Genomic DNA, 144,179 nt, shown 5'->3' with positions numbered 1-144,179 from the left:
CAAACTTTTTTTCTCTCTTGTTCTGCCAAAGCTCCTAATAGTCAATCCTACATGCTCATGCGCTCTTCATCAAAGTATTAAAATCAGTTCGCCGTCTTCTCTAACTCATTCTTTCCCAGGAACTCCAAACGATGGAACTCTTTACTTCAATCAGTCTCTTAAACCCCTAGCTTGGTATTACTAACCATTACCTCACTTATTGTTAATTTAACACAGGCACGCTCACGCACCCACATGTACACACACACATATGCACAAGAACACATGCATGCACACACGCACGGGCACACGAACATACACATGTGCAATGTGCACACACGCACAGGCACACATGCACACACACGTGCAATGTGCACACACGCACAGGCACACATGCACACACACGTGCAATGTGCACACACGCACAGGCACACATGCACACACACGTGCAATGTGCACACACGCACAGGCACACATGTACACACACATGCACATATGCACACACTCTCTTCAGCAGTAGTCTCTGGATAGCGATCAGAAGCAGGAAGCCCTGGGTGATTGCTTTTTCCCTGTCCCTGGCACGGGGTCAGTTGTACCATCCCAACTCCTGCCCCAACTTAGATCAGCCAAGAGGTGCAATTATAAATTTCAAGAGGATGATGAGGTTTTGGCAGACAGGGATACTGAAGGTTACGAGAGATGAAGCGGGCTATGAAGTCTCAATGGATAGAAATTCTCTTTCGCAGTCCCGTGCAGTTCTATGTCCCTAAGGTCAATGGGACATATCAGTGAGTTGGGAGAGAGGTTGGGGGAGGGGGTGATGGTGGAGGAAGATTAGTTAAGTGCATCTAGTGATATATCATGAGTAACTGAGGTTGCCTGAAACTTATTTGATTCCCTTGTGTTTCCCAGGGTTTTTCCTGAATTGGCCCAGGCAGTATGTTTCACAAAGCTATTGTCAGAGCTGATTATTCAAAACAGGGGGGAAAAATTCAGTTGCTTGTGCCTCCCGTTAGCGCCTTAAGAGGGCGCTAATGGGGCGCAAAGCAACGAGCGCCCGGGCGCGGCGATGTTTGCGCCGCTCGCGAAATTAACTAGACATTTTGTGACGGCGTTAAACACTACCGCCACGATCTCCTGCGCTCGCAGATTGTGCCGTCAGTCGAGCGTGCAACGCCCCGTTAGCGCCCCGGACCGGTTATTGAGTGGCGCCCCCTGCCTTACCACCTGCCGCTAGCAATGACAGGTTGAGGGGAGCGTTTTGCTGTCAGAAAGGGACTGGGGGAGCGCTATTTAAAGGTGACCACTTCCTGCCTTTTTTTGTCGTTGACATTTTTGCACCACGCATTCTGAGAGAGAGAGAATTCTGGAGAGATTCAACGCTGTGTGAAGGAGTTTTGGGTACTGAGCAGCACTTTGCAGGTTCATTTGGATTTGCCCTTCCTTGCTTCGCCAGCGCTCTGAGGTAGCGCCTCGCTCCTCGGCCTTTGCACCTTAAGACAGGTGTGAAGCGCCTGATTTAGCGCTCCAATCACCTCCAGGGGCGATAAAAGCCAAGTTTGCTATCGGAGACGATAATTAGCGCCAGGCGCTAAACTTTGTGCCCGGCCGATAACGGCGCCCCAAACGGGGCGATACTGAATTTTTCCCGCCAGGAATTCATAAAATATATCATTTTGAAATGCTGCAGTTATTTTCATGGTGCGGTGACAGATTAGTGCTATAAACTGACCGGTGTGCCAGTTTGGCTCACTTGGTACCACTCTTGACTATGGATCAGAGTTTGTGGAGCTGAGCATCCGAATCCTATGGTTCCCAAAGCTCTCTACCACTGGGATTTTAATCGCGTCATGTCTGGGTCTGTTGTAGATTAATTGATGGAGATTGACTGCGACGATAAGTCAACAACTCCAGTAGAAACATAGAAAAATAGAAAAATAGGAGCAGGAGTCGGCCATTCGACCCTTCGAGCCTGCTCCGCCATTCAGTATGATCATGGCTGATCCTCTATCTCAATACCATATTCCCGCTCTCTTCCCATACCCCTTGATGCCTTTTGTGTCTAGAAATCTATCTATCTACTTCCTAAATATATTCAGTGACTTGGCCTCCACAGCCTTCTGTGGTAGAGAATTCCACAGGTTCACCACCCTCTGAGTGAAGAAATTTCTCCTCATCTCAGTCCTAAATGTCCTACCCCGTATCCTGAGACTGTGACCCCTCGTTCTAGACCCCCCAGCCAGGGGAAACATTCTCCCTGCATCCAGTCTGTCTAGCCCTGTTAGAATTTTACACGTTTCAATGAGATCCCCTCTCATTCTTCTAAACTCTAGTGAATACAGGCCTAGTCGACCCAATCTCTCCTCATACGACAGTCCTGCCATCCCAGGAATCAGTCTGGTGAACCTTTGCTGCACTCCCTCTATGGCAAGTATATCCTTTCTTAGGAAAGGAGACCTAAACTGCACACAGTACTCCAGGTGTGGTCTCACCAAGGCCCTGTATAACTGTAGTAAGACATCCTTACGCATTGTGGTAAACCACTTTTATCGTTCACTATCGTTACACTATGGTTATCACTGTTTATATCGTTACACTATGGTTATCACTGTTTACACTGTTGTATCACTACACAAGGTCACCTCTTGTCACGCTGTTATACCTGGGCTGACCACAGCTGACTCCGCCCATGACTCCGCCTGCTTGCCCAGGTATAAAGGTGGTCGACTGGCTGGTATTCCTCCTTGTTGGATCCGATCACCCACGAGAGTGGGCTCTGTTATTTAGCCAATAAAAACCTATAGTTACTATCTTCACTCGTCGCTTTTCATTGGATGAATTGATAGGTATATCAATTTTATTGGCTAAATTTTGAAATGAGTGGATCGGAGCAGCCAAACGGCCAGCTACAACAGCTACAGCAGCCGGCCTGGCTGCGAGCCCTCCGACCGCCGTACCTGGATCTAAACCCACAGGCAGCGAACTCAGCCCTCGACTTCAAACACTGGCTGAGCTGTTTCGAATCCTACCTGGGAGAATCCGGCGTGCCTCCAGGATCCAAACTAAGAGTTCTGACCGCCCAAGTGAGCCCTAAAGTATTTGCACTCATCCAGGACCTTACTACATACGAGGACGCCCTCAACCTGCTGAAAGAGCAGTACCGGAGCCCGGTAAACTCTATGTATGCCAGACATCTCCTAAGATCCCGCTCGCAACAGCCAGGAGAGTCTGTAGATGAATTTTTACGGGCGCTACAAACACTCGGCAGGGACTGTGACTTTAAAGCTGTAACGGCTGCAGAAAACACTGAAGGGAATATCCGCGATGCCTTCGTGAAAGGCCTTCGGTCCGACTACTCACGGCAAAGGCTGCTCGAATCAAAGGACCTCGACCTGAATACAACTGCAGCCCTCGCTCGCTCTCTGGAAGTGGCCCATCGGGACCTCGAGGCGTATTCCAGGTACTGTGCTGCGCGACCCTGGGACTCCGGCCCGACCCCGGCCGCAATACCCCTCGCACCGCCGCCTCTGGGACCTACCTCAGCGTCGGCGTCCCAGAACCGATCGGGACCGCCACCCCCGGTACCGGCTGCGACATCGGAGCCCCGTGATCGGGCCGCCGGCTGCTTCTTCTGTGGCCAGGCGAAACACCCGAGGACACGCTGCCCTGCAAGAAACGCGACTTGCTCCGATTGCCACAAGAAAGGCCACTTCGCTAAGGCCTGCAGGGGGAGAGCCACAGATGCCAGCAGTGCCTCATGCGAGTTGTGGGGGCGGCCATCTTTCATCAAGGCCACAGATGCCAGTATCCCCTCGTGTGAGTCGTGGGGGCGGCCATCTTTGATCAAGGCCACCGACGCCAGCAGTGCCTCATGTGAGTTGTGGGGGCGGCCATCTCCTCCGCCATTTTATTCAACCTCGTGGGCGCCGCCATTTTGTCCACCACACTCGACCGCCACCTTGTCTCCAGACCCGACCACCGCCTCACCCGCAGACTACAGCAGCTCGCTCAGCCATACACTAGCCTCCGTCACACTGGACCAAGCTCGCCCGCATCACCTGTCCAAGTCCATGATGGACATCAAAGTAAACGGCCACGCCACGACCTGCCTGTTCGACAGCGGAAGCACGGAGAGTTTCATCCATCCAGACACGGTGAGCCACTACTCCCTCACTGTCCGGCCAACGCGCAACCGGATCTCGATGGCATCGAGGTCCCATTCTACGGACATCAGCGGCTACTGTGTTGTGACCCTGTCGGTTAGGGGCACGGAGTATAAAAATTTTAAACTCCTCGTCCTGCCCCAGCTCTGCGCTGCCGTCCTACTAGGGCTGGACTTCCAATCCCACCTTCAAAGTGTCACTTTGGCATACGGTGGACCCCTCCCCCCACTCACAGTCGACAACCAGCAGCCTTTAAACTGCCCACCGCATACCACCTGCGGCCTATCCACCCTCAAGGTCCCGCCCCCCTCCCTGTTCGCTAACCTCACCCGCGACTGTAAACCTGTCGCCACCAAGAGCAGGCGGTACAGCGCCGGGGACAGAGCTTTTATTAGCTGTGAGGTGCAGCGTCTCCTGAAGGAGGGCATCATCGAGAGGAGCAACAGCCCCTGGCGTGCCCAGGTCGTAGTCGTTAAGACCGGCAATAAAAACCGCCTGGTCATCGACTACAGCCAAACCATAAACCGGTACACCCAGCTGGACGCATACCCCCTTCCCCGCATATCTGATATGGTCAATCAGATTGCACAGTACCGGGTATTCTCCACCATCGACCTTAAGTCGGCCTATCACCAACTCCCTATCCGCCCTGAGGACCGCCAGTATACCGCCTTCGAGGCAAATGGCCGCCTCTACCACTTCCTTAGGGTTCCCTTCGGCGTCACCAACGGGGTTTCGGTCTTCCAAAGGGAGATGGACCGGATGGTTGACCAGAACGGGCTGCAGGCCACGTTCCCTTATCTAGATAACGTCACCATCTGCGGCCGCGACCGGCAGGACCACGATGTTAATCTGGAGAAATTCCACCGTACGGCCGAACGGCTGAACCTCACTTACAATAAGGAGAAATGTGTGTTTAACACCTCGCGTCTCGCCATCCTCGGATGCGTAGTAGAGAACGGGGTCATCAGCCCCGACCCCGAAAGAATGCGCCCCCTCATGGAGCTACCCCTCCCCCACTGTCCAAAGGCGCTGAAGAGTACCCTGGGGCTCTTCGCCTACTATGCCCAATGGGTGCCGAATTATGCGGACAAAGCCAGACCCCTCATGAAGTCCACCTCCTTCCCCCTGACGGCAGAAGCGTGCGCAGCCTTCTCCCTCATAAAGGGAGACATTGCCAAGGCCACGATGCACGCGGTGGATGAGTCTATCCCTTTCCAAGCGGAGAGCGATGCATCCGACTTTGCCCTAGCAGCAACCCTTAACCAGGCGGGGAGACCTGTGGCCTTCTTCTCAAGGACCCTCCAGGGCCCTGAGATCCGACACTCTTCGGTCGAGAAGGAGGCCCAGGCGATCGTGGAGGCAGTACGACGCTGGAGGCATTACCTGGCAGGCAAACGATTTACCCTCCTCACCGACCAGCGTTCGGTCGCTTTTATGTTTAATAACAAGCTGAGGGGCAAAATCAAGAATGACAAGATCTTGAGGTGGAGAATCGAGCTCTCCACCTATGATTATGATATCTTGTACTGGCCTGGTAAACTGAGCGAACCCCCAGATGCTCTATCACGAAGTACATGCGCCAACGCGCAAATTGATAGACTGCAGACCCTCCACAACGACCTCTGCCACCCCGGGGTCACCAGACTTTACCACTTCATTAAGGCCCGCAACCTGCCCTACTCCATCGAGGAGGTCAGGACCATGACCAGGAACTGCCAAACCTGTGCCGAATGCAAACCGCATTTCTTTAGGCCAGACAGAGCAAGCCTGATCAAGGCCACCCGCCCCTTCGAGCGCTTGAGCATCAATTTTAAGGGGCCCCTCCCGTCCTCTGACCGTAATGTGTACTTCCTCAACATCATTGATGAGTACTCCCATTTCCCCTTTGCCTTCCCCTGCCCAGACATGACCAGTACCACGGTCATCAAATGCCTGAACGACCTCTTCGCCTTGTTCGGGTTCCCGAACTATATACATAGCGACCGGGGCTCATCCTTCATGAGCGAGGAACTTCGCCAGTTCCTACTAGCGAGAGGCATTGCCGCAAGCAGGACCACCAACTACAACCCCCGAGGGAACGGCCAGGTGGAAAGAGAGAACGCGACTGTCTGGAAGGCCGTTCTCTTAGCCTTAAAGTCTAAGGGCCTGCCAACCTCTCGCTGGCAGGAAGTCCTCCCGGCAGCGCTGCATTCCATCCGGTCACTGCTTTGCACGGCCATTAACGCCACCCCCCATGAACGAATGTTTGTTTTCCCCAGGAAGTCGACTACGGGAACCTCGCTACCAACATGGCTGACTTCTCCGGGGCCCGTCTTGCTGCGAAAGCACGTGAGGGCCCATAAAACGGACCCCCTGGTCGAGAGGGTGGACCTCCTGCACGCCAACCCCCAGTACGCCTATGTGGCATACCCAGACAGGCGGGTGGACACAGTCTCCTTACGAGACCTTGCACCCTCGGGCACCCCTGAGACACCACCGTTACCCCCCACCACCCCCCCAAACCCACCCCAGGTAGACGGCATGCCGGAACCCCACGAGCCTTCGCCGACCACGCAGACACCAGCATTAACATCGGATACTGCATCACCGCCGCCGCTGCTGCGCCGATCAGAGAGACTTACGAGGCCTCCGGACAGACTGACATACCCGAACTGGTAGTACACTTCACCCCGCCGGACTCAAATCTAAACAAGGGGTGAATGTGGTAAACCACTTTTATCGTTCACTATCGTTACACTATGGTTATCACTGTTTATATCGTTAGACTATGGTTATCACTGTTTACACTGTTGTATCACTACACAAGGTCACCTCTTGTCACGCTGTTATACCTGGGCTGACCACAGCTGACTCCGCCCATGACTCCGCCTGCTTGCCCAGGTATAAAGGTGGTCGACTGGCTGGTATTCCTCCTTGTTGGATCCGATCACCCACGAGGGTGGGCTCTGTTATTTAGCCAATAAAAACCTATAGTTACTATCTTAACTCATCGCTTTCCATTGGATGAATTGATAGGTATATCACACATGTACTCAAATCCTCTTGCAATGAAGGCCAACATACCATTTGCCTTCCTAACTGCTTGCTGCACCTGCATGTTTGCTTTCAGTGGCTGGTGTACAAGGACACCATTATCGTTGTATCATGCGACTATCAGGAGGCTAGAAGCCATACTAGATGGGCCTTGGTCTATTTTCCTATGTTCCTATCCATGCTGACACTCTAGTGCAGCACCGAGGGAGTGTTGCACTGTCAAGAGTCCCATTCTTTGGATGAGATCTTAAACAGTAGTCAAGTCTATCCCTTCTGTGATTTCAAGTGAATATTAAAGATCCTTTGGCACTATTCAAAGAAGAGAGAAGATGATGTCCCGGTCAACATTCCTCTCTCACTCAATGCCGCCAGAAAAGCCGACCAACTGGTCATTCATTCCTCGTGCTTATTGGATGTTGTCGGCACAGAAGGGTTTCCTACATAACAACATCACCTCGTAATTTGTAGTACCAAGCACTGAGTCATTTTAAGGTGATAAAGTGCTATTAAACTGCATGCATTTAGAAGTCCCTGGTCGTGCTTTCTGATGAGCTTACTGAATTTTGTACACCCAGTCATCTGGTTTGTGACTAGATTAAGGAGGCACAAAAAATGACTGTTAGTCTATTGGTCCTTAACGACCTTAATTAGATTCTAGTGGTTTCAGGTCACATTTCATTGTTAACTTGCTGGATGGGTTCATTTGTTGGTATATTATTCCTTAGTGTATTTAGAATTGATTGGAGTCCTGCAGACCAAACTGTGTCTTGATTTAAGTAGACAGCAGAGAATAAGTGCACTGAGGGATCTCTCCTGTTAGCAAATGGCGATGGCCTCAAAACAAGGAACAGGAAAACAGGCCCATTAAAATTTAATTGACTGTATTAGCGTAAGGCAGAACAAACTGGACACACGCTCGTGCACAAGCAGGCACTTTTACACCAGTGACAGCGCAAACCGCTGTAGCAATTCCAGCTCCCCTGATGGCTTTTAATGCACCTCATGGTGTCCTATTGAGCCATATGGCCAAAATGTCCCAGGTGAGTCAGCTAATCTCATCCTGGGTGGCTGTGCGGCTGCTGCAACTGGCTTCAGCGAGCTGTGCATAGTATGGGGAAACTGCACAGGGTGTCCACTGCTGATCATTATCCTGCTGGAAACAACTTACATCGGATACACGGCACAGAAACAGGCCATTCGGCCCAACCAGTCCATGCCGGCGTTTATGCTCCACTCGAGCCTCCTCCCATCCTTCATCATCTAAATCTATCAGCATAATCCTCTATTCCCTTCTCCCTCATATGCTTATCTAGCCTCCCCTTAAATGCATCTATACTATTCACCTCAACCACTCCCTGTGGTAGCGAGTTCCACATTCTCACCACTCTCTGGGGAAAGAAGTTTCTTCTGAATTCCTTATTGGATTTTGTGGTGACAATCTTATATTGATGGCCTCTAGTTTTGCTCTTCCCCATAAGTGGAAACACTCTCTAACTCTATCAAAACCTTTCATAATTTTAAAGACCTCTATTAGGTCACCCCTCAGCCAAGACCCAGCCTGTTCATTCTTTCCTAATTTGCATTTATATAGCGCGTTTAATATAGTAAAATATCCCAAGGCGCTTCACAGGAGCGTTATCAGACAAAAATTGACACCAAGTTGTGGTGTATGTAACCTGTTCCACCTTAAGAGAACTACCTTAAGAGATGTACTACTTTCTCTTGGCTGCTGTATACTGTAATACTGTAATACCGGTGGTGACCACACCGGTATATAAGTGTTGTGTAGGGATTTGCTGGGCAGTTCAGCCCTGACCTCCGAATAGTAAAGACCTGTTAAAAGTTATTCTTGTTGTCTGTGTCCAGTGATTGATCCTAAACATAACTGGGACACACAGACTCAACAGTGGCGACGAGTCCGATCTTACCCTGCGGCAGTTTTACATCCAAGGCAGCTTCGTCCTCAGAACGGGCGTCGAGAAGAGGCATCCGCCCTCATCATCCTGCTGAGCACCATCGCACAGGAGGCATCGAGAACCCGGGTTAAAAAGAAAAATTCTGACCACGAAGCCCTACATCAGCGACAGGCAGTGATCATCCCTTCTACCACGGTGGTGGGTAAGCCGATCAGCGACACGAGCAGAAAGTCGGCCGCGTTGGCTGTGGAGTAGGGGAGGGAAAACGGAGGAATAAGGGCGGAGAACCGGTAAAAAGGGCCGCGCTGCAATCGAGGCCGAGAGGCGCAGCGACTGGGGCAGCTTAAGGCACGAGAGCCGCGGAGAAATCAAACGCAGCCGGTGTAAAGGACCGGGCTGCAAGCGGGGCTGCGAGGCAAAGCAGCGTCAGGGAATTGAGAACCGCTGGGGAGGCGAGAACGGCAGCAGCACGGCAATCGCCATTGCAGCCAGCGGGGGAAGAAGGCAAACACGGGAATCCGCCATTGTAGTCAGCGGGGGAAGAAGACGAGCACGGGAAAGACCGCCAAGCGCGGGAAGCCACCATTTTAGTAGGCGGGGGAAGAAGGCAAGCGCGGGAAGCCGCCATTTTGAGAAAAAGAAAAATTTAAAAACTTGCAAGGATGCCTAAACATGGGAGCATTAATACCTTTGATAGTGATATCGAAGATTGGACCATGTATGTAGAACGCATGGAAGTTTATTGTAAAGCAAATAAGGTACCAGATGATGAGAAAGCACTAACCTTATTAAGCTCAATGGGTGCGAAGACATACGGGCTATTGAAGCACCTTCTATCACCAAATAAACCGGCGGATCAGACTTTCGCGAATATTGTTACTGTCCTGAAAACTCATTTAAACCCCACGCCGCTGATGATAGCGGAACGATTTAAATTTTACAGAAGAACGCAGCTGAAAGACGAAAGCAACGCTGAATTTTTAATTGAACTGCGTAAGCTATCGAAGTACTGTCAGTTTGGAACAGGACTAGCAGAGGCGCTGAGAGATAAATTTGTGTGTGGATTGTTAAAAGAAGGAACACAAAAGCGATTGCTTGAGGAGAATGATCTTACGCTTGATAAAGCTGTCACTATTGCAGCATCGCAAGAAGCCGCAGCGAGAGGCACGGCGGAAATGCAGCTACGGTCACCGGAACTCAGCACCAATCAAATGGTCTTGGGTACAGTAAAATGTTATCATTGTGGAAAGACAACGCACGATCAGAACCAGTGCTGGTTCAAAAATCAGGAATGCAGAAAATGTGGCAGGCTTGGTCACATAGCTAAAGTATGCCGGTCAGGAAAGAAGACCAGCAACAAAAAGTCACCGCAGGAAAAGTACAGCAAGGTACACAAGGTGACAGAGAACAGTTCGAACGAACAGAAGTCAGATTCAGACTCCAGCAGTAATGAACTGGGTAGTCTAAGAGTACACAATGTTGGTAAAGAAGCAGACCTCCAAACAATTTGGGTCACACTTCAGATAGCAGGAGTCCAAGTGAAGATGGAATTGGACACTGGATCGGCATTGACGGTCATGAATAAGCGAGATTACAAAAGGTTATTCCCACATATTCCCCTACGGGATATGGAGATTGTATTGAAAACATACACGGGGCAAAGAGTATACCCCATCGGGAAGATAGAGGTAAAGGTGGTCCACAAGGGCAAAGAAAGCCGAGGAATGGACTTATATGTGCTACCTGAGGGAGGTCCACCACTACTGGGACGGGAGTGGATTAGGAAAATAAATATGGACTGGCATTCCTTAAAAGCACTAACGGTAGATTCCGGTAAAAAAGATGTCAAACCTAAACGATTGTCCAGAATATTGGACGATGCTAAAGAGGTGTTCCAACAGGGACTGGGAACACTGAGAGGAATTACGGCAAACATCAAGGTTGAAGAACATGCAAACCCGAAATTTTTCAAAGCCAGACCGGTACCTTATGCGATACGACCTGCTGTGGAAGCTGAGCTGGAAGGGCTAGAACGTTCAGGAGTACTGTCTAAGGTAGACTGGAGTGAGTGGGCTACGCCCATTGTTCCCGTCATGAAGCGTTCATCGAGCAACAAGCCGGGGGAACCGGGGAAGGTTCGCATCTGTGGAGATTTCAAGATCACTGTTAATCCGGTGCTTCACACGGTGCAGTATCCGCTTCCGCGGATTGAGGATATCTTCGCTTCGTTGTCTGGCGGGAAACACTTCACCAAGATAGACCTGGCGCAGGCATACTTACAGGTGGAAGTTGAGGAAGAGTCACGCCAGTATCTCACGATCAACACGCATAGAGGCTTGTACCGGTATAATAGACTGGTTTTTGGAGTGGCATCGGCACCAGCAATTTGGCAGAGGGCCATGGAGCAGGTATTACAGGGAATTCCAGGCACACAATGTTGCCTGGACGATATTCTGATTACAGGAGATGATGACGAGGAACACCTTGCAAATTTGGAACTGGTGCTCACCAGATTGAAAGAATATGGACTTCGAGTTAATCGCCAGAAATGTGAGTTCTTTCAGAAGAGGATCTCGTACTGTGGTCATGTCATTGACCAGGAGGGGCTTCATAAGTCTCCTGACAAGATCGAAGCTGTTGTGAAGGCTCCCGCTCCGGATAATGTATCCCAGTTGAGGTCGTTCCTAGGGTTGATTAACTATTACCATAAGTTTCTGCCAAATTTATCCACGGTGCTGCACCCGCTGAATGCTCTTTTGCAGAAGGGAGTACCATGGAAGTGGAGCGAGGACTGTAAGAGGGCCTTTCGCAAAAGCAAGGCATTGATCACCTCAGAGGAAGTGTTGGCTCACTTCAACCCAACGCTGCCTATTCGTTTGGCTTGTGATGCTTCTCCATATGGTATTGGGGCAGTACTCTCACACAAGTTGCCAAATGGCCTGGAGAGGCCAGTTGCGTTCGTATCCAGATCATTGACCTCCGCTGAGCGCAACTATGCTCAGATAGATAGGGAGGCTCTCAGCCTTGTGTGGGGAGTAAAGAAGTTTAATCATTACCTGCAGGGCCAAAAGTTCACGCTTCTGACAGACCACCAGCCGTTGGTATCCATTTTTAACCCTAAGAAGGGTGTTTCGGTGATGACAGCACAGAGACTCCAGAGCTGGTCCCTTTTCCTAGGGGCACATCAATATCAGATTGAATTCAAAGGAACAAAGCAGCATGGTAATGCTGATGGGCTGTCGCGCCTGCCACTACCTACAGAGGAGGAGGCACCGACGGTTGACCCTGTTGAGTTATTTCACTCGACCATCATCGAATGTTTACCAGTCACCAATGCAAGTATTGAAAGAGAAACCAGGAACGACCCGACACTGTCCCGGGTCTACGAAGTGACAGTGAAGGGATGGCCAGCACATGGTGATCCACTGTTACCGGCATTCTCAGCAAGACGAGAACAGCTGTCCGTCTGTCAAGGAACATTGATGTATGGAACAAGGGTGATTATTCCTCCTAAGTTAAGAGAGAGAGTTCTAAAGGAACTGCATGAAGGTCATCTGGGGGGAGTCAAGATGAAAAGCCTTGCTAGGGCTTATGTGTGGTGGCCGGGTATCGACCAACAGATAGAGGATCTGACGAAAAGCTGCTCAGGGTGCCAAAAAGTGCAAAATGCACCTCCGATTGCACCGCTGCATCCATGGGAATGGCCTTCAACCCCATGGCAATGTGTACATATTGACTTTGCTGGTCCATTCATGGACTCCATGTTTTTAATTGCGGTGGACGCACATTCTAAATGGCCAGAAGTGATTAAGATGACTACCACTACCTCGGAAAAGTCGATCGCGGTGCTAAGAACGATATTTGCAAGAAATGGATTGCCAGAACAAATATGTTCAGACAACGGACCGCAGTTCGTGTCAGAAGAATTCCAGAAATTCATGAAGAAGAATGGGGTGAAACATTATACCTCTGCCCCATATCATCCGGCTACAAACGGGTTGGCCGAGAGATTTGTACAAACGTTTAAAAAAGCAATAAAGGCCATGAGCGAAGATCAGATCCCACTACAACACAAGGTGGACAAATTCCTACTGGCATATCGAAACGCCACTCATGCAGTGACAAACCAAAGTCCTGCCATGATGTTCTATAACAGGAGGTTGCGGTCCAGGTTGGACTTGTTAAAACCAAATGTGCGGAGGGAAGTTGAAAACAAACAGTTCCAGCATATAAATAACAAGACCACTCGGAGCTTCGGAATAGGACAACCAGTGTTAGCCCGGGACTATAAAAACGAGAAATGGCAATCTGGAACAATTCGGGCCAGACAAGGACCCCTGATGTACACGGTAGATATTGGTGAAAATGTAATACGGCGTCATGCTGACCAACTGGTAGAATTGAGAACAAGGGTTGAACCCATGGTTACGGCAAAGACAACCGTGGAAGAAGTTAGTGAACCTGAAGCATCTACCTCAGAAGTGAATGTACCTGATGATGATGTCCAATCCATAAGAGACCAACTAGATGAGTCACCCCAGCAACGAGAATCAGAGATCCCTGAAAGGCGTTATCCAACTCGAATCAGGAGGCCTCCTCAGAGACTGAATCTTTGAACTGTTTTGCATGAAGTTGTATATATATATATGTTATTATGTTATGTTAAATGGGGATATAACTGTTAAGCTAAAAAGGGAGGATTGTGGTGTATGTAACCTGTTCCACCTTAAGAGAACTACCTTAAGAGATGTACTACTTTCTCTTGGCTGCTGTATACTGTAATACTGTGATACCGGTGGTGACCACACCGGTATATAAGTGTTGTGCAGGGATTTGCTGGGCAGTTCAGCCCTGACCTCCGAATAGTAAAGACCTGTTAAAAGTTATTCTTGTTGTCTGTGTCCAGTGATTGATCCTAAACATAACTGGGACACACAGACTCAACACAAGTCACATAAGGAGATATTAGGGTAGGTGACCAACAGCTTGATCAAAGAGGTAGGTTTGAAGCAGCCTTAAAGGAGGAGAGAGAGGTGGAGAGGTTTAGGGAGGGAATTCCAGAGCTCGGGGCCCAGGCAGCTGAAGGCACGGCCGCCAATGGTGGAGCGATTAAAATAGGGGATGTGCAAGAGGCCAGAATTGGAGGAACGCAGAGATCTTTGAGGGTTGTGGGGCTGGAGGAGATTGCAGAGATAGGGAGGGGCGAGGCTATGGAGGGATTTGAACACAGGAATGAGAATTTTTAACTTGAGGCGTTGTTCGATCGGGAGCCAATGTAGGTCGGCGAGCACAGGGGTGATGGGTGAACGGGATTTGGTGCGAGTTAGGACACGGCAGCAGAGGTTTGGATGAGCTGAATTTTACGAAGGGTGGAAGTAGGTGGCCTTGGTGATGGAGAGGATATGGGGTCGGCAGCTCAGCTAGGGGTTGCAAACAGTCAGGTGTCAGCCTGAGACAGTGCATGTGTGTGTGGACATTGAGTAAGGACAGGCTTTGATGTGCCCTCAACCAGTTAAACACCCTGCCAGCACTCACTTTAAAAAAAACACTACTTGAGTGAGAACGAGAGGACCGCTGGTTCTATGGAACTGCACCCCAGCCAGGGTCAGATCTTCAACTTGCCACCCGGGTGAATAACTTTGGCTGTGAATCGGCCACCTGTTATAGATCATTTTTTTCCTTTTCAAGTATTTATCTAACTCCCTTTTGAAAGTTAGAAACATAGAAAAATAGGAGTAGGAGTCGGCCATTCGGCCCTTCGAGCCTGCTCCGCCATTCAATATGATCATGGCTGATCCACTATCTCAATACCATATTCCCGCTCTCTCCCCGTACCCCTTGATGCCTTTTGTGTCTAGAAATCTATCCAACTCCTTCTTAAATATATTCAGTGACTTGGCCTCCGCAGCCTTCTGTGGTATCTATTGAATCTGCTTCCATCGCCCTTTCAGGCAGCACGTTCCAGATCACAACAACTCGCCAGGAATAAAGAAGAATTCTCCTCATCTCCCCTTTTCCCAGTGGAATGAACTAAATTAGGTGGATTGGCCTCCCTCCTCTGCATTGATCTTGGCCTCACCCGACCACTACTTCCTGATTTATCTGGTCTTACCTAGTCCTCCATAGGATTTACAGCAGAGAAACAGGCCATTCGGCCCAACAGGTCCATGCCGGTGTTTATGCTCCACATGGGACACCTCCCGCATCTTCTCTCTTGTTTCCGTTAATCTTGGTGGTGCCCAACATTGTGGATCTTGACTCCTCGCCTATGATTTTCAGTTGAAGAAAAAGCCCTCCATTTTATAATCACCATCCCGTCCTCCCTGTGGTAATATGAGCAAGAAATACATTAAGAATCCTTTGGGGCGCTAACTTTGCTGGGCGCTACTTTTAGCGCCCTGAAATAATTACCGCCCCCGCAGCCGAAATTCATCGGTAGCACCCCAAGAGGGAAGCCGGGCACTACTGGAAGCGCCCCGCCTCCCTCTTGGGGCGCTGCGAGGGAATATCGCGGCGCTACGTGCCGCAGTACTGCAGGCCTTCCTCCCCTTCTTAAAGGGGAGGGGCCTTGCACAGCACGACCCGGGGCCCAGCTGGGCCACCGGGGATCGGAGTGCCGGCAAAAGAACCCGGCAAAAGAAGTGCCGGGCTCATGGAGCGCAGCCACCACTCCACGGGGAGGGGCGGGGGGTGCTCAGGAAGCCAGGGATGGCAACGGAGGCAGGTGCTAGCAGGCGGCCAGCAACAAAAATGGCCGTCCGGCACCTCGCCTTTAATTAGCGCCGCACCGGCCGCAGGTAGGCCCCCCTGACCCTGTCAAACATAGCATAAATCAGGGGGCGCTACCGAAGATCGTGGCCGGGGCGCGAGTGGGGTGCTGTGCACGGCGATGACATCATAGCCGGCGGCGCAGTGCCGTGGGGCGCTATCGGTTACCTCCGCCGCTAACCTCCCGGTGAATTTCGCAGGAGGCGTTGGCGGCGCCGCGCCCGGGCGCTAGTTGCTTTAACGGTAGGCGCAATGCAACCGAATTCTTGCCCCCTTAACTTTCTAAAACAAGACCCCGCCACTTATAGCTTTCAGAAAGTCGTCGGAGGGGACTATCAAAAAATGTTAATGGGCTGTCACTAAGCTCGTTTTTTTTAAATTAAAGTTTATCATTTTACATCTTCATCATCTTCTTGTTGCCGACCTGGATCTAATTATGATGAATTTCAACAGCGCTGTATTTGTGACACTTTGCCTGGTCCAATCAATCAATTCTGTTGTGTGAATACTGACACTAATACTCTTTATTGGCTTCTGCAACAGAGACACATCCATCCTTCACAGTTTTAGTAAATAAGATTTTGCCTGTCAATTTTCACAGCTTCATGAAAAAAATTTTGCAAAGCATTATGCAAAGCCTCTCAAACTCTGCATTCGATATACTGTAGAATGATAGAGATGCAGAAAGCCATTCATATCTCATCTTATAATTTTATAAAGAGATGCTATAGTTGTGTTGTTATTTTTCCTCTTTCTTTGCTCCACTTTCATTCTGGGATCTGGTTCCATGGGCCCCTCCTTCACATGAGTCCCGAGAACCTGCGTTAGGTTTTGAAGAAGGGTCCAACCCGAAACGTCAACTCAAATTTCTCTCCACGGATGTTGCCTGACCTGCTGAGTTTTTCCAGCATTTTCTGTTGTTATTTCGGATTTCCAACATCTGCAGTATTTTGCTATCATCCCCCTTAGGTGTGAATCACATCCGATCCCAATCCTCTTCCTACCCAACATCCGCAGGTGCCCAATTAACCAATACAGCGATCAGGACTGCGAGCTCTGGCTGTGTTTATTCCCCAGTTGAACTCTGCTGTGTCAGCTGTGGCTCAGCGGGCAGCACTCTCACCTCTGAGGTCGTGGGTTCATGTCCCACTCCAGAGACTTGAGCGCAGAAAACTTAGCTGGCGGCACTCCAGTGCAGTGTGGGAGGGAGTGCTGCACTGTCTGAGGTGCCGTCTTTTGGGTGAGGCTTTAAACCGAGGCCCCGTCTGCTCGCTCAGGTGGATGTAAAAAATCCCACGGCACTATTTCGAAGAAGAGCAGGGGAGTTCTCCCCGGTGTCCTGGACAATATTTATCCCTCAATCAACATCACTAAAACAGATGATCTGGTCATTGTCACATTGCTGTTTGTGGGAGCTTGCTGTGCGCAAATTGGCTGCCGTGTTTCCTACATTACAACAGTGACTGCACTTCAAAAAGTACTTCATTGGCTGTAAAGCGCTTTGGGACGTCCTGAGGTTGTGCATGGACTGGTTGGGCCGAATGGCCTGTTTCTGTGCCATATATCCTATGGAATCCTATGTAATGTAAAAGTGCCATCAGTGTGATCTTTGCAGTATTGTCAATACCACTGCGAAAATCGGTCACAACTGCAGAACGCAATTCCCCAAAACGCTGGGGGAAAAAATCCCGGGATCCGTCGCCATAAAAAAACAGAAAGCCGAAATAATGCGGATGCTGGAAATCTGAAATTTAAAATAAAACAGAAAATGCTGGAAATACTCAGCAGGTCAAGAAGCATCTGTGGAGAGAGAAACAAGAGTTAACGTTTCGGGTCAATGACCTTTCGTCAGAATAGAACATAAAAGGTCATCGAGCTGAAACGTTAACTCTGTTTCTCTCTCCACAGATGCTGCCGGACCTGCCAAGTGTTTCCAGCATTGTCTGTTTTATATTTAAAAAAAACAGAATTTGAATGGCGCGATTCAAGGAGGAGCAGGAGCTTTTTCCCCGCTGTCCCGATGTTTATCCCGAAATCAACATGGCTGAATGGATTGTCTGGCCGTTATCACATTGCTGTTTGTGGAAACTTACCGTGCACAAATTGGTAAGGAATTCAGGAGAAGCTTCTTTACCCAGAGGACGTGGAACTCGCTACCACAGGGAGTAGTTGATGCGAAGAGCATAGATGCATTTAAGAGGAAGCTAGATAAGCACATGAGGGAGAAAGAGAAGGATAATCTGATGAGGTTAGATGAAGAGGGGTGGGAGGAGGCTCGTGTGGAGCATAAACACCGTCATGGGCCAGTTGGTCCGAATGGCCTGTTTCTGTGCTGTGGATGTGATGTAAAACTTTTCATCGGTGATTTGTTCGGTCACGGTAAATCACCGGCCCTGATTATAGGCAATAGCAGCTGGTTAGTATATTTTTCGCCGGGAAAAACAGATAAAATCCCGAATGCGATCAAAGCACCAGAATCCCATGTAGCAAAAAACTGAATTTGATTTACGCAGTCGTTATAGACGATCGACCCGTCTCACGATGCTAACAAGCGCGATCGTGCAGCTAAAGAAAAGTAAAAGAGGAGGAAAGGAACACTCTGGCTTTCTTCACTTGCCGTGCCGTGCAAGAAACTGCAAAGGGGCTCGACTCAACCCTCACTTGAGGAAACACTGTGTGTATGTAGATAAACCTGTATAATCCCCTTTTAACTGCTGTATTCCCCTCCCCCCGCAAGACAGTTGCAAGCTGAGAGGAATAAGGCACGTTCAGACTTGCCTGCTGCTGAGAGAAGGAAAACCAATCAGGTTCCAGCAGGTGACCAATCCGTGAGTCATGACAGGTTCGCGGGCTTCACGAATTCATTACTGTATTGTGAGAGTTGGAGTAAAGACCTATTTCTTGTAGCTCGCTGTGTTGCCTATTTCTTTACGCGGGAGACCGTAGTCCCCCACATTGGTGACCCCAAATGTCGGCGGCCGAAGCCCCCGACTCACGCAGCCCTACAGAGGCCAGCAACGACCCGATGGCAACCAGCAGCAGCCTGATGTCAGCCGGCGCCGCGTCCTTGAAGCTCTCCACCTCTGGGAACACCAAGCACCAGCTTGGTTCGCGCACTCGGAGGCCCAATTCACCCTTCGCAGGGTTCAAGACGATGAAGAAAGGTACCTCCACGTAGTCTCAGCACTAGCAAGCTCTACCGCCACTGAAGTTCTCGACCTGCTGGGGAACCCACCACAGACCGGCAAGTACTTAACCATTAAGGGCCGCTTGCTGCAGGCTTACAGCCTGTCCGGGGAGGAGAGGGCCCGCAGGCTTCTCTCACTACCAGGCCTCGGCGATTCTACCCCGACCCAGTTGATGAGCTGGATGCTTGCGCTCCTGGGCTCTGAACCGCAGTGCTTCTTGTTTCGGGCCCTTTTCCTCAGCCTGCTTCCTCAGCAGGTACAGACTGCCCTCGCGGGGTCCCCGATCACGGACTGCGTACAACTGGCAGCTGCCGCGGACAAAGTCTTTGCTGTCGCCCAACTCGGCTGTGCAGCCGCGAGACTCCCCGACACCACCGAGCGCGCGCCGCCACGCCAAGCCGCAGAACTATGCTACTACCATGCGCGTTTTGGCCACAAGGCCCAACGCTGCAGAGCACCCTGCTCTTTCGATCAAACCAAGATGGCCGCCCGGACCAACGCACCAGGCCCGCGCCGCCGCCTAGGCCCGCTCAACCGCACCCCTGCCGCCACGGTGGCCATCGGCACCGCAGGTAAACTGCTGTACATAACCGACTCTCTTTCAGGGCGCAGATTCCTTTGTGACACCGGAGCCCAATGCAGCATAATTCCTGCCTCCCAGCTCGACATCCAGGCAGGCCGCAGTGACCCACCCCTCGTGGTGGCAAATGGCGCAGCCATCGCTACTTTCGGAAAGCGACGGGCCGAGGTTTGTTTCAACGGCCAGCGATTTACGTGGGATTTCGTGACGGCCTCGGTGGCACATCCCTTGCTGGGCGCCGATTTTCTTTGCGCCCACGGACTCCTGGTCGATGTCCGCGACAGGCGCCTGATCGACGCAGCAACTTTCACTTCACTGGCCTGCCAGCAGTGCAACAGCCCGGCCCTCGTCGGGTTCTGCTCCGCCCCGGCACATGACGACTACGCCCGCCTACTCGCAGATTTCCCGAGGCTCACACAACCGACTTTCTCAGCCGCGGCAGCCAAGCATGGGGTCGAGCACCACATCGCCACTATGGGACCACCAGTGTTCGCTCGACCCAGCCAAGATGGCGGTGGCCAAGGAAGAATTCGCCACGATGGAAAAACTGGGCATCATCCGCCGCTCGAACAGCCCTTGGTCGTCCCCCCTCCATATTGTGCCCAAGCCGGGCGGTGGCTGGCGCCACTGCGGCGACTACAGACGGCTCAATGATGCCACCACGCCCGATAGATACCCCATTCCGCACATCCAAGACTTCTCAGCACACCTAGCAGGAAAGTCCGTCTTTTCCAAGGTCGACCTGATTCGCGGCTACCATCAGGTCCCCATCCACCACGCAGACGTCCAGAAGACGGCGGTCATCACCCCCTTCGGACTGTTCGAGTTCCTGTGCATGCCCTTTGGGCTTAAGAACGCCGCACAGGCCTTCCAACGGCTCATGGACTCCGTCCTACGGGACCTGAGCTTCCTGTTCGTCTATCTGGATGATATCCTCGTGGCCAGCACCAGCAAGGCCGAGCACATCGCGCATTTGCGCTCCCTTTTCCAGCGCCTCAGCCAACACGGGCTAATCGTCAACCCGGCCAAATGCCAGTTCGGAGCAGCCCAAATTGACTTTCTCGGCCACAGAATCTCGCCAAGGGGAGCCATTCCCCTACCTTCCAAGGTGCAGGCGGTGGCGGACTTTCCCCAGCCCACCTCGGTCAAGGCGCTGCAGGAATTTTTGGGGATGGTCAATTTCTATCACCGGTTCATGCCCAAGGCCGCCGCACTCATGCGCCCCCTCTACGAAGCCACCAGGGGCAAAACGGGTAAAGAGCAACTCACCTGGTCCAGCGAGATGGCGACAGCCTTCCACCAGACCAAAAGCGCCTTGGCCAACGCCACACTACTGGCCCACCCCATCCCGGGCGCCAAGACCGCCCTCACCACGGACGCCTCGGATTACGCCGTCAGCGCCGTCCAGCAACAGTGGGTCGAAGGCGCGTAGCAGCCACTGGCATTTTTCAGCCGACAGCTGCGCAAGAACGAGCAGGCCTACAGCACGTTCGTCAGAGAGCTCCTGGCCCTGTTCCTGGCAATCCGGCACTTCCGTTTCCTCCTGGAAGGCCGCCGTTCACCGCATTCGTGGACCACAAGCCGCTCACTTTCGCCATGGCCAAAGTAACCGAACCCTGGTCCGCGCGCCAACAGCGCCAACTCAACTTCATCTCGGAGTTCACCACGGACATCCGCCACGTCGCCAGCAAGGACAATTTGGTGGCCACCTGCCTCTCAAGACCCTCGCTCCACGCAGTGCACCTGGGCGTCGACTACGCCAGCATGGCGAGAGACCAGGCCGCCGACGCGGAGATCCAGGCCCTCAGGACGTCAACTACCAGCCTCACCCTGGCCGACATCCACTTCCACGCAGCCGGCACAGCCCTCCTGTGTGACGTCTCAGGCCCCTCGCCTAGGCCGGTCGTTCCATCCGCCTGGCGCAAGCGAGTTTTCGACATCATCCACGGCCTCTCACATCCAGGGATGCGTGCGTCTCAGAAACTTATGTCCGCCAAGTTCGTCTGGCCTGGACTCCACAAGGATGTGAGAGACTGGACCAACACATGCGTGGAGTGTCAGCGCGCTAAGGTCCAGCAGCACACCAAGGCGCCATTGGAGTGTTTCCTGGTGCCCGAGAGGCGTTTCGACCACGTCCACGTCGATCTGGTAGGCCCCTTGCCGCCGTTGCACAGTTTTACACACCTGCTCACGATCGTCGACCGCACCACCAGATGGCCCGAGGTGGTTCCCCTCGCCTCCACCACCACGACCGACGTCGCGCGAGCATTCGTCTCGACATGGGTGGCCCGGTTCGGCGTGCCGACCGACATATCCTCGGACAGAGGCCCCCAGTTCACCTCCCACTTGTGGAATGCCATCACCGCCGGCCTCGGCACCAAGTTGCACAGGACAACAGCCTACCACCCGCAGGCCAACGGGCTCTGCGAGCGCTTTCATCGTTCTTTGAAAGCCTCCCTCCGCGCCAGCCTGGCCGACACCAGCTGGATCGACAAACTACCCTGGGTTCTCCTGGGATTGCGCACCGCGCCCAAAGAGGACCTCCGCGCCTCCGCGGCCGAGATGATCTACGGCCAACCGCTCAGAGTACCAGGCGACTTCCTCCCCCTGACAACGGAGCCGTGGTCGGCCGCCAGACAGCTTTCCCTGCACCAGGACGCGGCCCAGCAATTCCGTCCAGTGCCCACTTCGCAACACGGCCCGCAGCCGTCCTACGTGCCTCGAGGCTTACGACATGCGGAGTTCGTCTTCATGCGCCAGGACGCGCACAGAGGCCCGCTGCAGGCACCATACACCGGCCCCTTCCCAGTATTGGAGACGGGGGACAAAGCTTTTCTTATCGACGTCGGCGGGAAGCCGGACCTTATTTCAGTTGACCGCCTCAAACCGGCGCACCTGGACCTTAGCGTCCCGTTTCGGCTGGCTCTTCCCCTGCGGCGGGGCAGACCTCCCGCGTTGACGGCGGCCCCACAAGAGGACCAAGACACGTCAGAACCTTACTGCGCAAATAGATGTAAACGGATATCATATGATTGGGGTTATGGAAACATGGCTCCAGGGTGACCAAGGCTGGGAACTCAACACCCAGGGGTATTCAATATTCAGGAAGGACAGGCAAAAAGGAAAATGAGGTGGGGTAGCATTGCTGGTTAAAGAGGAAATTAACACAATAGTAAGGAAGGATATTAGCTCTGATGATGTGGAATCTGTATGGGTAGAGCTGAGAAATACCAAGGGGCAGAAAACGTTAGTGGGAGTTGTATACAGACCCCCAAACAGTAATGCTGAGGATGGCATTAAACGGGAAATTAGAGACGCGTGCAATAAGGGCACAGCAGTTATCATGGGTGACTTTAATCTACATATAGATTGGGCTAACCAAATTAGTAACAATACTGTGGAGGGGGAATTCCTAGAGTGTATACGGGATGGTTTCCTGGACCAATATGTCGAGGAACCAACTAGAGATCAGGCCATCTTAGACTGGGTATTATATAATGAGAAAGGGTTAATTAGCAATCTTGTTGTGCGAGGCCCCTGGGGCAGAGCAATCATAATATGATAGAATTCTTCATTAAAATGGAGAGTGGAGTAGTTGACTCAGAGACTAGGGTCCTGAATTTAAATAAAGGAAACTACGATGGTATGAGGCACGAGTTGGCTAGGATGGATTGGGGAACGTTACTTAAAGGGTTGACGGTGGATAGGCAATGGCAAACATTTAAAGATCGCATGGATGAACTACAGAATTTGTTCATCCCTGTTTGGCATAAAAATAAAACAAAAAAGGTGACTCAACTGTGGCTAACAAGGGAAATTAGGGATAGCATAAGATGCAAGGAGAGGAATTATAATTTGGCCAGAAAAAGCAGCAAACCTGAGGATTGGGAGCAGTTTAGGATTCAGCAAAGGAGGACAAAGGGATTAATTAAGAGGGGGAAAATAGATTGAGAGTAAACTTGCAGGGAACATAAAAACTGACTGTAAAAGCTTCTATAGATATGTGAAGAGAAAAAGATTGGTGAAGTCAAGCGTAGGCCCCTTGCAGTCAGAATCAGGGGAATTTATAATGGGGAACAAAGAAATGGCCGACCAATTAAATACATACTTTGGTTCTGTCTTCACAAAGGAGGACACAAATAACCTCCCAGAGATGTCGGGGAACATAGGGTCTAATGAGAGGGAGGAATTGAATAAAATCAGTATTTGTAGGGAAATGGTGTTAGGGAAATTGACGGGATTGAAGGCCGATAAATCCCCAGGGCCTGATCATCTACATCCTAGGGTACTTAAGGAAGTGGCCGTAGAAATAGTAGATGCAGTGCTGGTCATCTTCCAAAATTCTATAGACTCTGGAACAGTTCCCATGGATTGGAGGATAGCTAATGTAACCCCACTATTTAAAAAGGGTGGTAGAGAGAAAACGGGGAATTACAGACCGGTAAGCCTGACATCGGTAGTGGGGAAAATGCTAGAGTCCATTATAAAAGATGTAATAGCAGAGCACTTGGAAAACAGTGACAGGATCGGACAAAGTCAACATGTATTTACAAAAGGTAAATCGTGCTTGACTAATCAACTGGAATTTTTTGAGGATGTAACTGGTAGAATAGATGAGGGAGAACCATTGGATGTGGTGTATTTGGACTTTCAGAAGGCTTTTGATAAGGTCCTGCATAAGAGATTAGCATGCAAAGTTAAAGCACATGGGATTGGGGGTAAGGTACTGTCTTGGATAGAGAACTGGTTGGCAGACAGGAAGCAAAGAATTGGAATAAATGGGTCTTTTTCCGAGTGGCAGGCAGTGACTAGTGGGGTGCTGCAGGGATCGGTGCTAGGACCCCAGCTATTAACAATATATATAAATGATCTAGATGAGGGAACTAGATGTAATATCTCCAAGTTTGCAGACGACACAAAGCTGGGTGGGCGTGTGTGCTGTGAGGAGGATGCCAAAAAACTCCAGTATGATTTGGACAAGTTGGGTGATTGGGCAGATGCATGGCAAATGCAATATAATGTGGATAAATGCGAGGTTATCCACTTCGGTGGCAAAAACAGGAAGATAGATTATTATCTGAACGGCAATAGATTGGGAAAAAGGGAAGTGCAACGAGACCTGGGTGTCCTTGTGCACCAGTCGCTGAAGGTAAGCATGCAGGTGCAGCAGGCGGTTAAGAAGGCAAATGGTATGTTGGCCTTCATAGCGAGAGGATTCGAGTGCAGGAGCAAGGATGTCTTGCTGCAGTTGTACAGGGCCTTGGTGAGACCACACCTTGAGTATTGTGTGCAGTTTTGGTCGCCTTATCTGAGGAAGGATGTTCTTGCCATGGAGAGAGTGCAGCAAAGATTCACCAGACTGATACCTGGGATGGCAGGAATGATGTATGAGGAGAGATTGGGTCGATTAGGCTTATATTCGCTAGAGTTTAGAAGAATTAGAGAGGATCTCATTGAAACTTATAAAATTCTAACAGGACCAGACAGACTAGATGCAGGAAGGATGCTCCCGATGGTGGGGGAGTCCAGAGCCAGGGGTCACAGTCTAAGGATAAGGGGTAAGCCATTTAGGACTGAGATGAGGAGGAATTTCTTCACCCAGAGAGTGGTGAACCTATGGAATTCTCTACCACAGAAGGCAGTTGAGGCCAATTAATTAAATATATTCAGGAAGGAGGCTAAAGGGATCAAGGGATATGGGGAGAAGGCAGGAACAGGGTACTGAATTTGAATGATCAGCCATGATCTCATTAAATGGCGGAGCGGGCTCGAGGGGCCGAATGGCCTACTCCTGCTCCTATCTTCTATGTTTCTATGTTTCTATGTTTCTCTACTGCTACCCAACCCAAAGATTGTCAAGTAGGCGTGTTGTTAATCAGTTGACAACTGAAGTGTTTTTTGAAACAACTTTTCTTCGATTATGACATATCTACAGATCACTCCAGGACACTAGCGGGTCTCCCGTTGCATTGCTAATAGTAATTTAGAGCATGCTGGTTTATAATTACAGGGGATTAAGGAACGCTGTATTATTCTGCTGCTCAGGCAGAGCTGTGCATCATTTGAGCTGTCCCTTTACGGTCACATGTCCCTAACTGATCTAAATAGGCACATCCTGAGATCAGTTCGCGGCTGATTCCTCCCAGGCGCAGACTGAGTTCATTGAGAGATTTCCATGGGCAGTTTCTCTGTAGGTTGGCAGCAGCTTGTAAATGCCCAAGGTCAGCTGGGAACCAACAAGAAGCGACTGTCTTTCTTCCTCTTCTCTTTCTTTTAAAGTGTGATGGAAGTTTGCCTGTGCGGCAAAGTGCCAGGCCTGAAGTGTGACAGGCGCCCGCTAGAACCCGACTTACATTACGGAGCATCCCATAATATGAACAGGGTACCAGGGGCGCTCAGGGGTGTAGGTCTGTCTTGTGCGAGAGTGCAAAAAACACGGTAGTGAATAGAAAATCGGGCGAAGTATAAAACGGCCCTCTGACACGCTATTGCCCGTTTTTGCGCTAAGTTTATACCGCTAGAGAAAGAAGATAGACTTGCATTTCTACAGCGCCTTTCACAACCCCAGGATGTCCCAAAGCGCTTCACAGCCAATGAAGTACTTTGAGTGCAGCCACTGTTGTAATGTAGGAAATGCAGCAGCCACTTCACACACCAACAGCAATGTGATAATGGCCAGATAATCTGTTTTTAGTGATGTTGGTTGAGGGATAAATATTGGCCCCAGGACAAACTCTCCTGCTCTTCTTTGAAATAGTGACCACGGGATCTTTTACGTCCACCCAAGAGGGTAGACAGGGGCCTCGGTTTGACGTCTCATCCGAAAGACGGCACCTCCGACAATGCGGCACTCCCTCAGTACCACACTGGGAGTGTCAGCTTGGATTAATTGCTCAAGTGCCTGGGGTGGGACTTGAACCCACAACCTTCATTGACTCAGAGGCACACGTGCTACCCACTGAGCCACGACTAGTTCTTTGGAGGTTCTTCCCTATTGGTTTAACAGTACTGTTATCTTCGTCAGTTTTCCCTTTTTGGTTGTAGAAAGGAGCTAAAATATACACGCACTCGCCAATCAGACTCGCTGGATTGAATAGCAGCGGCCACTTTCATTGTTCAATATCAGAGAAATGGCCTTGAGTAACAGCAACAGAGAAATGCACAATATTGTAGAAGGTTGGGTCTTTCCCTCATCCAATTTCCCAATCGAAGCCACTCAAGCAGGTTACAGATAGCGACACTGTAAATCTGGGTCGTCTTTGTTGTATAAACATTCTTTTCAAACGTGTTTATAGTCTCTCTAGAAATAGCAACCGGAGGACGTTTTCAAGAGTATTTTTCAACGCGACCATGGCAACTGTTCCACCACTGGGATTATACTCTGAATAATCCTGGCAGTAAAAAATATTTCTGCTCCGTGATTTCCAACAATGCTGTAGATTTTTTTATGCGCTCACCAATGTGTCAATGTGAGGGCCAAAGGAGCTGGAGAATGCAACACTTTCCATTTCAGGCAATCAAAGCAGTCCCAGATCAGGCATAGCACAGCCAGATACAGAGTAAAGCTCCCTCTACACTGTCCCATCAAACACTCCCAGGGCAGGTACAGCACAGCCAGATACAGAGAAAAGCTCCCTCTACACTGTCCCATCAAACACTCCCAGGGCAGGTACAGCACGGGTTAGATACAGAGTAAAGCTCCCTCTACAATGTCCCATCAAACACTCCCAGGGCAGGTACAGCACGGGTTAGATACAGAGTAAAGCTCCCTCTACACTGTCCCATCAAACACTCCCAGGGCAGGTACAGCACGGGTTAGATACAGAGTAAAGCTCCCTCTACAATGTCCCATCAAACACTCCCAGGGCAGGTACAGCACGGGTTAGATACAGAGTAAAGCTCCCTCTACACTGTCCCATCAAACACTCCCAGGGCAGGTACAGCACGGGTCAGATACAGAGTAAAGCTCCCTCTACACTGTCCCATCAAACACTCCCAGGGCAGGTACAGCACAGCCAGATACAGAGAAAAGCTCCCTCTACACTGTCCCATCAAACACTCCCAGGGCAGGTACAGCACGGGTTAGATACAGAGTAAAGCTCCCTCTACACTGTCCCATCAAACACTCCCAGGGCAGGTACAGCACTGGTTAGATACAGAGTAAAGCTCCCTCTACACTGTCCCATCAAACACTCCCAGGGCAGGTACAGCACGGGTTAGATACAGAGTAAAGCTCCCTCTACACTGTCCCATCAAACACTCCCAGGGCAGGTACAGCACGGGTTAGATACAGAGTAAAGCTCCCTCTACACTGTCCAATCAAACACTCCCAGGGCAGGTACAGCATGGGTTAGATACAGAGTAAAGCTCCCTCTACGCTGTCCCATCAAACACTCCCAGGGCAGGTACAGCACGGGTTAGATACAGAGTAAAGCTCCCTCTACCCTGTCCCGTCAAACACTCCCAGGGCAGGTACAGCACGGGTTAGATACAGAGTAAAGCTCCCTCTACACTGTCCCATCAAACACTCCCAGGGCAGGTACAGCATGGGTTAGATACAGAGTAAAGCTGCCTCTACACTGTCCCATCAAACACTCCCAGGGCAGGCACAGCACAGGTTAGATACAGAGTAAAACTCCCTCTACACTGTCCCATCAAACACTCCCAGGGCAGGTACAGCACGGGTTAGATACAGAGTAAAGCTCCCTCTACACTGTCCCATCAAACACTCCCAGTGCAGGTACAGCACGGGTTAGATACAGAGTAAAGCACCCTCTACTCTGTCCCAACAATGTGCTTCAGCCCCTACCTCAACAGAGTACCCCCCCTACTGAATCATAGATCAGTACAGCACAGAAGGAGGCCATTTGGCCCATTGAGTCTGTGCCGGCTCTTTCAAAAAGCAATCCGAAAGACGTCTGTCACCTCCAAAATTGCCGCACTCCCTCAGTACTGCACTGGGAGCCTTTATTTTGTCCTCAAGTCTCTGGAGTGGGACTCAGAACCCACAACCTTCTGCCTCAGAGGCGAGAGTGCTACCCACTGAACCACGGCTGACACTATAAAGACTGCAGGACACTAGGGGGGAAAATTTGGGTCGTTAACCTTGCCGGGGTGCTACTTTTAGCGCCCCGAAAAAGTTAGCACCCCTGCGCCAGAAATTGAATGGTGGCGCCCCAAGCAGGAGGCTACTGGAAGCGCTCCCCCTCCCTCTCGGGCCGCTACCAATCAATATCGTGGCGCTACGTGCAGCAGCACCACCCGCGCTGGCAAGTAACGGCGTGGTATTGCAGGCCTCCCTCCCTGATTAAAGGGGAGGGGCCAAGCGCGGCACGCACCGGGGGCCCTGCTGGACCACCGGGGAGCGGGGTGCCAGCAAAAGAGCCGGGCACTCAAGAGGAGCGCCGGGCTGACCGATCGCGGCCGGTACCCCGCAGGCGGAGGCGGTGGGGTTGGGGGGGGGGGGGCAGGGGGGTTAGGTGCTGGCAGGCGGCGTAAAGAAAAAGGCCACCCCACACCTGCCCTTTAATTTGCGCCGCCACGCCTGCAAACACGGCACCTTGACCCTGTCGGACATAGCGTCCGGCGGTAGGTCAGAGACCCGAGCGGCATTCGTGGCCGGGGCGCTGCGCACAGTGATGACGTCATCGCCGGTGACGCAATGCCGCGGGGCGCTACCGGCTACTGCCGCCGTTAACCTCCCGCTGAATTTCACGGGAGGCGTTAGCGGCACCGCGCCCGGGCGATAGGTGCGTTGCGCCCCCTTGGGTCGCTAACGGGAGGCGCAAAGCAACCCAATTTTTCCCTCTAAGAATTGGGCTGAGACCGACCAAGATCATTTCACATACGGTAAAACTGCCAAACAGAGGAGAGTTCCATGCCATCTCTCTGGGGTAGATGTTAACCCAGATACCAGAAGTATAAAGGCCCGGTCTCAGTCTTTAGACCATCCAGTTCACCCTCTTTTAGTATTTTACTCACATCCTTCCAGCTTGTGCATTGCTTTCATTGCGTGAGGTTTTGCAATTGGAAAATAAATTTGCCGTGGTTATCATCGCCCCTGGCAGAAGTATCCTGCTTGCAATAAAACAAAGATTACATTGAAACATCTCTTCATATAACGAGGGCCAGCGAATGCTGACTCGGACTAAGATGGCCTGACTGAAAATAAGGTTTGGATAACTGGAGAGGATTTACACAAAAATGCTAAACAAAAACAACATGCTTTCTACCGGCATTTTGTTACCCAGTGAGAATAATTTCAAACAATTGACTTAATAATGAACTTAAAAAGAAAGACTTGCATTTCTATAGCGCCTTTCACAACCTCAGGACATCCCAAAGTGCTTTACAGCCAATGAAGTACTTTTTGAAGTGTAGTCACTGTTGTAATGTGGGAAACGCAGCAGCCAATTTGCGCACAGCAAGCTCCCACAAACAGCAATGTGATAATGACCAGATCATCTGTTTTTAGTGATGTTGGTTGAGGGATAAATATTGGCCCCGGGACACCGGGGAGAACTCCCCTGCTCTTCTTCGATTTAGTGCCGTGGGATCTTTTATGTCCACCTGAGAGGAGGAGAGTGGTAGAGAGGCGGAGAGGTTTAGGGAGGGAATTCCAGAGCTTAGGGCCTCGGCAGCTGAAGGCACGGCCGCCAATGGTGGAGCGATTAAAATCGGGGATGCTCAAGAGGGCAGAATGGGAGGAGCACAAAGATCTCGGAGGGTTGTAGGACTGGAGGAGATTACAAAGATAGGGAGGGGCGAGGCTATGGAGGGATTTGAAAACACTAATACACGCTATGAACGACAAACACCAGGGCTTTATAAAACACTAGTTCGGCCCCAGCTGGAGTATTGTGTCCAATTCTGGCCACCACACTTTAGGAAGGACGTGAAGGCTTTGGGGAGGGTGCAGAGAGATTTACTAGAACGGTCCCAGGGCTGAGGGATTACAGTTACGTGGAGAGACTGGAGAAGCTGGGGTTGTTCTCCTTAGAGCAGAGAAGGCTAAGAGGAGATTTGATCGAGGTGTTTAAAATCATGAAGGGTTTGGATAGAGTAAATAGAGAAAAACTGTTTCCAATGGCTGAAGGGTCGATCAGCCATGATCTTACTGAATGGCGGAGCAGGCTCGAGGGGCCGTGTGGCCTACTCCTGCTCCTATTTCTTATGAGAGCTGCGAGGGAATCTGCTTTGCTCTAACATTAAGAACAGTGCATTGAAAAAAATTCCCCTGTTTCACAGCAGACTGGAGTTATACTACAGCCAGTACACTGGTGAGAAGGATGTAATGCACTCGGCTGTCAGTCTGGAACCAGACACCCGAGTTATACTGCAACTAACTTTGAAAAGGATTTGCACTGACATGACAGTGCTTTGTAACCACCCCCTTAAAGATCACTTGAACAGAGAACTGTATATAACATAAAAGTTGCTGCGAAGGCTGTTATTGAACCACAAATCACAAGATTTAATAAAAAATTTCTGTTATTGTAAAATTGGGCTGCAGAAGTCTCACTGACTGTACAAACCATGCAGTGAACACTACAGTAAGATTTTAGTTTGGTGCACCTATGAAAAAAAGACTCTTTATATCACACCTTTCACGACCACCGGACGTCTCAAAGCGCTTTACAGCCAATGAAGTACTTTTGAAGTGTAGTCACTGCTATAATGTGGCAGCCAATTTGCACACAGCAAGCTCCCACAAACAGCAATGTGATAATGACCAGATCATCTGATTTTTTGGTTGAGGGATAAACATTGGCCAGGACTAGTAAGTATAGGAATAGGAAGATAGAACAGATGAATGCGTGGCTAAAGGGATGGTGCAAGGGGGAGGGCTTTAGTTTCCTGGATCACTGGGTCTGCTTCTGGGAAAGGTGGGACTTGTACAAGTCGGACGGTTTACACCTGAACCAGGGGGGAACCAATATCCTTGCGGGGAGGTTTGCTAGCACTGCTGGGGAGGGTTTAAACTAACTTGGCAGGGGGTTGGGGTACAGAGTGGAGCTATAGTAGGGGGTGATTTACGGCCAAATACAGAGGGAAAAACAAGTCAGCTGGGAAGGCAGAGCAAATATGTGAAGGCAAAAGAGAATATGGCAGGGCTGGAAGGCATTTATTTTAATGCAAGGAGTCTTGCAAATAAGGTGGATGAACTGAAGTTGTTGTTGAACACATGGGAGTACGATATTGTTGCTATCACGGAGACATGGTTGAGGGAGGGTCAGGACTGGCAGCTCAATATTCCGGGGTATAGAATCTTCAGGCGAGACAGAGGGGGGTGTAAAAGGGGAGGGGGTGTTGCAATATTAATTAAGGAGTCAATTACTGCTGTAAGGAGGGATGATATATTAGCGGGTTCCTCTAATGAGGCCATATGGGTAGAACTTAAAAACAAAAAGGGGGCAAGCACTTTGCTGGGAGTGTACTATAGGCCTCCAAACAGTCAGGGGGAGATAGAGGAACAGATATGTAGGCAAATCTCCGAGAAGTGCGAAAATAATAGGGTAATAATAGTGGGGGATTTCAACTTCCCCAATATAAATTGGGACAGTCAGAGTGTGAAAGGCTTAGAGGGTGCAGAATTCTTAAAGTGCATCCAGGAGAGCTTTTTGAGCCAACATGTCGAAAGTCCTACAAGAGAGGGGGCGGTACTGGACCTAATTCTGGGGAATGTAGCCGGGCAAGTGGTGGAAGTGTCAGTAGGAGAGCATTTTGGCGACAGTGACCATAATTCGGTGAGATTTAAGGTGGTCATGGAAAAAGACAAAGACGGCCCGGAAATAAGGGTTCTAAATTGGGGGAAGGCCGATTTTAATATGATAAGGCAGGATCTGGCCAATGTGGACTGGGAGCAGCTGCTTATAGGAAAATCCACATCAAAACAGTGGGAGACTTTCAGAAGGGAAATAGAGAGAGTACAACGCCAACATGTTCCTGTAAAGGTCAAGGGTGGGACCAACAAGCAAAGGGAACCTTGGATGACAAGGGATATACAGAAATGCATTAGAAATAAGAGGGGGGCTTTTGGCAGTTACAAAAGACTAAAGACAGAAGAAGCCCTAGAGGAGTATAAAAAGTGCAGGGGCATATTTAAAAAAGAAATTAGGAGGGCGAGGAGGGGCCATGAAATAACACTGGCGAGCAAAATAAAGGAAAACCCTAAGATGTTTTATAAGTATATTAAGGGCAAGAGGATAACCAGGGAAAGGGTAGGGCCCATTAGGGACCAAAGTGGCAATCTGTGTGTAGAGCCAGAGGATGTAGGCGGGGTTTTAAATGAATTTTTTGCATCTGTGTTCACTATGGAGAAAGACGATGCAGACATAGAAATCGGGCAAGGGGACTGTGACATACTTGAACATATTAGCATCGAGAGGGAGGAGGTGCTAGCGGTTTTAGCGGGCCAAAAAGTGGATAAATCCCCAGGCCCGGACGAGATGTATCCCAGGCTGCTGTGGGAGGCAAGGGAGGAGATTGCAGGGGCTCTGACACTAATTTTCAGAACCTCTCTGGCCACAGGGGATGTACCAGAGGACTGGAGAACAGCTAACGTAGTACCATTATTCAAGAAAGGTAGCAGGGATAAACCAGGGAATTACAGGCCAGTGAGTCTAACATCTGTGGTGGGGAAATTATTGGAAAAAATTCTGAGGGACAAAATTAATCTCCACTTGGAGAGGCAAGGATTAATCGGGGATAGTCAGCATGGCTTTGTCAAGGGTAAATCATGTCTAACAAATCTGATCGAATTTTTCGAGGGGGTGACTAGTGGGGTGGATGAGGGAAATGCTGTGGATGTGGTGTACATGGACTTCAGTAAAGCTTTTGACAAAGTCCCGCATAGGAGACTGGTCAAGAAGGTAAGAGCCCATGGGATCCAGGGTGCCTTGGCGCGTTGGATCCTAAACTGGCTGAGTGGCAGGAGGCAGAGGGTGATGGTCGAAGGTTGCTTTTGTGACTGGAAGCCTGTGTCCAGTGGGGTACCTCAGGGATCGGTGCTGGGTCCCTTATTGTTTGTGATCTACATAAATGATTTGGATGAAAATGTAAAAGGTATGATCAGTAAGTTCGCAGATGACACGAAAATTGGTGGGGTGGTAAATTGCGAGGAGGAAAGCCTCCGGCTACAGGACGATATAAACGGGTTGGTCAGATGGGCGGAAAAGTGGCAAATGGAATTTAACCCTGAAAAGTGCGAGGTGATGCATTTTGGACGGACAAATAAGGCAAGGGAATACACAATGAGTGGTAGGACCCTAGGAAGTACAGAGGGTCAGAGGGACCTTGGTGTACATGTACATAGATCCCTGAAGGCAGCGGAGCAGGTAGATAAGGTGGTTAAAAAGGCATATGGGATACTTGCCTTCATTAGCCGAGGCATAGAATATAAGAGCAGGGAGGTTATGATGGAGCTGTACAAAACGCTGGTGAGGCCACAGCTGGAGTACTGTGTGCAGTTCTGGTCGCCTCACTATAGGAAGGATGTGATTGCTTTGGAGAGGGTGCAGAGAAGATTCACCAGGATGTTACCTGGGATGGAGCGCCTCAGCTATGAAGAGAGGCTGGACAGGCTGGAGTTGTTTTCCTTGGAGCAGAGAAGGCTGAGGGGGGACCTGATTGAGGTGTACAAAATAATGAGGGGCATAGATAGGGTAGATAAAGAGGAACTTTTCCCCTTAGTGGGGGGGTCAATAACAAGGGGGCATAGGTTCAGGGTAAGGGGCAGGAGATTTAGAGGGGATTTGAGGAGGAACTTTTTCACCCAGAGGGTGGTTGGAATGTGGAACTCAATGCCTGAAAGGGTGGTGGAGGCAGGAACCCTCACAACATTCAAGAAGCATTTGGATGAGCACTTGAAATGCCATTGCATACAAGGCTATGGACCAAATGCTGGAAAATGGGATTAGACTGGACAGGGATGGATGGGCGGCGCAGACACGATGGGCCGAAGGGCCTCTTTCTGTGCTGTAAAACTCTATGACTCTCTCTATGACTCTAGGACATGGGAGATAACTCCCCTGCTCTTCTTCGAAATAGTGCCATGGGATCTTTCACAGCCACCTTGGTTGAACATCTCATCTAAAAGACAGCACCTCTGTACTGCGAGTGTCAACCTAGATTTTTGTACTCAAATCTCTGGAGTGGAACTATGAACCCACAATCTGCTGACTCAGAGGGGAGTCTGCTACCAACTGAGCCACAGCTGACACAGGGTGGAAATGATGCCAGCGTTCCTCACTGGTATACTGGAGAAGCCCTATTTTATAAACTTGTTTTAGCAGACTCCAGGGAAAGATGCGATGCATAGATTTTTGTTGACACCAGTTTTAATTAGCTATTTTTTCTACCTCCTTCCCTGTGTGACAAATATCCAGACAATCGTTAAGCAAAAGAAAGACTTGTGCTTTTCAAGATCGCTCCCTGTGTCTCGCTGGTTGTGTCCTGGGTGTCTCGTATCTTTGCACAGTTACCCCCTTCTTATTAAACAAAATTATTCTTTGGAGCAGTCCTGTTATTGTACTGACAAAGACGATGAAGTAACATTTGAAAAGCCAGCCCAGAAATTGTTCTGTATGGCAAAGGGTTCAAATAAAGACTTGCATTTATATAGCGCCTCAACCCATCTCCCAAACATTTAGACGCTCCTCAGACACCAGGAATTACTCTGAAATTCAACGACTGCCACACGGGCAAACGTGGCAGCCATTCTGTACACATAAGAACATAATAATAGGAGCAGGAGTCGGCCATTCGGCCCCTCGAGCCTGCTCCGCCATTCAATAAGATCATGGCTGATCTTCGACCTCAACTCCACTTTCCTGCCCAATCTCCATATCCCTTGATTCCCTTAATAGTCAAAAATCTATCGCTCTCTGTCTTGAATATACTCAACGACTGAGCCTCCACAGCCCTCTGGGGTAGAGAATTCCAAAGATTCGCCACCCTCTGAGTGAAGATATTCCTCCTCATCTCAGTACTAAATGGCCAACCCCTTCTTCTGAGACTGTGACCCCTGGTTCTAGACTCCCCAGCCAGGGGAAACATCCTCCCTGCATCTACCCTGTCGAGCCCTGTAAGAATTTTGTATGTTTCAATGAGATCACCTCTCATTCTTCTAAACTCTAGAGAATATAGGCCTAGTCTACTCAATCTGTCCTCATAGGACAATCCCCCCCATCCCAGGAACCAGTCTGGTGAACCTTCGTTGCACTCCCTCTATGGCAAGTATATCCTTCCTTAGGTAAGGAGACCAAAACTGTACACAATACTCCAGGTGTGGTCTCACCAGGGTCCTGTATAACATGGCAAGATCCCACAAAGTGCACTGAGGTAAATGGCTGCTTCATCTATTTTTTGGTGGTGTTGAGTGAGGGAGAAATGTTGGCCAGAGGACTGGGAGAACTTGCTGCTTTTCCTTAAACGATGCCCCCTGGAACATCCATTGGAACAGATCGGCAGGGTTATTTATAGGGAATCTGTAATAATGCAGCACTCGCTCAGTAATCTAGACACTTTAGGGGGTAATTTGAATCTAGCCCGCCCATCGGGAGGCTGACGGGATCGGGTGCAATGTCGGTTTTATACCCCGCCTGACTTTACTCCCCTCGACAGTGAGACTCAGCGGGCTATTCGACTATGGGGGGCATTGCAGTCCAACATGTGGGCCAGGCACACCAATTGCCATCAAGGTGGGGATCACTGGAGAGGGTACGGCATGGAAGCTCTAGCCAATTTCCTTCACTCTAGCCGAGGGGCAGTGAGACCAGGTCTCGTGACTCCTGTGCCAATTCAGCAGTAGGATTGCTACTATTGGACTCAGGGAGGGGGGAAAAGCGGCCAGAATTCTTGATCCCAATGTCTATCTGGTGAATGTATGTGTCTGCGGAGCTCAATCTTCTGATAAAGTTTATTCTAAACACAGTGGCCTAGAAATTGAGTGCCCTTAGCGCCGATTTTGCGGCGCTAGAGGGCCTAGCGCTGCATTTGGCGCCGGCGCCGAAATTGCCTGGGGCCCTTACGCCGCGGTAGACCGGTAGCGCTGCGCCGGCACCGATGACGTCATCGGTGTGCGCAGCGTCCCGGTTGCCATGCCGACGGGCCCCAGCGCCGAAATTCAGTTGCGGCCGCCTCGCCCGTGACAGCCGCAACTAAGACTCTGGCAACAGAGTCTTACGAGTCTTTGCGCCGGCGCATTAAAGGCCCCGCGGCGGCCGGCCGCTTTCCCGCCGGCCGCCTGGCCGCAGCTCCCTCCCCGGACTTCCCCCCGCCCCCCCCCAGGAACAGAAGCAAGCCCGGCACTTGTCCGAGGTGCCGGGCTCATTTTTTAAAAGATTTTCGCGGGCCGCGATCGGGTGCAGGCAGCTCCTCCTTAAGGGAAGGAGGAGGCCTGCACTTCCCGAGCCTGCCGCACCGCATCGGGTGCCGCAGCGCCGGAATTGCGGCGCGAAACGGCAGTTAGCGCCGATTTACCGCCGCAAAGACCCTTCAGTAGCGCCGGCAGCCGTTTGGGCGCGGCCCTGCTGAATTTTTGGCGCGCGCAGGGGGACTTAGCGCCGGCACTAACTTCCGGCGCTAAAGCCCTGGCTAAGCCAAAACTCAATTTCTAGGCCAGTGATTAAAAGATCTGTCTCAGAACCAGTTCTTCTCTCTTACTCTCTCTCTCATCTGTGTAACAAGGCTGCTCCCAAGTGGATGTAGGCAGGTACTGCACCTATATTGCAACACAACGTACTATTGCTGCAACTCACCAGTTTTTCATAGGAACATGGGAAGTGCTAGATGAAACAAGACCGAGGTCTATCTAGTTTGCCCTCTCCCATCCTGGTAGTCGCACGATACAGCGATAATGGAGTTGTTGATTAATCGCAGCGATCAATCTCTATCAATGAGTCTACAACAGACCCAGACACGAGGCGAGGAAAACCCCCAGTGGGGGAGAGCTTTGGGAACCAGAGATCCAAAGTCACCTGTTCCTCCCGAGCCATGCTACACACCCCACTTTTTGTAACTCTACCTACAATATATTAGAAATCAGAGCAAGCATTGCACTTTAAAATGTGTCTGTAGGGAAAAATATTGTCACGCTTTCGGATGAAACGTTAAACCGAGGCCCCGCCTGCTCTCTCAGGTGGACGTAAAAGAGCCCATGGCACGATTTCAAAGAAGTGCAGGGGGAGTTTTCCCCGGTGTCCCGGCCAATATTTATCCCTCAACCAACATCACTAAAAATCAGATGATCTGGTCATTTATTTCATTGCTGTTTGTGGGAGCTTGCTGTGCGCGCAACATGGCTGCCGCGTTTCCCACATAAGAACATAAGAACATAAGAAATAGGAGCAGGAGTAGGCCAATCGGCCCCTCGAGCCTGCTCCGCCATTCAATAAGATCATGGCTGATCTGATCCTAACCGCCAAACCACTATCACAGAACCATCTCCTGAATCTAACAGAAATAGACACACGAAATAGGAGCAGGATCAGGCTACACGGCCCCTGGGCCCGCTCCGCTACCCACAGGGCCATGACCATTCCGAACCTAGACTCATGTCCAAATTCCTGCCCGCTCCCCGTAACCCTTAATTCCCTTTACTTCTAGGAAACTGTCTATTTCTGTTTTAAATTTATGTAATGATGTAGCTTCTACAGCTTTTTGGGGCAGCATATTCCATGGACCTACCACCCTCTGAGTGAAGTAGTTCCTCCTCATCTCAGTTTTGAAAGAGCAGCCCCTTATTCTAAGACTATGCCCCCTAGTTCTAGTTTCACCCATCATCGGGAACATCTTCCCTGCATCCACCCGATCCAACCCCTTCACAATCTTATATGTTTCAATAAGATCGCCTCTCATTCTTCTGAACTCCAATGAGTAGAGTCCCAATCTACTCAACCTCTCCTCATATGTCCATCCCCTCATCCCCGGGATTAACCGAGTGAACCTTCTTTGTACTGACTCGAGAGCAAGCATGTCCTTTCTTAAGTATGGACACCAAAACTGTACGCAGTATTCCAGGTGCGGTCTCACCAATACCTTGTACAATTGAAGCAATACCTCCCTATTTTTATATTCTATCCCCCTAGCAATGAAAGCCAACATTCCATTGGCCTTCTTAATCACTTGCTGCACCTGCATACTAACCTTTTGAGTTTCGTGCACCAGGACCCCCAGATCCCTTTGTACTTCAGTACTTTCCAGTTTCTTGCCATTAAGATAATAACTTGCTCTACGATTTTTCCTGCCAAAGTGCATAACCTCACACTTTCCAGTATTGTATTCCATCTGCCAAATCTCAGCCCACTTACTTAGCCTGTCTATGTCCCCTTGCAGGTTTTTTATGTCCTCCTCACTCACTACTTTCCCTCCCATCTTAGTATCATCTGCAAACTTTGATATGTTACACTCAGTCCCCTCCTCCAAATCATTAATATAGATTGTAAAGAGTTGGGGACCCAGCACTGACCCCTGCGGAACACCACTAGTTACTGATTGCCAGTCTGAGAATGAACCATTTATCCCAACTCTCTGCCTTCTGTTAGATAGCCAATCCTCTATCCATGCCAGGGACATTACAACAGGGACTACGCTTCAGAAGTATTTAATTGGCTGAGAATCTCTTTGGTGCATCCTGAGGTTGTGAAAGGCGCTGTATAAATGCAAGTTCTTTCTTATAATCCGCCTCCACACTTCTTTCCTCCCTCACGCTGGTTCAAGGCCTCCCTCATTCGTCAATCTTCTTGTCCACTAAAAATCAGTGCCTGCAAATTCCGAGCACAAAGTGTGTCACACTATTTCTGGTGAAACAATCCTTCCGTTAAGGCTGCCAAATCCCTTCTACCTCCAACTGCCTTTTATGCTGTTTTTCAAACTAAGACAATTAACTTGTATTCCCATGGTTACTTTCCAAAATCAACGCTTTGCAACTTGAGTACTAAAGAATGTTCTTCTATCAAATCATAATTTTACCCTGCATTAGCCATTGTGTCTCTTACTGCAAGTCCCTGAACTCCCTGACTTGATTCCTCAGTTGAAGAAACCCAAATGTTTAATTTTTAATAAGCTAGCTCTCCATCATACAGGATAATTAATAGTTAGTAATAGCTTACTAAGTGTCATTCAACTAAAAGGTTCTGCTGAAAGATTTGCATTTATATAGCACGGTTCATGACTTCAGGACTGCCCAAAGCACATTAAGTACCTTTAAAGTGTTCTTGTTAGTGATGTTGGTTGAGGATAAATATTTGCCAGGACACTGGGGAAGAATTCCCCTGCTCTTCTTTGAATAGTGCCATGGGATCTTGTATGTCCCCCTGAGAGAGCAGACGGATCCTCGTTTTAACATCTCATCTGCCAACAGTGCAGCACTCCCGCGGTGCATACACTGGGAGTGTCAGCCTAGATTATGTGCTCAAGACTCTGGTGTGGGACTTGAAGCCAACAGCCTTCTGACTCAAAGGTGAGAGAGCAACCCACTGAGCCACAGCTGATACTATCATAACCGTGAAAACAAAGTACAAGTAGGTTCTGAAGGTCAGTGAAGCCCTGAAATACTACCTGCACTTTAATTACATTTAGCTTTTTAAATCTACTGAGAGAGCTCCCTCAAAGGCTCAGTTGGTTAGCGAGCTGCCCCATATAGAATTACAGAATAGGGGTGTCCCAGGTTTGATCCCTGGTCCTACGCTGAGTTATCAGGTCTGAGGCAGAGCCAGAGCAGTGGGTGTTAAAAATTTATCTGGGCTAAGGAGGGCAGGATAATCAGGAAGGGTTCTGACTCCTGGCTTCTACCCTTAATGAAAGTATCTAAGAGAGGACAGAATCTCATGTGATGCCTTCCACAGTTGAACAGCCTGCCAATGCTCACTATCAAGGCTGTGACATGGAGAACCATTAGTTAGTTGAGGTATAGAGGTACCGCAACAAAAGTCAATGTTTTCAGGCATGGAGAAAGGAATTTTTTTAAATTGTAGTACTTGGCAGACCTGTGAGATTTATATATATATATATATTATATATGTATTTTGAAATATGTTGGCCCGTAATTTGCAGCTAGTGGTGAAGCAAAGGCGTTCGCCGCTGGCCCCGAAGTAAGTCTTCCCACAAAGATCTCGCAATCTCCGTGGCGAGAAGTTTGGTTTTTTCGAAGCTCAGTTGAAATCAGTTAATGGGGAATCCCTAACACGAGCTGCTGTGATGTCAACAAAGCAGTCAATCACAATGCAGAATTCTCACGGACTGGGAACCAGGAATTCAGTAAGCTCTTTTCTTTTTTTAAATGTTAGAGAGAGCAAAACAAAGATTGGGGTGCTCACATTGGGGAAATAAAGATGAACAAACTTTTGTAAAAAAAAATGTTTTTTTAAGTTTCTTAAAAATTTTACTTTTTATTAAAATGGATAAATTTGACACTCCACAAAATTTAAATTAGTTTTTCAGGGCCATAACCTTTGCTTAGCAGTCAATACGCTGTTAAAACCCCAGTTACACCTAATCCAAAACTTTTAATGGAGTATTTAAAAGAAAGACTTGCATTTATATAGCACCTTTCACGACCACCGGACGTCTCAAAGTGCTTTACAGCCAATGAAGTACTTTTTGAAGTGGAGTCACTGTTGTAATGTGGGAAACACGGCAGCCAATTTGTGCACAGCAAGCTCCCACAAACAGCAATGTGATAATGACCGGATAATCTGTTTTTAGTGATGTTGGTTGAGGGATAAATATTGACCAGGACACCGGGAGAACTCCCCCTGCTCCTCTTCTTCGAAATAGTGGCCGCAGGATCTTTTACGTCCACCCGAGAGGGCAGACGGGGTCTCGGTTTAACGTCTCATCCGAAAGACGGATACTAACAGCGGTACTACCGTGGAAAAGCCAAACGTTTTCGTCACTTTCCCTGATTGCCGGCTATGGGGAGGGGAGTCCACGGCGCAGCCAGTGTCGGAGCAGTGAATGACTGACCGCAACTTCAGGATTTCCGCGTTAGAATGCGCTTGCGCTACATCCTGAAGACGCGGTCATTTTCCGAAGGGGCAATAAGGGCGAGCGCTGACAGTTCGCCGTGATTACCCAGCGCGAATTCCAGGCCCACTGTCTCTCTGTCCCATATTTTACATGATGTGGAGATGCCGGTGTTGGACTGGGGTGGACAAATGTGAGAAGTCACACAACACCAGGTTATAGTCCAACAGCTTTATTTGAAATCACAAGCTTTCGGAGCGCTGCTCCTTCGTCGGGTGAAGTCTTCACCTGACGAAGGAGCAGCGCTCCGAAAGCTTGTGATTTCAAATAAAGCTGTTGGACTGTAACCTGGTGTTGTGTGACTTCCCATATTTTACAAGTTTTGGGCTCCACATAGCTCAGCACCTACCTGAGCAGGTAGATGGTCTGAACTTGGTTCACCTGGACCCAGCTAAGCCCCGCCCTCTCCCTGCAGCGATTGGCGCGTTCTCCCGACTGCCCCCGCCCTCTCTGTCTTGTGATTGGTGGGCGCGCGGCGTGATTGACAGCGGCTACCCGGGTTGCCAGGCAATCCGGGCCTAACGCGTTGCTAGGCGCAAGTGAAGCCTGTTGCAGTGGTGTTTGCTTTAGGTTTCTTCAAAAACGTCGTTTGTCCTCAGCTCAGCCTAACAGTTGATATGAAGCCAATGATGTGCATTATGTATAAGCACCACTTTAAAATAATTTAAGGAGTAAGTGATGCACATTTCCTGTTTAAATGACGAACAGTGTAGTGTTAAACCAGGCCCTGGAGGAGGATTTGCAGAGTGAAGCGTCTTCAAGAACATTTTCAGCAGGAGAGGAGACACAGTGAGTTTGAGACATTAAACTGCTCTTTTAGCTCTTGTTTGTGGCAGTTTATATATTTAAAGCCAAAGTTCAGTCCTCCTTAACATTCATTTTATTTAATGCTTTGTTTTTTTTGTAATTTGAAAGAAAAGACTTGCATTTATACAGCGCCTTTCACGACCTCAGGACGTCCCAAAGCCCTTTACAAACAATGAAGTACTTTTTGAAGTGCACTCACTGTTGTAATGTAGGAAACACGACAACCAATTTGCACACAACAAACTCCCACAAACAGCAATGTGATAATGACCAGATCATCTGTTTTTTTTGTTCTGCAGAATGTTTATTTAGGAAAGTAGTTTCAGTTCAGATACTGAGTTTTTCCCCCCTCAAAGCTGTTTGTTGTCAGTGGTTTCCATTTTGACGATTTGTATTTGTTTTTTTATTAAGTTTAAGTGTTTTACATTTATGTCACTTATCACTCTATCAAACAGCAATGTGATGATCAGTTTTAGTGATGTTGGTTAAGTAAAAGATCCCATGGCACTATTTGAAGAAGAGCAGGAGAGTTCTCCCCGGTGTTCTGGCCAATATTTATCACATGATTTTTGCGGGACTTTGTTGTGTGCCAACTGGCTACCGTGTTTACCAAATTGCAAAAGTACTCCATTGGCTGTAAAGCACTTTGGGACGTCCTGAGGTCGTGAAAGGCGCTATGTAAATGCAAATCTTTTTCTTTCTTTGTGAGTCAAACCAATGATGACATATGGGCATAAGTAAGCATAGAGTTAAGCCATGATTTTAAACTGTATCTTTAAGGTCAGTCTTACAGCATTTTAAGTCTAATTCTCATTTCCATCATCCAGATTTAGTGACACTGGCAGAAGTTCGGGAGGCACTGGGACACCCAGCACCCTCAACGGAAGTGCCCGATTCAGGCGGAAGCTTAGAAATGGCATGAGGGAGGCAGCAATCATGATTCTGCCAGAGGAGAAGCTGGCACAAGCGGAACAGAGAGCAAGGATGCATGCTGCCAGTCAAGAGGTAGGATCGAATGAACAGAAATATCACTCGACATCATCTCCATGTTATAAAAAAGATACAGAGGCATTGGCGAAGGTGCAAAAAAGGTTTACAAGGCTGGTACTAGAACGGAGAGGTTATAACTATCAGGAAAGAACGAACAGGCTGGAGTTCTTTTCCCTGGAAAAGAGAAGGCTGAGGGGTGACCTAACAGAGGTCTTTAAGATCATGAAAGGGTTCGTTAGGGTAGACGTAAAGAAAATGTTTCCGCTTGTGGGGGAGACCAAAACTAGGGGCCATGATTATAAGATAGTCACTAATAAATCCAATAGGGAATTCAGGAGGCACTTCTTTACCCAGAGGGAGTGGTGAGAATGTGGGACTTGCTACCACAGGGAGTAGCTGAGGCAAATAGCATTGATGCATTTAAGGGGAGCTAGATAAACACATGAGGGAGAAAGGAATACCTTGGTTGACACGGCCCTCGACCGTGCCCGTTCTATCTCCCGTACTTCTGCCCTCACCCCTGCCCCTCCCTCCCGGAACCACGATAGGGTTCCCCTTGTCCTCACCTTTCACCCCACCAGCCTCCACATTCAACGGATCATCCACCACCATTTCCGCTACCTCCAAAGTGATCCCACCACCAAACGCATCTTCCCCTCCCCTCCCAGCATTCTGTAGGGACCGCTCCCTCCGAGACACCCTAGTCCACTCCTCTATCAACCCCAGCACCCCTTCCCCTTCGCCTGGCACCTTCCCTTGCAAGCGCAGGAGATGTAACACCTGCTCCTATACCTCCCCCCTTCCCACTGTCCAGGGCCCCAAACACCCCTTCCAGGTGAAACAGCGATTTACTTGTACTTCTTGCAATCTAGTATACTGTATTCGCTGCTCACTATGCGGTCTCCTCTACATTGGGGAGACCAAGCGCAGATTGGGTGACCGCTTTGCGGAACACCTCCGTTCAGTCCGTAAGGGTGACCCCGAGCTTCCGGTCGCCTGTCATTTTAATTCACCGCTCCATTCCCACTCGGACCTCACCGTCCTTGGCCTCTTGCATTGTTCCACGGAAGCTCAACGTAAACTCGAGGAACAGCACCTCATCTTCCGATTAGGCACTTTGCAGCCTTCCGGACTCAATATCGAGTTCAACAATTTCAGATCATAACCTCGGCCCCTATTACATTTTTACTTATATTTTTAATCCACCCCTTTGTTTTGGTTTTTCCCTCCCCCACTTTTTTTTTCTCTCTGGCAGCTGTCTCCCATTCTGCCAGAACATTTCACACCTAATCTGAGCCGTCTTTTGTCTCCACTAGTCCTATCACCATCTCGTCTCGTTTTGAATACCTCTTAATGTCTCTCCACTTCTTTTGTTCTCTCCCAGCCCTGCCTTTCGATCTATTTCATTTCCTTTCCAGTTTTGAAAAAGGGTTAGACCCGAAACGTCGACTCTAATTTCTCTCCACGGATGTTGCCTGGCCTGCTGAGTTTTTCCAGCATTTTTTGTTATTTAGAAGGATATGCTGATGGGGTGAGATGAAGAGGGGTGGGAGGAGGCTCGTGTGGAGCATAAACACCGGCATGGACCCGTTGGGCCGAATGGCCTGTTTCTGTGCTGTGCATTCTATGTAATATTTTAGTTTTTATTCTTGCCAGGTTCCTCTGCTTCGCTTCTGGAGGTGTTGGGTTATGGTCTTGCAGCTCCGAGCAACCCCCAATACCTCAGTCAAATGGCCATTCTTCATGTATGGGGGGGACTCTATTTGTTTTTTTGTGTCTGTGTGGCCAGACTGGCGGGCGGGTATTGAAGCCTAGTCTTGAACCCACCACCTTCTGATTCAGAGATGGGAGATGCTACTAATTCATGCTAATTTACCTTGCTTCACTGGGTAACTCCAGCTGCCAATTCTGCCATGGACTACTGGACAGAACGTTGTGTTGAGGTGGAACAGTCCCATTTCCTAAAGGAAAAACCTAAGATCAGAAATTCATTGCCCATCGGTCTCCTTGGCGTTAACTATGGCCTCCAAAGATGCATGAAGATTTGAGTCAAAATCCTTGGAGAGATTCCCCCGAAATCTGCGGAAATCCGCAAAACTTTTTCCACAGCTAATGTTAGTCCATTAGGAGGCGAAGGCCGAGATCAACATAGTGTACACTGCTAGAAGATTGTTACTGCTAGTCTGGGTGTCAGCCGTGTCTCAGTGGGCAGCACTCTCGCCTCTGAGTCCGAAGGTTGTGGGTTCAAGTCCCTGTTGTCCCACATTCACTGTATCTATTGAGCTAGTAATAGTCTTATTAAGTAGTCAGCTCAACAACAGTTCAATAATTATGGTTCTTAGTTCAGAGTGTCAAATGTCGGTCGGACTCAGTAAGTTGCATACATTCAGTACTTTATTGGTTAACAAGTTGTTTGAATAACTTACAAGGAAAATGACACGGGACTCACTTCCCTGTGTGCTAGCTTAAAACAATATTACCCATTTGAAAATTGATCAGCCTTCGCGCTGGTGTCCTACAACAAGTCCCGGACTTGTGGCTCCTCCCTCCTCGAGTGTGATTCCTAGGTTCTCGCTGCTCAACTAGCTCTTGGCTCCCTTCTTTTATATCTATATTTTTACTACCTATATGCCACCCCCCGATAAGACCGTTTGCATAAGGTTGCTCTAATTAGTCATGAGACCTCTTGACAGTTAGCCCACAGCTTCTGTGATCATCACAACAGAATGGTCAAGGCGTGCCGTCTGCAGATTCGGCCATTTTGTCTGAGCTGTGTCCATCCTTAGCCAATCGGTATCCTTGGTCGTTTAGGGAATTCCAAAGGTCCCTTATTATGTGATTTGCGACAGCTCAACCGTTAGACTAGATTGTCACCCTTATCTTGAGTTAATTATTGTCGTAGACTCGATCATCCTGCAAGCTTGTCATCTCTTGCAGGCCTGTTAACTATGTTATTTGAGCAGCCCCAGGCCCCCAGCTTCAGGTTTTTGTTTATTTGAGATCTCACTGTGGCTGCAGTTTTCGCAGTCCTCGACCGTTTTCTAAAGGCACCAGTTCATATTTCTACATCCCACTCCAGAGACTGGAGCACAAAAATACCAGACTGACACCCCCAGTGCCAGTACTGAGGGAGTGTCGGAGGTGCCCTCTCATGGATGAGACGTTAAACCGAGTCCCCGTCTGCCCTCTTGGGTGGATGTAAAAGATCCGGTGTCCTGGACAATAATTATCCATCCAACCTCACCTAAGAAACAGATGATCAGGTCATTATCACATTGCTGTTTGTGGGAGCTTGCTGTGCGCAAATTGTCTGTCGTTTTCCCACATTACAACAGTGACTACACTTTTTAAAAGTATTTCATTGGCTGTAAAGCGCTTTGGGATGTCCCGAGGTCGTGACAGGCGCTATAGAAATGCAAGTTCTTTATTGTGCTCTGCGTGCAGGTTGCGTTGCCACGCTTGCTGACCGCACTTGCAGTGCTGCAGCTAAGTGCACCCCGGACCCCAGCCGAGGACCTCCCGTCTGAAGCGTTTACGCAGTCTTGTGTCGTTTTAGATCCTGACGTGCATTTTTGCGTGTGCTCGGCGTTCCGTCGTTCTTGCCTTGAGTTTGCGGCCATTCTTTCGCTGCAGGACGCGCCCGCCGTCCAGGAACTGATGCGCTGTGTGGCGCTGGCAAGGATCAGTTTCGGGGACTTCCACTGGAAAATGGCACAGGCACATGTCAACCTGGCAGAAGGCTACCTGGAGCTGAAAGGTAGGTGAAGAGCTAGGCAATAGAAAATCTACCGTCCTCGGCATCTCCGTAGCCATGTGCTTCAAAAATATAAAGAAAGATCTTGGCCCAGAAATTCGGGTCGGGGGCTTCCCGCGGGTGCAAGCCCCCGACCTGCACTTACCTAGCGCGCCGGCCGTTGTGCTGTGGGCCCGCGTGGTATTCCGATCCTGGGCCTCCTCCAACTGCCGGCGCGCAGTGCTTGCGTATCCCAGGGGCTCAGTTAGTTCGAAGCGTCCCCTGGGATCACGTGGGCCATGGAGAGCCAATGGTAGCAGGGAATCTCTATTCATAGGTCAAATCTATGAATACAATTCAGCCCCAAAACATCCCTAAAACTTCAAATAATTTTTTTTTAAAGATCACATTTTTAAAATAACTATAAGTTACATAAAATAACTTTTAAACAATTTAAATTTTTGAAAAAATTAATTATAGTTTCTAACAGGGCTAAAAATAAACTTAGCTTTCTTTAATGTATTTAAAAATAATAAACCTGTGGAAAAAATGTTTTAATTTAACTTAATTCACCACTTACCTTGTTAAAAGCAGGCCTTGCGACTGCTTTTTAAAAGTGTAACTGCTGGAGACTTACCCTCTCGGAGAAACCTGCAAAAAAAAACGGGAGTTCCAGGCGTACACGCTGCCTCTCCGGCGCACGCGTTCGACCTGTGAACCCCTTCCTTTAAGGGAACGGAAGTTCTGGTTTCCCGCGCATGCGCAGTGCATGCACGAAACCGGCACTTTCGTTAGGTCTACGCGTGAGTACCCAGTGCGTACTCACCCGTGGGGACCCGAATTTCTGGGCCCTTATATTTATATTGTGCCTTTCATGACCTCCGGGTACCCCAAAGTGCTTTACAGCCAATGTAGGACTTTTGGAGGGTCCTGAGGGTCATGAAAGGCACTATATAAATCTTCCTTTCAGGCCAGTGGAATCTTGGCTTTTATTGCAAGGGGAATGGAGTATAAAAGCAGGGAAGTCTTGCTTCAGCTATACAGGGTACTGGTGAGGCCACACCTGGAATACTGCATACAGTTTTGGTTTCCATATTTAAGAAAAGATATACTTGCTCTCGAGGCAGTTCAGAGAAGGTTCACTCGGTTGATTCCGGAGATGAGGGGGTTGACTTTTGAGGAAAGGTTGAGTAGGTTGGGCCTCTACTCATTGGAATTCAGAAGAATGAGAGGCGATCTTATCGAAACATATAAGATTGTGAGGGGGCTTGATCGGGTGGATGCGGTGAGGATGTTTCCACTGATGGGTGAGACTAGAACTAGGGGGCATAATCTTAGAGTAAGGGGCTGCCCTTTCAAAACTGAGATGAGAAACTTCTTCACTCAGAGGGTAGTAAATCTATGGAATTTGCTACCCCAGAGAGCTGTGGAAGCTGCGACATTAAATACATTTAAAATGGAGAGACAGTTTCCTAGCAGATAAGGGAATTAGGGGTTACGGGGAGCGGGCAGGGAAGTGGACGTGAGTCTAGGTTTGGGTCAGCCATGATCCTATTGAATGGCGGAGCAGGCCCGAGGGGCCGTATGGCCTACTCCTGCTCCTATTTCTTATGTTCTTATGTACCCCATTGCTCCCCCTCAGTAAAGCACGCTGATGGGATCCTTCTTACGCGCAATGTTAGTGTTTATTGCCAATTTACAACGAGTGTGCCAAGACGATACTTAAGCCAGTGCGGCAATGCTTGTACGCATTCCCTGCAGCCTCCTGTTTCCCTCCCTCACTTCCCATGTAAGAGAGACAGGAGGTTGAGTGAACTCTGCTGGGAATTGAGCTTGCCCATTTTTGTGTGTGTGGATTTCGAGTGAGGCCAAGAGAAGGCTCAGCCGTGTTGTCCTCCCAAAGTTGAATAGCCCGCTAACACTGTCAAGGCTCACATAGGAAGCACAGACACGGGTGAGGTCCCAGAGTGTTACTGCCACCCCTGCAATGATACTCCAACGTGAGTCGATGCCCAATGTTAAATGTTCCGTGTGTGGGGGGGAAAATAAAACCACTTTGTGAACAAACGTGATGTTTCTATAACCCTTTATTACTTTCCTGAAGCAAATCGTTGCCTCCAATTCCCGATCAACGAGCAGTCCACCTTCTAATTATAAAATGTGACGGTGAGAATGTTTTCGAGAAGTGTGTGGTGGACCCTTGCTAGCCTTCTGACAGCCAGCAGGGGGCAAGGGAGCGCAACCCAAGCTGCTGCCAGCAGCTCTGCATTTTACCCAGTCCAGAACAGGCAGCTCTTATCTAGCGGAGCATTTCACTGTGGGGGTTTGCTGTACGGTGAACAGTTTGGGATGGGGGTGGGGAAGTGGGTGCAAAGGGTTAACCCCTTTCACCTGCGCAAGTCTTTAAATGGATTTGAAACCTATTTTGGTCTCCTTTTTTAAGGAAGGATATACAGGTAGACTATCCTTTATCCTAACTTCCGAATACCGAAAACCTCTAAAAACCGAAAGTTTTTTCGTTCAGCGTAAGTCGTGTGCACGACATGACCAGCGTGGCGCACGACTTACGCTGAGCAGGGCAGAGGGCCACAGAGTTCTCTCCTGGGTAGGAGATTGCAGGCCGAGCCGGGCAGTGTGAACCCAACAATACAGCGGCCCGTCCGATATTCTTTTCTTGCCCCCCGCCACCCGACCCGACCCCCAACCCGTCCGATATTCTTTTCTCTCCCACCGCCCCCCCCCCCCCCCCCCACCCCGACCCGACCCGAACCGCGGCCCGTCCGATATTCTTTTCTCCGCCCGACCCCCGACCTGATTTGCGGGCCAGCTTAGTAGGAGTCAGCCGATATCCGGCTTTCCAGAGAAGCAGGAAGGGGAATGAGACACGGAACAGTCGCAAGAGGTAGCCTGAACTTTTAAAAATTTATATTAAATACAAATTTCCCAGTCTTATAATAATACCTTCTGAAATCCGAAAAATTCCGAAAACCGAAACTCCGCTGGTCCCAAGGCTTTCGGATAAGGGATAGTGTACCTGTACTTGCCTTGGAGGCAGTGCAACAAAGGTTCACTAGATTGATTCCTGGGGTGAGAGGGCTGTCCTATGAGGAGAGATTGAGTAGATTGGGCCGATACACTCTGGAGTTTAGAAGAATGAGAGGTGATCTCATTGAAACATACAAGATTCTGAGAGGGATTGACAGGGTAGATGCTGAGAGGTTGTTTCCCCTGGCTGGAGAGTCTAGAACTAGGGGGCATAGGGGGAAAAGTTCAGTATTGCCCCATTTGGGTGCCATGATTGGCCGTGCGTAAAGTTTAGCACCTGGCGGTAATTATCGCCTCCGACAGCAAACTTGGCTTTTATCGCCCCTGGAGGTGATTGGAGCGCTAAATCAGGCGCTTCACACCTGTCTTAAGGCGCAAAGGCCGAGGAGCGAGGTGCTACCCCAGAGCGCTGGTGATGCAAGGAAGGGCAAATCAAAATAAACCTGCAAAGTGCTGCTCAGTACTCAAAACTCCTTCACACAGCGTGGAAAAATGTCACCAACAAAAAAAGGCAGGAAGCGGTCGTCTTTAAATAGCGCTCCCCCAGTCCCTTTCTGACTGCAAAATGCTCCCCTCAACCTGTCGTTGCGAGCGGCAGACAGTAAAGCAGGGGGCGCCGCTCAATATCCGGTCCGGGGCGCTACCGGGGCATTGCGCACTCGACTGACGTCACGATCTGCCGGCGCAGGAGATGGTGGCGGTAGTGTTTAGTGCCGCCGCAAAATGTCTAGTTAATTTCACGAGCGGTGCAAGCATCGCCGCGCCCGGGCGCTAGTTGCTTTGCGCCCCATTAGCGCCCTCTTAAGGCGCTAACGGGAGGCGCAAACAACTGAATTTTTCCCCCATAGTCTCAGGATAAGGGGTCGGCCATTTAGGACTGAGATGAGGAGAAATTTCTTCACTCAGGGTTGTGAATCTTTGGAATTCTCTACCACAGAGGCCTGTGGATGCTGAATCGTTGAGTATATTCAAGGTTGAGATCGATAGAATTTTTTGGACTCTAGGGGAATCAAGGGATCGGGCGGGATAGTGGAGTTGAGGTCAAAGATCAGCCATGATCTTATTGAATGGCGGAGCAGGTCCCCAGTTCAATTCCCGGCCTGTGCGGAACTAGCTGACCTCAGTCGGGTGGCAGAATCGGCTACAGCAGCCTTGGGCTGGGGCTGAGGAAGAAATCAGCTAAAGTTTCCTGCTTCTCCTCGCTATCTGGTGAACGCCCCCCCCCCCCAGCCAACTTTCCCAACAATGTGCGTGCGGTCTACAAGGTTGGGCTCTGTTGTGATGCTCAGCACGGTTGAATAGCCTGCTAGATACTCACTGCCTAGTTTTGTGCAGGAAGAATGAAAGCTTGGGCTGCTGCCATATTTGGATCTGTACCCCAGCAGGTGAGGAGGAAGGGAGAAGAATGGGGCGGGGGGTGGAATGTAAAATAATGAAAGGTTAGCTATTTTAAAATGTTACGGAACAACATGTCCACAGATCCCTGAAGGTAGCAGGACAGGTAGATAAGGTGGTGAAGAAGGCGTACGGAATACTTTCCTTTATTAGCCGAGACATAGAATATATGTCGGGTGAGAACAGAACTAGAGGACATAATTTAAGGATAAGGGCTAAACCATTTAGGACAGAGATGAGGGGGAATTTCTTCACTCAGAGAGTGGTGAACCTGTGGAACTCATTGCCACAGAGGGCAGTGTACGCCAGCTCATTAAATATATTTAAGAGGGAATTAGATATATTTCTACGGGCAAAAGGGGTTAAGGGTTACGGAGAGAAGGCGGGGACGGGATACTGAATTAAAGGATCAGCCATGATCTCATTAAATGGCGGAGCAGGCACGAAGGGCCGAATGGCCTACTCCTGCTCCTATCTTCTATGTATCTATATGTATCTATAAGAGCAGGGAGGTTCTGCTTGAACTGTATAAAACACTAGGTTAGGCCGCAGCTAGAGTACTGCGTACAGTTCTGGTCACCACATTACAGGAAGGATGTGATCGCATTGGAGAGGAGTGCAGAGGAGATTTACCAGGATGTTGCCAGGACTGGAGAATTTTAGCTATGAGGAAAGGTCGGACAGGCTGGGGTTGTTTTCTTTGGAACAGAGGAGACCGAGGAGAGATTTAACTGAGGTGTATAAAATTATGAGGGGCCTAGGTAGAGTGGATAGGAAGAACCTATTTCCCTTAGCAGAGTGGTCAATAACCAGGGGGCAGAGATTTAAAGTAATTGGTAGAAGGATTAGAGGGGAGTTGAGGAGAACTTTCTTCACCCAGAGGGTGGTGGGGGTCTGGAACTCACTGCCTGAAAGGGTGGTAGAGGCAGAAACCCTCATCACATTTAAAAAGTACTTGGATATGCACTCGAAGTGCCGTAACCTACAGGGCTACGGACCAAGTGCTGGGAAGTGGGATTAGGCTGGAGAGCTCTGATATACCTATCAATTCGTCCAATAAAAAGCGACGAGTTAGGAACGTAACTAAAGGTTTTTATTGACTAAATAACAGAGCCCACCCTCGTGGGTGATCGGGTCCAACAAGGAGGAATACCAGCCAGTCGACTACCTTTATACCTGGGCAGGTAGGTGGAGCCATGGGCGGAGTCGGAGGTGGTCAGCCCAGGTATAACAGCGCGACAAGAGGCGACCTCGTATAGTGATACAACAGTGAGAACAGTGATAACAATACAACAGTGATAACTATAGAGTAACTATAGTGAACGATAAAAGTGGTTTACCACAAGCTCTTTGTCGGCCGGCACGGACACGATGGGCCGAGTGGCCTCCTCCTGTGGTGTAAATTTCTGTGATTAACCAACAAGTATTAAAAGTAATGCGGCAGCAGTAATAAACTGCACTAAGGAGCAACGGTTGCTCCTATCATTCTCTCACCTGCAGCACTGCTCCCACAGGACAGGCTCTGCAAGCGAAGCAACACTGTGAAAAGGCCAAAGAGATCATGTACGCCAACACTCAACATCCAGCATCTGAGGAGGAGAGGAAAGATATCCTCAGATGTTTGATTGCCATGTTCCTCACGCTGGGCAAAGCACTGACGGGACTTCAGAAATATCCTTTTACGATGCTGATTACACTTCGCAGAGATACAGTATACGGCTAGGATTTGAGAGAAGCAGCCTCGGTATTGGCGAAAACTTAGCCGATGCTACGTCACAGCTTGAGGGTCCTGCGTTTGAAATTGGTGCCTTGCATTTTGCCCAGTGTGTACTGTTGGTCCGTTCCATCGAAACAAATGGAATTGCCACCTGTGCTCCTTTTCTCAATTCCCCTTCACCTGAGCATTTATATAGGGCCACTCTTGACTTCCGGGCGTCCCTTAAGAGCTTAACAGCCAATGAAGTACTTTTGAAGTGTAGTCACTGTTGTAACATAGGGAAACGCAGCAGCCAGTCTGCGCACAGCAAGCTCCCACAAACCGCAATGAGACAAAAGTTTATCTGTTTCAATGATTTGGCCGAGGATAATTATTGGTTAGGACACCAGGAGAACATAAATTTAAAACGGAGATAGACAGTTTCCTAACTGATAAGGGAATACGGGGAGCGGGCAGGGAAGTGGACGTGAGTCTAGGTTCGGATCAGCCATGATCCTATTGAATGGCGGAGCAGGCCCGAGGGGCCGTATGGCCTACTCCTGCTCCTACTTCTTATGTTCCTATGTTCTTATAGGATTATATAGGATGTATGGCACAGAAACAGGCCATTCGGCCCAACCAGTCCATGCCATGGCGGTTATGCTCCACTCGAGCCTCCTCCCATTTTCCCTCATCTGACTCTATCAGCATAACCCGCTGTTCCTTTCTCCCTCAAACGCTTGTCTAGCCTCCCCTTAAATGCATCCTCCCAAGAGAAGTGCCGCGGGATCTTTTGCGCCCACCTGCGGTTTAACGTACTGGCACTGGGAGTGTCAGCCAAGATTTTGCGCTCAAGTCTCTGGAGTGGGACTGTGAACCTACAACCTTCTGACCCCGAGGCCAGAGTCCTGCCCACTGAGCCACGGCTGACACTTTAATTCATTTAAACTGCCGAAACGCCTCAACAAAAAATACCAGAGAATACCCATTTTTCTCACCCTAACAATATTGAATCCTTAAGAATCGCACATTCCGAAGCCGCACATTCCTCCAATTTTGTTAGTCGACTGTTTACTACAGAGGAAAACGGGCATTCTCTTATTTTTTAGTTCAAAGACATATTCCTCCTTCAAGTAATGGCGAGACCTCGAGCAGCAGATTGCTTGGACTCCCAACTGGAGGGCGGCCATCTTCAAATCCTAACCCCTCGCAGCAGGTCCCGGCAGCAGCGTCAAACCAGTGGAAAAGGCAGATGGGACCTCTAGCTTTTAAAGCCCAATCCCAGTACCCTCCCTTCTGACAATGCTATTGGATTATGCACTCCCGTGCTAGTGTGAGACTCAAGCCCACTACGTTTTTGGACAGTTATTGTAGAAGTAAGGATTTGTCCCAAGTTACACTTTTGGACACCGAGGGATATGGGGGATCGGGTGGCAATAAATGCAAGGCTTTTTTTTTTTGCGGGTGAACAATCAGTCTTTCAACAACTCCACACCCTTCCAACAACTTTCCCTTTACACAATTATTAGTGCATAGCCGAGAGAGAATGACTCGAGGGGACCCTATGGCCCACTTCTATTTCTTATGTTCTTAAACGGAGATGTGCCTCCCTGCACGCAGATTGCTTTTCCTTAACTCTGCTCACCCTGAAGGAGGCCGAGCAGAGTTTGCTTAAGTCGGAGAAGGTTGCAGATGAGCTTGGACAGGCCGAGGGAGTGGCACAAGAAGAGATCAGACAAGCGGACGCCAAAATAACTTTGTCCCTGGGAAGGTAAACAGTAACATTTGGAAACCCCTTTGTTAATGTGGCTTAATGTAGACATTTTTGTAAAATGAAACGCATTCAAATATCTGTTTCATAGGCCAGCCACGTTCTAAAAGGATTGTGATGCTCAAGTCGCAATAAAGGGATATCTTTGAACTAAGCCTTTCATGACCACCAGACGTCTCAAAGCGCTTTACAGCCAATGTATTACTTTTTTGGAGTGTAGTCACTGTTGTAATGTGGGAAACGCGGCAGCCAATTTGCGCACAGCAAGCTCCCACATACAGCAATGTGATGGTGACCAGATCATCAGTTTTTGTTATATTGACTGAGGGACAAATATTGTCCCAGGACACTGGGGATAACTCCCCTGCTCCTCTTCGAAATAGTGCCGTGGGATCTTTTACGTCCACCTGAGAGAGCAGACGGGGCCTCGGTTTAACGTCTCATCCGAAAGGAGCTCTCCTAATGAGCTTTTGGGTAAAAAAAAGAAAGACTTGCATTTCTATAGCGCCTTTCACGACCTCAGGATGTCTCAAATCGCTTTACAGCCAATTAAGTACTTTTGAAGTGTGGTCACTGTTGTAATGTAGGAAACGCGGCAGCTAATTTACGCACCGCAAGCTCCCACAAACAGCAATGTGATAATGACCAGGTATTCTGGGTTTTTTTTAGTTGAAGTTTAGTAAAGACACTACTGTGTAGTACTAAACCCTACAGATCACAAAAGTGATGGCCAGTCTGTGCTGGGTGAGCTGAATTCAGCTGGGATAGGGGGCCGGAGTGCTACAATTGGTCTTGATGCACCTTTAGTTTTTATTATTCATTCTCAGGATGTGGGCATCGCTAATACAACTGAGTGAATTGCTAGGTTAATTTGGAACGTGGGGGTGGGACTGGAGTCACGTATAGGCCGGACCAGGTAAGGACAGCAGGTTTCCTCCCCAAAAGGACATTACAGGAAACTTTCGATTAACCGGCCCCTAAATAACCGGAAATCTCAGTTAACCGGCAAAATTCAGGAGTAGGTTCAGGTAACTTTTATTACTTGCCTTTTTCCATGTGTTGCTGTGCAAGGGTGTGGCTGCAGCTGTTGCTAAGCTACAGAGACGCTTGGAACTTGTGGCCATTGTTTTGAACCTGTTGCTAAGCAACAGGGTTTGTTGCTTTTATACGGAGCTGTCAGCTCTCCCTATCTTTTACTACAGCGTTCGGTTATCCGGAATTTTTGATGAACTGGCACCACGTCGGTCCCGTCCGTGCCGGATAAAAGAAAGTTTCCTGTAGTTGGGTTTTTACGACAATCCGACCTCTGTTTATTTCTAGATTTCTTATTCTTTGAAACTGAATTCAAATTCTCAAACTGCCCATGGTGGGATTTGAACTCTCGTTCTCTGGGTTACTGGCCCAGTAACATAACCACTACGCTACCGTGCCTACTGATCAGTGTACACCCATGTGGATTGGAGCTGGAGCAGGAGCAGGAGCGGGAACCCAGGCCTGTGGGCGTTGGGGCTAATTTTAGCGACCGACAACTGCTGTCTCGACTGAGGCCACCTGACTCCGCACAGACCAAGGCTGGGCTGTGGTGCCCTCCTAAGTCGCACAGTCTGCCGCCCTCGCTGTCCTGGCTCCCTTGCAGCTGCTTGGGCTGTTGCCACTCTTGGGACAGTGAACCAACTAAAGTCAACGCCTTCAGGAGAGGTAGAGGGGAAATTGGGGAGGAAAAAAAATATTTAAGAGGGTTTTTCTACAAACCTAACAAACAAACTTTTTCATTCCTGATTCAGCAACTTTGTTCAGTTGGATTCAAGAACAACCGAACAGTGAGTGACCTTCAGAATTGGTGTTGGGATATTAGATACAGTAACCGATATCGCCATAAACATAAGACGTCGTGATAGATTGGTGTTCACCCAGCCCCAACTTGGTTGGTCCCGCGTGTTGTCTTCATCACAACAACTTTGCTTTAATTTTAGTCCTGCTTTCTGCACAAGGGAGGGACTCAGTAAATGTCATGAAAATAAAAGTTATTTTTAAAGTAGCAAAGAGGAGGCGGGGTCACAGTTTAACGCTAAAATGCGTCAAGTTGTATATTTTAATGATATAACCTCATTTAAAATGTTGTCAGGAGAAGTTTAAGGGGAGATTTAATAGAAATGCTCAAAGTTATGAGGGGTTTTGATAGAGTAGATAGGGAGAAACTGCTTCCAGTGGCAGGAGGGTCGGTAACCGGAGGACACAGATTGAAGACAATTGGCAAAAGACCCAGAGGGGAGTTGAGGAGAATTTTTTTTACGCAGCGAGTTGTTATGATCTGGAATACACTGCCTGAAAGGGCGGTGGGAGCAGGTTCCGAAAGAGAATTTGATATAGAATCATAGAATAGTACAGCACAGAAGGAGGCCATTCGGCCCATCGAGTCTGCGCTGGCTCTGTCGAAGAGCAATCCAGTTAGTCCCACTCCCCCGCGCTTTACCCATAGCCCCTGCAATTTTTTTCTCCTTCAAATATTTATCCATTTCTACGGGGAAAGGGCAAGGGGAGTGGGGCTAGCTGAGAGTCGGCACAGGCTCGACGGGCCGAATGACCTCCTTCCGTACTGTAACCATTCTATGATTCTAATTCCCTATTGAAGGCTACTATTGAATCTGTTTCCACCACCCCATCATTCCAAATCCTAACCCCCTCACTGCGTAAAAAAGTTTTTCCTCATGTCGCCTCTGGTTCTTTTGCCAATCGCCTTAAATCTGTGCCCTCTGGTTATCGGCCCTTCAGCCACTGGAATCAGTTTCTCTCTATTTACTCTGTCCAAACCCTTCATGATTTTAAACGCCTCTATCAATATATACTTGAAAAGTAAAACTTTGCAGGGCTGCGGGGAAAGAGCCAGGGAGTGGGACCAATTGGATTGCTCTTTCAAAGAGCTGGCACAGGCTCGATGGGCCGAATGGCCTCCTTCTGGGCTGTATGATTCTGTGATTCTATTATATGAAGTGGGCCCTTCTAGCGGTGCCAATACAAGGAGCTAAGTTTAACGTGCACATATCAAACATTTTAGAAGAACTCCCTTGGTGGCTGTCAGTAAACTCTGTGTAACTGAGCCAAGGAAACCAGAAGGTCTTGGGTTAGATTCCTAGTCTGTGCTCGAGTTACCTGATTGTACGTGCGGGGTAGAGGTACCGGGTGCTACAAGTTGGCCTCAGCACCCTGAGACAATGAGAACTCGTGGAAATTAACCTCCCAAATACTGTCAGAAATCCCAGGAAGCCACTAATAACGCAATTTCCCCCATTGAGTCATTGTAATTGAGTAGGCCTGATAATAAACTCTTTTAACCGGCACCTAAATAACCGGAAATCTCTGTTAACCGGCAAAATTCCAGAGTAGGTTCAGGTAAGTTTTACTTCATATTAGTGGCAGTTCCTGGATCTGTGGCTGTGTAACTGGGGTTCGTGCACTTGTTGCTAAGCAACAGGGACGCTTGGTCTGTGGCTGGAGTTCCTGCACATGTTGCTAAGCAACAGGGAAGCCTGGATTTGTTGCTGTGTATGGAGCTCTCGTACCTTTTAAACTATACCTCTCTGTAATCCGGACTTGTTGATAAACCGGCACCACGCCGGTCCCGTGGGTGCCGGATAATAAAGAGTTTCCTGTAGTGCATTGCATGCCATAGCGCTCCCATTCTCACTAAACAGCATAGCCTCTGACTCACTGCTCAAAGTCTGCACTAACCCACCCAGAAGTCATTCCGTGTGTTGACCATTCTTTGCGTGGACATGATCTTCCTGCCTTTTGTCAGTTTGAGCCTATCTCCTACTTTCGAGGTTTATCTCAAAGTAGCGCTCCACTTTTCTGTGGTGTTTAAACCAGAATTCCTCGCTTCCAGATTGCAAATGGTGCAAAAAAAAAGGTTTATTCTCTTAGCACGCAGCCAGAGGGAGCTGTGTCTAACTCCTGCGCACTGGGCATCCATCCCAGAAGACATGTAAGCGCATGCCATGTTTGGGTTTCCTAGCAACCAGGGCTGCAAACATTTCTCCATGTGGAAATTGCATTTACTGTAAAGTGTAACGTTAGAATGCTGGTGGCAGGCGGCAGTGAGTTTTCACCTCTAAGGTTTCACCAACAATAGTTCAAATGCATCCGATCTCAAATAGACAACTGTGGCTGAAGTTTCCCTTGCCCTCCGACCCCGAGTGTGAGGCATAGGGAGAGCTGGCGAACTAACCGTCGTGCAAGATCAGGTGGCACATATTTAGCGCGTTATTTGACGTTATTTTGGAAGATGTGTAGTGTCACACAACTTAAATAGATGCTTTCACCCACAGAGGTAATGAGAAACTAACACTGTGCAATGTTTCTGTTCAGGAGTCAAGGAACAAAGAATTTCACCAGTTACTTGAACTAGTTCTGTACAAACTACAGTACCAATGAGAATTCTTAAATAAATAATACTGGCACCCCATTCCCCACCTTAAACATTCACTCCCTCCACCACCGGCGCACCGTGGCTGCAGTGTGTATCATCTACAAGATGCATTGCAGCAACTCGCCAAGGCTTCTTCGACAGCACCTTCCAAACCCGCAACCTCTTCCACCTAGAAGGACAAGGGCAGCAGGCGCATGGGAACACCACCACCTCCATTTTCACCTCCAAGTCACACACCATCCTGACTTGGAAATATATCGGCCGTTCTTTCATAGTCGCTGGGTCAAAATCCTTAAAACTCCCTCCCCAACAGCGCTGTGGGAGCACCTTCACCACACGGACTGCAGCGGTTCAAGGCGGCGGCTCACCACCACCTTTTCAAGGGCAATTAGGGATGGACAATAAATGCTAACTTTGCCAGTGACATCCCAGGAACGAATTTAAAAAAAAAATGATTTAGCACCTTTTCCATTGAGCCATCTCAAAGTCCTTCACACATTGTTTCCTACATTACAACAGTGACTACACTTCAAAAGTACTTCATTGGCTGTCGAGCACTTTGGGACGTCCTGAGGTCGTGAAAGACGCTGTATAAATGCAAGTTCGTTCTGTCGCACTGGGGGGGTCATTTTGACTTTGGGCGATAGTGAATCGGCAGCCCGTTTTCCATCTCTCCTGATTTTTCATTTCTATTGACTTTCAGACACACTTCCTCCCTCTCTAACTGAGGCCAGTTACACCAACCCTACTGCTGCCCTGATCTTCTCTCTATTTCAAGGGGATTGGAGTATAAAAACAGGGAAGTCCTGCTACAACTGTACAGGGTATTGGTGAGACCACACCTGGAGTACTGCGTACAGTTTTGGTCTCCTTAATTAAGGAAGGATATACTTGCATTGGAGGCAGTTCAGAGACGATTCACGAGGTTAATTCCAGAGATGACGGGGTTGACTTATGAGGAAAGGTTGAGCAGGCTGGGCCTATACTCATTGGAATTTAGAAGAATGAGAGGTGATCTTATTGAAACATATAAGATACTGAGGGGGCTCGACAGGGTAGATGCAGAAAGGATGTTTCCCCTCGTGGGGAAATCTAGAACTCGGGGGCATAGTTTCAGAATAAAGGGTCGCCCTTTTAGAACTGAGATGAGGAGGAATTTCTTCTCTCAGAGGGTCGTAAATCTGTGGAATTCTCTGCCCCAGAGAGCCGTGGAGGCTGGGTCATTAAATACATTTAAGGTGGCGATAGACAGATTTTTGCAAGATAAGGGAGTGAAGGGTTATGGGGAGCGGGCGGGGAAGTGGCTTTGAGCTCAAGATCAGCCATGATCTTATTGAATGGCGGAACAGGCTTGAGGGGCCAAGTGGCTTATTCCTGCTCCTTTTTCCTATGTGCTTATGTTCTCTCTTCTCTCTCAAGTAGTCCCTCGGAACCGAGGATGACTTGCTTCCACACTAAAAATGAGTTCGCAGGTGACTGAGTCCAGTGCGGGACCTACAGTCTCTGTCACAGGTGGGGCAGACGGTGGTTGAAGGGGCGGGTGGGTGGGTTGCTTGGGTTGATGTGTGCTCCTTCCGCTGTTTGTGCTTGGCTTCCGCTTGCTCCCGGCGAAGAGACTCGAGGTGTTCGGCGCCTTCCCGGATGCTTCTCCAACGATAGCAGTACGGCGTTCCGGTCTGTCACTATTGGGGTTGTCCATGAGGGTCCTGACGTTCCAGGTCCCGAACTTCATTTTAAAGGGTGGAGGATACCTGTGTGTGAATTCTTTTAACGTGAGGTGGCCGTTGCACACCAGCTACCACACGGGCTTGACAGAGCATGGTCTTGGTCCAATGGCAAGGGGATCCAAGTTGATTGGAGACTAGGCTCTGCTACATCGGCCTACTGCTGCCCTGATAAGATCTGCTAACTCCCCACACACCGGAGATTGCATTAATCCAGTCTATCAGGCCACTAAAAGTTGGTCCTCGCCTTCTTAAGAAAATGTAGAGGAAAAAAACTGCAGCCATATATCTTCAAAGAGTTTGACTGCTGTATGTAGGTCAAGCACAAAGTTGGCTTGTACACAGTGGTGTGAGTTTTTTCAGCAACCTCCACCATGCCCTCTTCTTGAAGAACTGACGTACGGCAAATTCCTTTATTATGTGGTAGTGGAAATGGAGCCCGCCAAAAAAAAATAAGTAAAAGTAGATAAAGCAGCCAGTAAACGATAGTGAAGTCGTTTGGTGGTCTGTTTAATAAGAATGTCAGGCTCTTGATAACTGAAGAATTTTTTCTTAACCTGTTCCATGCTGCAGGACTTTTTGAAGAAGAGTTTACATTAGCGATGTTGTCTAAATAGGATGTTATAGCAGCTCTCCCATGCCATTGCCCATGGTTTCTCAGATGAAACCCTGCTTTCATAGAATGGTTACAGCACAGAAGGAAGCCATTCACCCCGCCGAGCCCCGTGCCGGCTCGCTGCAAGAACACTTCAACTAGTCCACTCCCGCCTTTCCTGTAGCCATGCAAAAAAATTTTCCTTCAGGTACTCATCAAATTCCCTTTTGAAAGCCACGATTAAATCTGCCTCCACCACCCTCTCGGGCAGTGCATTCCAGATCCTAACCACTCGCTGCGTAAAAAGTTTTTCCTCTGTCGCCTTTGGTTCTTCTGCAATCACCTTAAATCTGGGTCATCGGTTCCTTCCGCCAATGGGAACAGTTTCTCTATCTGCTTTGTCTAGACCCCTCATGATTTTGAACACCTCTATCAAATCTCCTCTCAACTTTCTCTGCTCTAAGGAGAGCAACCCCAGCTTCTCCAGTCTATCCACGTAACTGAGGTCCCTCATCCCAGGAATCATTCTCGTAAATCTTTTCTGCCCCCCCTCTAAGGCCTTCACATCCTTCCTAAAGTGCGGTGCCCAGAATTGGACACAATACTCCAGTTCAGGCCGAACCAGTGTTTTATACAGGTTCATCATAATTGCCTTGTTTTTTTCCCCAGTTCAAACATTGGGGTGATTGAAGCCATTGTGTTTGCACCCCCCCCCCCCCCTCAGCACAACGGACTTGCTGCAGAGGGTAGAAGCATTGTGGTTTTGTAGTGTTGGAGGGAGATCCGTAGGGAGGGAGTAGTGGTGTGTGGGAGGAGTGAAGGGTTCTTGGAGTATTGCTGAGGGGGATTCTTGGATCTGGCAGGAGGAGGGAGTTCCTAAGTCTGGGAATGGTGTATTGGGAGTATGGAAATGGTGGGAGGGAGATTCTGGGATATGGCAGGAGGGTGATGTTGGGATGCGATCACACGGAGGTAGTAGTGGTTGGGTCTGGGAGCATTAGGGAGTGGGTGTATTGTGGGGGAAGATCAGCGGGGTAGGAACAATGAGAAAGGGGTTGTATGGTCTTGGGGTGGTCTGGAGGAAGGCTGTATGTAGATGCAGGTCTACTCAGCGGGTGCTGAAGTATGAGACCTTTGGTGAGTGGGGTCACGGGGTGTGAGGGCATGGGTTGGGCATGCAGTGCAGAAGTAGTGGGGCATGGGATGATTGAGGGAAGGGTTATTCTGCACTCTAGAAAGAAAGAAACATAGAAGATAGGAGCAGGAGTAGGCCATTCGGCCCCTCGCGCCTGTTCTTCCATTTAATGAGATCATGGCTGATCATCCAAATTCAGTACCCTGTCCCTGCTTTCTCCCCATATCCCTTGATCCCTTTAGCCTTAAGAAATATATCTAACTGCTTCTTGAATATATTTAATGAATTGGCCTCAACTGCCTTCTGTGGTAGAGAATTCCACAGGTTCACCACTCTCTGGGTGAAGAAATTCCTCCTCATCTCAGTCCTAAATAGCTTACCCCTTATCCTTAGACTGTGACCCCTGGTTCTGGACTCCCCCGCCATCGGGAACATCCTTCCTGCATCTAGTCTGTCTAGTCCTGTTAGAATTTTATAAGCTTCAATGAGATCCCCTCTCATTCTTCTAAACTCTAGCGAATACAAGCCCAATCGACCCAATTGTGTATTTATACAGCACCTTTCACGACCTCAGGATGTCCCAAAGCACTTCACAGCAAGTGAGTACTTTTTGAAGTGCGGTCACTGTTGTAATGTAGGAAACACGGCAGCCAGTTTGCGCACAGCAAGCTCCCACAATCAGCAATGTGGGATCAGGAATGGGATCGCTTTCTGATTTCCTTTTTCCCCCCCTCCCCATCTCGAGGGGGGGGGGGACGGAGTACAAACCGTATTGCCCCAGATTTTGCCCTGGCTTGAGGTCTTGTGTGTAAATTTAATAAATAATCTGTGACGTCAAGCCACGTAGTCGCCAGAGAGTTAACTTGAGCTGGCCCGGAGTTAGAAGATTTGTAGCACCCTTCTCAAAGGGGATTGTAAATTAGAGAGAAAAAAAAATTATTTCTCTAGTTATGAGTACAGGGAAAGGATGAGGTCATTCAGTGTCGAGCTGTTCATTAGCCAGTGACTTTTACTGCGAATAAAAGAAACAAAAGCTTCATTCACTGCATTTCTCCGCTGAGTGTACCACACCCCCACAGGAGAAACCGTCGCTACTAACACCAGCGTTTAGTTTCCTCCGTTCCACTCGCTGGAGATTCATTATTTATTGAAAGGGAAAGTTGGCGAGGGATGGAGGAGGGAAAGAAAGTATAAATATCTCTCGTGTTGAACAAGCGGTTTCTTATACTCCCGGTACTGGGGCCTAGTCTTTTTATTACTGTTTTTTGAGTGACCGTGAAGGCTGTCAGATTGTTGGGGAAAAACCCAGCTGGTTCATTTAATGTCCTTTTTAGGGAAGGAAACCTGCCGTCCTTGCCCAGTCTGATCATCTGTACAAGTCCGCATCTGGGGATCGGAGAGATGGGAGGGAGGGAGAGATCACTGGGGGGGGGGGGGGGGGGGGTGAGGGGTCTGGAGATCGCGGCTGGTTTGCTTGGGCGGGCGTGGGGGTGGGTGGAAGCACTCCAGCTCCTCTTGGCCCACGAGCAGTGCTGGAAACGCACTCACCTGCTGGATCTGGCAGCTCCCGCCTTCCTACAGCTGCCGGGTTTCCCGAGGCCTGGGAAGCCCGGCCCGTAGCCGTTACACGGTTGCTAAAATCTGAGTCTCATTTAAATATTAAAATTACCGAACCGGCTTTCGAGAGTGAGTTACTCCAACCGGACGTGGGCGCGTTTGCAGCGGGCTGGCGTTGGGTTTCACATTTATAAGAATTTAACCCCCCCCCCCCCCCCCCCCGGCTCCTCCCATGCGTCCTGGGTGGGTGAACATTTTCCCCGTGTTTCCTCAGATTTCCAGCATCCCCCAATTGTTTTGGCATCCGCAAATCTATAACTATCAAAATACACAGAAAACACATTGCAGGCAGTGCATGGCGGAAACAGGAAATGCAAGGCCAAGCAGTTAAGGCAGCAAGGTCACGTTAGAAATAGAAATGACTGTTTTGGAGAGGTTATTAAGTCTTACAGTTCCCTTGAGCAAATACATTAAAAGAAGAAAGAAAGACTTGCATTTCTATAGCGCCTTTCACCACCTCAGGACATCCCAAAGTGCTTTACAACCAATGAGGTACTTTTTGAAGTGTAGTCACAGTTGTAATGTGGGAAACACGGCAGCCAATCTGCGCATGGCAAGATCCCACAAACAGCAATGTGATAATGATCGGATAATCTGTGTTAAAGATGTTGGTTGAGGGATAAATATTGGCCCCAGGACACCGGGGGAGAGCTCCCCTGATTTTCTTCGAAATAGTACCGTGGGATCTTTTACGTCCACCTGAGAGAGCAGACGGGGCCTCGGTTTAACGTCACCTCTGACAGTGCGGGGCTCCCTCAGTACTGCGCTGGAGTGTCGGCCTTGATTTTTGTGCTTGAGTCCCTGGAGTGGGACTTGAACCCACAACCTTCTGACTTCAAGAGGCGAGGGTGCTACCCACTGAGTCACGGCTAAGAAATCCAAAAGACTTCCTTACTCTAGAATAGTACAAGGATTCTATACAGATCACATTAACCAGCGGCAGCTGTTGGAGCTGGAACAGCACCCAGCGCCTGCAGTATATTTACCGGAGTCTGAGACGCAGTTAATGGAGTTTTGTTGGGACGAGTCCTACTTCATTTTAACCCATATGAGTACCACAACAGCAGAGCTGTTTAAGGATAGTCAGTGAAGAAAAATTAGAGCTAGATTTTATACCGACTGAATGGGCAGGCATCTAGCCATATGTATTTGGTTTAAAGGAGATATAATTGATAGCAAGTCAAGTCGATACTCTTTTGTTCTCCTATTCTGACCAGATTAGAGCTGTATATGCAGAAACTTAAAGCAGATCTTCATCCCGTTAGTATATTGCTCCTTAGACCGAGGATGGGAATATTTAAATCTAATTTACAACTACCTTTGTGCAGCAGCAAATCCATTGCCAACCCAGGGACCAGCCCTCTACCTTGGGTTGTACTGACCAGTATTGCTCAGTTTCGAGCTGTGTTTCTGCCCCAAGTCCAAACAACTCAACCTTTCCCTGCCTCAGAGCAATGTAAGAATTAGGAGCAGGAGTCGGCCATTCGGCCCCTCGAGCCTGCTCCGCCATTCAGTAAGATCATGGCTGATCATCGACCTCAACTCCACCTTCCCGCCCGATCTCCATATCGCTTGATTCCCCTAGAGTCCAAAAATCTATCAATCTTGGCCTTGAATATACTCAATGACTCAGCCTCCACAGCCCTGCTGGGGCAGAGAATTCCAAAGAGCCACAACCCTCTGAGTGAAGAAATTCCTCCTCATCTCAGTCCTAAATGGCTGACCCCTTATCCTGAGACTGTGACCCCTGGTTTTAGTCTCTCCAGCCAGGGGGAAACAACCTCTCAGCATCTACCCTGTCAATCCCCCTCAGAATCTTGTATGTTTCAATGAGATCACCTCTCATTCTTCTAAACTCCAGAGAGTTTAGGCCCCATCAACTCAATCTCTCCTCATAGGACAACCCTCTCATCCCAGAGATCAATCCAAGCAGATGGTGATTATTGATAGATTGTCCGCGGGAAGGGGGGGGGTGTTAAAAGCAGCAAACCTAACGGAACGAAAAATGGTGTGTAAGAGCAGTCAATTGATATAGTCAGTGTTGAGTTACACCAGCATCTGGTTACTTGGTTTTGTTATTTAATTGAGCGGCGCAAATGTTTAAATATCTTGTTTGGGGGAGGACACAAGGAGACGGGCAAGGTATATTGAATTTTCCTCCTCCCTTTTACCCCCTTCTCTACGTGAAGGTGCTGATTCTTGTTGGGTTTCCGGTTCCACAGGTGCCAGCAACCCCTCCAAGTGGGCATTCTTCACATGTGAGCTATTCAACAGTGGAGGGCACCGTGCACTACCACCCCACCCCCCCTCCTCCCCCAAGCTGGTCCACGCGACACACCTGCCCTTTTTGGCCGTTGCTCCTGGACAGCAATCAGGAGCTGGAACACTGCCTGGCCTTTCCGCCCCCACAGCCCAGGGAGGCCGAGGGCAATTTTAACAACTCTCTCGTCACTCTGCCTGAGATTAGTGAATTCGGTTTAGCCACCTATTTCCATTGCAAGGTCACAGTACTGTTTATATATTTATTATCGAAAGATGTAAATTAGGCGCCAAGTAAAGGCACAAACCCTCCTCGTCGGTAACAACAACAACAACTTGTATTTATATAGCGCCTTTAACGTAGTAAAACGTCCCAAGGCGCTTCACACTAAATTTTGTATTCAGACAAAGTTTGACCCCGAGCCACAATAAGAGATATTAGGACAGGTGTCTAAAAGCTCGGTCAAAGAGGTCGGTTTTAAGGAATGTCTTAAAGGAGGAGAGAGAGGCGGAGAGGTTTAGGGAGGGAATTCCAGAGCTCGGGGCCCAGGCAGCTGAAGGCACGGCCGCCAGTAAAAGAAAGATACAGCGCCCTTCACGACCACCGGACGTCTCAAAGCGCTTTACAGCCAATGAAGTACTTTTGAAGTGTAGTCACTGTTGTAATGTGGAGCGATGGAAATCGGGGATGGGCAAGAGGCCAGACTTGTAGGAGTGCCGAGATCTCGGGGTTGTAGGGCTGGAGGAGGTTACGGAAATAGGGAGTGGGGCGAGGCCGTGTAACGTAAGATTGTGTGTCCTTAGTCAGAGCATTTTTCACTCTGAATAGACTTGAATAAATTTGGATTTATTACAGCACTTGCTCGGCACGTTACGATGTGGCAGATGGATTGGTGTCCCCTGTACCCACTCCGTCTCCTGTGAAATCACTGGAGATAGTCTCCTGTGAAATTGACAGTCAGCAGATTTAAATTTAAAAACAGGAGTTCATTCGGGGTAATTTTGACTTTGCGCTATATTTTGAAACCGATAGCGAGTCGGCAGCTCGCTTACGTCTCTCCCGATTTGTATTTCCATCGAAGTTCCGATTCGCTATCCCCCGTTTCACGCTATTGCACAGTCAAAATGACCCCCATCATGTTGGAACTGGTCCGAAATGATACTGCAACTTAATGGGTTTCACTGTAATTCTCCAGGTTGTACATGAAGGATTCCAGGTCAGAAGAGGCTGTGGCGCATTACGAAAAAGTGCTTCGTATGGTGAAGCTCGATAAGGGTGAAAACAGCATGGAGTGCGTCTCCATCTATCGGGACTTGGCAGCAGCAGAGCAAGCTAGAGGTGCCCATGATGTGAGCGTGCAGCACCTGCTGCAGGTAAGAGTTGAGGGGGGTAACATAGGGCATTTGGACTCGGCGTCACTGGGCAAGAGGGGAAAACATCATAAGAACATAAGAAATAGGAGCAGGAGTAGGCCAATCGGCCCCTCGAACCTGCTCCACCATTCAATAAGATCATGGCTGATCTGATCTTAACCTCAAATCTACTATCACTCTGCATCCACCCGAACCCATGTGATCTCCTGGGAGAGGCGAAAAACCAGATAAAAGCCCAATGGCCAATTTGGGAGAAAAAATCTGGGAAATTCCTCTCTGTCCTATCTAGGCGATCGAAATTCGTCCAGGAGATCACTCTGTCCCTATATTTTCTACAGTACTTACCTTCTGTAAAAGGTGATCTCCACCCCAGCCAGGAACAGGAATAGAACCATCTCCTGAAATCTAACACATAATTAGAACACAAGAAGTAGGAGCAGAACCAGGCTACACGGCCCCTGGGCCCGCTCCGTTACCCACAGGGCCATGACCGATCCGAACCTAGACTCATGTCCAATTTCCTGCCCGCTCCCCGTAACCCCTAATTCCCTTTACTTCTAAGAAACTGTCTATTTCTGTTTTAAATTTATTTAATAATGTAGCTTCCACAGCTTTCTGGGGCAGCAAATTCCACAGACCTACTACCCTCTGAGTGAAGAAGTTTCTCCTCATCTCAGTTTTGAAAGAGCAGCCCCTTATTCTAAGATTATGCCCCCTAGTTCTAGTTTCACCCACCATTGGGAACATCCTCACCACATCAGTGGGGATCCTCGCTTCTCTTTGCCATCCAGTGGCTCCTACTGGGACTGTGGGTGAAAATCGATCATGTGATGAGGTGAGTTGTGGCTCAGTGGTAGCACTCTCTCCTCTGAGCCAGAAGGCTTTTTGGTTCAAGTGCCAGTGCAGGACTGAGGGAGTGCCGCCCTGTCGGAGGTGCCGTCTTTCGGATGAGACGTTAAACCGAGGCCCCGTCAACTGTCTCAAGTGTACGTAAAAGATCCCTTGACACTATTTCGAAGAAGAGCAGGAGAGTTCTCCCCAGTGTCCTGGCCAATATTTATCCTTTAACCAACATCACTAAAACAGATTATCTGACCATTATCACATTGTAGGAGCTTGCTGTGTGCAAATTGGCTGCTGCTTTTCCTACATTACAACAGTGACTACACTTCAAAAAGTACTTCATTAGCTGCAAAACACCTTGGGACGTCCTGAGGTCGTGAAAGGCGATATTGAAATACAATTCTTACTAAATACCTTAATACTTCTCATTCCCTTTTTTTTTAAGGTTGAGAAGTCCAACTTTTTCTAATTCTATCTAATAAACTGTCTTCCAACACTAGAGATCAGCCTCTTGGCCCTTCTTGGCATCGCCTCCGAGCATCTAATATTTATTCATGTGCTGTGTATGTTGTACATTCCTTATTTGGGTGTCACCATTCTATGACACAGTTAGCACATTCTTACTACATGCCTGGATGAGTGCAGCTCCAACAACACTCAAGAAGCTCGACACCATACAGGACAAAGCAGCCCGCTTGACTGGCACCCCATCCTCCTTCTTAGGCAGTCCCTCGGAACCGAGGATGACTTGCTTTCACATTAAAATTGAGTTCTCAGGTGACTGATGAGTCCAATGCAGGACCTGCAGTCTCTGTCACAGGTGGGGCAGACGGTGGTTGAAGGGACGGGTGGGTGGGCTTGGGTTGACGTGCGCTGTTTGCGCTTGGCTTCCGCTTGCTCCCGGCGAAGAGACTCGAGGTATTCGGCGCCTTCCCGGATGCTTCTCCTCCACTTTGTGCGGTCTTGGGCCAGGGATTCCCAGGTGTCGATGGGGATGTTGCACTTTTTCAAGGAGGCTTTGAGGGTGTCCTTGAAGCCTCCACCACCTTAAACATTCACTCCCTCCACTGCTGGCGTACCGTGGCTGCAGTGTGTACCATCTACAAGATGCACTGCAGCACCTCCCAAACCCGTGACCTCTTCCACCTTAGAAGGACAAGGGCAGCTGGTGCAATGGGAACACCGCCACCTCCAAGTTCCCCTCCAAGTCACACACCATCCTGATTTGGAAATATATCGGCCGTTCCTTCATCGTCGCTGGGTCACAATCCTGGAACTCCCTCCCTAACAGCACTGTGGGAGCACCTTCACCACACGGACTGCAGCGGTTCAAGAAGGCAGCTCACCAACACCTTCTCAAGGGGCAACTAGGGATGGGCAATAAATGCTGGCCTTGCCAGCGACGCCCACATCCCATAAACGAAAAAAAAAAACATATTACAAAAGTGACTACGCTTCAAAAGTATGTGAAGGGCTTTGTGGCGTGTTGAAGACCTGAAAGGTGCTGCTATATAAACGCAGGTCTTTTTTTTAACCACAAAATGGCACTTCATTGGCTCCATGCCTACACCGCAGCATCGCTTTGTGCTGACTTTCCGTGACCCAAAGCCACGGGAGACCCACTGGTAGTCGTGATCAATGTTCCCTCTAAGATACCACGAGAGCGCTGCGCGCAGCAAATTGAAAAGTACCGCGCATTGAAATAAACAGGCTGACATGAACCTTGTCATTCATGTGGAAATGACTTATGAAATAATACTGGACGGCCTGCTGGTGTCGCTGTCCAGGGAGAGTATAAATACTCTGGCACGGGCCCAGCTTGCGCAGGACATTCTTTAACAGGAACTAGTGAAGGACACAACTAGACCTCCATGTTGAAAAACAGTTGATTAAAACTTTGTTTAACGCTTAGACCAAGTGCCTAGTAGTTTTCTTACGTCACAGGCCACGCACAACCAAGAAAATTTAGAGGGTGCATCGGTCGTGATCTTGCTTGTGTGTTTTTTTTAAAAAAAACAGAGTTGCTGATTTATTTATTTTTTTAAAAACATTGTCAGCACCAATACCCAGTTTTCTTCCTAAAATGGACACGCCAAAAAACATTGGCCACTCACTTCAATAAACAAGATCTGGCGATTCCGAGCCAGCTCTTAGAATTGCATTTATATGGTCAAGATAAAAGTCAACTCGAGGAAATTAATATTTGGCACGTCCTCTGTCGGATTAGCAAACTGCCCTCGGGAATGTGTTGGAACATTCATCTGTCTTGCAAACGGATGAATGGAGGTTCTGCCCACCTAGCCTGATTGGTCATCTGTTTGCTGCTGAAAGCTCGGTTTAAGTAGATTGCAATGAATATTTCCATTCTATTCATCTGCTGAATTAACCCCACCCACCCACTTCCATTTGAAAGCTGAATATTTGGAGCTTTTTCATCTGAATGCATTCCCGGAGCAGTTTGAATACAATTAGAGGGAGTTCTAGACTGAAAGTATAAAGAGTAGGGCGCACTGGCTTCCGTCTCAAAAGCACAGCATAGCATCCCTCTTTCAAAATGTCAATTGTTCAAAGTTTCAGGGGCGGGAGGGAATTAAATATCTACATCTGTAGTTGATCAAAGAAAGAAAGACTTGCATTTCTATAGCCCCTTTCACAATGTCCCAAAGCGCTTTACAGCCAATGAAGTACTTTTTGAAGTGTGGTCACTGTTGTAATGTAGAAAACGCGACAGCCAATTTGAGCACAGCAGGATCCCACAAATAGCAATGTGATAATGACCAGATCATCTGTTTTAGTGATGTTGATTGAGGGATAAATATTGGCCCCAGGACACCAGGGAGAACTCCCCTGCTCCTCTTCGGAATAGTGCCACAGGATTTTTTCTCGTCCACCTGAGAGAGCAGACGGGGCCTCGGTTTAACGTCTCATTTGAACGACGGCACCTCCGACAGTGCAGCACTCCCTCAGCACTGCACTGGGAGTGTCTGCCTGGATTTTTGTGCTCAAGTCTCTGGAGTGGGGCTTAAACCCACAACCTTCTGACTCGGAGGCAAGGGTGCGGCCCACTGAGCCACGGCTGACACTGATCAGCTTAATGGAACTGAGCCATACAGCATACGACGGTCTCGGGCTCACTCCTTAGTCTGTGCCGAGTCAGTTGATCTAGCAAGGCAGCACTAAGGCAAATACCATTAGCCCCAGTGTCCCTGGACTCGGGGAGAACGGGGGGAGAAAAAAATAAGCCAGGGTTCCTTATCCCCATCATTATCTAGTGACTCCCGCTGGAATGTGTACACCTTGGCTTGACTTGGATGCCCTCACAGGTGAAGAATAGCAAGTGAAGGGAACGGTAGCATAGTGGTTATGTTACTGGCTTAGTAATCGAGAGGCCTGGACCAATGATCCTGAGACGTGAATTCAGAATCCCACCACGGCAGCTGGGGAATGTAAATTCAGTTAATAAATAAATCTGGGATAAAAAGCAAGTATCAGTAATGGTGACCATGAAACTACCGGATTGTTGTAAAAACCCATCTGGTTCACTAATGTCCTTTAGGGAAGGAAATCTACTGTCCTTACCCGGTCTGGCCGATATGTGACTCCAAACCCACACCAATGTGGTTGACTCTTAACTGCCCTCTGAAATGGCCTAGCAAGACACTCATTTGTACCAAAATCCGCTATAAAGTATACCACACAGACTGCAGCGGTTCAAGAAGGCGGCTCACCGCCATCTTCTCAAGGGGGCAATTAGGGATGGGCAATAAATGCTGGCCTTGCCAGCGACGCCCACATCCCGTGAATGAATAAAGAAAAAAGCCTCCCGCAGGGCGGTATCCACGAAATTGTACCCAGCAAGAGTCGGTGCCTTCAGAAAAGGGAGGGGAAAGGGAAATTGTATCAAACATGCAGACTCTGCATTGGCAACTTGCTTGTCTGTCTCATGTCTGTATGAAACATGTCTCCCGGTGACATACCATAGGATTTCCCTGTTACACAGCTACCGGTCACGCCTGCAGCCGCACACGTCTACCACTAGATGGAACTTCAGAAGCTGCCGATTCCCATAGGCATATCCACATCACACACACTGAGCGAAATTCACTTACACCTGGCGAGAAAGTGCGAGGACGGAGATTGAACACGGCTGTGATAATAGCTGCTGGAACTCACTCTGGGCTCACCTATGAACAAAAGGCACAATGACAAGGTTCCAAAGGACAGCCAGTGCCTGCAGTAGATCTGTACTCCAGCGTGGGTTAGTTAGCACCTTTGTGAGAGGGAGAGAGGGTTGGAAATAGGGTCGGCTGAGCAGACATACTATATCTTAAATAACAACAGAAAACACTGGAAAAACTCAGCAGGCCAGGGCAGCATCCGTAGAGAGAGAAACAGAGTTAACGTTTCAGATCGATGACCTTCAATGCCCTCCTGTCTCTGCACCTGCTTAATATCTGTTACATCTCCAGCTTTTTCCAGTTCTGACGAAGGGTCCCAGACCTGAAACGTTGACTCGGTTTCTCTCTCCACGGATGCTGCCTGGCCTGCTGAGTATTTCCAGCATTTTCTGTTATTTCAGATTTCCAGCATCCGCAGTATTTTGCTAATGGTCCAGAAATTCGGGTCGGGGGCTTCCCGCGGGTGTAAGCCCCCGACCTGCACTTACCTAGCGCGCCGGCCGTTGAGCTGTGGGCCCCCGTGGAATTCCGATCCCGGGCCTGCTCCAGCTGCCGGCGCGCAGTGCTTGTGTATCCCAGGGGCACAGTTAGTTCGATGCGTCCCCTGGGATCACGTGGGCCATGGGGAGCCAATCTGAGCAGGGAATGCTTCATTCATAAGTTTGACAGGAAGTGCTGTCAAACTTAGAAATACTACGGGCCCCAAAACATCACTAAATCTTCAAATAATTTTGTTTTTTAATCACATTTTTTAAATAAACTATAAATTACATGAAATAACTTTTTAAACAATAATTTACATTTTTGAAAAAAATAATTTTATTTTCTAACGGGGCTAAAAACAAACACCTTTCTTTAAAGTATTTAAAAATAATAAACCTGTGGAAAAAATGTTTTAATAATTAATTCACCACTTACCTTGTAAAAAGCAGGCCTTGCGACTGCTTTTTAAATGTCTAACTTCTGCAGACTTACCCTCCCGGGAAAACCTGCAAAAAAAACCGAAGTTCCATGCGCACGCGCAGCCTCTCCCACGCACGCGTTCGAACTCTGAACCCCTTCTTTCAGGGGAACGGAAGTGCCGGTTTCCCGTGCTTGCGCAGTGCATGCAGGAATCCGGCACTTCCATTGGGCCTACGGGTGAGTACCCCATGTGTACTCACCCGTGGAGACCCGAAGTTCTGGGCCAATATATTTACCTAGGCAGCCCAGCTTAATTTGATGCACGGTTTTCTGCTCTCTTCATTGTAACAATAAAGGCTAAAATATTCTCGGGTATTAGTTTAATATTTTCAGATTTAATACTGTTTATTTTAATTTATAAACCTCGTTCTTGATGTAAAAAAAAACAGACTCTGTGCTTCAGACTATCGTTGCTGTGTGTAATCTTTAAGGCCTTGTGTTGGAACGCACGGTGTAGGATTTTTCCCGTGTCCTAATATGATCTGTTTCTATTTCCTGCCCTGCAGTGCTGCACTGAGAAGCTGGCGGCTCCAGCCTCCCTTTTGTGTTATAAAGCTGGGACTCTTGTTGTTTTTGCAGGCTCATTCCACAGTGCTGACTAACGGTGCCTCTAGAGAGGAGGAGGGGCGACTGACCCTCGCTCTAGCTGAGGCCTACACTTCAACTGGCAGGGCTGAGCATCACGGTAAAGTCGTTTAAAGTCTCCTCTACATCAGACGCCAAGAGAGCCTGATTCCCACACAGAGATTGCAGACCCCAAACACTGCACTCCCCCTTTTCTTACCACCCCCTCTGTGTGTGCTGCACCATATTCCAATGCTCTCATGGCTGTCCTCCCATCTTCCACCTCTGTAAACTTGGACGCTCATCCAAAATTCTGCTGCCCCCGTATCCTAACTCGCACCAAGTTCCGTTCACCCATCACCGCAGCCCCCCCCCGCCCCCTGTGCTCGCTGACCTGCATTGACTCCCGGTTCCTGAATGCCACGATTTTAAAATTCTCATCCTCGTTGTTCAAATCCCTCCCTGGCCTCGTCCCCTCCCCAATCTCCGTAATCTCCTCCAGCCCCACAAACCTGTCGAGATCTCTGCGCTCCTCCAATTCTGCCCTCTTGCGAATCCCTGACTTCCTTTACCCCACCATTGGTGGCCGTGCCTTCAGCAGCCTGGACCCTAAGCTCTGGAATTCCCTCCCTAAACCTCTCTACCTCTCTCTCCTCCTTTAAGACGCTCCTTAAAACCGACCTCTTGACCAAGATTTTGATCTCCTGTCCTAACGTCTCCTTATGTGGCTCGGTGTCAGGTTTTCTTGTGCCTGATTGTGCTCCTGTGAAGCACCTTGGGACGTTTTACTATGTTAAAGGCGCTATATAAATGCAAGTTGTTGTCCCCGATCTTCACTCTTGTGTCCCGAGCCCCGGTGTTGAGTTCACTCTGCCGTGTGTGCTGTCGATGGCAGTACCAGACTGCTGCTGGAAGCACTCTACCGATTTAAAGGAACCTTTGCGGTTCTCTTAACACTAACGTGCATTAGTTTACAATGCAATGAACGCCGTTTGCCCTGGTTCCTCTTCTGAGTAGTGAAGTTCTTCGACTGCACCCCCCCCCCCCCCCCAATCCCGCGACCTCTACCACCTAGAAGGACAAGGGCAGCAGGCACATGGGAACTCCACCACCTCCAAGTTCCCCTCCAAGTCACACACCATCCTGACTTGGAAATATATCAGCTGTTCCTTCATCGTCGCTGGGTCAAAATCCTGGAACTCCCTCCCTAACAGCACTGTGGGAGCACCTTCACCACACGGACTGCAGCGGTTCAAGAAGGTGGCTCACCACCACCTTCTCAAGGGCAATTAGGGATGGGCAATAAATGCTGGCCTTGCCAGCGATGCCCACACCCCGTGAACCAATGAAAAAAAAAGTGTAAATTAACAAATGATACTACAGGAAATAGACAGTACCCACTCTTGGGGGTCAGATCTTGTGTGCATCACCCCTTCCTCTGCTCACCCAGTGTCCGAACCCTCGGCCATCACAGCCCTTCACCCCGGAGTTTCCATCCTAAGCCCCAACTGCTTTGCCACCTCCCATCCACCCACCTTCAAAAGCCTCTTTAAAACCTGCCTCTGTGACGATGTCTTCAGTTACCTTCCCAAACTCTTCTCCAACTTGCCCTTGGTGTCCTCCCCTCAGTTCCCTCTCCCTTCTCTGACTGTCAGCTGTGGCTCAGTGGGCAGCACTCTTGCCTCTGTGTCAGAAGGTTGTGGTTTCAAGTCCCACTCCAGAGACGAGCACAAAAATCCAGGCTGACACTCCAGTGCAGTGCTGAGGGAGTGCTGCACTGCCTGAGGTGCCGTTCTTTTGGATGAGACATTAAACCGAGGCCCCGTCTGCTCTCTCAGGTGGGCGTAAAAGATCCCACAACACTATTTTGAAGAAGAGCAGGGGAGTTATCCCTGGTGTCCTGGGGCCAATATTTATCCCTCAATCAATGTCACTAAAACAGATGATCTGGTCATTATCACATTGCTGTTTGTGGGAGCTTGCTGTGTGCAAATTGGCTGCCACATTTCCTACATTACAACAGTGACTACACTTCAAAAAGTACTTCATTGGCTATGAAGCACTTTGGGACAGCCTGAGGTCGTGAAAGGTGCTATATAAATGCAAGTCTTTCATTCTTTACATTAAAGGTGCTGTATAATTGCAACTTGTTATTTGATGCACAGTATTCACAACGGAAAATATATGTTTTTAGTGGCTTTATATTTGACAATATTTTGGCATTTATTAATATTTTTGGCATCTCTGTTAATTGCAAAAGTTGTGTGTACTTTCCTTTAGACATAGCAGAGAGGTACTATAAGCAGAGTCTGCAGTGTTATCAGGCAGCGATGGGACCAGAACATGCTTCATCTCTCTCGGTCCTGGACGATTACTGTCGATTCCTGATACTGACCAAAAATTATCCGGTAAGGGTAAATATTCTGTGGAATTATATTGGACTTTTTTGAGTGTAAGAAGGCAGGGAACGTGAAAAAGCAGTTCAGTCTTTTAAACTCGCTTCTGCCACAGACCATGTCCAATCTACTCCGAAGTAGGGTAGGAGGAGGCTCATGTGGGGCAGTTGGGCCGGATGGCCGGTGTCATGAATCTTGGCCCAGAAATTTGGGTCGGGGGCTTCCCGCGGGTGCAAGCCCCCAACCTGCACTTACCTAGCGCGCCGGCCATTGAGCTCTGGGCCCCCGTGGGATTCCGACCCTGGGCCTCCTCCAACAGTCAGCGCGCAGTGCTTGCGTATCCCAGGGGCGCAGTTAGGTCGAAGCGTCCCCTGGGATCATGTGGGCCATGGGCAGCCAATTGGAGCAGGGAATGCTCCAGTCATAAGTTTGACAGGAAGGGCTGTCAAACTGAAAAAATACTGTAAGCCCCAAAACATCACGAAATCTCCAAATAAATTTTTTTTTAAATCACATTTTTTTAATAAACTATAAATTACATGAAATAACTATTTTAAACAATTTAAATTTTTGAAAATTTTCTAACAGGGCTAAAAATAAACTTACCTTTCTTTAAAGTATTTAAAAATAATAAACTTGTGGAAAAAATTTTTTAATTTTAATTAATTCACCACTTACCTTGTAAAAAGCAGGCCTTGCGACTGCTTTTTACATGTCTAACTCCTGGAGACTTACCCTCCCGGGAAAACCTGCAAAAAAAACGTAAGTTCGATGCGCACACGCAGCCTCTCCCGCGCACGCGTTCGACCACTGAACCCCTTCTTTCAGGGGAACGGAAGTGCCGGTTTCCCGCACAGGAGCAGTGCATGCAGGAAACCAGCACTTCCATTGGGCCTACGGGTGAGTACCCAGCGCGTACTCACCCGTGGAGACCCGAATTTCTGGGCCCTTATCATTCATGAAGAAATGACTCATGCAGTAACACTGGGCGGCCAGCTGGTGGCGCTGTCCAAGGAGTATAAATACTCGGGCGTGGGCCCAGCTTGCTCAGGATGTTTCTGTAACCAGGAACTAGTGATGTAACTAGAATCTCATGGTTGTGAAACAGTTGATTAAAGCCTTGTTTTATACTCAAACCAAGTACTCAGTAGTCTTACATCAGCCGGTTTCTGTGCTATAAATTCTATCTAATTCTCAATGATTGACCCACCCATTTCTTCTCCTGACTTCCGCATAAGGACTCGGGCAAGTATTTTTCAGGCACCTCGAGGCCACAAAGACGCAACTTACCTGAGACATACGACTCTCCCTCTGTCAGCTGCACTCTGTACTGTAAACGACGCCAGACTTTGGGGAACTAATGTCCAAAGTGTGGGTCTTTGTGCCATCAGTTTCAGTTTTTAACAAACGAGCTGGCCCTGCCTTATATGCAGCTGAGCCGTACAAGCCTACATAGACTGGCTTCCAACAGCAAAAGGAATGGCAGCACACAGGGCCCTGGTGAGACCACACCTGGAGTACTGTCCAGTTTTGGTCTCCTTACCTAAGGAAGGATATACTTGCCATAGAGGGAGTGCAACGAAGGTTCACCAGACTGGTTCCTGGGATGGGGGGATTGTCCTATGAAGAGAGATTGAGTGGACTAGGCCTATATTCTCTAGAGTTTAGAAGAATGAGAGGTGATCTCATTGAAACATACAAAATTCTTACAGGGCTCGACAGGGCAGATGCAGGGAGGATGGTTCCCCTAGCTGGAGAGTCTAGAACCAGGGGTCACAGTCTCAGAATAAGGGGTCGGCCATTTAGGACTGAGATGAGAAATTTCTTCACTCAGAGGGTGGTGAATCTTTGGAATTCTCTACCCCAGAGGGCTGTGGAGGCTCAGTCGTTGAGTATATTCAAGGCAGAGATCGAGCGATTTTTGGACACTAAGGGAATCGAGGGCTATGGGGATAGTGCAGGAAAGTGGAGATGAGGTAGAAGATCAGCCATGATCTTATTGAATGGCGGAGCAGGCTTGAGGGGCCAAATGGCCGACTCCTGCTCCTATTTCTTATGGTCTTATAGAGGTTGTTCTCTCTAAACAGGAACAAAATAAGCCAGTAAGTGTAAAGTGCTTTTATTTAAACCCACATCCTGAAGGCTGAAGGCAGTAGTGTAACTCTGCATTTCCTAGTTGATATCAGACACGAGATTTGCATCCTCTTTATGCACTGACCTGAACATCTCGATATGACGGCTGGGTATTTCCCTGTATTTTGATGGTTAAGGGATGCATGTTGGCCAGGGAAGCCTTCTACTCTTCATTGGCCTCCTTCTGTGCTGTATGATGCATTCGGCCCATCGTGCCTGTGCCGGCTCTTTGAAAGAGCTCTCCAATTAGACCCACTCCCCCCTGCTCTTTCCCCAGAGCCCTGCAAATTTTTCCTTTTCAAGTATTTATCCAATTCCCTTTTGAAAGTTATTATTGAATCTACTTCCACCTCCCTTTCCGGCAGCACATTCCAGATCACAACAACTCACTGCGTAAAAAGAATTCTGGTTCTTTAACCAATTATCTTAAATCTGTGTCCTCTGGTTACCAGCCTCCTGCCAGTGGAAACGGGTTTTGATAGAGTAAATAAGGAGAAACTTTCATGATTTTGAACACCTCTATTAAATCTCCCCTTAACCTCCCCTGTTCTAAGGAGAACAATCCCAGCTTCTCCAGTCTTTCCACATAACTGGAAGTCCCTCATCCCTGGTACCATTCTGGTAAATCTCCTCCGCACCCTCTCCAAGGCCTTGACAAACCTCCTAAAGTGTGGTGCCCAGAATTGCCCACAATACTCCAGCTGGGGCCTAACCAGTGATTTATAAAGGTTTAGCATTACTTCCTTGCTTTTACATAGAAACATAGAAGATAGGAGCAGGAGTAGGCCATTCGGCCCCTCGAGGCTGCTCCGCCATTTAATGAGATCATGGCTGATCATCCAAACTCAGTACCCTGTCCCTGCCTTCTCCCCATATCCCTTGATCCCTTTAGCCTTAAGAAATATATCTATGCCTCTATTTATAAAGCCCAGGATCCCATATGATTTTTAATCGCTGTATCAACTTGTCCAGCAACCTTCAAAGATTTGTGTATGTGGACCCCCAGGTCTCTGTTCCTGCACCCCCTTTCCAAAGCTCTTTGAATAATACCGTGGGAGATTTAATGTCCACCGAAGGCAGCAGAGCGGTGGGCAGGACTTTGGCTTAACGAGGGGTGACACCCCTGACAATGCTCCACCGTGCAGATCACACAGTCGGGTCCTGTCGTGGGGGGCTCGGAGACCAGAGTGCTGCCAGACGAGCCAAGCTGACACAATCTGCAACTTCCCATACGTCCCTGTGCTCCCTGAAACAACAACAACAACTTGCATTTATATAGCACCTATAACACAGCAAGGCGTTTCACAGGAGCGATTATTAAACAACATTTGACACCGAGCCACATAAGGAGATATCGGGACAAGTGACCAAAAGCTTTGGTCAAAGAGGTCGGTTTTAAGGAGCGTCTTAAAGGAGGGGTAGAGAGGTTCAGGGAGGAAATTCCAGAGCTTAGGGCCCAGGCAGCTGAAGGCACGGCCACCAATGGTGGAGCGATGGAAATCCGGAGGGTTGTAGGGCTGGAGGAGGTTGCAGTGATATGGAGCGGGCGAGGTCATGGAGGGATTTGAAAACCAGGATGAGGTTAAAACGGTGGCGGCTCGGGGTTATTTTTTTTGTGTAAACTCAAGTTAACATCGATCATTTTGCCTTTACTGCAGGCTGCTTCGATCATGCTTCAGGAATCCCTCCCAGCCAAGCTTTCCACCTTTGGAGAATACAGCGCAGAGGCGGAAGAGACATACAAACTATTTGGAGGAATCGAATTAGCACAGGGACACCAGAAAGCAGCCTACAAAAAGTTCAGACAAGTGAGTGCCGGGTGGAAAATTGCACATTAGTTGATATAATACCTCAACCGACACCTAAAAACAGATTATCTGGTCATTTGTGGCTGCGGGAGCTTGCTGTGCATAAATTGGCTGCCGCGTTTCCCACAGTGACCACACTTCAAAAAGTACTTCATTGGCTGTAAAGCTCTGTGGGACGCCCTGAGGTGGTGAAAGGCACTATATAAATGCATGTTCTTTTCCTTTAACTGATACAGATAGTTGAAGTGGGGGTGATGGAATACCAGCTTTTTTGTTTCAATGGCTGATTACCAGAGCTTACCCTGGTAGATTTTTCCTCTCGCCCCTCTTCAGCGCTCCCTTCGGCCCTGAGGGCGACGACTCGTGCTTCCGTTTGGTTGCGCGGATGCTTCGTGTCTGTCGCCCAATCAGCCGGGCTCAATGCGTGAGCCTTTAGACGGCGAGTGTTGGCATTACATGTGAGTGAAGCTGGGGAGGATATCTCAGCTTCGGCCCAACCCTGTCCTGTCCAGTCCAGTCCTTGCACCCACACTTGCTGCCGGGAGCCAGTTTTACAGTCTAAATCAAAACGATTAGAGCCACAGCAACATTATTCCGACTGAACGGGGAGAAAAAGGCTGAGAGACTGGGACAGCTCGTACCTTTGGTGATGGGCGCTATTGAAATAAATCTCCCAGTAGTCACACAATTGTTTTAATTATTCAAGCCAACCAGTCAGAACAGTGTCTTCAAAACTAGTCAATAAACAACCAGTATGCCAATTAATTTTGCTTGGTTGCACTTGTAGAACATGTGGAGGCATCTGGCCAATAAATACACAAATTGGAATCAATAAATGTCCCCGTACAATTGATTGCAACTGTTTGTTTGTTATGAGCTGCCCAGCATTCAACTCGATATTTCTGCACACAAAAGAGCTTTGTATTTGCACGTTCAGTAGATTTAGTTTAATGTCACGTCAGCTTGAATGTGACGCACATTTTGGCTCCCTCACTAATGGAGAAGCTTGTTATAAGATGCCTGTAATTTACCTTTCCTCTGGATAGAAAAGACATATTCCAACAGGGGATGTTTGAAATAAATGTAGACGGTGCTGAATAATGGTGCCGGTTAATCAACATCTGGCAATTGCCTTTCAAGCGTCTCCACCATCAATATCCTGGGGGTCACCATTGACCAGAAACTTAACTGGACCAGCCACATAAATACTGTGACAACAAGAGCCGGTCAGAGGCTAGGTATTCTGCGGCAAGTGTCTAACCTCCTGACTCCCCAAAGCCTTTCCACCATCTACAAGGCACAAGTAAGGAGTGTGATGGAATACTCTCCCCTTGCCTGGATGAGTGCAGCTCCAATAACACTTGAGAAGCTTGACATCATCCAGGACAAAGCAGCCCACTTGATTGGCACCCCATCTACCACCTTAAACATTCACTCCCTCCACCACCGGCGCACCGTGGCTGCAGTGTGCACCATCTACAAGATGCACTGCAGCAACTCGCCAAGGCTTCTTCGGCAGCACCTCCCAAACCCGTGGCCTCTTCCACCTAGAAGGACAAGGGCAGCAGGCGCATGGGAACACCGCCTCCAAGCCACACACCATCCTGACTTGGAAGTATATCGTCGATTCTTTATCGTCGCTGGGTCAAAATCCTGGAACTCCCTCCCTAACAGCCCTGTGGGAGTACCTTCACCACACGGACTGCAGCGGTTCAAGAAGGCATCTCACCACCACCTTCTCAAGGGGCAATTAGGGATGGGCAATAAATGCTGGCCTTGCCAGCGACACCCATGAACGAATAAATTAAAAAAAATATCTAACACCTGTATTGATTTCTTTGTGGGTTCAATGATGAGACATTTATGAAAGAGAATGTCTTTTAATCCAAAGTTTGTTCAACTCAGTTCAACAGCATTTACAGGAGACATCATGTTAGAAATCCATCTTGAATGAAACTGAAACTAAACCAAACTGCTTGTCTCTCACATGACCTCTGCTGGTCAGGCATAAGTAATCAATACATGCAACTATGCTGGTAAGGCATGATAATCAAACAGGCAAATAACATCACTATTTGCTGATATCATTACATCTCCTTTTCTTAAAACAAAAGTATTTTACTTTTAACTAACAACATGTTTTCTTTGTATTAATCTGCATTTTAACTGTAACACTTAATGAACTTACATTAACATTATCATTATCAAGGTTTTTAACCTTGCTTTGTGTGTTCACATGAAATATGTAAATACACTAGAACTTGAAGAAAGAATAAGATAACATTACTTCCTTCTATAACAATAGTCCTTAAATTTGCTCAGTCTCTCAGGAGGCTTCACGTGTCTTGAGGATTTTCTGATTGATTGTCCTTGAATCTGAGTTGTTGCCTCAGATGATGTGTTCTCAGCTGTGTGATCAGGTTGTTCAACAGTATCAGTCTCTTGACCTGCTGTGTCTGGTCCCATGAGAAGATCTCGACGATTTCTTCTCAGAACAGCACCCTCATCTGTCTGAATGGTGTATGATCTTGGTTGAACTTCACTCAGGACAGTTTCCTTCTGAGTCCATGTGTTTGTTTTGTCTTTGAACCTTACTTGGTCACCAGTGTGGAGTTCAGGTAGGTTTTGTGTTCCTCTGTCATAGTAGTACTTTTGCTTTTCTTTCTGTTGCTCTTTGAACTTCCTCACTTTCACCCCCTCTTTTGTTTTCAGGAGGTTCTCCGGGATGGGTAGGTTTGACCTTAGCCGACGTCCCATCAGGAGTTGGGCTGGTGACTTACCACACTCGAGCGGCGTTGTGCAGTATACAAGCATGCTTTGGTAGAAGTCAGTTCCACTGTCTTTTGCCTTGTACATCAGTCTTTTCACTGTCTGGACCGATTTTTCCACTAGTCCATTGGACTGTGGATAGTGAGGACTTGACGTTGTGTGGACAAAGTCCCACTCTTTGGCAAAGTGTCGGAAACTTGCATTGTAAAACTGGGGTCCGTTGTCTGTGAAGACCTCGCTTGCCACGCCATGTCTGGAGAATATGGCTTTCATACATGTTATCACAGCATCTGCAGTGGTGGTGTGCAGTCTACAAACCTCTGGATACAGGGAGTAATAGTCTGTGACTACAAGATAGTCCTTCCCTTGACATACGAATAGGTCAGCGCCTACCTTCTGGTAAGGCCTGTCTGGTGCTGGGTGTGGCTGTAGTGGTTCTACCGGATTGCTTGCTCGATATTTCAGGCATATTGTGCAGTTTGACACCTCATTTGTCACATCTTGGTTGATTCGTGGCCAGTACATCACCTCTCGTGCTCTTTTCTTACACTTTTCGATTCCCAGATGTCCTCCATGGATCTTTTTTAACATCTCTTTTCTCAGACTCTTTGGGATAACTATTTTACTTCCTTTGTAGATGATGTCTTCGACCACTGATCGTTCCGCCCTGCAGTTCCAGTACTCTGCCATGTCAGGTGAGCAGTCTTGCTTCATGTTGGGCCATCCATCCAAGATGCCTTTCCTCAGTCGTCTCATTGTTTCATCTTTGTTTGTCTCAGTCTTTATGAGCTACATTTTTGCATCTGCTATGGGCAGTGCACTTGTGATCATGTCCACGTAGGCGTTCACTTTTTCATCCATTGTGGTGTTTGCGGGCTCACTTGGGTCAACAGCTCTGGACAACGTGTCTGCTGTATACATCAGCTTAACCGGTGTGTACGCAACATTCAGTTCATCAATGAGGACTCTCTTTACCAGGTTCAGTCTCTCACAGGCTTTTAAACCTAGTATGGCTTGCACCTCCTTTGGCACCACGATTAATGCTAACGTGTGCTCTCTGTCCTTGTGTGTCACTTTGACAATGCATCTTCCTTTCACTGGTATTTCAGTACCTGAGTATCCTGTCACTTTCACTTTGATTCCATGTATCTTTGGTCTGGGTCTAATTTTCTTAAAATCAGTCTCTGATATCACATTAACTTGTGCTCCAGTATCCAATTTAAATGGAATGTGTATGTCATTCACTTTTAGTGTCAACATCCAGTCTCTTCCTTCTTTTTTGTTTTCAGACACAACATCTACATTGAACTCCTCTATCTCGCTTTCATCTACTGCATGGACCTTGCTTTGTTGCGCTTGGTTCTTACAGCAACGGGCATAATGGTTGTTTTTGTTGCAACTATTGCATTTTTTACCATATGCTGGACACTTTTTTGGTGGATGCTGTGTACCGCATCGACTACATGACTTTCGATTGTCCCCTTCATTTTCGTTCGCTGGCCACGCCTCTTTTTTCACATTGGCGCTCTTTTTGTTAAACGGTTTGTGTCCGTTCTTTCTCACTGCATCCACGTTGCAGCTATTGTCACTGAACAGCTCCTTTGCCTGCAACTTCACAGTCTCTGTAGCCCTACACAGTGCTATGGCTTTTCCCAGGTCTAGATCTTGCTCTCTTAGCAGTCTTTCCCTTAGACCATTATCTGGAATACCACACACCAGTCTGTCTTTTATCAGCGAGTCTGCCAGTCCCCCAAATTCACACGATTTGCTTCTGTTTCTCAGTTCAGTCACATACTGATCAATAGGCTCACCCGTTTTCTGTACACATGTGAAAAATCTGTGCCTCTCAAACGTCACGTTACGTTTAGGTATGCAGTAGGCCTCAAACTGTTCCATTATTTTATCTAGCTTCATTTTGTCTCCATTAGCAGCGAATGTGAAGTTATTATACACCTCCAGCGCTGCTTCACCCACGACATGTAAGAACAGTGACGATTTCCTTTTATTACTTTTCTCGTCAGCTCCGATTGCCGCTAAATACAACTCTAAACGTTGTTTGAATCTCCTCCAATTTTCAGCCACATTACCTGTCAACTGAAGCGTCGCCGGTGGGAGTAAACCTTCCATTTTTCACTTCGTTAGCTATTCTCTAATGGTAAGTAACGATGTTCTCTTTTGGCTTGCTAATCGGTGGAGAGCTGATTTAACTTCAGATTTTTCCTCTTCATCTCTTTCAATCACTTCTGACACCATGTATTGATTTCTTTGTGGGTTCAATGATGAGACATTTATGAAAGAGAATGTCTTTTAATCCAAAGTTTGTTCAACTCAGTTCAACAGCATTTACAGGAGACATCATGTTAGAAATCCATCTTGAATGAAACTGAAACTAAACCAAACTGCTTGTCTCTCACATGACCTCTGCTGGTCAGGCATAAGTAATCAATACATGCAACTATGCTGGTAAGGCATGATAATCAAACAGGCAAATAACATCACTATTTGCTGATATCATTACAACACCTACTACAAAAATGGAGGAAGTCGTACACATATAATGTCAGTCGTGGCTCAGTGAGGTAGCACTCTCTGGCCTCGGAGTCAGAAGGTTGTGGTTTCAAGTCCCACTCCAGAGACTTGAACACAAAATCTAGGCAGACACTCCCAGTGCAGTGCTGAGGCAGTGCTGCATTATTGGAGGTGATTTCCTTCAGTTGTCCAGTTAGAAACAGAAGCCACGTCTGCCAGTTCGTGGACGTAAAGGACTCAATGGCATTACTCGAAGCAGAGCAAGGAGCTTTCCCTGTGCCCTGGCTGACAATTCCTACCTCAGCGAAAACTACCAACAACAGAGTAAGTGATTATTCATCTCCAGTTACTGTTTGTGGGACCTTGCTGTGTACAAATTGTGTAGGCGCGCTTGCCTACATGAAAACCGTGACTACACTTCAAAAGTGATTCTTTCGATGTTTTTTGGGATATCCTGAGGATAAGACATTAAGTAAGTGCAAGTTCTTCCTCATGTGATCTTCCTACTCAAGTGGTCAGTTTGTACATTACTGAGGGTTGTTTGAAGGGACCGGTTTGCAAAGCCATGTTTCATCTGTAATTATTACAGGAAAGTAACTGAACAGAGGCTGTATTTTGCTTTGAGCTCTGATTAGAGAGATGGGTTCAGTGGCCCTTGTTCTTGAGTCTCAAATTCTTTTAAAAGTTTGCACTACTGAAAGGAAGTTCAACTTCCCTTTGTTACCAGTCTGTCCTAATCGCTTAGCGTAGCTGTGGTTATTCATTGGATGCAAACCTCTTTGGGACTTTCTGAGGACACATTAAGGCACTAAATAAATCCAAGCACATTTTTGAGTATGGAAGGGGGTGCGGGGTGCGGTTCTCTCTAGTTTTCTCCCAATATTGCCTGCTGCCCTGACTTGCATTGTGATGCAGTGTCACAGGCATGGCCCTCCAGCACCTCATGCATGTGACCATTCCTACGCGTAAGCCATGTGGGTTGTAACAGCCCAAACTCGGTCCTTTCTTCGCCCGACATCCATACAATCATCCCCTCTCCGAGGTCTCTCGGCGTTTTGCACTGCACTTAATACTGACACATTGACACTTGGACTGCCGTTGAACGATCTCGTTAATCTTCCGTAACGGCGCCTTTTTTTGCGGAGGGATTTTCTTGGAGCGCATGTTTCTGCTTTATTTTTGGTGAAGCAATGGTACTACTGTGATCTGTTAACAAGTGGCAAGGGCTGCTTGTTGTGGTGATTGCTGCGTGCATCGTGAAGGGGACTCCAAGTGTCAGTAAATAAATCGCAGGCCTTTTCCCTGTACTGGCTGCTAGGTATGTACCATGGAAGGGGAGCTGGGCGCAGACACACTGTGACATCTGATCTGCCATTCGGCTGTTTACGATTTTGTTGCTCTCCAAGACAGCAGCTGCAGGCAGCACAATATTTACCTCTTAGTAACTGGAGTAGGTTCTAAAGATGGAAGATGTAAAGTTTAATTACAATTGTGTTCTGTAATAATAACACCCTGTCCCTAAAATGGTCTGTTTGATAGAAAGAAATACTTTTTTTTTTAATTCGTCTCTGGGATGTGGGCGTCGCTGGCAAGGCCAGCATTTATTGCCCATCCCTAATTTCTAACTTGCATTTCTATAGCGCCTTTCGCAACCTCGGGGCATCCCAAAGCGCTTTACCGCAAATGGACTACTTTTATAAGTGTAGTCACTATTGTAATGTAGGAAATGCGGCAGCCAATTTGCGCACAGCAAGCTCCCACAAACAGCAATGTGATAATGACCAGATCATCTGTTTCCGTGATGTTAATTGAGGGATAAATATTGGCCCAGGACACTGGGGAGAACTCCGCCCCCCTCCCCCCCCCCCCGACCACCTGCTCTTCTTCGAAATAGTGGCCGTGGGATCTATTACATCGACCTGACAGGACAGGCGGGGCCTCGGTTTAACGTCTCCTTCGAAAGACGACACCTCCGACAGTGCGGCACTCCCTCAGCACTGCACTGGCACATCAGCCTAGATTTTGTGCTCAAGTTTCCTAATTGCAACTAGACAGCACGATTGATGATTTTTTTGAAGGACATTACTCAAACATGAAGGACCTAGCATTTTTACAGGTCTTGTATTTTACAACCCAGTAATCATGTACTGTGCCAAGGACTTTTGGCTGAATTTGAAATTAAATCCTAAGCAAGGCCACAGCTAGAGGAGACTCTCATTCCATCAGTCTGGGCTGGATTTGCACACAGGTCCCAGAGCTGAAAGACCAGCATTGAACCCACTGCACTACCCAGTTCCCCTCAAACAGATTTTAAACTCAAAATGTTTTCCCTCTTTAAAGAAAGGGGTTAACGGAAGTCTGATTAAACAGATGCTCTGGTTAAGTGGATGGGAATGTGTGGGTGTTAAAGGAATCTGTACCATTTTAAATCATTGTCCTCGTTCTAGTGGTTAATGGAGCAGACATATACTTTGTAAGATTCCAGACTGTGGCAGAAGCAGCTAAGACACTGGGTCATAAATAGTATTGTCGGAAAGTTGTGTGAAATGCAAAGACTAATTTACACTCTCGCTTCATCCCATACAGTGCATATCATTGTATTATCTGCCACTAACTTGGCTGCTGTTGACAGTGACTGATTAGAGCTCCCTGATGGTTTGCATCAGAAATCACGGAATAGAATCATAGAATGTTTACAGCACGGAAGGAGGCCATTCGGCCCGTCGAGCCCGTGCCAGCTCTCTGCAAGAGCAATTCAGCTAGTCTCACTCCCCCGCCCTTTCCCCGTAGCCCTGCAATTTTGTTTCCTTCAGGTACTTATTCAACTTCCTTTTGAAAGCCACGATTGAGTCTGCCTCCACCACCCTCTCAGGCAGCGCGTTCCAGATCCTCACCACTCGCTGCCTAAAAAAAAGTTTTTCCTCATGTCGCTTTTGGTTCTTCTGCCAATCACCTTAAATCTGTGTCCTCTGGTTATCGAACCTTCCACCAATGGGAACAGTTTCTCTCTATGTACCTTGTCCAGGCCCCCTCATGATTTTGAACATCTATATCAAATCTCCTCTCAACCTTCTCTACTCAAAGAAAGAAATAGAAGCAGGAGTCAGCCATTCGGCCCCTCGAGCCTGCTCCGCCATTCAACAAGATCGTGGCTGATCTGATCTTGGCCTCAACTCCACTTTCCTGCCTGTTCCCCATAACCCTGATTTTCAAAAATCTGTCTGTCTCCGCCTTGAATATATTCAATGACTCCGCCTCCACAGCTCTCTGGAATAGAGAATTCCAAAGATTCACGACCCTTTAAGGAGAACAACCCCAGCTTCTCTAGTCTATCCACGTAACTGATTTAGTGGGTAAATGTTTAAACTCCACGTGATCTGGACCAGAAGGTGCCAGCTTTGATCAGCGGCCTGTACCGAGTTCGCTGATTGCAGCAGCTGCAACAGTCTGGTTGCTATGATTGTCCTGAGCAAGCTAGGAAGGGTTAAAATTAACCAGGGTTCCCAGTCACCCCCCCCCCCCCCCCCACCCCAGCCCAAGGTGCTGGAACGTGTGGAAGCTTGACCATCAGGTGAGGTGAGGATCGAGTTCTGCTGCGATGCCCTCCACAGTCGATTGGCCCGTCAACACTCACTATCCAGACTCTCGCATGAAGACTGTCCACTTGGGTGAGGTACCAACAGGCAACCTGTGCCTGTGTAACCATACCCCTGCACAAATCCGCACCTTCAACATCAGCTTCAGATTTAAAATTCTCATCCTTGTGTTCAGATCTCTCCATGACCCTCGCCCCTCCCTATCTCTGTAACCTCGTCCAGCCATACAACCCTCTAGGGTCTCTGCATTTCCTCCAATCGTGGCCTCTTGAGCATCCCTGATTTTAATCGCTCCACCATTGGCGGCCGTGCCTTCAGCTGCCTGGGCCCTAAACTCTGGAATTCCCTCCCTAAACCTCTCCGCCTCTCTACCTCTCTCTTCTTATACAAGACATTCCCTGAAACCTACCTCCACCTGTCCTAATATCTCCTTATGTGGCTTTGTGTCAAATTTTGTCTGATAACGCTCCTGTGAAGCACATTGGGTCACTTTACTATGTTAAAGGCGCTATATAAATACAAAATTTTGTTATTGTTGAGGTGAGGAAAGGGCAGGAAATTAGGTGGATGCAGGAGAGGAAAATAGAAAAAAAGAGATGAAGTTTATGTCCGCCAGTAGTATAAAGCTCTGTTCAAACATTCAGCTGTGTAGAGATCCCATTCAATTCAGGACGCCCCCGTTTTACAGAGGCCACTCGACATTAGTTCAGAGGGAGGTGTTGCCTTGGCCTCCCATCTGTGCTGAGCTAGCAGATCTCCGCCAGGGCGGTGTGGGAGCAACAGTCAGCCTCCGCCTCCCTTGGCTAGCGAGGAGGACACCACAGGCGATGGGCTTCCACACCTGATCGCAAGCCCGCTGGAACATTTGCACGCGTGTAGATGTTGGATTTGGCCACGGCTATGATATCCTCCACAGTTGAATATCCTTTCAACCCTCACTGTCGGAACCAATACAACAAGAACAACAACAATTGCATTTATATAGCGCCTTTAACATAGTAAAAAGTCCCAAGGCACTTCATGGGACCGGTAACAGACAAAATTTGACACCGAGCCACATAAGGAGATATTAGGACAGGTGACCAAAAGCTTGGTCAAACAGGTAGGTTTTAAGGAGCGTCTAGAGAGGTGGAGAGGTTTAGGGAGGGAATTCCAGAGCTTAGGGCCTGGACAGCTGAAGGCACGGCCGCCAACGGTGGAGCGCTGAAAATCGGGGATGGGTAAGAGGCCAGAATTGGAGGAGCGGCGAGATCTCGGAGGGTTGCGGGGCCGGAGAAGGTTACAGAGATAGGGAGGGGAGCGAGGCCATGGAGGGATGATTCGCTGCTTTAGTCGGGATACAGGGGCAATGCTGGTAGAAGTTGACCCCAGCAGGGGGTCAGCACCAACGGGTGAGGGGGGGAGAAAAAAACTGGAGAATGAAAAGGTCCGCACACAATTTTGTTAAAACTAGTGTTTTGCTATTCGGTTGCAAGCAGAAAATGTGCTGATCCAGGGCGACTGTTATTAGCTGAATGTAGAGTTCTAATTAAATACTTTAATCTCTCTGTTTGGCAGTGCCTGGAAGTTCAGACCTTTCTGTATGGTTCAAAGCACAAAAAGACAAGAGCTACCCAGCAAACAGTCAAACTCTTATCCAAGTAAGTGACGCCTCAATGACCATCGGATCATTGACCCGAGCTGGCTGAAGCTACTGGGAGCTTTCGAGAGAACCGCCGATCTGCATCTTTAACTAGTGCGTTGCCACAGGGCCAGTAATAGTCGCAATAATCATTTTAATGGCTCTCCCGATTGCTTAAAGAAAAAAAATGACTGGCATTTCTCCAGCGCCTTTCATGACCTCGGGACGTCTCGAAGCGCTTTCCAGCCAATGAAGTATTTTTTGAAGTGTAGTCTCTCTTGTAATGCAGGAAACGCGGCAGCCAATTTGCGCACAGCAAGCTCCCGAATTCCTGGAACATCCTCCCTAACAGCACTGTGTAGGAATACCTTCACCACACGGACGAAACATATAAGATTGTGAGGGGGCTTGATCGGGTGGATGCGGTGAGGATGTTTCCACTGATGGGTGAGACTAGAACTAGGGGGCATAATCTTAGAATAAGGGGCTGCCCTTTCAAAACTGAGATGAGGAGAAACTTCTTCACTCAGAGGGTAGTAAATCTATGGAATTTGCTACTTCAGAGAGCTGTGGAAGCTGCAACATTAAATACATTTAAAAAGGAGATAGACAGTTTCCTAGCAGATAAGGGAATTAGGGGTTACGGGGAGTGGGCAGGGAAGTGGACGTGAGTCTAGGTTCGGATCAGCCATGATCCTATTGAATGGCGGAGCAGGCCCGAGGGGCCGTATGGCCTACTCCTGCTCCTACTTCTTAAGTTCTTATGACTGCAGCGGTTCAAGAAGGCAGCTCACCACCACCTTAAGGGGCAATTAGGGATGGGCAATAAATGCTACCATCCCAGGAACGAATAAAAAAAAAAAAAAAGGACCAGATCATGGCTGAGGGATAAATATTGGCCCCAGGACACCAGGGAGAACTCCCCTGCTCTTCTTCGAAATAGTGCCGTGGGATCTTTTACATCCAACTGAGAGAGCAGACGGGTCCTCGGTTTAACATCTCAACTGAAAGACAGCTCCTCCAACAGTGCGGCACTCCCTCAGTACTGCACTGGGAGTGTCAGAATAGATTTTGTGCTCAAGTCGCTGAACTGGGACGAAAGCTAGACATTCATAGGGCAAATTCTGATATTAGCAAAAACCTTCCCAGAGATTCAATTGATTGATTCCCTACAACCCTTGTCATTGCTGTGTGTGCAAGTCCAAGCTCCTGCTTTTCCAGACCTCTGGTGTTCTTATTCCACAGTTTTTATCAGAATATTTCCAGGAGATTCAGACCTGAGTAAAGTTTTCCGAGTTATTTCCTGGTGGCCTTGGAACAAGTTCAGTTCCTGTGAGAAATCGCTTCCTTGCTCTTGGGCTTGATGACTCCTGCCATTGTTCAAACTTCTATAGTTAGCATCATATGATCAAGAGGAAAATGTTACAGGCTCCAGATGTTGCATTCTCCACAATCCCCAGTGGCCCACCTGGTAAGGACACTACCTGATAAGGCACTGAGGCATACAGACACCAGGTTTGGTGCCTAATCTCAGTTGGTAAGGTTGGGTTTAGATCTTGTAGGCTGGGAAATCTGCCAGGTCCCAATTACGCCTGCAGAAAGTGCGGGCATGGATGTCGGGTAAGAACAGGCTGTGAAGCCCCTCCCCCCCCCCCACCCACGAAGATTAACCTCCCAGCGCTCCCTCGTGAGGGCTATACGTGTGGGTAGCCATGTGTGGGAGCTTTAGGAGGGCTGGTGCCACCGGGGGGCACCATACCTCAACATGAGTCAGCACCTGCAGGGAAGTAAGGGAGAAAGATGGACAGGGAAAAGATCATTTTTCCATGACATTTTGACCCAGATTTCTGGCTTACCTTGGGAACGTTTCATTAAAAACCAATTGTTGTTTTGTATCTTTTGACAGGTCTCCTGAGGTGGCTCTGACAGAAGGGAGGACCGGAGCAGATCATTTAAAGCAGAGACCGCTGTTTTGTGCTGTGGTACCAAGACACAGTACATCGGGAGGGACCAAAGCAAACGTCTATGACTGACTGATGTGTTCAGAATGTTGCCTCGGGGCACTAGGATGGAGCTCAGCACCCTGGCCCACTCGTACCTCCCCCCTCAAAATCAACTCTGAGGCCATTGTTCGGACCATTGGCGGCCGTGCCTTCAGCTGCCTGGGCCCCCGAGCTCTGGAATTCCTCCCCTAAACCTCTCCACCTTTAAGACGCTCCTTAAAACCTATCTCTTTGACCAAGCTTTCGGTCACCTGTCCTAATATCTCCTTACGTGGCTCAGTGTCAAATTTTGTCTGATTTATGCTCCTGCGAAACACCCTGGGACGTTTTACTACTTTTAAGCTGCAACATAAATGCAGGTTGTTGTTGTTGCTGGATGCTTGGTATACTCTGTGTTACCCTTCAGTGTTTATATTAAGATTTTTAGTTTTGCTAATCATTTTGAATGGAATTTCTCCTCTTACTCTCAGTTTAGCTATAATAGATTTATGTAATATGCAGTTCCCTTTCTATTGTTTCAACAAAGTGCCTTAACCTCAGTCTCAGTCATACATCTGCATCTTATTGAAAATTTTATGTCTGCGCACAAATGTTTGCAATTCCTTACGTCACACTTTTTTATCAGTTTTTTCTGTTAGAAATTCCAGTGTCCATATTTATAATGGAAACTTTCTATGTAAACGTGTCACGCTGTAATTGCATGATCTGGACACCAGATGATGCTCTATTCTCCCCGGTGTCCTGGGCCAATATTTATCCCTCACCCAACATCACGAAAAAAGCAGATTATCTGGCCTTTATCACATTGCTGTTTGTGGTAATAGGCTGCTGCATTTCCTACATTACAATTGTGACTACAATTCGAAAGTACTTCATTGGATGTAAAGCGCTTTGGGACGACCTGAGGTTATGAAAGGCGCTGTAGAAATGCAAGTCTTTTTATAATATTTTTTTTTACACTTGCTGAAATTTATTGTGTGTATGAGTTCAGAATAAAACCTGTAGATTCACTAAAAGTAACATGAACCAGCTTTCATTGTGGTCAGATGTGGTTGTTTTATGCAGGAAGTCCCATGTTGGAATTCCGATAGTTATGAAGACATGACCAGACGGGTCAGCAGCAGACTGTCAATGATGAATGGGGAGTTGATGAAATGTAAGCAAAATGTTGTTCAGTATTAATTCTGTACACATTGCTAATAGTTTTGCTACGAACTTCTACTTTGATGTCAAATAATGTACACAACGTAGTGAATGAAGTATCCACTTCACATCTTGTGGGTCCATAACTTACGTAGAATTTACAGCACAGAAACAGGCCATTCGGCCCAACCAGTCCATGCCGGTGTTTATGCTCCACTCGAGCCTCCTCCCGTCTTTCCTCATCTAACTCTATCAGCGTAACCCTCTATTCCCTTCTCCCTCATATGCTTGTCCAGCCTCCCCTTAAATGTATCGATACTATTCGCTTCAACCACTCCCTGTGGTAGCGAGTTCCACATTCTCACCACTCTCTGGGTAAAGAAGTTTCTCCTGAATTCCCTATTGGATTTCTTGGTGACCATCTTATATTGATGGCCTCTAGTTTTGCTCTTCCTCACAAGTGGAAACATTCTCTCTGTATCCACTCTATCAAAACCTTTCATAATTTTAAAGACCTCTATTAGGTCACCCCTCAGCCTTCTCTTTTCAAGAGCAAAGAGACCCAGCCTGTTCATCTTTTCCTGATAGGTGTACCCTCGCATTTCTGGTATCTTGTACTTGCTCAGTTTTCAGATCTGGTTAGAGTGTTTGTTGGGAGAGTTTTGGCTGAATTTTTTCTGGATCACTTCCTAATTTGGATCTTTATTTTACACTCATTGTTTTGCACTATCTGTACATTTAATAAAATATAATTTAATAATGTTATACATGTGGTATGGGGTCGTTTATTGTATATTGCACTTTAAAGTCTGGGACTGTACAGCTGAATATGCAGTGGGGTGTGGGCTTATTGACTACTCTTGGAAATTTTCACCTAACTGCCTTGTGTAAGTGAAACTGCTTTAAGTCTTGATTTGTTGATACTACTTTCCCAAGTTCTGGATTATAACATCCTACAAATTCTGTGGTGGTGCTGCTGTTGTGGGGAATTTCAAGGACGTACAGCTGGAGCACTTCGAAATATGGTTATGTAGATTTGAAATGTTTTGAAGCCACTGTCTCCATAGTAACAACGTTATACCGGAGCGTAACCCATGGCTGTTTGCAGCTTTCCAAATGGACACATTTTCTGTTCCGGCGACAGATTAATATTCAGCAGTCATCTTTTAGTGAAGCAATGGTACAGATTGGAGGGACTTTCTTCATTCACAATACCTGCTAAATGAACTTTAAAAGTACACAGTACATTAGGCCTCTTGTTCTACACTAAACGTTGCTCTCATCAAGCTGAGCCTCAGGAGTGGAGCAGTTCCCATGACAGGCACTTGGGGTTCTCGCGAGCTCTCTGCCTCCAGTTCTGGTCACCACACTTTAGGAAGGATGTGAAGTCATTTGAGAGGGTGCAGAGGAGATTTACCAGAATGGTTCTGGGGATGGGGAATCTTAACTACAAGGACAGGTTGGAGAAGCTGGATTTGTTTTCATTAGAGCAAAGGAGGTTGAAGAGTGATTTGATAGAGGTGTACAAGATTATGACGGGTTTGGATAGGCTAGACAGGGAAAGGCTGTTCCCACTAGTTGATGGTACAAGGACCAGGGGACACAGATTTAAGGTTTTGGGCAAGAGATACAGGGGGAATGTGAGGAAAATCTTTTTTACGCAGCGAGTGGTGACGACCTGGAATTCGCTGCCGACGGAAGTGCTGGAAGCGGAGACACTCGATGTTTTCAAGGGGAGACTGGATAGACACTTGAGGGAAATAAACTTGCAGGGCTACAGGGATAGAGCGGGGGAATGGGACTGACTGGATTGCTCTACAGCGAGCCTGACTCGATGACTCTCCCTGAAGTTGGGTAGGGAGACTGGGAGGAAGCCCCATGGAGATTCAGGGCATCGAGCAACCCCCTAGTCATAGAGAGCACGGTTAGCTGTGGAGCGAAGCTTCCTCTGCAACAAGCTGCCTCGCTTCAGAAGAGCACGCCCGACTGCACCAGTTGATGATCTTTCCCATTCCCACACCAGCCATCCGAAAACCCCTCTGGGGGGAGATTGCCAATTTAGTGCCACGCTGGGGCAGTTTCACTGCAGCGGAAACACGACCAAAAATTACCTCATGGCCTCACAGTGAGAGGAAACTTTCATCGCATTAGTCTGGGATAGGGCGAGACTGAACCACTGAGCAGGTTTAACGTCTTCACTGATCGCAGTGCACGAGCATGTAATACAGCAACTTAAATAAAAAACTGGATTCTAGAATTTGAAGAAATGTTTTACTGCTAAATTAAAACATTTTTACAAAAGAATACAGGAAACAATTGCAAAGTGGTATATATTGAGCCAGAGAATAACTGTGCCTATAATGTGTATATCAACCCTAAATTATCATCTTCAGCTTAGCCATTCCGTAACCCTGCATTAACCATCTCCTCCGTAGTGAACTTCACCTCAGAAGAACAGAGAGGATTTCATCCCCAATACTCTTGGCAGCCGGCACTAACTCACAAATATCACTATGGCTGGGCTTTCTTACCTCCACGCACACTTATCAGCTTGCAGTCTATGAAGCTTAATATCAGGTACAAAAGGCTCATTATAATCTATCCAGCTACAAAAACAACACTGGAGAACAAAAAGCATCACTTGTCATTTTTCCATTCTGATGTTAGCACACACGCAAGGATAAATGTGTCATTAGCAACTGATGGCGCTGTTTGTTGTGTCAGGGTTAATTGGCCAATTTGCTCAGTTCTTCCTCCCTTCAAGGTTGTGGCTTGCACCGCGTACAGTTCCACAGGCACCAGTCACCCTCTCGTACCTCATTCCAAGGTTCTGCATGCGTGAACTTTGATGGTAAGTGTCAGAAGGCTACTCCGTCATGGGGAGCATCTACACCAGAGTGCCACACATCTACACTTTGAGTCAGAAGGTCTAGACTGACACTCCAGTGCAGTACTGAGGGAGCGCCGCACTGTCGGAGGGGCAGTACTGAGGGAGCGCTGCACTGTCAGAGGGTGCTGTCTTTCAGATGAGACGTTAAACCAAGGCCCCGTCTGCTCTCAGGTGGATGTAAAAGATCCCACAACACTATTTTGAAGAAGAGCAGGGGAGTTCTCCCCGGTGTCCTGGGCCAATATTTATCCCTCAACCAACATCACTAAAAAATAAATTATCTGGTCATTATCACATTGCTGTTTGTGGGAGCTTGCTGTGCACAAATTGGCTGCCGCGTTTCCTACATTACAACAGTGACTACACTTCAAAAAGTGCTTCATTGGCTGTAAAGCGCTTTGGGACGTCCTAAGGTCGTAGAAAGCGCTATATAAATGCAAGATCTATCTTTCTTTACAACCATAAAAATGATTCAGGTCATTTTGTAATACATCCCCCACTCATTCCTCATTCTACATAACAGAAGCTTTCAATCCAAACTCTGGGCATCTACTCCGACATTCCTGTGACACGTTACTGATTAAAGCATCTAATCAGCTAGACCATTATTGAGTAGTTTGGATTCTTACTGATATTCAGACTAATTTTACTTATAAATTAGTAAGAATAGTGCTATATTTGGTGCGATGCATGTGAGTGCTGCTAATACAGATGCAGGTTATATCTCCGGGCATAAGGGAAGCAGGAAACTAAAATTACCACGGTGGTTTTCAGATGTTCCACATGCACTTTACTGGGAGAAATATGAATCATTTTTAGCTTCTGTGAACTTTTTAAAAATTATTCTGAGCACTGTAAACCCAAGGGAATAAGGCATGGCGCATGCAGAATCTCTCACGATGGAAGAAAATTTTAATATTTAAATTATGAAAGTTATTTTATATGGTAATCCATTTATTTTCTTATTGATAATAAGCAGAACTGCACTATGCAACCAGGTGATGAAAATTTGAATCCTCGGAATGGAATTCTCTACCCCAAAGGGCTGTGAATGCTGAATCATTGAGTATATTCAAGGCTGAGATCGATAGATTTTTGGACTCTAGGGGAATCGGGATATGGGGATCGGGCGGGAAAGTGGAGTTGAGGTTGAAGATCAGCCATGATCTTATTGAAAGGCGGAGCAGGCTTGAGGGGTCCGTATGGCGGAGCAGGCTCGAGGGGCCGTATGGCAGAGCTGGCTCGAGGGGCCGAATGGCAGAGCTGGCTCGAGGGGCCGAATGGTGGAGCAGGCTCAAGGGGCCGAATGGCGGAGCAGGCTCGAGGGGCCGTATGGCAGAGCTGGCTCGAGGGGCCGAATGGCGGAGCAGGCTCGAGGGGCCGAATGGCGGAGCAGGCTCGAGGGGCCGAATGGCGGAGCAGGCTCGAGGGGCCGAATGGCCGACTCCTGCTCCTAACTCTTCTGTTCCTACCAAGTTATCGCACCCAGCTGTGGTCGGGCTCCTGGTTACAGGCACATGGTATCCTGCCCTGTAGATGGTGCTTCCTGATTTGACACTTTAAAACTATCTATGACGTGACCACATCAATCTTTAGACTGGGCATCAAATTTTGGAATAAAACGGCCTTTTTGAACTAATTTAGAGTTAATCAGAGGGCCTGGTTTTTCAATGTGAGGCTCGCCTCCAAAGCGGAGGATGGGACCCAAGGAGATGGAGTGAAAAGTAAGGTGAAGGGGATCGAGCACAATTTGTTAGAAATAAAAAGTTATAAAAAGAGAATAGAGAAACAGGCCAAATGTAAGTGTTTAATGTTGTTTTGAAATGATCTAAAATTATTAATTTTTAATTGCCTGTTCTAGTAACAAACCTGACATCTGAATACTTTTATTACTGTAATATTGTTTGGGCTGGAAAGTTTTTGAATGGCTGATCCACAGGAGTCTTAAATTCAGTTATCTGCAGGTTAAACTCTGCAGCACAGCAACTTGACTTGTAGCCAACTGTGCGTGACTGTTAGACGTCAAATCAGCGCTAAAATATTGTAAGACCCTTTGGCTCTGTGGACACTTCAGATACATCACTGCAATGTCCACCAGCCGGTCTCACTACATTCGGTCAAACCCCTTGGACAGCGATAATCCGTTCTTTTGCCTAAAATCACTTCTGAAAAGTCAAGTCAACAGAAACTATTTTATATCACACCTGCAAGGTTATTTGCAAAGAATTATTTTCCATTTAGAATTCTGTGACATTATGAGGCCTCGGGTAACCAGAAGTGTCACCAGTGTAACACGCACACGCTGGGTTATGCACCAGATAAATATCTTGCAAGCCGTGTATTATATCAAACCATGAAAGCATCTCATTACAGTGAGACTGCATAATCTCTGCTCAGTGTCATTTACCCTCTAATTGTATCTCTATTCACTAGCTTCCAGTTCCAAAACCTAATCCATTCTTTCGAAGGCTCCTTACAGTTCATCATCAGACTGAGGAAAGTCATCTGACTGGTCCTCGTCAAGGTACGTAACAGCAACTTTTTGTTCACCGTGAACCACTCTTGTGTTGTCTTCAGACACAACAATCCTGCGCTTTGTCAGGACATTTGGAGAAGCAGAGTATTGCATTAGTTCCGAATCAGACGCTTGTAGATCTTTCTCTTGAACTGCATCAGTAAGACCCTCTTCATGGACACCTCTGCTCCCAGATTCCCATTCTTCATACCAATAAACATTATCGTCCAGCCTCCTTCCATCTGTCCCTTCAGCCACTTCCTCCTCCTGAGTTACGAATGTCATACCTCCCTCTTTATCACCTCCAGTGGTGTGCATTGACATCATTCTGTTTACATTCATGTGAAGGGTTACTGAAGAATCAACAGGGTCCGAGACTCTCTGAATGAACTCTTCTCCATACATCTTAACCGTTTCCTTTTGGGACCAAGCACTTTGATCAGACAGGTCACCTTCCATTTCACTTGACTCAGTCATTTCATGAACAGCTAGGCCACCTATGTGATCTCGAGAACTTGTATATTCATCAGCGTCTTCCATATCTCTTGCACTGGTCTCCGGCGAAGCCATGAGCTGCTCTTTAATACCGCCGACCTTAACTTTGATTCCGCCATCATCGTGCAAAGTATCAACCATTTTAAGACTTTTCCCACTCAATAATTCCTGTATTTTCTGCTGAGTATTAAGAAATTTTAGACCCGACCCTAGTTCATCTTTATTTTCTTCATCTTCGTTGTATTCTTCCATTGAATAAAAGTCTTCTGGGTCAAGGCTTTGTGACACATTCACTTCCGCCTCTATAGTGACAACGCCACTCTGTGAAGATTGCTGGATGTTTTTAATATTAATTGATACGTTGTCAGATCCCTCTTGGTCATCTCTAGTGAGTATGGAAAGCTCATCTCTCAGACTCTCTGGTACAGCCCCTTTCAGCTGCTCTAAAGCTCCTCTCAGTTTAAGTTTAGGATCCTCCATTTCCTTGTTCAGTATTTCTACAATGGATGCCTGAACACTGTGCGGAACTTTAATCGATTCTTCGATTACGCACGGTGCAGAGAGTTCTTTTGAGAAGGAATCTTGCCGTGTGGCTTTGGTCTGTTTAACCTTTGCTGTGCCTTCATCGCCTTGAGGGTATTGCAACCTCATCTCTGTTTCATTTATTCCAAACAATTCTGCTTCTTCCTTAACCATTTCTGGTGCTTTTTCATTTGAAGAAGGAAAGCTAGATGAGCTCGCCGTGAATTTCTGCAGCTCCGGTTCTGTATTTGATAGCATTGTTTTCCTAAAGTCCGCAGCAGTCATTGTGATATTTAAGACTTCTTCGTATTTGCCATCTTTTTCCTCATGATCATTCTCCTCTGCTCCAAAAGAAAATGGAATAGTGTCTGCAGGCATCGAAGAATCATCAGCTTCAGCAGATGGTTCTGTGGTTTGCTCACTCATCTCAACATTTACCGATACTTTCCCTGGAGCTTCTCTTCCCTTAATGCCAAGGCTGAGCAGTCCACCTATGAAGCTCTCTGCCTTTGACCCTGTTAAATGCTCCAAAGCCCCTTTCGGTTGAAGCTCTGGACTGTTGACATCCTTATTCAGCATTTCTTGAAGTGTGCACTCATCTGTCACCTCAACAGTTTCTTCTCTTCTTGATTGAATGGTGATTTCTCTTTTGGTTGTCCCATCATCCAGAACTTCCTTCTCCTCAATATGGTAAGTGATGGCAGGTTCTGGTGAAACCTTCACTTTTTCCAAATCAGTGGGTTTTATGATTGTTTCAATGATGTCCCCAATTCCAATATTATTTGTCAAGGTCCCTTCTTTGGAGATAATAATTCCTTGATTATCATTTGACTTCTCTGTGGAGGTTTTTGTCCATATCTCTTCTGCAGCTTCCATTGTAGGTTCCTCTTTGTTCTTTTCTGTAACATTATCTGATTGGAAATACTTTGATGTTATTTCTGCACCTGCCTCAGGTTCTGTAGTATGGATGTATTTGTCAGGCGTGATCAGTGGCCCCACATTACTGAAGTCTACTTTGAATTCTACCTCATTTGGAGCACGTTTGACTGTTATCACATCCTTTGAAGGCGCTCTCTCGTACTCTTCCTCTTCGGTTGGCTCAGTAGGCCTCCCATTAAAATCATAATCTTGCACCTCACTAAAAGATTGTGGCAATTCATCTGAACTCCGAGATTTGACTCTGTTCTCTTCATTACGCGAAACATCACTTTTATTATCATTGACTGACTCCTTGACACTTATCTTGGATTTGTGTGTGGCCACATCTACAGCACGTTCTTCCCCATGTAATACCACTTGACTCTTCCTGTCAACCTTTTCTGGAAACTCTCTGTGCTGAACCGGAGCTTCCTTCATCGTACGGTACGGGTCGGAAGACGCTGGCGTAAACCTGACAGTACCTCTGCTGGCATTCATTGACCTCGCTGAAGAAGCTACATTTTGAATTGATGAAGACAACTTGTCGTCAGTATAAAGCAGATCTCCATTTGTGAAAGAACCATTAATAATCTTTCTTGTAGGTATTCTGGATGGGCCGGGTTTTGGCGTTATCCCTTTTTTGATGATCACTGTATCTCTCCTGAAGCTTGAAGGAATATCTATGTCGATCGTCTTCCATTTCTTTCCACCTAGAGTGTCCAGTGCCGGTCGTACCACGACATTGTAGGTCTGTGATCTTGTGTCTGCGCCTGTTGAAATAATAAGTCATTTAATACAAGAGTCCATTTCCACATTCACAGGCGTACCAAAAAAATGACTGATTTCAGTGCTGATGAGAGAAAACTACTCAAGAAGTCTGGAAAGGCTGCCTTGTGGACTATGTGAGCAAAAGCACCGGCCCATGCCACACTAAACTGTACAGATCAGAAGGTCTTGGGTTTGATCCCCAGGCTGCCTTGAGTTAGTTGATCTGAGCCAAGGCAGCAGTTAGGACACTAAAAATGTTCTCAGTGTCCCGGGGTTAGGAAAAGGGGAGGGGGGGGGAGGGTGTGGGGGGGGGGGGAGGGTGTGGGGGGGGGGAGGGTGTGTGTGGGGAGGGGGGAGGGTGTGGGGAGGGGGGAGGGTGTGGGGGGGGGGAGGGAGGGTGTGTGGGGGGGGGAGGGAGGGTGTGTGGGGGGGGGAGGGAGGGTGTGGGGGGGGAGGGAGGGTGTGGGGGGGGAGGGGAGGAGGGGGGGGAGGGAGGAGGGAGGAGGGGGGGAGGAGGGGGGAGAGGAGGAGGAGTGGGGGGGTGGGTGGGAGGGGGGAGAGGAGGAGGAGTGGGTGGGTGGGGGGGGGGAATCTGTCAGTTTGGTGAGCTACACAATAAATAAAAATGGACTAACAACAGAAAATGCTGGAAGCACTCAGCAGGCCAGGCAGCATTCATTTTCTGTTGTTATTTCAGACCTGGCCTGCTGAATGTTTCCAGCATTTTCTGTTGTTATTTCAGATTTCCAGCATCCGCAGTACTTTGCTATTGAAATGAAAATGGAGATTTGTTTTTATCCCCTCTTCTTTGGAAGGCACTGCCTCGTGTCGGGGTACAGTCATCCTCTGATACCATTCTTCATTTGTGAATCGTCACAGTGGGTGTGGGCATCACGACTGAGCCTAGCCCTGCCCTCACCCAGCATGCACTCTCTGTCAGGAGATAGAAACTGGATAGAAACATAGAAACTAGGAGCAGGAGAAGGCCATTCGGCCCCTCGAGCCTGCTCCGCCATTTAATGAGATCATGGCTGATCATCCAAATTCAGTCCCTGCTTTCTCCCCATATCCCTTGATCCCGTTAGCCTTAAGAAATATATCCAACTCCTTCTTGAATATATTTAATGAATTGGCCTCTACTGGCTTCTGTGGTAGAGAATTCCACAGGTTCACCACTCTCTGGGTGAAGAAATTCCTCCTCATCTCTGTCCTAAATGGCTTACCCCTTATCTTTAGACTGTGACCCCTGGTTCTGGACTCCCCCGCCATTGGGAACATCCTTCCTGCATCTAGTCTGTCTAGTCCTGTTAGAATTTTATAAGTTTCAATGAGATCCCCTCTCATTCTTCTAAACTCCAGCGAGTATAAGCCTAATTGACCCAATCTCTCCTCATACGTCATTCCTGCCATCCCAGGTATCAGTCTGGTGAATCTTCGCTGCACTCCCTCCATGGCAAGAACATCCTTCCTCAGATAGAAACATAGAAACATGGAGCAGGAGTAGGCCATTTGGCCTTTCAACGAGATCATGGCTGATCATCCAAACCCTAGCACCCGGTCCCTACACCGACAGCCATCCCACCCAAGCCCTATCCCCATAACCCCGTAACCCCACATATTTAATCCCCCCTAACACTAAGGGCCAAATTTTATCATGGCCAATCAACCTAACCCGCACATCGTTGGACTGTGGGAGGAAACCGGAGCACCCGGAGGAAACCCACGCGGAGAATGTGCAAACTCCACACAGACAGTCACCCAAGGCCGGATTTGAACCCGGGTCCCTGGCGCTGTGAGGCAACAGTGCGAACCACTATGCCACCGTGCTGTCAGCAATCAGCAACAGTGGACTTTTCTCCTAACTAGCTGTTGAGGCTGATTGTATCTCCCCTACTGCAGCTAACTCGGCCTAGAACAGAGTGCAACACTGAGACCTGTTCCCCAGCACAACTCGAGCTCCACACTTCACCAGCTCAGCCACCGGGGCCATTCTCAGCCAATAGTTTCAAGACAGTAAGACTTGCAGTCAGGGGAAAAATAGCAGGTTGGATGTAAATCTATCTATAGGAGTAGTCCGAAGAATACGTTTCAGAAATTTGCATATTGTGCTTAGCTGAAAAGCAGAGTCTGAGCACTCAAAATAAATAAATCCTTTTTAGCAAATAGTTTTACCTTGTCTGGCATTTCGCAGATGCTCCTCTATCCCCTGATGTTTGGTGTGTTCTGCTTCTAATAAAGCCCTGTCAAGACAATTAATCTCATGGTCAAGGCAATTTGTAATAGGTTTACACATTTATCCCAGACAGGGTAAGGGTAAGGTGGAGTGTCTAAGCATGGCGTGATTATTGGACACGGTTGAGGGCACCTGCACCTCAGATAAGACCCACCCAGGGTTTGACAATAGAATCCTATCAGACTCCCCTGATGGTTCACTGGACTGCCCAGTACTGAGCCCAACAGCCCTGGTTTCATTCCTTGTCTGTGCTGAATTAGCTCACCTCCACCAGAATGGCAGAAGGAGTACAACAGTTCAGCTCTGGGCTAGGAAGGGGTGGGGTGGGGTGGGGGAATATGCTCTCTTGCCCAAGTTGGCCATTCTCCATGTGCTTGCCTATACAGTGAGTGTCAGCAGGTTTGTAACTCTGCTGGGCCCAATATTCTTATCACACGTATGGACATCGGGTGAGAAAAACATAAAAATTAGGAGCAGGAGTCGGCCATACAGCCCCTCGAGCCTGCTCCACCATTCAATAAGATCATGGCTGATCATCGCCCTCAACTCCACTTTCCTGCCCGATCTCCATATCCCTTGATTCCCCTAGAGTCCAAAAATCTATCGATCTCAGCCTTGAATATACTCAACAACTCAGCATCCACAGCCCTCTGGGGTAGAGAATTCCAAAGATTCACAACCCTCTGAGTGAAGAAATTCCTCCTCATCTCAGTCTTAAATGGCCGACCCCTTAATCTGAGACTGTGCCCCTGGTTCTAGACTCTCCAGCCAGGGGGAAACAACCTCTCAGCATCGACCCTGTCAATCCCCCTCAGAATCTTATGTTTCAATGCGATCACCTCTCATTCTTCTAAACTCCAGAGAGTACAGGCCCAATCTACTCATGCATAGTAATCAGGACCAGGAACCATGGATGCTTTTGTTTTAACTCTTTAACCCAAGGGGTACTGAGGCCCAGTGTAGCATCGCCATCACTACCCCAGCTCAGATCATTAGTTCAGCAGAGACCGGGGAATTGAACCTGGGATCTTCTGGTTCAAATGACTCAATACTGCACATTGCAGTCCACTGATCCACTAACCTATCATCGAGCTTCATAAACTAACCATTACAATATATAAATTCATAAATACCAGTAACAATGGTGGATTCTTGAGGCTATATTTAGATGTTACATCATTCCTAACATGAATCTTGCCATTCATGTGGAAATGACTTATGAAATAATACTGGGCGGCCTGCTGGTGGCGCTGTCCTGGGAGAGTATAAATACTCGGGCATGGGCCCAGCTTGCTCAGGACATTCTTTAACAGGAACTAGTGAAGGACACAACTAGATCTCCATGTTGTAAAACAGTTGATTAAAGCCTTGTTTAATACTCAGGCCAAGTGCCTAGTAGTTTTCTTACATCAATTCCCTTCAAAGAAAAAGTGACTAATTCCTTCTCTCCCTCCCCACGCCCCACTCTTTCTTCTACAGTCTGTCTTCAGTTAGGATACTAACAGTCGCTGAGTTGAGGAATATCAGGTCACCCGAGGATTCCTGGAACCCACGTGTGATAGCTGCGTTGTAAAGCTGAGTGATCTGGTTGATGAGGAGTGGCTGCATTGAGACTTCGAAGGTAAACAGAATGTCAAAAGGGGTTGAAAAGGGAGAAGAAGAAAAAAAGCGCTGAACTCAAGCTTCCAGAAACAATGCTGGAGTGTTTCAAATGCAGGGAGCCAGAGTGGAACAGTTTGTTAAGGGCTGGCACAGCTCAATGCAACGGTCGGCCCGTTTGATGGAGTGGAGTATGAAATCACCAGAAACCAATTCCAAGAAAAACACGATGCAGCATTTTGCAGAATAATGTAGTGGTGGGAACAACAACATTTTGGCATTGTCAGTTAAAGTGTAGATTCAGGATTTTGGCCACTGGGCTTTTTATTTTTTGGGGCCATTTCCCTTTTGTTTTCTCCCTGGTCCTGGAAGCATTACATGGAATTTTACAGCATGGAAACAGGCCATTCAGCCCAATTGGCCCATGCCGGCCTTTATGCTTTGTTGACTATTAACAGAGTACAGTTTGATCTTCCACCTGTTAGTAGGCGGTTAATGTTGTCTATTCAACATAGAAACATAGAAGATAGGAGCAGGAGTAGGCCATTCGGCCCCTCGAGCCTGTTCTGCCATTTAATGAGATCATGGCTGATCATCCAAATTCAGTCCCCTGTCCCTGCCTTCTCTCCATATCCCTTGATCCCTTTAGGCTTAAGAAATATATCTAACTCCTTCTTGAATATATTTAATGAATTGGCCTCAACGGCCTTCTGTGGTAGAGAATTCCACAGGTTCACCACTCTCTGGGTGAAGAAATTCCTCTTCATCTCAGTCCTAAATGGCTTACCCCTTACCCTTAGACTGTGACCCCTGGTTCTGGACTCCCCCTATGAAGGGTATTATGACCGAACCCAGTGGTATTCTCCCCCAGCATCCACACAAACTCAATTCCCACTGGATAGTGATCAGGAACCCCAGCTGATTTAATCCTCTCCAGCCCAGGTACACTGAAGCCAACTGTGGTGTCCCAACTGAGATAATCTCATTTAGCAAAGACTATGGCTCAAACCTAGGATCTTCTAAACTCTATGCCTCAGTGGCAGTGACTGGGTTTCAATAAGGAAATCATTCAATTGGCAAAATTGTTCTTCAAATATATGAAGTTAGCTCAGGATTCATTGTGGTGGAGTTGTACTAGTTTAAGCTCGAGGAACAGCACCTCATCTTTCGATTAGGCACTGAGGTAAGAAAACTACTAGGCACTTGGTTTGAGTATTAAACAAGGCTTTAATCAACTGTTTTTCAACATGGAGATCTAGTTGTGTCCTTCACTAGTTCCTGTTAAAGAATGTCCTGAGCAAGCTGGGCCCATGCCCGAGTATTTATACTCTCCCTGGACAGCGCCACCAGCAGGCCGCCCAGTATTATTACATAAGTCATTTTCACATGAATGACAAGATTCATGTCAGGCACTTTACAGCCTTCTGGGCTCAACATAAAGTTCAACAATTTCAGATTATAAACCCTTGCCCCCCTTCTTCAGGCCGTATGATTTTGCCATCTCCATTTGCAACATTTTATCTTTCCTGCCTCTTACATTAGCACAAAATATTCCTTCAGTCCCTTCCTCCTCTCCCCCTTTCCCCCCAGCCACCCCCTTTCCTTGCCTCTAATCTGTTACATCTCCAGCTTTTTCCAGTTCTGACGAAGGGTCCCAGACCTGAAACGTTAACTCTGTTTCTCTCTCCATGGATGCTGCCTGGCCTGCTGAGTGTTACCAGCATTTTCTGTTGTTATTTTGCTATCGTACTTTTTGTTGACTTTATCTATGTATCAAGGTGGGTGATATCAGTGCCGGAGAGCAAAACCTTTTCTATCTTTCATATCCAGTGTCAGTATCAAGAACTCCCAGGTCGGGAACCAGATATAAAGCTCTCCCGCCCTATTTGCCCTAGCAACATGATCGCTTCAACTCAATAAAGCACCTCTTGCTGCACCAGCATGATCCATATTTTCCATTGCACGCATGAGCATCTATCACACCTCCGAGTGAGATCGCTCATATGATGCCAAGTTACAAGCTGTTCTGTTTCGTGGACTCATGCCCAGCAAGATTGAGACTGCCCGCCCGCAATTTCAAATAAGACTCCTGTAGCCAGCAAATTGAGGAGACATTGTTCCCGTTAGTCAGGACCGAATCCCAACCCAAGTCCCAGCAAGGAAAGGCCGGATTTGCGAGCTTGCCACACCAGTCTGTTAATGGGGGTGTTCAGTGACAATTGTTGACAAAGCGATTCTAGTATTTCCAGAGGTGATTTCTCATATTAAAAAAACCCATATATTTTAAGTTTCCACTCCTCCTCCAACTTTTATTTTTTATTTTAAGTGTATCTTAATTTGCTCCTCTGATGAAGGGGTGTCTAAACATGTTGGGCTGGATTTCGCCAGCCCTGGGGAGGCGGGTTTGGAGGTGGGACTGCCGGGAAAATGGCAGAATTTGGGGGCGGGTGCCCAACCCGCCCCCCGACCCGCCTCCGTGCCATCTTGCCCGGAGGCGGGTAGCCGACCCGCGCCGGGTCCCGCTTCCTTGAGGTGGGAAGGGGATTAATGCCAATTAACTGCCTGTTAACAGGCAGTTAACAGGCAGTTTTTTGGCTAATCCCTATTTTGAGCCCTGAAGTGTGGGCTTCCCGACGGCTCCGAACCTCGCCAGGGTCAGCGAGGCGGGCCGTCGGTCTGCGGGGGTCGGAGGGGCCGAGATGTCCGGTGTGCAGGTGAGTAATGGGTGCATGTATGCAGAGGTAAGTGTGTGAGGTGTGTGTAAAGTGTTTTAATAAGTTTTACTTACCTTTGCTTCTTCCTGCAGGCTTCCTCCCTTCAGGTCTCGGGAGTCCCTCAGCTCACCGGCACAGAAAGCAGAATGGCCGCTGAACTGTCAAAAGCTGCAGCCTTCTGCTTTCTGGTCAGGAAGGCTTTCTAATTGAACCTTGAGTAAAGACAGATTGTCAGTGATTGACAGCTTCACAGAGCCGTCAAACGCTGACATTTCATCTGTCAAAAGCTCTTGACAGATGAAACGGCACTCGCTGACATCACCTGTAACTGGCTTTCCCTTAATTGGCCTGCTGAGCCCGCTGGGTGGGCTTAACAAGGTCAATCAAGGGAAAATAGCGTGGGTTGGCCACAAGTTGATGGAGGCGGGACTAAAACCCAACAAGTGGGAGTCCCGCCTCCAAAAGCTCCCCATTGACATAGAAACATAGAAGATAGGAGCAGGAGTAGGCCATTCAGCCCTTCGAGCCTGCTCCGCCATTCAATGAGATCATGGCTGATCATCCAATTTCAGTACCCTGTCCCTGCCTTCTCCCCATACCCCTTGATCCCTTTAGCCTCAAGAAATATATCCAACTCTTTCTTGAATATATTTAATGAACTGGCCTCCACCGCCCTCTGTGGCAGAGAATTCCACAGGTTCCCCACTCTCTGGGTGAAGAAATTCCTCCTCATTTCAGTCCTAAATGGCTTACCCCTTATCCTTAGACTATGACCCCTGGTTCTGGACTCCCCGGCCATCAGAAACATCCTTTCTGCATCTAGTCTGTCCAGACCTGACAGAATTTTATAGGTTTCGATGAGATCCCCTCTCAATCTTCTAAACTCCAGTGAGTAAAATCCAGCCCGTTGTCTTTGTGGGCCTTGTAGAAAGCATGGACCTCAGAGGCCAAGTTTAAAGCCACATAGCCATTCATTTCCAGTTACAGGTTGAGCGTCCCAAATCCGGAGGTCCGGAATCCGTAAAATGTTCCGGAATCCGGACACCCTGAGGGAGGCTTACCAAAAACCGGAAATAGCACCAACCTGGGCCCGGGCATTTCTGGACTCGGCACATGTTTCTGATGTCCGAAGTCCGGAAATATCGCAACCTGGGCTCGGGCGTTTCCGGACTTCGGACACCAGAAACATGTTCCGAAGTCCGGAAAAACCCGCAAACTGGCTCGGCCTCGGTCCCGAGGTTGCCGGATTCGGGACGCTCAACCTGTATCTCCAGTTGCTGATATTGACAGAGTTTTGTGTTCTGGTTTAAGGTTTAACCACCAATGAGGCAACGTTTTATTTGATGGTTCTGTACACGTAAAATATTAGCCCTGATCTTATTAAATGGCGGAGCAGGACTGAGGGGCCGCGTGGCCTACTCCCGCTCCGAATTCTTATGTTCTTACCTTGGATTAGCAAGCCAAACATCTATACATCTTTGTGTTTTACTGGTTTCTCATGTCACTGTTTGTAAAGGGGTGATGTAGTCTTTTAGTTTTCCTTTTAAGGTGTCCCCTCCAATCATCAATTGCCTTTATTTCTGTAATGTTCGAGTGGTTTATATATTGAATACATTTGTTTCTGGGCTAGCCTGGGAGGTATCTGCTTTAACTTTCTGTAATCCCAAGTCAGTCCAAGGCTTGAGTAATAGTCTCCTAACAGGAGACTCTTCCAGCACGTCCCTCCCGCTCCTGAATAGACTAGAATAAAAGAAAATGGTTGTAACCTGATGGGCAATATTTCACCTCTGGTATCCCACCTCCTTTTTTCCACTGCAACCTTTCTTGTTCTTATTTCATTGATGACGCTACTACGGTTACAGTTCCTCTGAACTTTCCTCCTCCTCTGCCTGAAATGCTCTTCCTGCTCCCTGAGTTGTGTTGAAATCAAGACTCATCTCCTACTCTATCTCACTCGATCCCCCTCAAAACTGTGGAATTCCTCGCCTCCTCCGGGTACCCCTTCCCCTTTTAAAACCAAAGCTTGGCATCCCCTAGTCACAAGTGGCCTGAGTTACTTTGTCTTCTCTCCTACTCCCTTTCAGTCTCCGCCCTGTCCTGCACTGTGGGCCTTGGCCTTTGACCTGGTCTTCTCCATTTTAAAAGAAGTCTCCATTAGCCACAGGCCCATATTGCACATCAAACTCTAACTACAGTAAACTCTTTCTTATCCGGCACCTATGGGACCAGGATGGTGCCGGTTGATGAAAAATTCTGGATAACAGAGAGGGATACCTACCAAGGCCATTTTTAACACAAACAAAAATAACAAATCACAAAATGTACTGTATAATTGGGTACGCTCCTACAGAACGTTCCGTTAAATGTATGGTAGAATCAGCAAGATTACCGGTTATTGAGGGGTTGTTTTGTATTGAGATACAGGAAACTCTTTTTTATCCAGCACCGACGGGACCGGCGTGGTGCCGGTTGATCAAAAAGTCCGGATTACAGAGAGGTATACTTACTAAGGTACGAGAGCCCCGTACACGGCCACAGATCCAGGAGTCCCTGTTGCACGGCCATAAGTGTAGGAACCCCGGTTACACAGCCACAGGTGCAGGAGTCCCGGTTACACGGCCACAGATCCAGGAGTCCCTGTTGCACGGCCATAAGTGTAGGAACCCCGGTTACACGGCCACAGGTGCAGGAGTCCCGGTTACACGGCCACAGATCCAGGAGTCCCTGTTGCACGGCCATAAGTGTAGGAACCCCGGTTACACAGCCACAGGTGCAGGAACCCCAGTTACACGGCCACAGATCCAGGAGTCCCGGTTACACGGCCACAAGTGCAGGAACCCCGGTTACACGGCCACAAGTGCAGGAGTCCCGGTTACACGGCCACAGATCCAGGAGTCCCTGTTGCATGGCCACAAGTGCAGGAACCCCGGTTACACGGCCACTAATATATAGTAAAACTTACCTGAACCTACTCCTGAATTTTGCCGGTTAAGAGAGATTTCCGGTTAGGTGCCGGTTAAAAGAGTTTCCTGTATAATTTTGCCGGTTATTAAAGTATTCCGGTTGATTAAACTGCCATTTAAACAAGAGTTTACTGTATGTGAATTTTGGGTAGTTCAAATTTGAAGTTATACCCATTCCTGTTAACTACGCGTCAAGCCTACTGTCAAAGAGGGCGAGATCAAAACATTACCTGTAGGTAGCAAGTTCAAGGCTGAGTCCCATCTTCACCTTCATCAGCTGCTGTTGCTCTTTGAGATTAAGTGTAATGGCTGACATGTGTTGTTGCTTTTCATCCTCCAGCAAATCGAGCACCCGCTGTACACAACAACCAAGACACAGTTAGTCCTATACTTCTGCCTATACTGCAGCTCATAATTCACTATCCAATCCAACACCAAATCTCACCAAGCGGCATACGATACCAGAGATGAGGGAGTTCAGATATGTGGAGAGACTGGAGAAGCTGGGACTGTTCTCCAATGGAGAAGAGAAGGTTCAGGGGAGACTTAATAGAGGTGTTCAAAATCATGAGAGGTTTTGATAGTTTCGCCTTATTTACTCAACAACAACTTGTATTTATATAGCGCCTTTAACGTAGTAAAACGTCCCAAGGCGCTTCACAGGAGTATTATAAGACAAAATTTGACACGAGCCATATAAGGAGAAATTAGGGCAGATGTCTTAAAGCTTGGTCAAAGAGGTAGGTTTTAAGGAGTGTCTTAAAGGTGGAATGAGAGGTGGAGAGGTTTAGGGAGGGAATTCCAGAGCTTAGGGCCCAGGTAGCTGAAGGCATGGCCGCCAATGGTGGAGCAATTAAAATCGGATGCTCGAGGGCAGAATTAGAGGAGTGCAGATATCGCGGAGGTGTTGAGGGGTTGGAGGAGATTACAGAGAGAGGGAGGGGTGAGGCCATGGAGGGATTTGAAAACAAGGGTGAGAATTTTGAAATCGAGGCTTAACCAGGAGTCAATGTAGGTCAGCGGGCACAGGGGTGATGGGTGAACGGGACTTGGTGCGAGTTAGGACACGGGCAGCCGAGTTTTGGATGACCTCAAGTTTACATAGGGTGGAATGTGGGAGGCCAGCCAGGAGTGCGTTGGAATAGTCAAGTCTAGAGGTAACAAAGGCATGGATGAGGGTTTCAGCAGCGGATGAGCTGAGGCAGGGGCGGAGACGGGCGGTGTTACAGAGGTGGAAATAGGCGGTCTTAGTTATGCCATGGATGTATGGTCAGAAGCTCATTTCAGGGTTAAGTATGACACCAAGGTTGCGAACAGTGTGGTTCAGCCTCAGACAGATGTTAGGGAGAAGGATGGAGTCAGTGGCGAGGGAACGGAGTTTGTGGCGGGGACTGAAAACAATGGCTGCGGTCTTCTGGAGAAAATTTCTGTTCATCCAGAACTGTATGTCGGACAAGCAGTCTGACAATTTAGAGATCGTGGAAGGGTCGAGAGAAGTGGTAGTGAGGTAGAGCTGGATGTTGTCAGCGTACATGTGGAAACTGACGTGTTTTCCGATGGTGTCAACAGGGGGCAACGTGTAGATGCGAAATAGGAGGGGGCCAAGGATAAATCCTTGGGGGACACCAGAGGTAACGATGCGGGAGCGGGAAGAGAAGCCATTGCAGGTGATTCTCTGGCTACGATTAGATAGATAAGAATGGAACCAGGCGAGTGCAGTCCCACCCAGCTGGACGACGGTGGAGAGGCGTTGGAGAAGGATGGAGTGGTCAACCGTGTCAAAGGCTGCAGACAAGTCAAGAAGGACGAGGAGGGATAGTTTACCTTTGTCACAGTCACAAAGGATGTCGGTTTTCACTGGCAGGTGGGTCGTTAACCAGAGGACACAGATTTAAGATAATTAGCAAAAGAACCAGAGGGGAGATGAGGAGAAATGTTTTACGCAGCGAGTTATTGTGATCTGGAATGCGCTGCCTGAAAGGGTGGCGGAAGCAGATTCAATAGTAACTTTCAAGCGAGAATTGGATATATACTTAAAAAGAAAAATGTGCAGGGCTATGGGGAAAGAGCAGGGGAGTGGGATTAATTGGATCGCTCTTTCAAAGAGCCGGCACAGGCACAATGGGCCGAATGGACTCCTTCTGTGTTCTATGATTATATATCTGAGACTTTTGAATGGAAAGATTTAATCGTGTAAAGGAAGCAAATTAACTGACTTGGTTTCTAAATACTATTTTCCAAATTGAAAATGAAGATATTAGTCCTCCCGATCACTCAGTTAGTAAGCGCACCAATGAACTGTGCTGTGCTGTGCTGGCCAGGGAGAGCCCACATTTTATCCCTGCTCTGTGCCGAGTCTACCTGATGCAAACTGGGGGCAGTAGGAAAAAGATAAAAGAAAGATTTCCATTAATATAGCGCCTTTCACGACCTCAGGACGTCCCAAAGCGCTTTACAGCCAATGAAGTACTTTTTGAAGTGTTGTCACTGTTGTAATGTGGGAAACGCGGCAGCCAATTTGCGCACAGCAAGCTCCCACAAACAGCAATCTGATAATGACCAGGTAATCTGTTTTAGTGATTTAGGAGCACTGCAGTGAACTGGGATGTGCCTGTGTGTGTGTGTGTGCTGGGTGAGACTCAACCATGATGCTCCCACCCTCTCCTTCGTGATAACAGCATGCAAAATATAGCTCGAATGGCCATTCGGGTGAGCTACCAGCAAGTGGTTGGCATCGGTGGAACTGTATCCTGCGTGAGTTGTGCTACTGCCCAACTGCCCATCATAGCATTATAGGTTAGGGTAAAAGGCTTTTATTTTTGATCGTTTATCTAGTGCGCATCCTCAGCAATCTCGCATCTTTTCAGGTACCGCTCACAGATGTGAAACTTCGCTCAGCATTGACTGGGCAATCCAGCTGCTGGTGGCCGCTTTGAGAAGACACCCGGGGCTGATCCCTGGTGTCAGAGGACTGTGTTGCGAGTAGACTAGAAACCAGAGTCTTGAGAGGAGGTAACTAAGAAAGACTTGAAAGAAAGATGTCCCAAAACGCTTTACAGCCAATGAAGTACTTTTTGAAGTGGAGCCAATTTGCGCACAGCAAGCTCCCACAAACAGCAATGTGATAATGGCCAGATAATCTGTTTTTTAGTTATGTTGATTGAGGGATAAATATTGGCCCCAGGACACCGGGGAGAACTCCCCTGCTCTTCTTCAAATTAGTGGCCATGGGATCTACTTACGTCCACCTGAGAGAGCAGACGGGGCCTCGGTTTAACATCTCATCCGAAAGACGGCACCTCTGACAGTGCGGCGCTCCCTCAGTACTGCACTGGGAGCATCAGCCTGGATTTTTGTGCTCAAGTCTCTGGAGTGGGACTTGAACCCACAACCTTCTGACCCAGAGGCGAGAGTGCTACCCACTGAGCCACAGCTGACACATTAGCTGAAGGATCCCAATGTCGGAAGAGACTGTTATCTGTCCGGATGGAAGTGCAGCCAGCTATTAAAGAGATTATAAAATAGTGCTCCAATACAGTGTGCATCTCATGTGGGAGGCATCATTCAAACTAACTGCCAAAAAAATGATGCCCGCAACATCTGGAGGCCTTTCTCTGAGCTCAAACCTGATGTTTCTGGGCTAATTTGCCTTCTACCAGCCGGAGTTCCACCCTCAGCTCAGTTGGTAACTAGACTGTCCTGTGAAGCACTGAGCCACGCAGATCAGACAGGAATAACAACAGAAAACGCTGGAGACACTCAGCAGGCCAGGGCAGCATCGGTGGAGAGAGAAACAGAGTTAACGTTTCAGGTCGATGACCTTTCGTCAGAACTGAGAAAAAAGCAGGAAATGGAACAGGTTTAGGGGCTGGGAAAAGGGGGAGGGGATGAAAGAACAAAAGGGAAGGTCAGTGATAGGATAGAAAGCAGGAGAGATTGAGAGACATTGAGAGACATTAAGAGATACTCAAGGTGAGAGGAGGTGGTAATGGGACAGGTTAAGGAACAAGGGATGGCTCTCGATGAAGTGTGAATTGCGCTGGCAGAATGAAAGACAGCTGCCTTGTGGGAGGGAAGGAAAAAAGGCCAAACAAAAAGTGTGGATAAAAAAAAAGAAGAAAATATATATGTGTGATAGGGGCCGAGGTTATGATCTGAAATTGTTGAACTCTGTGTTGTGTTTGGTTCACTGCCACCTCTTCTAGGAATGCCCACCTTGAAGAAGTTCTGCTCTTCTCTTCGACAGGATTTCTGCTTTTTTCCAGTTCTGACGAAAGGTCTTCGACCTGAAACGTTAACTCTGTTTCTCTCTCCACGGATGCTGCCTGACCTGCTGAGTTTTTCCAGCGTTTTCTGTTGTTATTTCGGATTTCCAGCATCCGCAGTATTTTGCTATCAGATCAGATCAGGTCCCAGTTCCAATCCCTGGTCAGTGCTGAGCTACCCGATCTCAGCCAGAGCAGCAGATACAGGAGGCCTCAGCAGTGCCCCTGGACATGTGAGGAGTAACGCAAATCGGCCAGGGTTCCCCCACCCCCCCCCCCCAATCTCTATTGAGTGGCGACAGCTATAGAAAGCATGGATGGTAGGTGAGGACAGGATTGGCTTGGCTGTGAATCCCTTCTGCCTCCTCTTTCCACCTCCTCAGCCGCATAACTGGCCAACACTCACTCTCTAGGCTCAGATATGAAGGGCCGAATGGCCCACTCCTGCTCCCATTTCTTATGTTCTTACAGCTAGCCACTTGGGCAGGCCGGCGGAGAGAGCTGCCAGTGCTCAGGGAGCTGTACCCAAGCAAGAGTCAGCACCTTCAGGGGAGAGGGCGAGAAAATGAACAACATTGTTTGCAGCTAGTTTCTATTCCCCTGATGGCCCCATAGAGACGGACGGACAGACTTGGCAGCTGAGTACACACCAAGCCGCAAATATCAGGCAAGACTGGCACTAAACTTGGGTCTCGTTGGCAAAAGTCCAACACTTCAGATCCAGGACTGCTGGGCTCCCATAACAATGAAAGTTTTAAACAAACAACATTTCATTCTCTCCGTCACCAAGTGCTTCTCGAAATATTCCCCGAGCTCGGTATCGACTGCTGAGAAATGTTGTTGCTTGGCATCTCCACGGGCAAAGTGGAATTGAATAGAAGTTAAGGAAGAGCGCACAGGCAGGGTTTGATTCCTGGATCGTGCTGCGTGAGCTTCTCTGAGCCAGGGCAGGAGCAGCAAGGGAGATACTCTGGGCAAGGGAGTGGGGGGATAAAGGAGCCGGGATTTCAGCCCTTGGTTGTATCCAGTGCCTCCTGCTGGAATGTGCCAGGATAGCAAGCTGGGCTCAGTTCTGACTTTCTCAGTGGCTATATAGCCTGTCGATGTTCACCCTAGCCTCCCATATGGAGTTAGGTCACAGATCAGCCATGATCTTGTTGAATGGTGGAACAGGCTCGAGGGGCCGAATGGCCTACTCCTGCTCCTATCTTCTATGTTTTCTATGTTTTCTATGCTGAGTTGTCAGAGGTGCTAGCCTTTAAACTGAAGCCCTGTTAACCCCACCAGGCAGCAAGATGGTGCCTGTAACAAGCACGTGATCTGAGCATGTGGGACATCTGCCAAGCTGAGCAAGTAATGCAGAGGCTGCACATGGAATGGTGGAAACACCAGAAGATGTGAACCCAATTTCTCTGAGTCAGAAGGTTGTGGGTTCAAGTCCCACTCCAGGAACTTGAGCACAAAAATCCAGAGCGCCGCACTGTCGGAGGTGCCGTCCTTTGGATGAGACGTTAAACTGAGACCCCGTCTGCTCTCTCAGGTGGACATAAAAGATCCCACGGCCACTATTTCAAAGAAGAGCTGGGGAGTTATTCCCTGGTGTCCTGGGGCCAATATTTATCCCTCAATCAACATCACTAAAAACAGATTATCTGGTCATTATCACATTGCTGTTTGTGGGAGCTTGCTGTGCACAAATTGGCTGCCGCGTTTCCTACATTACAACAGTGACTGCACTTCAAAAAGTACTTCATTGGCTGTGAAGCGCTTTGGGACGCACTGAGTTTGTGAAAGGCGCTATAGAAATGCAAGTCTTTCTTTCTGTGAACTAGCCTCCCATCCCCTAACTCCCACATCTCGGGAAGCCAGCTGAGCAAACAGTTTCTGACAACTTGCATACCGTCAACAACAACAACTTGCATTTAGACAGTGCCTTTAACGTCGTAAAACGTCCCAAGGTGCTTCACAGGAGGGTTAACAAACAACATTTGACACCGAGCCACATAAGGATTAGGACAGGTGACCAATAGCTTGGTCAAAGAGGTTGGTTTCAAGGAGTGTCTTAAAGGAGGTGGAGAGGCGGCGAGGTTTAGGCTACTGCCATAACCTACCTCATCCACTCACCCTTCTCACCGCAAGATCCTATCCCACTGCTTAGGGATGACCCCAACCCTGTCATCAAACTCCCTTTGCCCTATTGTACACAACCATGCAACTTTGTATGACCTTCACTGCACTTAAACAAAGATCCTGAAATGTGTGTGATATTGAACTCTGTATGAAACGTTGCATGGAGAGTGTGGAAACTTTTTACAGAAAATATTATACAAGAACATAGTGAAATAATAATGCAGAAGAAGATTAGAACTTGAATGCTATACTACCAAGCTGTTTATGCTTAGTGACTACAGCAAGGGGAGCAGTTGTATCTCTCTGCCATCTTCACCAACATTGCCCACACTGAACGTAACAACAGAATGAAACAACGGAGCTCCTGTCTGGCTGTTCAGGTGGATGTTGAAGATTCCGTTTGAAGATGAGCAAGTTGTCCTCTTAGTGTCCTGGCCAACATTCCTCCCTCATCCAAACACAAACATCATTAGACATTCATCTCATTGGTGTTTGTGCAACTTTGTGCTGTGCCGAGAATGTCTGTGATGTTTCCCCGTATAACAACAGTAACTGCACAGTATGTGACGCACTTCGGGATCTTTCAGAGAGAGGGGATAAAGTGCGATATAAATGCAAGTTCTTTTAATTTAAGAAAGTTCTCTCTGAGCAGATCCGCTACATCACACCATCCTGACTTGGAAATATATCGGCCGTTCCTTCATCGTCGCTGGGTCAACATCCTGGAACTCCCTCCCTAACAGCATAGAATCACAGAAAGTTACAGCGCGGAAGGAGGCCATTTCGGCCCATCGTGTCCGCGCCGGCCAACAAAGAGCTATCCAGCCTAATCCCATTTCCCAGCTCTTGGTCCGTAGCCCTGCAGGTTACAGCATCCCAAGGGCACATCCAAGTACTTTTTCAATGTGATGAGGGTTTCAGCCTCTACCACCCTTTCAACAGTGAGTTCCAGACCCCCACAACCCACTGGGTGAAGAAATTTCCCCTCAAATCCCCTCTAAACCATCCACCAATTACTGTAAATCTGTGCCCCCTGATTTTTGACCCCTCTGCTGAGGGAAATAGGTCCTTTCTATCTGTGGGAGCACCTTCACCACACGGACTGCAGCGGTTCAAGAAGGCAGCTCACCACCACCTTCTCAAGGGGGCAACTAGGGATGGGCAATAAATGCCGGCCTCGCCAGCGACGCCCACGTCCCAGGAACAATTTTTTTTTTTTAAACCGTCGGTCACTCACAGCTGCCTTGAGAAATGAGTGACACAGTTAATAAAATCACTATTGAAGCCGCTTTTGAAGGGTTAAACTCCCTCGGAGCTTCTTTTTGTCATCTCGAGCGAGTACCTTGGGGACTATTGATACCTGCAGTGGGCATCTAGTAGCTCGGGGGCAGCACGCTGATAATCGCAAGTTGAATCGAGTTTGAATGGAATGTGCAACGGCAAATTGTGTTTCGTCACAGTTTTACCCTTCCTTCCGAACACTGCTCTAATAAAAGGGTGCGATTTTTAAAAAGAAATTGCCCCCAGTTTCCTCCCCATTTCTCTTGCCTCTTCTTGGCCTAAGGTTCCACGAGTGCCGAATGCCCTCCTGGTATCTCACCTAAGCGGGTGTTCCTTCTGTGTGAGCCTGCAGGCTATTCGACTGTGGAGAGCTTCTCAGCTGAGCCTGATCCAGTCCTTACCCAACGTTTACACCACCCCCTTCCCCCCTCCACCATTTCCCAGCAGGGGGGTCCCCCAGGCAGTAATCAGAAACAGCAATACAAAAAGAAAATATTGCAGATGCTGGAAATCTGAAATAAAAACAGAAAATGCTGGAGATACTCAGCAAGTCAGGCAGCATCTGTGAAGAGAGAAACAGAGTTAATGTTTGGTCATCGACCTGAAACGTTAACTCTGTTTCTCTCTTCACAGGTGCTGCCTGATCTGCTGAGTATCTCCAGCATTTTCTGTTTTTACATCAGAATCAGCAACCCTGGCTGATTTACCGCTCCCTTGTTGAGTCAATCCCAGGGTCCCAGCTGTTACCCCGACTGACATCCGCTGAATCAACACACTGATACCAGATCCCGCGGCACTATTTCGAAGAAAAGCAGGGGGTGTTCTCCCCGGTGTCCTGGGCCAATATTTATCCCTCAACCAACATCACTAAAACAGATTATCTGGTCGTTATCACATTGCTGTTTGTGGGAGCTTGCTGTGCGCAAATTGGCTGCCGTGTTTCCTACATTACAACAGTGACCACACTTCAAAAGTACTTCATTGGCTGTGAAGCACTTTGGGACGTCCTGAGGTCGTGAAAGGCAATATATATATATTTTTAAAAACTATAAACTTAATAAACAAGTTTCCATGGAACTGAACATGGAGTGATTATAGCTTCAAACAGCTCTACCCAAGTCTTTTCCCTTGACATGTACATAGTTAAGTGTAAAGGGCAGTGTTTCCAAATGCACTCACCTGGTATTCCTCCACATCCATAACTCGCTTATGCTGAATTGTCAAAAAATCTTGTTCCAGTTGGTTTTGGAGATTAAATTGTTCTTCGAGTTCGTTTTTCAGCGCCTCTATCTCCCTAATCAAAAACACTCTCTCCTCATTTAACTCTTCGCCTCTCTCTTTGTCCTGCTGGACAGCGGTTTCAAGTTCTTCGATTTTGCTCTTGTAGATCTCAAAGTTTTCCTGCCACATTTCCGAAAGGGCGAGGGCGTGGCGTTCGTAGTCTTCTTCGGTCAACGTGGCGGCGCGAGACCCCTGAGTCAGGAGGAGCGGCGCAGCCCTCTGCACCTTTTCCCTCATTTCCCGCTTCGCTCGCTCGTGCTGCGCCGCCAAGGTTTGGCATTCTCTCCGCAGCTGGAAGACGTACTCCTCCAGAGACGCGTTGGCAGTCTCGGTCTGTTCGAGGGTCTGCTCATGTTCAGCCAGCTCTTGGCTTATGTCTTTACAAACCGTTTGTTCGATGGTGTGATGCCTCTGTAGCTCCTGGATCTCTTGCCACACCTTGCGTCGTTGCATTTCAGCTTTCGCCCTCTCGAACACCAGTTCTTCCAGTTCCCATCTCATCTTATTGATCTCATCCACGTAAACGTTCTTTCCTTCTGTCCTCCCCTCGCTTCTTAAGTGCTGGATCTCGGTGACCAGGAGCTGGTTCTCTGCCTCGAGTTGCCGGACCCTGGCGAGGTAAGACGCCAGGCGACCGTTGAGCTCTTGAAGCTGAGATTTTTCATGAAGAATAGTGGACCTGAATGGTAACATTATTCCGGATTGTATTCCCGCTCCCACTCCTCCAATCTGTTTCTCTCCCTCAAACTGAATGCACTATTTAGACTAGTGCGAGCTCACTATCTTGTGATTCTCCTGCAGCGGAGGGAGAGACTGTTTGCATCTGTGTGTGTCTCTCTCTTCAAGTGCTGACAGGTGGCACCAGCTCTAAAGGGGGAGGTACAAACTTTGAGTCATTGGGAACTCCTTTAACTCACTCAGAACTCCAGCAACAGGCTCGACTGCGGTCCTGACCCCTTGTGGCCAGAAGTGGCATATCAACAAATCAGCAGACTAGGGAGCATATTTCTGAAGTTGCCAAATTGAAATCCTCAACGTTCAGTTTTTTTTGGCATGGTCTGTGCAGCAAAGCTTAAGTCTCAAAATAGATGCTTAAGATTTGTGTCCCTTATTCAATAATCCAAAATAGGCACTTAATCGAATGCAAAACCACACAGGGTCTGCTCTACAAACTTTTAAACCCAGTAAGTAAAACAGCCCCGACAAAACCGTCTGGAGTTTGAGCGTTGTAGCCGTCTGCTCCCACTCCTCAGGTCTCAGCTTACATCTAACTGGAGAGGAACGTTGATGTGGGGGCGTGGAGTAGGAAAGGCTGATGTCATCCAGTCCTTCCCCTGCTTGGCTCCCACCTCATGCCAAGATGATCACAAAGCAGCGCTGATGGAGAGTGTGCAGAAGTTTACATCCAAGAGCTTCTGGCGGGTAGTGAATTTTAGGAATCTTTGTACCTCGGTCACTTTATATCTTATGAATGGACAGTGGCATTCCTTTCCTGCTAGACTAGGATCGTGTTCTCGCTTTCTTCCTCCTATCCATTCCACAATTAAAATTTTTTTTATAACATAGACCGGCGCACCGTGGCTGCAGTGTGTACCATCTACAAGATGCACTGCAGCAACTCGCCAAGGCTTCTTCGGCAGCACCTCCCAAACCCGCGACCTCTACCGCCTAGAAGGACAAGGGCAGCAGACGCATGGGAACACCACCACCTCCAAGTTCCCCTCCAAGTCACACACCATCCTGACTTGGAAATATATCGGCCGATCCTTCATCGTCGCTGGGTCAAAATCCTGGAACTCCCTCCCTAACAGCACTGTGGGAGCACCTTCACCACACAGACTGCAGCGGTTCAAGAAGGCGGCTCACCACCACCTTCTCAAGGGCAACTAGGGATGGGCAATAAATGCTGGCATTGCCAGCGACGCCCACATCCCAGGAACAATTTTTTTTTTAATTACTTGTTCCAAATGTGATCTCATAATGGAATATTCAATAAGAGTCTTTCAACAATTAATAATATTTTATCCATATAAATAATATATTCTAATGTGGTTGTGAGGAGTGCATTGCTGTACCCAAACATAATATTGACAGGTAATTTAACTTCCCTAATCCACCAGCGGATGAACAATAACAGGGAAAACTGGGTCTAACGTTACTGAAGTTTCCTCAGATCCTAATCAGTCTTACACGGCCCCCTAGTGTTCTACTATTGAATAGTTTATTGTGTTAAACATTTTTTCTTGAAAGACTTGCATTTCTATAGCACCTTTCACGACCACCAGACATCCCAAAGCACTTTACAGCCAATGAAATACTTTTTGAAGTGTAGTCACTGTTGTAATGTAGGACACAACAAGATCCCACAAACAACAACCAGCAATGTGATAATGACCAGATAATCTGTTTTAGTGATGTTGATCGAGGGATGAATATTGGCCCCAGGACACCGGGGAGAACTTCCCCCTGCTCCTCTTCGAAATAGTGCCGTGGGATCTTTTACATCCACCTGAGATGGCAGACAGGGCCTCGGTTTAATGTCGCATTCGAAAGACGGCCCCTCCGACAGTGCAGCACTCCCTCAGCACTGCACTGGAGTGTCAGCCTGGATTTTTGTGCTCAAGAGTCTGGAGTAGGACACGAACCCACAACCTTCTGACTCAGAGGTGAGGGTGCTGCCCACTGAGCCACGGCTGACACTTTACTAACTACAGAAGAAAGGACAGGAAGGAGATAGAGAGAGAGGACAGAATAAAGAAAGCACCTCATCACATCATTGAAGAACCTCAAAGCGTTTCAGCATATGAATTACTCTCATTTTGGATTGACAGTTCTTATGTAGTAAAAAACATTGGTATTGTGGGTATGTGGTGTAAAGTCTAACATTTCCCCAATTCCAAATATAGTAAACTTTCAGTGATACTATTAATTCAAATGTCTACAGCAGATCCCTAAGGATTTACCTTAGTGTAGTTCTCCAAACTAGATTTAGATAAAAGTCGTTTACTATCTTAGCTTCGACAGATTAATACAATAACACATTGCTGGCATCCATGTTGTCCGATGGAGATCGCTGACTAGTCCCAGATGAGGCTACAGCGACACTGTCTTAACCACACACACAAATTATAGTAGAAAGCACCTTCCATTCAATACAGGTAAATGTACTTCACATCAATCTTCCCGCTAATTGATTTTTGCGTGCGCGGCCCCTTCAAATTATCGCGCATGCGTGGTTTTTTTCCCATTATAGAGCGGTTGAGCGGCCTGCGCGGGACCTCCGGATCACAGCGCGGCCGCACAGCTTAACAGGAACACTGCTTCACACGTGTACATTTACTTAACAAACGTTTACCATTATTCAGTAAGCAAGGAAGCAAAGCAATCGTTGATCCAAAAACTCGCGCACACTCTGCATTTTTGTTTTACTGCTTTACCAACAAGCACACATAAAGGTTAAAGTTCACACACACACACACCGTGTGAATACGAGTATTGAGATCATATGCCCAACAATGGTGCCTGTGACTTATCTTTTATTTATTTGTCAGAAATGCCATTAGCCTTAGCTAGATTCCCAATTAGTCACACGTGGTTAATGTGTTGGACATCACTGGCCTACATGACCAGATTAATCTCACCTGTTGCACTGGATCTCTCATTTATTTTTATTCATTCTCGGGATGTGGGCATCGCTGGCGAGGCCCAGCATTTATTGCCCATCCCTAGTTGCCCCTTGAGAAGGTGGTGGTGAAATAACTCTGTGTTCTGGCATTTGTATTGTCTGTTGTTGTTGTACTTGTTAATGTCTGGAATGTTCTACAGGTGTAACCACTAATGCTCCTCCCTAGCCCCGCCCCTCTGGATCCTCCGGATTGGTGTGAGTCTTACTTATAAGAGCTGGATCTTACTCATAAGGGCTGGGTCGGTGATGAATGATGGTTGCCCTGTGTTAACTTGATGCCACGTTTTACTTAATAAAAGCCTTTAGTTTTAAGCTTTAACCTCTTGGATTCAGGCCATTATTTGGCACATCACTTCTTGAACCGCTGCAGTCCGTGTGGTGAAGGTGCTCCCACAGCGCTGCTAGGGAGGGAGTTCCAGGATTTTGACCCAGCGACGATGAAGGATCGGCGATATACTTCTAAGTCAGGATGGTGTGTGACTTGGAGGGGAACTTGGAGGTGGTGGTGTTCCCGTGCACCTGCTGCCCTTGTCCTTCTAGGTGGAAGAGGTCGCGGGTTTGGGAGGTGCTGCTGAAGAAGCCTTGGCGAGTTGCTGCAGTGCATCTTGTAGACGGTACACACTGCAGCCACGGTACGCCGGTGGTGGAGGGAGTGAATGTTTAAGGTGGTGGATGGGGTGCCAATCAAGTGGGCTGCTTTGTCCTGGATGGTGTCGAGCTTCTTGAGTGTTGTTGGAGCTGCACTGATCCAGGCAAGTGGAGAGAATTCCATCACACTCCTGACTTGTGCATTTCAGTTGGGCAGTTAAGAGTCAGCCACATTGCTGTGGGTCTGGAGTCACATATCGGCCAGACCGGGTAAGGGCGGCAGATTTCCTTCCCTAAAGGACATTAGTGAACCAGATGGGTTTTTACGACAATCCGGTAGTTTCATGGTCACCATTACTGATACTAGCTTTTTATTCCAGATTTTTATTTAATTGAATTTAAATTCCCCAGCTGCCGTGGCGGGATTTGAACTTGTGTCTCAGGATCATTAGTCCAGGCCTCGGGATTACTAGTCCAGTAACATAAACATTATTTTTTTTAAATTCAATATGATCTTTTATTGATTCATTACAGCATAAAACATAGAATAAAGCATAGTGGTTAGCACTGTTGCCTCACAGCGCCAGGGACCTGGGTTCAAATCCGGCCTCGGGTGACTGTCTGTGTGGAGTTTGCACATTCTCCCCGTGTTTGCGTGGGTTTCCTCCGGGTGCTCCGGTTTCCTCCCACAGTCCAAAGATGTGCGGGTTAGGTTGATTGGCTATGATAAATTGACCCTTAGTGTTAGGGGGATTAAATACGTGGGGTTACGGGGATAGGGTGGGATATGTGTTGGTGTAGGGGTTACGGGGATCGGGTGGGATATGTGTCGGTGCAGGCTCGATGGGCCGAAATGGCCTCTATCTGCACTGTGGGGTTTCTGTGATTCCCTACCCCAACCACGTGAAGTCAGATGAAAAGTCTTAACCACCAACAATAATGTTATTGCTGGGGATGTGGATGAACCGTACCCCATAATCTCTCTAATGGAGCTCTAATTGCATCTATAAGCTGCGAGTCCATTCATGTGTTTCACCTTGCTGTACTGATGCTGCGTTTCCTTACCTTGCTGTCACCCTCGGCGGCCCAGCCTTTGGCAGCAGCGCTGTACGGTAAATGAGTAGGCTCAGCATCACCAGGTAACAACCTCGGAGTGGGGGGGGGGGGGGGGTGGTTTTCCCCCTGAGCCACCAGTTTCCCTGGGCCAGGAGCAGCAAACAGCAACAGAGGCCCCCAGCTGGCCATCATCTCAAAACTCAGCCCACCCACGTGCGTTAACGAAAGGTAGAAGGAACTTGCATTTCTCCAGCGCCTTTCACCACCTCAGGACGTCCCAAAGTGCTTTACAGCCAATGAAGTACGTTTTTTGAAGTGCAGTCACTGTTGTAATGGAGGAAACGCGGCAGCCAATTTGCGCACAGCAAGCTCCCACAAACAGCAATGTGATAATGACCAGATCATCTGTTTTAGTGATGTTGATTGAGGGATAAATATTGGCCCCAGGACACCGGGGAGAACTTTCCTGCTCTTCTTTGAAATAGTGCCACGGGATCTTTTAAGTCCACCCAAGAGAGCAGACGGGGCCTTGGTTTAACGTCTCATCCGAAAGACGGATGGAACGGCTAAGGTGGGAGGAGACTCGTGGGGAGTATAAACACTGGCACAGACCTCTTGGGCCGAATGGCCTGTTTCTGTGTTATAAAATTCTATGGAATATAAGGGGTAATTTTCCGACTTTGAGCTCCCAGTGAACAACAACCTTCCCTGCGAGCACAGCATTGGAAAATTAGCCCCAAGTGTGGATATACCGAACAGCAACAGTTTTTAGCAATATATTAAGAGAAAGGGAGTGATAAAGGTGAAAGTGGGCCCAATAAAGGCAGATGTGGGCGAGACTATAATGGATAACAAGAAAATGGCAGAATTGTTAAATGAGTACTTTATACCCGTAGAGGGTGCAATGCTAAAATTAGATTTTGGACTGAACTTTGGAAGCACTTTTTCACACAAAGGGTAGTGGAAATCTATAATTTGACTCCCCCAAAAGGCTGTGGATGCTGGGTCAATAGAAACTTTAAAGATTGAGATCGATAAATTTTTATTGGGTAAGAGTATCAAGGAATAGGGAGCAAAGGCGGGTAAATGGAGTTGAGGTACAGATCAATCATAAGAACATATAGGAACAGGAGGAGGCCATTCAGCCCCTCAAGCCGGTTGCTCCATTCAATGAGATCGTGGCTGATCGGTATCCTGACTCCAGTTATTCACCTTGGCTCCATATCCCTTAATGCTCTTGTCTAGCAAAAATCTCAGATGTAAAATTATTAATTGACCCCCAGCATCTACTGCTTCTTGTGGGAGGGAGTTCCTCACTCCTACCACCCTTTGTGTGAAGAAGTGTTTCGTAACTTCTCTCCTGAATGGCCTGGCTCTGATTTACAGGTGATGTCCACTTGTCCTAGACTCTCCACCACCAGCGGAAAAGGTTTCTCTCCATCTACCCAATCAATTCCTTTCAAAATCCTAAAAAACTCAGTCAAATTACTCCTTAAAATTCCACATTCCAGGGATTGAAGTCCAGTTAGTGTAATCACTCATAATTTAACCCTTGGAGCCCTAGTAATGTGATCTAATTGAATGGCGGAACAGGCTGGAGGGGCTGAATGGCCTCCTCCTGTTCTGATGATTTTTGTCATCTTTTGCGCATAGTTTGTGGTTACACCGCCACCTAGTGAATAAAGTGCTCCATTGCCTTAGTTTCTCCTTCCCATTTTCCCACCTCACCATGACAGTGCTGGCTCAGGCTGGGGTTCAGTTATTACACAGGATACACACAGCACAGAAACAGGCCATTCGGCCCGACCAGTCCATGCCGGCGTTTATGCTCCTCCTGTCTTTCCTCATCTAAATCTATCAGCATCACCCTCTATTCCCTTCTCCCTCGTGTGTTTATCTAGCCTCCCCTTAAATGCATCTATACTATTCGCTTCAACCACTCCCTGTGGCAGTGAGTTCCACATTCTCACCACTCTCTGGGTAAAGAAGTTTCTCCTGAATTCCCTATTGGATTTCTTGCTGACTATCTTATATTGATGGCCTCTAGTTTTGCTCTTCCCCACAAGTGGAAACTCTCTCTCTCTCTCTGTGTTTACTCTATCAAATCCTTTCATCATTTTAAAGACCTATTATAAATGCAAGTTGACGTAATACAACTCACTACGCATTTGGTTTGAGTATAAAGCAAGGTTTTAATCAACTTGTTTCAGAACATGGAGGTCTAGTTGTACTTCACTAGTTCCTGTCTTACAAAATGTCCCTGGAAAGCTGGGCCCACGCCCGAGTATTTATACTCCTTGGACGGCGCCACCAGCTGGCCGCCCAGCGTTATTTCATGAGTAGTTTCTTTATAATGATGAGATTTATAACACAAGTCTTTCTTTTTTTACCCAAAAGCTTATTAGGAGAGCTCCTTAGTGCTCAGATGTCCCACTATTGCGACTTGAGCGTCACAATCCTTTTAGAATATTTAGAAACAGATATTTGAATGCGTTTCATTTTACAAAAATGTCTACATTAAGGCACATTAACAAAGGGGTTTCCAAATGTTAGTGTTTACCTTCCCAGGGACAAAGTTATTTTGGCGTCCGCTTGTCTGATCTCTTCTTGTGCCACTCCCTCGGCCTGTCCAAGCTCATCTGCAACCTTCTCCGACTTAAGCAAACTCTGCTCGGCCTCCTTCAGAGTGAGCAGAGTTAAGGAAAAGCAATCTGCGTGCAGGGAGGCACATCTCCGTTTAAGAACATAAGAAATAGGATTGGGCCATGCGGTCCCCTCGAGCCTGCTCCGCCATTCGATAGGATCATGGCTGATCTTCAACCTCAACTCCACTTTGCCGCCCATATCCCTCGGTGTCCAAAAGTGTAACTTGGGACAAATCCTTACTTCTACAATAACCGTCCAAAACATCTGCAACCTTCTCCGACTGAAGCAAACTCTGCTCTGCCTCCTTCAGATTCTGAAGTCTCATCACTTCTACAAACGCATGGCTGCTCTTCAGGTGTGAGCCTGTTGGCGGGCAATTTGACCATGAGGGCCATCGCAGCTGTGCATCTTTTGCCATCCAGACATGCTCAAATCCAGCACAGGTCGCTAGAGACTGATCAGGCACAAGAACCCCAGATGATGCTTCCCCTTCCCCGTTGCCCTAGGGAGACTGAAACCAATGATGCCGCCGATGCCTCCACTCCACCAGCACCTGGTCCTAATCACTATCCAGCAACCCCCTACGGGAAAGTGAGAGGACGCGACTTGGATTAAAAAAAAGTAAAAAAAGATAGACTTGCATTTCTCCAGCACCGTTCACAACCTCAGGACATCCCAAAGAGCTTTACAGCCAATGAAGTACTTTTGAAGTGTGGTCACTGTTGTAATGTAGGAAACGCAGCAGCCAATTTGTGCACAGCAAGATCCCACAAACAGCAATGTGATACCGAGTGACTACTGCCAACGAACCGGAAGCTGATTTCAATGACCAGAAGCGTTCTGCGCATTAATCTGCTTGGTCCGCTCCCTGTTCCCGACATTTCAGCCCCGCTCCCTGTTCCCGACATTTCACTGTTCGCCAGAAATGCATTAAACTCAACCTGAGCCTCCAAACTTTCTCCAGATGACATGGTGTCCATGTTACTTTATAAAGTAAACAGAACCTATACATAATAAGCACTTCTGATATAACTGTGACAGCCTCTTCACGGAGCAACGAACAGTCGCTGCAAACGGCTTCACAGCATATTTACACCCAACAGGTTTTTTAAAAATTCGGAACCACCAAAAAAAAACAGACTGCGCAACTACTTCTGGTTCGTTGGCAGCGGTCGCGTCCGACCAGATAATCTGTTTTTAGGGATGTTGATTGAGGGATAAATATTTGCCCCAGGACACTGGGAAGAATTCCCCCTGTTCTTCTTTGAAATAGTGGCCATGGGATCTTTTACGTCCACCTGAGAGAGCAGACAGGGCCTCGGTTTAACATCTCATCCGAAAGATGGCACCTCTGACAGTGCGGCGCTCCCGCAGTACTACCCCTCCGACAGTGCGGCACTCCCTCAGTACTGCCCCTCCGACAGTGCGGCGCTCCCTCAGTACTACCCCTCCGACAGTGCGGCGCTCCCTCAGTACTGCCCCTCCGACAGTGCGGCGCTCCCTCAGTACTGCCCCTCCGACAGTGCGGCGCTCCCTCAGTACTGCCCCTCCGACAGTGCGGCGCTCCCTCAGTACTGCCCCTCCGACAGTGCGGCGCTCCCTTAGTACTGCCACTCCGACAGTGCGGCGCTCCCTCAGTACTGCCCCTCCGACAGTGCGGCACTCCCTCAGTACTGCCCCTCCACCAGTGCAGCGCTCCCTCAGTACTGACCCTCCGACAGTGCGGCGCTCCCTCAGTACTGCCCCTCCGACAGTGCGGCGCTCCCTCAGTACTGCCCCTCCGACAGTGCGGCGCTCCCTCAGTACAAAAAAAACAAGCCTGAAGGCTTTGTGTCTTAATGCAAGGAGCATTCGTAATAAGGTGGATGAATTAGCTGCGCAAATAGAGGTAAATGAAAATGATTTGATTGGGATTACAGAAACATGGCTCCAGGGTGGCCAAAGCTGGGAACTCAACATCCAGGGGTATTCAATATTCAGGAAAGATAGGCAAAAAGGAAAGGGAGGTGGGGTAGCATTGCTGGTTAAAGAAGGGATTAACACAATTGTAAGGAAGGATACTAGCTCTGATGATGTGGAATCTATATGGGTAGAATTGAGAAATACCAAGGGGCAGAAAACGTTAGTGGGAGTGGTATATAGACCTCCAAACAGTAATGCGGAGGTTGGGGATGGCATTAAAAGGGAAATTAGAGAAGCGTGCAATAAGGGCACAGCAGTCATCATGGGTGACTTTAACCTACATATAGATTGGGCTAACCAAATTAGTAACAATACTGTGGAGGAGGAATTCCTGGGCCAATATGTCGAGGAACAAACCAGAGATCAGGCCATCTTAGACTGGGTATTATGTAACGAGAAAGGATTAATTAGCAATCTTGTTGTACGAGGCCCCTTGGGTCGGAGCGATCATAATATGATCGAATTCTTCATTAAGATGGAGAATGAAGTAGTCGACTCAGAGACTAGGGTCCTAAATTTAAATAAAGGAAACTACGATGGTCTGAGGTGCGAGTTCGGTAGGATTGATTGGGGAATGTCACTCAAAGGATTGAAGGTGGATAGGCAATGGCAAACATTCAAAGACCGCATGGATGAACTGCAGAATTTGTTCATCCCAATTTGGCATAAAAATAAAACAAAAAAGGTGACTCAACCGTGGCTAACAAGGGAAATTAGGGATAGCATAAGATCCAAGGAGAGGACATATAAATTGGCCAGAAAAAGCAGTGATCCTGAGCATTGGGAGCAGTTTAGGATTCAACAAAGGAGGACAAAGGGATTAATTAAGAAAGGGAAAATAGAATATGAGAGTAAGCTTGCAGAGAACATAAAAACTGACTGTAAAAGCTTTTATAGATATGTGAAGAGAAAAAGATTGGTGAAGTCAAGCGTAGGTCCCTTGCAGTCAGAATCAGGGGAATTTATAATGGGGAATAAAGAAATAGCAGACCAATTAAATACATATTTTGGTTCTGTCTTCACAAAGGAGGACACAAATAACCTCCCAGAGATGTCGGGGAACATAGGGTCTGATGAAAGGGAGGAACTGAAAGAAATCAGTATTTGTAGGGAAATGGTGTTAGGGAAATTGATAGGATTGAAGGCCGATAAATCCCCAGGGCCTGATAATCTACATCCTAGGGTACTTAAGGAAGTGGCCCTAGAAATAGTTGATGCTTTGCTGATCATCTTCCAGCATTCGATGGAATCTGGAACAGTACCCATGGATTGGAGGGTAGCTAATGTTACCCCACTATTCAAAAAAGGTGGTAGAGAGAAAACGGGGAATTACAGACCGGTAAGCCTGACATCGGTAGTGGGGAAAATGCTAGAGTCCATTATAAAAGATGTAATAGCAGAGCACTTGGAAAACGGTGACAGGATCGGACAAAGTCAACATGGATTTACAAAAGGTAAATCATGCTTGACTAATCTACTGGAATTTTTTGAGGATGTAACTGGTAAAATAGATAAGGGAGAACCAGTGGATGTGGTCTATTTGGACTTTCAGAAGGCTTTCGATAAGGTCCCGCATAAGAGATTAGCGTGTAAAGTTAAGGCACATGAGATTGGGGGCAACGTATTGACTTGGATAGAGAACTGGTTGGCAGACAGAAAGCAAAGAGTTGGAATAAACGGGTCTTTTTCCGAGTGGCAGGCAGTGACTAGTGGGGTACCGCAGGGATCGGTCCTTGGACCTCAGCTATTCAAAATATATATTAATGATCTAGACAAGGGAACTAGAGGTAATATCTCCAAATTTGCAGACAACACAAAGCTGGGTGGGCGCGTGTGCTGTGAGGAGGATGCCGAGAAACTCCAGGATGATTTGGACAGGTTGGGTGATTGGGCAAAAGCATGGCAGATGCAATATAACGTGGATAAATGTGAGGTTATCCACTTTGGTGGCAAAAACAGGAAGGCAGATTATTATCTGAATGGCAATAGATTGGGAGAAGGGGAAGTGCAACGAGACCTGGGTGTCCTTGTGCACCAGTCGCTGAAGGTAAGCATGCAGGTGCAGCAGGCGGTTAAGAAGGCAAATGGCATGTTGGTCTTCGTAGCGAGAGGATTTGAGTACAGGAACAAGGATGTCTTGCTGCAGTTATACAGGGCCTTGGTGAGACCACATCTTGAGTATTGTGTGCAGTTTTGGTCGCCTTATCTGAGGAAGGACGTTCTTGCCATGGAAGGAGTTCAGCGAAGATTCACCAGGCTGATACCTGGGATGGCAGGAATGACGTATGAGGAGAGATTGGGTCGATTGGGCTTATACTCGCTGGAGTTTAGAAGAATGAGAGGGGATCTCATTGAAACTTATAAAATTCTGACAGGACTGGACAGACGAGATGCAGGAAGGATGTTCCCGATGGTCGGGGAGTTCAGAACCAGGGGTCACAGTCTAAGGATAAGGGGTAGGCCATTTAGGACAGAAATGAGGAGGAATTTCTTCACCCAGAGAGTGGTGAACCTGTGGAATTCCTACCACAGGAGGAAGTAGAGGCCAATACATTAAATATATTCAAGAAGGAGTTGGATATATTTCTTAATGCTAAAGGGATCAAGGGGTATGGGGAGAAGGCAGGGACCGGGTACTGAATTTGGATGATCAGCCATGATCGCATTGACTGGCAGAGCAGGCTCGAGGGGCCGAATGGCCTACTCCTGCTCCTATCTTCTATGTTTCTATGTTTCTATGTACTGCCCCTTCGACAGTGCGGCACTCCCTCAGTACTGTCCCTCCGACGGTGCGGCGCTCCCTCAGTACTGTCCCTCCAACAGTGCGGCGCTCCCTCAGTACTGCCCCTCTGACAGTGCGGCACTCCCTCAGTACTGCCCCTCCGACAGTGCGGCGCTCCCTCAGTACTGCCCCTCCGACAGTGCGGCGCTCCCTCAGTACTGCACTGGGAGTGTCGGACCTGGATTTTGTGCTCAAGTCTCTGGAGTGGGTCTATGAACACACAACCCTTCTGACTCAGAGACGAGAGTGCTACCCACTGAGCCACAGCTGACACAGAGGACAAGACCAGGTCTTGGCTGAGGACCCCCCCCTTATCCCCCCACCACAGTCGAATACCCTCTCAACACTTAATGTCAAGGCTCATCATTGAAGCATGCTGCTTGGACGAGATATCAGAGAGACGGAGGCAGCTGCAGGACCAGAACCCCAGTATGAGTCAGCACCTCCAGGAGAGGACGAGAAAAAAAATTGGAAAGAAAAAGTGAAATTGAATAGTCCAGCATCACATTTCACCCGTAAGCTGCAGCAGTTTAAAGTCAAGATTATACAAGCCAGGCTCCTTGCCTGAAAATATATTAATCATTTGTACTGGTTATATTTGGATCTGTGATTTCACAGATGGTGTTTGACTCATGTGAAATGACTGTTCGGTGTGTCACTTTTATAATAAACTAAAGACCTTATTTGGACCAGACTGTTGTTCCTAAGAACATAAGAAACAGGAGCAGGAGTGGGTCACTTGGCCCCTCCAGCCTGCTCCGCCATTCAATAAGATCATGGCTGATCATCGACCTCAACTCCACTTCCCACCCGATCTCCATATCCCTCGATTCCCTTAGCGTCCAAAAATCTATCGATCTCAGCCTTGAATATACTCAATGACTGAGCATCCACAGCCCTCTGTGGTAGAGAATTCCACAGGTTCACCACCCTCTGAGTGAAGAAATTCCTCCTCATCTCGGTCCTCAATGGCCGACCCCTTATTCTGAGACTGTGACCCCTGGTTCTAGACTCTCCAGCCAGGGGAAACATCCTCCCTGCATCTACCCTGTTCCTATAGCCCTCTGATAACAGGCACCAACATTGCATATAAGTGAATCTGTGCACAGGGGGCAGAGGTTGGATGTAGCCTCAGATCTCTGCCTGTACTCCCTGCACACACTGAGAATGCGGAATCACTCCTACAGTTCCTCCATTGTGGAATGCCCATCTGTGATGTTAACATTTCCAATCTTTACCAATATAGGAGCCAAGACATTGTCACATCGTCCCTGGGAGAACAGTGTGAAGAAAGAACTTGCATTGATACAGCATCTTTCATTACCTCACGATGCCCCAAAGCGCTTTACAGACAATGAAGTCCTTTTTTTTTTAAGTGTAGTCACTGTTGTAATGTAGGAAATGCAGCAGCTAATTTGCGCACAGCAAGCTCCCACAAACAGCAATGAGGTAACGACCAAATAATCTGCTCTGTAGTGATGTTGCTTGAGGGATAAGTGTTGGCCAGGGGACCAGGGAGAACTCCCCTGCTCTTCTTTGAAATAGTCCCACTGGATCTTTTCCAGCTGAGGGGGCAGACAGGGCCTCGGTTTAACATCTGGTCTGAAAGACGCACCTCCGACAGTGCAGCGCTCCCTCAGTACAGCACTGGGGCGCCAGCCTGGATTTTCCTTCTCAAGTCTAATGGAGTGAGCCTTGAACCCACGACCTTCTAACCCAGAGGCGAGAATGCCTACCCACTGAGCTGGGCTGACACTGTAGTGGGAGGATACGCGGGCTGATTAACAGTCTGACAGGCCGCGACGTGAACGCTCCTTCCATGGCCGTGACCATCTTTATATCTGCCGATGGGATGGTTCGTCCTATATGGCAGGAGGGTTTTATGGGCTTCCACAACCCATGTTATAAATCTCATCATTTATCAAGAAACTACTCATGAAATAACACTGGACGGCCAGCTGGTGGCGCCGTCCAAGGAGTATAAATACTCGGGCGTTGGCCCAGCTTGCTCAGGGACATTTTGTAAGACAGGAACTAGTGAAGTACAACTAGACCTCCATGTTCTGAAACAAGTTGATTAAAGCCTTGCTTTATACTCAAACCAAGTGCGTAGTGAGTTTTATTACGTCAACCCATATGGTGAGCAGGTGGGGGGTGGAGGGCACCCACACCCACGGGCCATGAGCAACGTTCCCGCTAAGCTGCGCGGCCGCACAGCGGCCTGTTGGTCCCGCGCAGGCCGCTCGCTAGCTTTTCAATGGAAATAACCGCACATGCGCGAAAATTTGAATGGGCCGCGCAGCCAATTAAAGGGCCCGCGCACCAAAGAAACACAATTACAGGGAACCTCGGCCAGGAGTGTCCGGCTGGAGGTCACTCCAGAATTCAGAGCCAGAACAGGATTGTCTGGAGCTGGGTTCGAACGAGGCAGGTATGCTACGACTGAAGCACATTCTATGTAATTCTATGGAACTTTACTGTGGGATTGCCACACCTATATATTGTGAGCCAGCATCACCAGCACAGCACAAAAGGCACGTCAAAGCTGCTTTTTCACAACCATTATGTGGGTGTTAGCCGTGACTTAGTGGGTAGCAAGCACCCTCTGAGTCAGAAGGTCGTGAGTTCAAGTCCCACTCCAGAGACTTGAGCACAGAAATCCAGGCTGACACTCCCAGTGCAGTGCTGAGGGAGTGCCGCACTGTCGGAGGTGCCGACTTGCGGATGAGACGTAAAACCGAGGTCCCTGTTGATCTAAACATAGAGGAAATTGAAAGTCATGTTTAAACACGACATAGACACACAAGGAGAGGAATTTTAATCTTCATGTGTCTTACATAGCATTCACAGCACAGAAACAGGCTATTCGACACAACAGGTCCGTGCCGGTGTTTATGCTCCACACGAGCCTCCTCCCACCCCTCTTCATCTCACCCAATCAGCCTATCCTTCTATTCCTTTCCTCCCTCATCTGCATATCCAGCTTCCCCTTGAATGCATCGATGTGTTGTCATTACAATCAAGGTATTTAGGGATGGGCAATAAATGCTGGCCTTCCCAGCGACGCCCGCATCCCGTGAATGAATAAAAAAAAGTTTAAAGGGTAATCTTTTTGCCGGTGACAAATAAAAAATCTTTGATACGCACAGTATTAAAATTTGAGTCGGGGTTTAACACTGAACTAACCTGCGCCTGCAGAGATCTTTTTTCAACCTTTTCACCAATTCCTTCCGTTCTTCTTCAAAAGAATCCTCACTAGGGTATGGTTCAGTGGAGCCAGACAGTCACCAGTGCCTCAGTCCAGTGGCCAGTCTGCATGTGGGAGTCCAGGCCGTGGGTGCCGGCGAGCTATTTGGCCATGGGATGCATCGCAGCTGTGTGTAATCCTCTGCTCACTCAACGCTGACGCACACGGATCTCCAGCGGGGTGGGGGGGAGCACTATATAATGATCAGAAGTGGGCGCATTGCCTGGTTTTCACCTCCCAAACCACGGGACACTGATGGCAGCAAAAAACAACAACTTATATTTATACAGCGTCTTTAACGTAATGAAACATCCCAAGGCGCTTCACAGGAATGTTTTCACAGAATCACAGAAACCCCACAGTGCAGATAGAGGCCATTTCGGCCCATCGAGCCTGCACCGACACATATCCCACCCGATCCCCGTAACCCCTACACCAACACATATCCCACCCTATCCCCGTAACCCCACGTCTTTAATCCCCCTAACACTAAGGGTCAATTTATCATAGCCAATCAACCTAACCCGCACATCTTTGGAAACAAAAATTTGACACCGAGGCATATAAGGTGATATTAGGGCAGCTTGGTCAAAGAGGTAGGTTTTAAGGAGCGTCTTAAAGGAAGAAAGAGAGGTAGTGAGGTGGAGAGGTTTAGGGAGGGAATTCCAGAGCTTAGGACCTGGGCAGCTGAAGGCACGGCCACCAAAGGTGGAGCGATTAAAATCGGGGATGTTCAAAAGGCCAGAATAGGAGGAGCGCAGATATCTTGGGGGATTATAGGGCTGGAGGAGATTACAGAGATAGGGAGGGGCGAGGCCATGGAGGGATTTGAAAACAAGGATGAGAATTTTAAAATCGAGGCATTGCTTAACCGGGAACCAATGTAGGTCAGCGAGCACAGGGGTGATGGGTGAGTGGGACTTGGTGCGAGTTACATAGAAACATAGAAGATAGGAGCATGAGTAGGCCATTCGGCCCTTCGAGCCAGCTCCGCCATTCAATGAGATCAAGGCTGATCATCCAAATTCAGTACCCTGTCCCTGCCTTCTCCCCATATCCCTTGGTCCCTTTAGCCTTAAGAAATATATTCAACTCTTTCTTGAATATATTTAATGAACTGGCCTCCACCGCCCTCTGTGGCAGAAAATTCCACAGGTTCTCCACTCTCTGGGTGAAGAAATTCCTCCTCATTTCAGTCCTAAATGGCTTACCCCTTATCCTTAGACTATGACCCCTGGTTCTGGACTCCCTGGCCATCAGAAACATCCTTCCTACATCTAGTCTGTCCAGGCCTGACAGAATTTTATAGGTTTCGATGAGATCCCCTCTCAATCTTCTAAACTCCAGTGAGTATAAGCCAAATCGACACAATCTCTCCTCATACATCATTCCTGCCATCCCAGGTATCAGCCTGGTGAATCTTCGCTGCACTCCCTCCATGGCAAGAACGTCCTTCCTCAGGTAAGGCGACTAAAACTGCACACAATATTCAAGGTGCGGTCTCACCAAGGCCCTGTACAACTGTAGCAAGACATCCTTGTTCCTGTGCTCGAACCCTCTTGCTACGAAGGCCAACATACCATTTGCCTTCTTAACCGCCTGCTACACCTGCATGCGTACCTTCAGCGACTGGTGCACAAGAACACCCAGGTCTCTTTGCACTTCCCCTGCTCCCAATCTATTGCCATTCAAATAATAATCTGCCTTCCTGTTTTTGCCACCAAAGTGGATAACCTCACATTTATCCACATTATAGTGCATTTGCCATGTTTCTGCCCAATCACCCAACCTGTCCAAATCGTACTGGAGTTTCACGACATCCTCCTCACAGCATACCCTCCCACCCAGCTTTGTGTCGTCTGCAAATTTGGAGATATTACATCCAATTCCCTCGTCCAGATCATTAATATATATTGTGAACAGCTGGGGTCCTAGGACCGATCCTTGCGATACCCCACTAGTCACTGCCTGCCACTCGGAAAACGACCCGTTTATTCCAACTCTTTGCTTTCTGTCCACCAACCAGTTCTCTATCCAAGTCAATACCTTGCCCCCAATCCCATGTGCCTTAATTTTGCACGCTAATCTCTTATGTGGGACCTTATCGAAAGCCTTCTGAAAGTCCAAATACACCACATCCACTGGTTCTCCCTTATCTATTTTACCAGTTACATCCTCAAAAAATTCCAGTAGATTAGTCAAGCATTTTGTAAATCCATTGTACCTTTTGTAAATCCATGTTGACTTTGTCCGATCCTGTCACTGCTTTCCAAGCGCTCTGCTATTACATCTTTTATAATGGACTCTAGCATTTTCCCCACTACCGATGTCAAGCTTACCGGTCTATAATTCCCCGCTTTTTCTCTACCACCTTTTTTGAATAGTGGGGTAACATTAGCTACCCTCCAATCCATGGGTACTGTTCCAGCATCTATCGAGTTCTGGAAGATGGCCAGCAATGCATCTACTATTTCTAGGGCCACTTCCTTAAGTACCCTGGGATGTAGATTATCAGGCCCTGGGGATTTATCGGCCTTCAGTCCCATCAATTTTCCTAACACCATTTCCCTACAAATACTGATTTCTTTCAGTTCCACCCTTTCATCAGACCCTATGTTCCCCAGCATCTCTGGGAGGTTATTTGTGTCCTCCTTTGTGAAGACAGAACCAAAATATGTATTTAATTGGTCTGCCGTTTCTTTGTTCCCCATTATAAATTCCCCTGATTCTGACTGCAAGGGACCTACGCTTGACTTCACCAACCTTTTTCTCTTCACATATCTATAAAAGCTTTTACAGTCAGTTTTTATGTTCTCTGCAAGCTTACTCTCATATTCTATTTTCCCTTTCTTAATTAATCCCTTTGTCCTCCTTTGTTGAATCCTAAACTGCTCCCAATCCTCAGGATTATTGCTTTTTCTGGCCAATTTATATGTCCTCTCCTTGGATCTTATGCTATTCCTAATTTCCCTTATTAGCCACGGTTGAGTCACCTTTTTTGTTTTATTTTTATGCCAAACTGGGATGAACAAATTCTGTAGCTCATCCATTCGGTCTTTGAATGTTTGCCATTGCCTATCTACCGTCAACCCTTTGAGTCCCATTCCCCAATCAATCCTACCCAACTCGCTCCTCAGACCATCGTAGTTTCCTTTATTTAAATTGAGGACCCTAGTCTCTGAGTCAACAACTTCATTCTCCATCTTAATGAAGAATTCGATCATATTATGATCGCTTCGACCCAAGGGGTCTCGTACAACAAGATTGCTAATTAATCCTTTCTCGTTACATAATACCCAATCTAAGATGGCCTGATCTCTGGTTGGTTCTGTTGTATCCGTGTGTTAATGGAGACACGGAATGCAGAAGTTGGTTTAACAGGTGTTTACTGAACAAAGTCTGGAGGTGAACTAAAAGATACAAGACACTATACAGGCTTATATACCCGAGTAGTCACTACCGGTATTACAGTACACAGGGGCTCTTAAAGGCACATACACTACAATTCCTCCCCTTTTAGATAATTAGTACATAACATTTTAAGTAATCATGAATTAACATGTTTACAAGAACAATAATCTACACATTTGCTGCAGTTAATCAATTATAAGTCAGTCTCTCTGGAGGCTTCCTGACTCGGTCCGGATAACACCTCGGTGGTGTAGTAGTTTTCGGTGGTGTAGTAGGTTCTTTTGGCAAGGTCGATTCGGCGTGAATCCCAGTGTTGGGTTCATCTGGTTCCAGTATCACCGGATCGGAGGTAGATACTATGGGTATCTCTGCTTCATCATTAGGCGTATAGAGTTGTGGTGTAGGTTGTCCCTTTTCGGATGACTCTATGATCTGGTCAGCATGGCGCCTTATTATGCTTTCTCCAATGTCCACGGTATACATCAGCGGTCCTAGTCGTGTGCAAATAGTTCCAGGCTGCCATTTCTCGGTACGGTAGTCCCGGGCCAAAACTTGTTGACCTATCTGGAAGGTTCTAGTTGGCCTTTCAGTCATGCCTCGAAATTGCTGGTTCTCTACGTCCCTTCTGATGTTTGGCTTGATCAAATCCAGCCGGCATCTTAGTCTTCTATTGAAAAACATCATGGCTGGAGTTTGGTTTGTAACCACATGTGTTGCATTCCTGTATGCAAACAAGAAGTTATCTACCTTATGTTGTAGATTTATGTCTTCATTACCCATGGCCTTTATGGCCTTCTTGAAGGTCTGGACAAACCTTTCAGCTAATCCATTGGTGGCGGGATGGTATGGGGCGGACGTGTAGTGCTTAACCCCATTGTTTTTTAAAGAACTTCCTGAATTCTTCGGACACAAATTGCGGTCCATTATCAGAACAGATCTGTTCAGGCAGCCCATTCCTGGCAAATATGGTCCTTAATACTGTGATGGTTTTTACCGTGGTGGTGGAGGACATCTTTATTACCTCCGGCCACTTGGAGTGTGCATCAACCGCGATTAAGAACATTGAGTCCATAAATGGACCAGCAAAGTCGATATGTACCCTTTGCCATGGAGAAGAGGGCCACTCCCATGGATGTAGAGGGGCTTGTGGTGGGGCGTTTTGGACCTTCTGGCATCCTAGACAGCTCTTGGTCATTTCTTCGATGTCTCCATCGATACCTGGCCACCACACAAACGCTCTGGCTAGGTTCTTCATTTTCACTCCACCCAGATGCCCCTCGTGAAGCTCCTTTAGCACTTTATCCTGGAGTTTGGGTGGAATCACCACTCTGGATCCACACATCAAGGTTCCCCGGCACACTGATAGCCGTTCTCTTCTTTGCGAGAATGCTGGCAACAGTGGTTCGCCATGTGCTGGCCATCCCTTCACCGTTAAATCGTAGACTCGTGAGAGAGTCGGGTCATTTCTCGTTTCCTTTTCAATGGTAGAATTTGTTACTGGTAGACATTCCACTATGGTTGAGTGGAACATCTCCACTGGGTCCACTGTAGGTGCCTCTTCTACCGTTGGCAACAGTAGGCGCGATAAACCATCAGCATTCCCATGCTGTTTTGATCCTTTGTATTTTATGTCATATTGGTGTGCCCCTAGGAAAAGGGACCACCTCTGTAGCCTTTGCGCTGTCATAATGGGAACGCCCTTTTTAGGGTTGAATATGGAGACGAGGGGTTGATGGTCAGTCAACAAGGTAAATTTTTGTCCGTGTAGGTAATGGTTGAATTTCTTCACTCCCCATACCAGGCTGAGTGCTTCCCTGTCGATCTGGGCATAGTTACGCTCAGCTGAGTTCAATGAGCGTGACACAAAAGCTATCGGCCGCTCCGAGCCATCAGGGAATCTATGCGATAATACTGCTCCTACGCCATAAGGGGATGCATCGCACGCCAGTCTGATTGGCAGTGATGGGTTGTAATGAGCCAACACTTCCTTGGACGTGATCAAGCCTTTGCATTTATGGAAGGCATGTTTACAGTCTTCGCTCCATTTCCAAATTACTCCCGTTTGTAGCAGTGCGTTAAGAGGGTGCAGAACAGTTGACAAGTTCGGTAAAAATTTATGATAGTAATTTATCAATCCCAGGAACGACCTTAATTGTGAGACATTTTCAGGTGCTGGGGCTTTTATGACCGCTTCAATTTTTTCAGGTGACTTATGCAACCCTTCTTCGTTAATTATATGGCCACAATATGATATTTGTTTCTGGAAAAATTCGCACTTGGGGCGATTTGCTCGTAGGCCCCGTTCTCTCAGCCTAGTGAGCACCTGCTCCAAATTGGCAAGGTGCTCGTTGTCGTTTTCTTCTGTTACAAGGATGTCGTCTAGGTAGCATTGAGTCCCCGGAATCCCTTGCAGGACTTGCTCCATAGCTCTTTGCCAGATAGCTGGAGCTGATGCTACTCCGAAAACCAGTCGATTGTACTGGTACAGGCCTTTGTGTGTGTTTATCGTGAGATACTTTTTAGAGGCCTCCTCAACCTCCATCTGTAGATATGCCTGTGCCAAGTCAATTTTGGTGAAACGTTTCCCTCCGGATAGTGAGGCGAAAATATCTTCTATCCTCGGAAGAGGATACTGTACCGTGTGAAGGACCGGGTTTACAGTCACCTTGAAGTCCCCACAGATGCGAATTTTTCTCTGTTCTTCAGATTTATCATTATTCAACGTTTTCTTCATGACCGGGACGATGGGTGTTGCCCACTCGCTCCAATCTACCTTGGATAACACGCCTGCCTTTTCCAAATTCTCCAGCTCTGCCTCGACTGCTGGACGAATTGCGTATGGCACCGGCCTTGCCTTAAAAAACTTGGGAATTGCCGCATCTTCCACTTTTATTGAGGCGGTGACGCCTTTCAAGGTTCCTAGTTCCTGTTGAAACACTTTTTTGGCGTTGGCCAAGATGTCTTTTAATCGTTCCGGTATGACGTCATTGTTGTGTATGTAACCGTTTACCTTTAAGGGAACTATAGAATGTAACCGTTCGCCTTTAAGAGCACTACTTTAGGGTGGCACTATCTATTGGCTCATGTATACTGTAATACCGATAGTGACCACACCAGTATATAAGGGTTGTGATACGTTAACTAGGGCAGAATCGCCCGAGCCTCTGAATAGTAAAGACGTGTTTTATTTTGTTAACAGTGGAGTCTGTGATTATTTATAATACAACCCACAGACTTAACATTGGCGACGAGTCAGGATTCGAACCCTGCGGCAGTTGTTCCACGGCGGCTTCGTCCGAAGACAGGACGTTGAAGAGAGGTTTCAATCCTCACCAGTCTGGAACCGACAGGCTGGAAGCGACAGGCATTAGGACCCTGAAGCCTCCATAACCTCGTGGGTAAGCCGCAGCGTTGGCTGCAAAGACAGTGCCACCGATCGGGAGATAAGGGCGATCGCAA

At 47.9% G+C, this 144,179-nt stretch overlaps 2 protein-coding genes across 3 annotated transcripts; one reads left to right on the top strand and one right to left on the bottom strand.

Moving 5' to 3' along the window:
• Positions 1-42,165: 42,165 nt before the first annotated feature.
• Positions 42,166-95,534, top strand: ttc23 (tetratricopeptide repeat domain 23). Of its 2 annotated transcripts, XM_085972358.1 has the most exons (11): positions 42,170-42,445; positions 43,291-43,468; positions 47,087-47,210; positions 53,141-53,297; positions 54,968-55,093; positions 68,046-68,223; positions 74,787-74,892; positions 77,052-77,179; positions 80,959-81,108; positions 91,560-91,642; positions 93,530-95,534. In XM_085972358.1, exons 1-11 carry the CDS (start codon positions 42,354-42,356, stop codon positions 93,654-93,656), a joined length of 1,449 nt encoding a protein of 482 aa, XP_085828484.1. In that variant the 5' UTR covers positions 42,170-42,353; the 3' UTR covers positions 93,657-95,534. The 2 variants fall into 2 exon arrangements, with proteins under 2 accessions (XP_085828485.1, XP_085828484.1); XM_085972359.1 differs by lacking the exon at positions 91,560-91,642 and having other exon boundaries at positions 42,166-42,445; positions 93,530-93,623.
• Positions 95,535-97,026: 1,492 nt separating this feature from the next.
• Positions 97,027-122,596, bottom strand: synm (synemin, intermediate filament protein). The gene is made up of 4 exons (XM_085972357.1): positions 121,242-122,596; positions 112,617-112,741; positions 105,050-105,117; positions 97,027-102,879 (listed from the first exon to the last, which is right to left on the bottom strand). The coding sequence occupies exons 1-4, from the start codon at positions 122,034-122,036 to the stop codon at positions 100,133-100,135; spliced, it is 3,735 nt and encodes a 1,244-aa protein (XP_085828483.1). The 5' UTR covers positions 122,037-122,596; the 3' UTR covers positions 97,027-100,132.
• Positions 122,597-144,179: the final 21,583 nt, after the last annotated feature.

This window comes from Somniosus microcephalus, chromosome 32 (genome assembly GCF_052327205.1).
Source record: "Somniosus microcephalus isolate GS21.2 chromosome 32, FLI_Smic_1.0, whole genome shotgun sequence".
Taxonomy (NCBI): Eukaryota; Metazoa; Chordata; class Chondrichthyes; order Squaliformes; family Somniosidae; genus Somniosus; species Somniosus microcephalus.
This window is presented reverse-complemented; position numbering and strand designations above follow the sequence as displayed.

What these genes read in the sequence shown, in the direction of transcription:
- synm (XM_085972357.1), bottom strand. Translation starts at nt 122,036, where the DNA reads ATGTTACCATTCAGGTCCACTATTCTTCATGAAAAATCTCAGCTTCAA. An exon ending in TGGATGTGGAGGAATACCAG is followed by an intron (nt 112,742 to 121,241) that starts GTGAGTGCATTT and finishes TGTTGTGTACAG; the next exon opens with CGGGTGCTCGATTTGCTGGA. An exon ending in CTTGAACTTGCTACCTACAG is followed by an intron (nt 105,118 to 112,616) that starts GTAATGTTTTGA and finishes TTGTCTTGACAG; the next exon opens with GGCTTTATTAGAAGCAGAAC.
- ttc23 (XM_085972358.1), top strand. Translation starts at nt 42,354, where the DNA reads ATGACGAACAGTGTAGTGTTAAACCAGGCCCTGGAGGAGGATTTGCAG. An exon ending in GCGTGCAGCACCTGCTGCAG is followed by an intron (nt 68,224 to 74,786) that starts GTAAGAGTTGAG and finishes TTGTTTTTGCAG; the next exon opens with GCTCATTCCACAGTGCTGAC. An exon ending in TGGCAGGGCTGAGCATCACG is followed by an intron (nt 74,893 to 77,051) that starts GTAAAGTCGTTT and finishes ACTTTCCTTTAG; the next exon opens with ACATAGCAGAGAGGTACTAT.